General features: G+C 42.1%; 1 protein-coding gene across 2 annotated transcripts; it reads right to left on the reverse strand.

Annotated features, from left to right (window-relative positions):
• Window positions 1-840: 840 nt before the first annotated feature.
• hacl1 (2-hydroxyacyl-CoA lyase 1) lies at window positions 841-108617 on the reverse strand. Of its 2 annotated transcripts, none has more exons than XM_043690167.2 (17): window positions 108461-108617; window positions 107089-107193; window positions 106949-106989; window positions 106751-106831; window positions 101304-101376; window positions 76996-77073; window positions 66735-66829; window positions 63939-64051; window positions 50243-50378; window positions 46491-46596; window positions 42091-42174; window positions 26220-26321; window positions 23222-23376; window positions 21021-21179; window positions 17188-17295; window positions 8267-8453; window positions 841-1438 (listed from the first exon to the last, which is right to left on the reverse strand). In XM_043690167.2, the coding sequence occupies exons 1-17, from the start codon at window positions 108542-108544 to the stop codon at window positions 1406-1408; spliced, it is 1740 nt and encodes a 579-aa protein (XP_043546102.2). In that variant the 5' UTR covers window positions 108545-108617; the 3' UTR covers window positions 841-1405. The 2 variants fall into 2 exon arrangements, with proteins under 2 accessions (XP_043546102.2, XP_087843384.1); XM_087987258.1 differs by lacking the exon at window positions 841-1438 and adding an exon at window positions 12822-12920 and having other exon boundaries at window positions 8317-8453.
• Window positions 108618-118836: the final 10219 nt, after the last annotated feature.

Consider the following 118836-nt stretch of genomic DNA (forward strand, 5'->3'; position numbering starts at 1 on the left):
ATGAAAATAATAAAAGTTCAGCTGTGGAGTCTGTGCCAGCTAAAATTTGTCTCCCTCCCCCAAACACCATTATTTACAAGAACAATAAAGATCAGTAGAATGCAAAGAAGCTGTCTTAAACAAAAATGTTATATTAATTATTTGATGTATTATATACATACAAATTGATATGCTTGATTCAGTTTTAGGATACCATAATGTCAAATGATTCTATAGTAGACATTCACTTAGTTTAATTAATTTTTTTAAAAATTCTACTTTTAAATAATTAGCACACCGAGATTAAAGTCATACATAGTTATAGATGTTAAAAATATTCTTGAAATTTGAAGTCAAGCTAAAACCCACCATCATACCAAAGTAAATTACAGCATCATTACTCAATTTGAATACTCAATAATCCTATGTTTTACTTAATCAAATAGTTAAAACCTTTAAATACAACTAGTTTCCTTAAGATATATATACTTTTTAAATCTAGAAATATATTCCCTAAATAGGAAGAAACATATCTGATCTAAATTTCTTACATTTTATATTTGCAATTTGCTAAATATTAGCTTTCGTTTTACTGGTCCAGCAAATTAAGATATTCATTTACAGTATACCCAGTTTTGATTGCAGACCTCAAGTCATGAGTTACACGAAGACTTGAAGCTGTAGGCCAATATCATTTTGAAACAAATATTAAATATCTGTGACAGCTTTCTTCAGCAAGATGGCTTATTAAAATTACAATGTAATTATATAAAATTCCTCATAGCATTATAATGGTTATACGGTTAAACTATAAATGCCTAAAATCTAATGATCAAATAACTCACTTCAGCACAATAAAAATGGAACTTAAAATCATTTATGTTTTATTTCTATGAAGTACAGTTTCCCAGCTACATTATGCTGGAATATCATGTAAACAGAAAGTTGTGTTTCATTTTGTAATAGAAGTTAAGAGAAAAGAATGCAGTATTAGTTACAGGTATCAGTCTAAACATTGTATAAGATTATTTTCTGGTTGTAGTTAATGGCAGTGTTTTACAGTTATTTATACAATTTTACAATGGAATTATAACATCTTTACTGCTTCCCAAATTGACTCTGGTCTATTGTCCAGCAATCTAAACCTACTTTCCTCTTTGGCAAGACAAAAGATTATTATCAACTTCTCTGCTTCAGAAACTTTCACGATCACAACCTTAGTAGCAATATAAAGTTAATTTATTCTTGTGGTCCATCCCAAGTTCAGCTAATTCAGAATCAACAGTAATCACATTTTCTTTAAAGAATATAAGCATACAATCTTGCCAAAATTTCAACTTGCAAATTGGTACACAAAATGATGTCACTAACATATGTTTTCCAGTTAGCCTGGCTTATTCTGCTTTGGTTTTGCCAATTATTCCAGTCACATATTGGAACGAGTCAGCCAAGTAAAGTCCTGAAAGCAAACACCATAACAGCATATAGTCAAAAGGTAGTAAAAGGTTATTTGGCTACTTACTCTACAAAATCTAGTAATGTTATTAATACCATCTCTCAACACATTGATTGATGATTTAATCCTCAATAATGTTTAATAAATTTGGGAAAGAAAATGTCAGCATTGCTTCTGCACACACAAAATGTTCTGCAGTTGAACGTGATTTCCAATAATCAGTTAGAGCTAAGAGGTGAATTGGAACTGTAGTAGTTTTTCCCCACTTGCACTTCTACATGCAGAAGAAATTACGTCACATCTGAATCGGCAAAAACACCAACATTTCTTAACCCTACCCCATTTCTCACCTTCACCAAAATACATGACCATGATATTGAACCAATAAAGAGATCTAACCTTCACATTCAGATCCTTTTGAGTAATGCACTGCAACTATTTTTAACTTATTGCTTCAAAATTAAACCTAGACCTTCTAATCATAGGATTACACATGATATAAACCCACTTATTTGGTCCAACTGTCGATGCTGGCAGCTACACTCTAATCGCGCCACCCCTATCTATGTTCATCCATTCCCCCTCATTAGGCTGTCTAATTTATCCTTAAATACATCTACATTATTTGCCTGGACACTCCATGTGGTAGACAGTTCCACATTTTCACCATTTTTCAGGTGGTGAGATTTTTCTTCTGAAATCCCTTTTGGATTTCTTGGTGACCATCTCCTTTTAATGGCCTCTGGTTATGTTCAGCCCTATAAGAGGAAACATTTTTTCTGTATCCACTGTACCAAAACAGTTTGTAATTTGCAAAGGCTCTTTCAGTCACTCCTCAACTTTCTTTTATGACGAGCAAAGAGATCCAGCCTGTCAATCTTTTCTTGATATATATAATCATGTATTTCAGATACACTCTGCATCTTCTCCAGTGCCTCTCTATTCTATTTATAAAATGGTAACTAAACCTGCACTCTAAGTGCAGTCTCATCAATGTTCAACACTGGTTTAGCATACCTTGTATACTTGTAGTTTTAACTAACTGAAGAGTCCTTTGTGCCTCTACTCCAACAGGACTTGCATTTTCCAAGTTGTAAGTAACCTCCCTATTCTTCCTCTCAAAATGTACTAACCCTCATTTATCTGCATTCAAGTTCATTTGCCAAACATTTGCTCATTTGGTAAGTTTATTAATGTCCTCCCATAATTTATTGCAGTCCTTCTCACTATTGTTAATCCTCTCCATTTACATAATTTATAAATTGTAAGCTTGATAACAAAGTCCAAATCATTACTGGGAACAGCAGTGGCTGTAACACTGATCCTTGCAGAATACTGCTTTCAACCTTTTGTCACTTTGAAAAACTACACTTTATTTCCATGCTCTGCCTTCTATCCTGAAGTTGGTTGGTAATCCATTCTGCCTGCTTGTCCCTTAACCCACATTCTCTGGCCTTACAACAGCAAGAGCATTACTATTCATATTTAATTATTTGTCAGAAATAAGCTGTAGTGCCAGAGAATTGGTCAATAGTTACAATAATCCCAATACTTGAAAAGGGCAACAGAAAATATAACAGCAACTGACGATAAGCCAGTTTAAGATCAGTAGTTTAAAAAAATAATAGAACTGTTACTAAAGATGACAATAAAAACACCCAGAAGTATCATAATGAAGAGTCAGCATTGATATTAAAAGGGAAAATTTTGCTTGACCACAATTATAGAATTTTTGGGGGAAATAAGAAACAGATAAGATATTAATAATGCAACAAATGTAGTTTATCTGGATTTACAAATGCATTAATCTCTTCCCTAGATTCTTTCACTATACATAGCTACAAGCCATCCAGACCAGGAGTTTTATCCTCTTTGAATTTGTTTAGTTTATTCAATATATCCTTTTAGTTTGAATTGGATGTAACTCACTATTCCACTGATTATTGAATGTCATGATTACATGTTCTATCTCACTGGCAAATACATTATCATCTCCTAAATCCTCTCCTCTTTGGATTCCTCAACAACATTTGCCAACTGAAACTGAGATGACAGACAAGAGAGCGCCAATTCTTGGGTTCTTGGCAATGCTGTTCTTCCAAAGCATGACTGGCCGACCCTTCCTTTCCAACGCAGCCACATTTGCTTCCTCAGTGCCTGCCTCCGTAACCAACTCATCCCACATGGATTCCAGACCACCTTTAAACCAGCAGAGTTTGGACCCGAACAGGACAAACAATACAGACTACAGATTCAAAAACACCAGCAACAGTTTTCCTTCAAGATCCTCCGCTCCACACTTGCAGCAATGCGCCGGCACCTAACCTCTCTACAGTCAGCCCTGCCTCAGCTGAGGGCCACACTCTCTCAGAATTGCAAAGGACCCACTCTGAAAATGTGTTGCTGGAAAAGCGCAGCAGGTCAGGCAGCATCCAGGGAACAGGAGAATCGACGTTTCGGGCATAAGCCCTTCAGGAATGGTTGAGGAATCCGGAGTGTGGGGGTAAGTACATGAAAGTTTTTGGTACTTACTGTCTTTAATTTCTGATATGGCTAGGAAGAACTGTTTGTTTAGTTTATGGATCCTTCTGTGGATGAAGAACAGTAGAGGTCCTTTGCAGGTCTGTGAGAGTGTTGTCCTGAGCTGGGGTAGATCGAGTTGCAGGGAATGTAGGTAGCGGCGCATGGCTGCAAGCGTGGAGCGAAGGATCCGGAGGGAGGTCTGTTGCTGGAGGCTTCGGATTTGTTGTAGGTACTGGTTGTCCTGGTTGGGTCCAAGTTTGGTTGGTCGGAACGTAATCCGGAGTCCGTGCAGGATAAGTCGGTTCCGTAGGCAGGTGCTGAGGAAGGAGATATGGCTGTGGTAGCGAGTCTGTTTGAGAATGTGGCTGAAGAGCTTCTGTGCAGAGGAGATGACCTGGGGGGTGCAGTGAGAGAGGGACTCACTGAAATCTTTGTAGAGGGAGGAAGAGAGCTTCTTCAAGGAAGGCATCCTTGTAAGAGGATTCGCAGTAGGTTGAAGTCTTTGAGGAGAAAGTGAGGACTGCAGATGCTGGCGATCAGAGCTGAAAATGTGTTGCTGGAAAAGCGCAGCAGGTCAGGCAGCATCCAGGGAACAGGAGAATCGACGTTTCGGGCATAAGCCCTTCTTCAGGAAGGGCTTATGCCCGAAACGTCGATTCTCCTGTTCCCTGGATGCTGCCTGACCTGCTGCGCTTTTCCAGCAACACATTTTCAGCTCTGATCGCCAGCATCTGCAGTCCCCACTTTCTCCTCAAAGGACCCACTCTGTACTACATCCTCAGGAGAATTCATACTCTCAACAAACAGTATTTCAATTCCATCTCAAACATCAAAAACTGCAAGTACAACAAACTTTTATCCACCCACCTCCATAACCAGCGCTCCTCAAACATTCCAGAAGATTCCCCTGGCCTCGGAACCTATTCCGCCATTAGCCATGTGGCTGATGCAGCTGCCACCCCCACGTTGATTGATGATGTCACTTCCGCCCCAATCATGGCCACTCCCACAACCACTTCCACCCCTCACAATTCCTCATGCATCACACGTGACATCATTTCCGCCTCTCACATCATTGCTGATGCCACATGCTCAGTGACTTCCGCCACCCCTACTGCCGTTGTCACCACTTCTGCCCCCACCAGCGCCACTCACCTGCATTCTGCTGACATGCCCCCCATAGACCCCACTGTCACTATCCCCACCCCCCAGAACCCCGAGGGGAACACTACCTCTGCTCATGACTCCACCCCCAATCCCCCCACCATCACACCCACTCCAGTTACAGGTTCTGCCCCCACTCCCAGCTCCACACCCACACCAGATCCCAGCTCCCAGCCCTGTCGAGTTTTCACCATCCCTCCAGACCTTCCCCTCACTGAGGACAAACGATCAGTCCTTAGCAAAGGACTCACCTTCATCCCCCTCCGTCCACGCATCAATGAATTTAATACACGCCGTGACGTCGAACAATTCTTCCGTCGCCTCCGCCTCCGAGCTTACTTTCACAATCAGGACTCCCACCCATCTTCCGAGGACCCCTTTGCCCACCTCCAACATACTGCATCCACCTGGACACCCCGCGCTGGCCTATTACCTGCCCTCGACCTCTTAATTTCCAACTGCCGCCAGGACATTAACCGCCTCAACCTGTCTACCTCCCTCCCCCACTCCAACCTCTCACCCTCACAATGCGCAGCCCTCCAATCCCTCTGCTCCAATCCCAACCTCACCATCAAGCCAGCAGATAAAGGGTGCGCAGTGGTAGTCTGGCGCATTGACCTCTACACCACTGAAGCCAAACGCCAACTCGAGGACACCTCTTCCTACTGCCGCCTCGACCATGACCCCAACCCCCATCACAACCATCATCTCCCAGACCATACAGAACCTCATCACCTCAGGAGATCTCCCACCCACAGCTTCCAACCTCATAGTCCGGGAACCCCGCACTGCCTGGTTCTACCTCCTTCCCAAGATCCACAAGCCTGACCACCCTGGCGACCCATTGTCTCAGCATGCTCCTGCCCCACTGAACTCATCTCTACCTACCTCGACACTGTCCTATCCCCCCTAGTCCAGGAACTCCCCACATACATTCGAGACACCACCCTCGCCCTCCACCTCCTCCAAGACTTCCGTTTCCCCGGCCCCCAACGCCTCATCTTCACCATGGATATCCAATCCCTCTACACCTCCATCCGCCATGAACAGGGCCTCCAAGCCCTCTGTTTTTTCCTCTCCAGCAGTCCACAACAGTACCCTTCCACCGACACTCTCATTCGTTTGGCCGAACTGGTCCTCACCCTTAACAATTTCTCCTTTGAATCCTCCCACTTCCTCCAGACCAAAGGGGTAGCCATGGGCACATGTATGGGCCCCAGCTATGCCTGTCTCTTTGTTGGCTACGTAGAGCAGTTGATCTTCCATAATTACACCGGCACCACTTCCCACCTCTTCCTCCGCTACATTGATGACTGCATTGGCGCCACCTCGTGCTCCCGCGAGAAGGTTGAGCAATTCATCAACTTCACCAACGCATTCCACCCTGACCTTAAATTTACCTGGACCATCTCTGACACCTCCCTCCCCTGCCTGGACCTCTCCATCTCCATTAATGACGACCGACTTGACACTGACATTTTTTACAAACCCACCGACTCCCACAGCTACCTGGATTATACCTCTTCCCATCCTATCTCTTGCAAAAATGCCATCCCGTATTCCCAATTCCTCCGCCTCCGCCGGATCTGCTCCCAGGAGGACCAGTTCCACCATAGAACACACCAGATGGCCTCCTTCTTTAGAGACCGCAATTTCCCTTCCCACGCGGTTAAAGATGCCTCCAACGCATCTCGTCTACATCCCGCACCTCCGCCCTCAGACCCCACCCCTCCAACCGTAACAAGGACAGAACACCCCTGGTGCTCACCTTCCACCCTACCAACCTTCGCATAAACCAAATCATCCGCCGACATTTCCGCCACCTCCAAACAGACCCCACCACCAGGAATATATTTCCCTCCCCACCCCTTTCCGCCTTCCACAAAGAACGTTCCCTCCGTGACTACCTGGTCAGGTCCACGCCCCCCTACAACCCACCCTCCCATCCTGGCACTTTCCCCTGCCACCGCAGGAACTGTAAAACCTGCGCCCACACCTCCTCCCTCACCTCCATCCAACGCCCTAAAGGAGCCTTCCACATCCAAAGTTTTACCTGCACATCCACTAATATCATTTATTGTATCCGTTGCTCCCGATGCAGTCTCCTCTACATTGGGGAGACTGGGCACCTCCTAGCAGAGTGCTTTAGGGAACATCTCTGGGACACCCGCACCAATCAACCACACCGCCCCGTGGCCCAATATTTCAACTCCCCCTCCCACTCTGCCGAGGACATGGATGTCCTGGGCCTCCTTCACCACCGCTCCCTCACCACCAGACGCTTGGAGGAAGAACGCCTCATCTTCTGCCTCGGAACACTTCGACCCCAGGGCATCAATGTGGACTTCAACAGTTTCCTCATTTCCCCTTCCCCCAACTCACCCTAGTTCTAAACTTCCAGCTCAGCACTGTCCCCATGACTTGTCCTACCTGCCTATCTCCTTTTCCACCTATCCACTCCACCCTCTCCTCCCTGACCTATCACCTTCATCTCCTCCACCACTCACCCATTGTACTCTATGCTACTTTCTCCCCACCCCCACCCTCCTTTAGCTTATCTCTCCACGCTCCAGGCTCACTGCCTTTATTCCTGATGAAGGGCTTTTGCCCGAAACGTCGATTTCGAAGCTCCTTGGATGCTGCCTGAACTGCTGTGCTCTTCCAGCACCACTAATCCAGAATCTGGTTTCCAGCATCTGCAGATATTGTTTTTACCTAGCTTTTTCCATAGGAAAGCAGCTGACCCCTATCACACATCCTCTCCAGACAGCTGGCTGAAAGTTAAAAACTGTCTGTGTGGGTAGTCTTGCAAAAATCCTGAATGCAACAATTCTATTGGCACTATCTTGATGTGTTGCTGGAACATCACTACCAAACACAAATTTAATTTAAAAGATTCATGATAAAGAGTATAATCATCACCACAGGAGGTCACTCTAAATACTATACACTCTACAAAATACACAATCATCTAAACATACATAGCAATTTAATGTGATTAACTATAGATATGTTCATTCACATATCAGAATCTTTCAACTTTCTCCAACCTCAAAATGTCAATGGCTGCTTCAAATCCTTAAGAATTAGCGGACCTCAAAATTGTTCCACGTATACAAAACTCATTCCTTCAAATACACTTACTTGTTTCTTTCTATCAGATGATGGGTCAATCATCACATTAATAAGTGATGGCAGTTTCTGGTCTGCTAAACATGCAGAAAGTGCCTTTTGCAGCTCCTCTGGTGTTTGTACAAAGTAGCCTTTTCCACCAAATGCAGTCATGACCTGCTCATAGTGAGCATTAGGTGTGAGAGAGATGGGTGGAGCTCTGAAAGAATTGAAAGAAAGTTTACGTAAATTTATATTTTAATTATTTATTGAAGGAAAAAAAGCCATTCCTTCATTTATTTTTGTTTAAATGAGAGCCAAATTACACAATTAATCATGGTTTCAAAATTCAGCCAATTAATGAAATGCTATCCATTATTACATAAAAATATCCTTAAGACAATTGTTTCATCTGTAACATTGGCAATGTTTAGATAACGTCATTATTGGAAAGCATGTTTGACAATACCAATATTAACTGCTGCCTCAGTCATGTACAGTAACAAGTAAGATCAAAACAAAAGTTGCTATAAATTAAAAGCACATAATTCTCTGCAAGTTGAAGGAAGGCGCTGGCCTAGTGGTTTTATCGCTAGACTGTTAATCTAAAACTCCCATATTATTCTGAGGGTTGGATCTGAATCCCACTGTGGTGGAATATGAATGAAATAAATATCTGAAATTAAGAATCTAATTGACCATGAAACCTATCTTGTTCACTAATGTTCTTCTTGGATGGAAATCTGCCATCCTTACCTGGTCTGACCTACACGTGGCTCCAGACCCACAGCAATGTGATTAATTCTCAAGTGCCCTCTGAAGTGGCTGAGCAAGCCACTCAGTTGTACCAATCATTATAAAGTCTCAAGAAAGCAATGAAACTGGACAGATGACCTGGCATTAACCTAGACATCAGAAAAGACTACAGCAGAAACAGCTGCAAACAATGCTGCAAAGTCCTTTTTACTAATATCTGAGGATTAGTGCCAAAATTGGGAGGGCTGACTCGCTGACTAATCAAACAACAACTCGACTTAGTCATATTCATGGAATCATTCCTCACAGACAATGTCCCAAACACCACCGTCACCATCTTCGGTATGTCCTATCCTACTGGAAGGACAGACCCCACAGAGGTGACGGCACTTTGGTATCGTCATGAGAGAGTAGCCCTGGGAGATTTCAACATTAACTCAATGATTTCAACGTCTACCACCAAGAGTGGTTCAACAGTAGCACTACTGATCAAGCTGCTGATGTCCTCAAGGAAATAGCTGCTAGACTGGGTCTGCAGCTGATTACGAAGGAAACAACAAGAGGGAAAAACATACCTGACACATCCTCACCAACATGCCAGCTGCAGATGCATCTGGCCATAACAGTATTAGTAAGAATGGCCACCACATAGTCCTTATGGAGACAAAGTTCCACCTTCACATTTTGATGTGTGACATTATCTTGAACTCAAGATTTGGCATCCATGATGCTCATTAACAGCAGCAGAATTGTATTCCAACACAGAACCATTACCATCAATCCGGGGGATCAACCCTGGTTCAATGAAGAGTGCAGGAGATCATGCCAAGAGCAGCACCAAGGCTTATCTAAAATTGAGGTATCAACCTGGTGAAGCCACTGAACATGATTACGTACATGCCAAGCAGCATAAGCAGCAAGTGATAAAACGGAGCTAAGTGATCCACAATCAATAGATCAGATCCAAGCTCTGCAGTCCTGCCACATCCAGTTGTGAAAGGTGGTGGACAATTAAACAACTCAGTGGCTCACAAATATACCCATTCTCAATGATGGAAGAGCCCAACACATCAGTACAAAGGATAAGGCTGAAACATTCACAGGAATATTCACTGAGGAATGCAGAGTGGATGATCCATCTCTGCCTCCTCCAGAGGTCACCAGCATCACAGATATCTGTCTTCAGCTACTTCAATTCACTCCATGTGATATCAAGAAACAGTTAGGGACAATGGATACTGCAAAGGTTATGGACCCTGGAAATACTCCAGCAATAGCACTGAAGACATGTGTACCAGAACTTGCCGCTCCCTTAGCCAAGCTGTTCCAGTATAGTTACAACACTGACAACATGGAAAATTGCCCAGGTATGTTCTGTACACAAAAAAAAGGACAAATCCAACGCAGCGAATTATTACTCATCTGCAAAGTGATGGAAGATGTCATCAACAGTGCTATCAAACAGCATCTGCTCAGCAATAACCTGCTCATTGATGCCCAGCTTGGGTACAGCCAGGGCCAATCAGCCCCTGATCATATCACAGCTATGGTTCAAACATGGACAAAAGGGCTGAGTTCCAGAGATGAGAAGAGAGTGACAGCCCTTGATATCAAGGCCGCATCTGACCAAGTGTGGTATCAAGGTTCCCTGGCAAAACCGGAATCAGACTGCAATCTCTCCATTGGTTAGAGACATACCTGCCATATAGGAAAATGGTTGTGGTTGTTGAAGGTCAGTCATCGCCACTCCAGGACACTTTTTCAGGAGTTCCATAAGATAGTGTTCTAGGCCCAACTATCTTCAGCTGCTTCATCAACATCCTTCCCTCCATTATAGAGGTCAGAGTGGAATGTTTACCAATGATTGCACAATATTCAACACCATTCACAACTCCTCAGATACTGAAGTAGTCCATGTTCAAATGCAACAAGATCTGCACAACATCTAAGGTGGACTGAAAAATGGCAAATAACATACATACATACAAATATCAGGCAATGACTATCTCCAAAAAGAGACAATTTAACCACCGCTCCTTGACATTCAGTGAATCCTCTATTAACATCCTGGTGGTTAATTACGAATAATTAGGAACACATTCTACAACCACTGAGACAGAGAAGACTGCATCAGGAGCACCCAACTCAGCTTCCACACATTAAGTTGCATCCTACCAACTTGTTTGAATATTTTAAAGAAGTCAAGGAATGAAGGCAAGGAACCAGCAAAGGCTAAAACATAAAATGACCCCTTGCCAATTTATTTCTCGAGCCTCCTAAAATTGATCCCACTGTTTTATTGACTCCTTATCATCTTTCATCTTCAAGTCTGAAGCAGCTGAGGTTATGCCAACATTTAACTTTTCTTAAAATATGCGCAAGCAAAATGAAATGTAGATGATTTGTTGCCTACACATTGCCAAATTTTGCATTGCATGTACTCCAAGAGAAATGAAAATAAGAGTATAATGCTTTATTTATTTCAATACGTTTGTAAGTTTCATTCTCACAAATGAGAGTAGTAGGATGATACTCAGATCATCTTTATCTTCTTCCACAATTCAGTGGGGTGCTCTCTCATCAGAGAAGTGACTGGTGGTAGTTGAACCTGAGGGTCACCCCACCTCAGGCAAGGAGAGAGGTTGAGAAGGAAAGTCCTCCCTGGCAATCTCAGTCAATATGGGAATTGAAACTACACTTCTGGCATCAGTCAGCATCGTAAACTAGCTGTCCAGCCAAGTGAGCTAACCGACACTCCCACTGCCCGACAATTCACTGCACACCACTGAAGAGAAATTGCTCTGAAGAGAAAAGAGACAAAAGAACTGCAGATGTGGGAATCCAAGGTAGACAAGCAGGAGGCTGGAAGATCACAGCAAGACAGCAGCATCAGGAGGTAGAGCAGTCAACATTTTGGGTGTAACCCTTCTTCAGGATTGGGGTGGGTGTAAGAGGAACTGCAGAGAAGGGAGGGTTGGTGGGGGAGGGTTTTGGGTGCCACAAGGCTTGAGTAGTGAGGTAGTGATAGGTGAACATAGATAGAGGCTACGGCCTGCTTGGTCAATGGGAGGAATGAATCTGGTTGGTAGCTGGAAGGAAGAGTCAGTCAGAGGAATGGAAGGGAAGAAAAGGGGATGGGAAGGGAAGTGATTTGAAATTGGAGAACTCTATGTTGAGTCCTCTGGGCTGCAGGCTGCCCAGGTGGAAGACGAGGTGTTGTTCCTCCAATTAGTGGTCTGATTCGCTGTGGCAATGGAGGAGGCTGAGAATGGTCATGTCAGAGAGAGAATGGGAAGGGGAATTGAAATGCGCAGTGACTGGGATACAGTATCCGGTGTTCTCAATGTGATCTCGACATCGGTAAGATCAAACATAAATGAAGGACAGGTTTCACTGAGCACCTCAGCCGTGCTCGCAAGGGCCAACCTGACCTCCCAATCACCGCCTGTTTTAATTCCCTTTCCCATTCCCTCTTCAACATGACCATCCTTGACCTCCTCCATTGCCACTGAGAATCAGACCACAAATTGGAGGAACAACACCTGATCTTCCACCTGGGCAGCCTACAGCCCGGAGAACTCAACACTGAGTCGTCCAATTTTAAATAGCCCCTTCCCATTCCCTACTCCCTTTCCAGCTGCACATCCTCCATTCCATTCCTCTTGGACTGACCCTTCCTTCCAGCTACCAACCAGATTTCATTCCTCCCATCAACCAACAAGGTCATACCCTCTATATGTGTTCACCAATTCCTACCTCACCTCACTCAGCTCTTCTCCCCACCCAATATCCCACAACCCCCCTTTATCTGCAGCTCCCCCCTTACACCCACCTTTAGTCCAGAAGAAGGGTTACATCTGAAATGTTGACTTCTCCACTTCTTGATGCTGCCTGGCTTGCTGTGTTTTTCCAGCCTCCTGCTTTGTCTACTCTGAAGAGAAAAGAAGTCTGATCATAGACACAATGCAAGATAAATAGGTGGTATGTAAAATCACCAGGCCATGCAAGGATCTACATTTGAATGGAGCCCAGCCAAATGGAAGAGTAACTGATTTCACTGAACAGCCATTTTAAAGAAAATCGCATGAAGAGATCCTTAACAGTCATAGACAAACATCAATTTAGAACTAAAAGGTAACAACCTATAGCTCACCATTTGATATACAAATCATACTAACATCTCAGAGGGTGTGAAAAAGAAAACGTTCAACCCAAAACATCAGAATGTATATTTATACAACGGCTTTAATTGTTACCGAGCAAAATACTTGTATATTATTAAGATTATTTATTTATTTATTAAGGAATAAGAAGAGACAAGCCATGGAATACTCAGCTGCCAATAAAGCAAAAAGAGAAATAAGCAAGCCCTGTAATGTTAGTGGCCTGGAATAATAGCTTCATTATCAAAAGGCACTTCAGCTAGGCAAAGAACAAGCTGCACCTCTTATAAACAAATCACACTTACAAACAGAGCTTTGCTTTATACCGTCCAAATGAAAACCTAACAATCAAGGCCTTGGTTGAGTAAAACTTCATTTAGTAAAGTTTGTTGCACAAACACCCGCTGATATCCCAGTCCAAAAGGAATCATTGATATCAAATAATTGTTTTTTTATGAAAATAGATGAATCAAGACTCTCATTAACAATGTGGGTCTTGTTCTGTGATCAGGAATGTGAACTCCCTCAATAGTTTACTGTCGTTACGGTCCAGCACCTGCTGCTCTTGCAGCATCAGCTGTAGCTCACATTGTAGTCAGTGGAAACTCCAGTCGCTCTGTATGCTGTCATTTTGACTGAGAGGCAGTGGACGTGATCTATTTGGATTTCCAGAAGGCTTTTGACAAGATGCTGCACAGGAGGCTGCTAAATAAGAGCCGATTGTATTAGGAGCAAGATCCTGGCATGGATAGAGGATTGGCTGATGGGTAGAAGGCAGTGGGGATAAAAAGACCTTTTTCAGGAGGGCAGCCAATGACTAGTGGAGTCCCGCAAGGGTCCGTATTGGGACCACAGCTATTCACATTATACATTAACAATCTGGATAAAGGAACTGAAGGCACTGTTGCTAAGTTTGCAGATGTCACAAAGATAGGTGGAGGGGCAGGTAGTGTTGAGGAAGTTGGGAGGAAGTGCAGAATGACTTGGAAATAAAATGTAATGCTGAAAAACAAATTCACCCCATAAGCTTATATGTGTGCGCATATAGGAGCAACAGATTGAGTGTGTCCACGTGGGTGTGAGAGCACGTAATAGAGTGTGTGTGTATATATGCGTGAGTGTAAGTGTGATAGGGTATGTTTGAGATGGTGGGTGTGTTGGTGTAAGTGTGGGAGGTGTGTGTGTGTGCATATGAGACAGAACTTATGTATGAGGATGGGTCCGCGTGGGTGTGACAGTATGTAGGAGTGTGTGCTCGCGCGAGCGTGTGTTTGTGTATCGTGCAGTGGGGTCACCTGTAATGTGACATGAACCCACGGTCCCAGTTAAGGCCATCCCATGGGTACCGAATTTTGCTATTAGCTTCTGATCAGCCACTCTGCGTTGTTGCTTGCCCTGAAGTCCTCCTTGGAGGACAGTCACCTGAAGATCTGAGGCTGAATGTCCAAGACCACTGAAGTGTTCCCCGACTGGGAGGGAACACTCCTGTCTGTTGATTGTTGCGTGGTGTCCATTCATCCGTTCCCATAGCCTCCACTCGGTCTCGCCAATGTACTATGCCTCAGGGCATCCTTGGAGTTGAAGATTATCAGATCAACTATGATCCAATTGATTGGCAGAGCAGACTTCAGGAGCTGAATGGTCTACTTCTGCCCTGTGCATTATGTCTTATACATGAGGCCCTTGCTGGAGTACTCTAAAGGGTTCCATTGGACTGATCAAAGCACTGAAATTGCATCCTCAGAACCTCTATGGTCTGCTAGATGGCTGATTGAATTGCTCTGTGGATCCTCTTGAAGTGGACCTCAGGCCCGTCAATGATGTAACTTCAGATTGTGAAACCTCACACCAACCTCCTCTTGATGCCTGAAACAATCCACAGGTTTAGATTTTCAGTGGCATGATAACGTTCAGGTGCCACATGGTCACCACCTCCCATGGAGGACACTCGCCCTGCATGATGGCATAGAGACCAGTGATGGCCTCGCTGGAAAAAAGAACCTATGGAGACAGAGTTGCTTGGACATTTACAGGTAGTTAGGCCTTAGACAGTGGACTCTGTATGGATGACCTGTTTTCAGGATATGGCTCATATATCCTTCTACCATATTCTCTTACCTGCTGACCCCAAAGTAGACCCTTTTGTCAGCCTGATAGTGTTCTCCTGTTGCTGGGCTGAAGTCCTCCTTTCCTCTCTTTGATTCTCCTCATACTCCTCATCAGGGCCTCAACCAAACTCAGTCCAAATGATGTCCATGTCAGGCAGCCTCCCAGTTTTCAATGCCTCTAATGCAAATGCCTTATCAACAATCCCTTCCCTGCTCATTTCTTGAGCTAAAGCTACAGTGCTCAGAAACACCAGCGGAACATGGTCCATCAGTATTGGCACCTTCATCCTCCCCTCTACTTTCATTCATCAATGTCCATGTTGTTCCAGCCACAGTCCCTGCTGAATGAAGCCAGCATGAAGCTCCCTCTTGCTTGCTGCCTCCTTTTACTATGTGAAGTCCTGACAGACCGTGATTCTTCAGTGACATTTAGAAAATTAGTCTCAATTGTTTAATTATTTGGCTTAACTACCTTCTTACTCCATTCACCTGCAATGTCCTCTTGTCAAGACAGTTACAATCAGGAATATAGACTATAGATCAGGAATATCTAACCACACAAAGTAGGACCAGGATGTGTAGGGCTTTCAGTTTCTTGATGTTGGTCTACACAAAGTTAGAACGTAACATAATCTACAATATACATCTAATTTATATTCTAAGATCTAGAATTAACCTGAAGTAAATATGGATAATAATAAACTATACCACTGCAACCTGTAGAGTTCAGCAAATAGCAAATAAAGACAAGACAGATCCCTCAGATCTTTTGGCAATGTTCCACATGATGTTAATGACCCTTTGGGCATTCAAACCTCATTAAAACTTGACAAGTGATTCCAATTATTTATTTTTTGAAGTTTTGCAACTCTTTATGAAGTACTCCATCACAGATTGTCTCAACAACTGTTCATGTTCTGGTATTTCACCCTTCTTTCCTGAGCTTAAATTCGTGTGCATTCTGGGAATTGTTCTCTACCGCTCACTCACAGATACAACTCCAGCTTTTCCAGCTAATATTGTCTGTGGATTTTTTTTTCCCTGAGGTCTATTCATACAATTCCTTCACCTTCCTGATTCTTAAAACACAGAACTAGCCAACTATTCTTTGACTTCTTTCTGAATCCCCAACTCACAGAACCTGTACAGTTTAGTTATCTTCTGAGCAGTCCAGCTGAACAGCCTGCTTCTGTTGGCCTCTCTCTCATGCACTCCTATCCAACCTTAAGGTTTGTACTGCTCTTCGGAGACCCTTGAATTGTTTTTGAGTGGCCTATTGAAAACTTAGCAACAAGACCATTTTTGTATGTAGGTTGATTTGAATGTGGTCACCGAACAACCATTAGTACACTCAGTTCCTGGAATTTTCCACTTCACAGGTCATTTTCTCTTGTACATCAAATGGATACGACTAAAGAAAAGAAATCCATCACAAGGGAAAAAGTGTGTTACAGAGTGTGCATGGATACTATAATATTATTTGATACTATTTGTACACAAGCATCCAGACTAATAAATTACTAGAACAAAATAAGAACATGAGCAAATGAAAAAATTCTGCTTAGATAACTAATTTAGAAAAAAATTCTTCCTTTTACCCCACCACCCAGATGTTCCAAAAACAGTAAAGGGTAAAATGAACTAACCTAATCAAGTTCTGACCGATAGCACACCAGTATCTGATACCTGATACTAAGTTATGATACCTTTTATTCAACAATCAGTACAAAGCGCACAAATATACCTCAGTCTCCATAACTTTGACAAGCTTGGCCATTAGGGAATGTGTGTAAAATTGGCTTATTATCTTGCAGCCACTTGGACATATTACTGAAATGGAATCAGCTCCAGATACAGTTCTGTACATTCAAAAGGAAGCTTTTGTACTCTATCGTACACATTGAGAATTACAAGGTTCTTTACTTACACAATTGCAGCATCCCCTACTTCTGCCAGCTCTTTCCATGTGTCCTCGTCCACTCCACTGTAAATTCCGTTATTGTTTACAACAATTACCACTATTGGCAAACGGTACCTAAGATTTAAAAAAATGCTTAGAGGAAGATCATAGTCACACGCACATGGGACAAATGAGAGAAGGAAATACATAATGAATGGTAGGATCTTGGGAAGCACCAAACATCAGAGGGAATTTAGCTTGCACGTATACTAGTCCCTGAAGGTAGCAGGAAAGGTGGATAAATTAGAACATCAAAGCACACACCCCAATGTGGGGATCCAGATCCAGCAAAAGACTTGATTGGAACCGAATCCAAGTCTTGGGCTTGGAGTAAAACCACAGAGAGTTTGTATGATGTGGAGTATAATAACAGGCTACCGTAAGCTCCTGTGCACAGAGTCTTTATATATGTGACTTTTCAAACAGAAGTCTTACTGATTGTCCCATGTGTCTTTCATCTTACTCTCTGTTCTGTAGGTTTTATCTATTAAGGAATATGGAAGCTTACCATTCAAAACTAATGATGACTTGCTAGTGATAGCTTGATCTGACAAAGATTAAACAAATAATAGTAGGGAGTTTCATTGTTACCTGTTACCACACCAAACTAAGTAGGGCAGTGAAACTATCTTCCCTAAGAAGGAAGCTGGTTAAAACGTGCTGAAGGCATCTTTGAGTCAAAGTCAATATTTGTTTAAATTAGAAATAGTTTACCTGCCATTGGAAACACTCCTTTGAAAGTGCACTAACACAGCATCTTTTTTTGAGCACAGGATCTTTCAAAGTACACAACAACCAATTCAGGACATTGCAGTAAAGTAGGGAAACCAAATGGAGAATATCTAAACAGCAAAGTCTAACAGGGAGCAAAGCAACAATTCCAGGTTATGGTTGAGGGATTGTTTTGATTTGAACATTGGGAGAACAGCCCAGATCTTGATCAAATAGTACCACAAGATCTCAGTTTGCACATTCTTAATGAATACATGCAATCTGCAAGCATTTCCTCCTCCAAGCACAAACGACAGATCATTTTATCAAGAAATGTTAAGGCTGGCACTTAGTATATCTTTTTGCAGCCATTTTGAGAGGGTGAACTTGCTATCAGGATTATATGTGGATGCTGATTCTGATGATGTGTCGATGGTGATCACACTTGCCTGTGTGAACTTTGTGGAAGTGACCAATTAACAAAATGCCTCTCTGAGCTTTGTCCAAATGGGACAGTGGACCTACTGCACAGGCAGGAGAACTGAATATCCACCAAGGTTGTAGGCAGCCGGCAGCTCCACTAGGAAACTGCTGATGTTGGTGTGAAATGGCAAGGACATCACATGATGGAGGTGCTCTCCAAGGACAGATTAACAATGGCAGCAGCTGCCAAGCTATCATTGTGGAAGGCACTGCAATAATACAAAACAAAGAACTGCAGATACTGAAGATCTGAAACAAAAACAGAAATTGCAGGAGAAACTTTGCACGTCTGGCAGCATCTGCGGAGAGAAAGCAGAGTTAACATTTCGAGTGCAGTGACCCTTGTTCAGAACTGTGACTGCAGCTGTGGTCTGTACAAAAGCAGGGATTTAAAGGAGGCATTGACAGATCACCAGCTTGAGGCTGGGAAACCCTCTCCACAGCTGACACACACACACTTGCGCCGTTGCAATCAGCCCTTGAACGGTGCCCTAATTATCTTAATTGGTTGCCCACCTCCACGGAATAGACAGAGAAGTCTGGTCCCAATCCGCGCCAGGAAAACTCCATTGACGCGGGAATAAGAGGCAATCTGTCCCAATGCAGCTCTTCCCTATTTTCCTGGCTGGCATCCCACCTCCAACCTTTTCTTCACAGGGCTGATAAAATTAAGCCCTGGATTTCTGGACTTCCTTTCACTATTTTGTGGTTCGTGCTTTCCTCTCAATTCCTTCACTGCCACTTTCTCTTTCTGGTGTGAGGGAATTCCTTTTCAAACAGTGCCAGAGTATAATTTTAGAAAGCAATTAACCTTTCGGAACATAGATGTTGCTCATGCATGCCTGAGGAGCTGTGCTGTCACTGAGATATGTATACTTCGCTGAATAATTGTATGCGATCCACCTTCAGAAAACTTGAAAAATAGCATTGCCAGGACAATTATATTTTTATCAATAGTAAATATTACACGACCACCCAAGCACCTAACCATCTACAAACATCAGCACTGACAAAATTACAGATGTACACAATTAACTGGTTGATATTTTGATTTAAAATTATCGTCTCCAAAATCCTGTGAACAGCTCACCAATCTGAATAAAAAATGTTAACACTATCACTGGTGCTTCACTACCTGTGGTTGCCTCAATCGTTTAATGAGCGTTACATAAGCAAAAAAATGTTTTTCCAAAATAATAGGAAAATAGACAAGGAAGCAAATTTATTTTAAGAATCATAAGCTGCTCGAGTCTCAGTAGGTAAATATGGCATGTCTCGTTGTGTTAAGATTTCAAATCATTTCTTGGTTCCTCCTGATCTTAGCTTGGTTTATAGAGTGGACAAAGCCTCAGTATCTGAGTCTGAAAGACCAGGAAATAAAGAGGATTCATTTTTCTGCAATGGCTCCCAGTTATACAAAACTGGAAAAGAGTGTTGCTAGTGACAATGTGGGATGAATGGGGCCAGGGCATTATCTACCTGGATCTTATAATCAATAAAACAAACATTTGTGTCTTGTCCTTGATTCTGTTCAATAAATTGGGGAGGTTACAGAGGAAAAGCTCTTTTGATTGGATGGATAGAATTGTTAATCAGCACAGAGGTCCCCAAATCCTTCTTGTGAGCTACTGGCTCACAGCCTGAACCTTCTCCCAACAATTCCTTCTCCACCATTCCTATATTCCACTAGCTGCTGTTGCACACTTTTCACTCCCTTGTCATCATCTTCTGACTTGACACAAGATCTAAAACCTGTCACTTAATAGAGCTGAGCACTTCCAATCAGGGATAGTGAGTGCTGTTCTGATGCCAAGTCATCATTATCCAAATTTTCATCATGCCACATCTATTCTCCAATCTCTGTGTCACTGACCCCATATGAAAATCTAGGTCTATCACCTCAGGGACTGAGGAGCAGAGGATTCTAAAGTTCATTTCATTGATTGATAGAGGTAGCTGTTTATACAACAAACTACTGCCTCCACTGTTGGGTGCTTTGGGTGAGGTAGTTGCCTCAAATCCAAAGCGTGCTCATTAGAGTTGGTCAGAGCAGGTCAGAATTTTGTGGGTACAGTTCAAAACCCAAGATATTCCTTCACAGAGGTAAAGCACCCATTCAGAAATGTTCTTCGGAGACATTTGGGACATATCAGAAGCCTTTTTGGACAGGTAAGGTATTCAATGAAGGGAGGTCAGATGCCCTTTGGGATTGTTAAAAGTTGACATGAATATGTGTAAAAATCTAAGACCACATTGGAACCATCAAAGTTGTCAAAGAACTGACAAGATGTCAAAGAGCCGTCAAATCTACAAAATACAGAGAAACCTCGATTATCCAAATGACATGGACTGGGAGTATTTTGTTCGGATAATTGAATGTTTAGGTAATCAAATGCTGTATAACACAGTTTAGCTAAGCATCGGGACGTTGTGATCTTGTCCAGAAAATCCATAATTCAGTTAATCAAATGCTGGATAATCAGGATTCCTCTGTAAAAATGAATATTGTTTTTGTTAAAATAATTCCATTTTCAGTTCCAGTACTGAAGCATACAAACCAATAACAAGGTCTATTCTTTCATACCCTCAGAGGTTTATTGCATTACCTGCATATTGTCTCCACTTCCATGCCAGAAAAGCCAAAGGCACTGTCTCCTTCAATACAGATAACCCGCTTTCGGGGACTCTCATCCTTGGCAATCAGTGCTGCAGCTACAGCAAAACCTAGACCTACACCCATGGTGCCGAAGGTGCCAGCATCCAATCTAAAACAAGATCATCAGGGAGAACCTTTTATAGATTTTAGTTGTAATAATATAAACACAGTTTGAGAAAATACAAAATGGAAACATGGAAGATGGCCAATTGATGCTTCCCGTCTGTTCTGGTATTCATTGGGAATACAGAGGGATCTCGATTATCCAGCAAGATCGCAAGATCCCAATGTTTGGCTAAACTATGTTATCCGGCATTCAATTATCCAGAATTCGATTAACTAAAGGGAATACTCCTCGCCTGTGTCCTTCGGATAATCGAGTTTCCTCTGTACAGTTGATATGCATCATTACTCCGTCTACCTGTCTTTGGTTTATATACTGATCTATCCTTGTCCAGCAAAATTCTGTTGAGATCAGATTTAAGATGATTAATTGATATCTGCCACATTTTAGTGGGAGTGGCTTCTGCACAATTCACATTTCCACCATCCTTTCAATGGAAATGTGCTTCCTAATTCCGCTATTAAACACCAGACTGGTCGGCTGCACAGAGCTTCAAGGTCCACACGTGGCACTGACTCCAGGAGCAGACACCAATGTCATGTTGCAGCTCAGGGCTGCCATCTGACCTCAGCCACTGAACGGCAATGTCCTGCCTGGCCACAATTCTGTGGAAGTTGGGGGAAACCCAGCAGGGTTCCTGCGTAGGCCATGAATGGGAACAGGAAGAGAGGCACCTTCCTCTTGAAGGAAGGAAAGGAGGAAGGAAGGAAGGATGATAGAAAGGAAGAGAGAACTGTAAAAAGAAAGGGAGAAAGAAAGTATGACAGAACAATCAAATAGTGGAAATATATTTTGACCATTTGATCGTTTTGTTTATTTTTGTGACATCAATTCACTTGGAAGACAAACACCGCAGAGAATCAAATGAGGACATTCCATTGACTACTGCGTTTTGAGAGTCAAATTCCATTTGGCTGACATAGTTACTTCAGTAACATAAATACACTGACATGAGAAAGGAAGAAAAGAATGAAAGAGAGAAAGAAAGAATGAACAACAGAAAGAATGGAACAGAGAACAATAGAAAGAATGGGAGAAAGAGAGAATGACAGAATGATCAAATTCTTCCATTCTTTCTTGTGTCAGAATAGGTACATTACTGAAGTAACTATGTTAACCAAATGGAATTTGATTCTCAAAATGCAGTAGTCAAGGCAACATCTTAATTTGATTCACCGTCGTATTTGGCTTCTGAGTGAATTGATGTCACAACAAACATCCAAAACGATCAAATGGTAGAAATCTATTCCTTCCTTCCTTCCTCCCTCCCTCCCTCCCTCCATTCAATCATTCCATTTATTTTTGTGACATCAATTCACTCGGAACACAAATACAACGTTAAACCAAATGAGGACATTGTATTGACTACAGCATTTGAGAATCAAATTCCATTTGGCCAACATAGTTACTTCAGTAACATAAATACTCTGACATGAGAAAGAATGAAAGAAGGAAAGAAGAAAGGAACAAAAGAAAGAAGGAAAGAAGAAGGAAGGAAAGAAGAAGGAAGGAAAGAAGAAGGAAGGAAAGAAGAAGAAAGTAGGGAAGGAAGGAAACGATAGAAAGAAAGAACGATCGATCATATGGTAGAAATAGATTTCACAGTTGGGCCCTCACCCACCTTCAAGTGCTCCCCATGCTTTTGCTGTTTCAGAGACACCACCCAACTCCAGGAGTCTCCAGCTGTCACCACTTTAAGATCCCTCTCCCTACCTGGTCCCAGGGTTCCCAGCACTTACACCTGTGGGATGTAGTCCCAGCATTGGCCATTGCTTCCTGTGGGGCTGCTGGGATTGCCAACCTCAATCGGATTAGCCAGCAGCTCTCTGAGCCAAGACTTCCTCCTGAGTGAGGAAATGAGGTCTCACACCCAGCTCTATCCAGTATTGATTCCTCTGGAGCTTTCATTGAATGACTTGGACAAAATATCGAGAGTTTTGCAGAAGTACAAAGCAATTGGTAATAACTAAAACTGCTCTTCTTATTAAGTATTAATTTGACCCTTTATTTACTAAGGGAATAATTACCTGTGCCTAGGCAGGTAGTTTTGCAACACTGTACGTCCAATGTCCATGGTATTGGCACCCTCGCTGACTATAATACAATCTTCTGGTAGCACTGCTTGGATGTTGTGGAACACAGTGTAATAATTCATGGGCAGGGTTTTCTGTGCAGCCAAAGCCTGGAATTCAGAAAATCTTGATTCGTCAAGTAATAATCTATTCTGATATAAGGTGACAAGTAGCCAACTGACGCTTATTACCATGGCTAAGATATTACATCATGAGCCTTTTGAGGACTGTGTAAACTCATGATCATTGGTAGCATCTTGTTCTATTAGAAACTCACTTCAGATAAGACGTTGAAGCAAGTGTGTTCTTAGGGTCCAGTATAGTCTGTGTGCACTGATCAAAACTCATCCTCCAAACTGACAAATGATTGCATAATTTAAGATGATACCAAATCATAATACTTTGGGATAGGAGTTTGCCCTTGCCAAGGGTGCAGCCCTACAGATAAAATGTTAAACTAAAGTTTCAGTGCCTATTGAGGTGAACAGGATGTAACAATGTTGGTGGCTACTGTACTGATCCAACAATCTACAGGTCATTAAATTAAAGCCAACATGAAGTCGTAAAGTTGTGAGACTCAATTCCAAAAAGCTCATCTACTTAAATGACACTAAAGCAGCAGGACCACTCTTGAAATCCAAATAGATTTACGAGGCAAAAGACCTGCTCCTGCTACCCAGTCTGATCTGCATGTGACCGTACTTCCACTTGATAGAAATAAATACTAAAAGATTTTGAGGAGTGAATTTTCGTTTTCAGGTGAAATGATGTGACATTGACAGACATGGCCAAAGATGGACTCACTGTTCAAAATATTTTATTCATTCATAGGTCATGGGCAGCATTGGCTCAGTGACAATCAAGCAACTGCCATATCATTTAAGTTGGACTGGTATGTGATTTGAAGGGAAAGTTATAGGCACTGGTGTTCCCTTGCATCCGCTGTCTGGTGTCAATTAAACATGGCAAGCAGGTACCAAACTTGGAGGGTCAGGAGAACAGTGAGCCACACAGTCAGGGGTTGAATGGAGAGACAAAGAGGGAGAGTGCGAGAGGGAGAGTGTGAGAGGGAGAATGCGAGAGGGAGAGTGCGAGAGAGAAAGTGTGATCTGTTGCCCCAAAACGGAAGATCACCTGAGTTACACTGAAATGAATTTCAAAACTGGCCACAACCTGTGATGACTATGGTGGAAGACACTCCATAGGGAGACCTATGACCATGGATATGGAGATCACAGAATGTTGGCTCCTGAAGGTATGGTGAGAGGTTCAAATACAGTATAAAGTGCTCCCCTCAGCCCTGACCAAATCCTTGCATTAGTTCAGCTCCGGACACTGCAGCTGGCCTCAAAACCTTGGCCCTTTAAATGGCTGCTTGTGGGCGTGCAGCCAAGTTAACTGTCACCCCACCAAACCGGACACGACTTAAAACGGGCCAGAGTTAGGAACATCCGGACCAAATAGCACCTCACTGGGCAGCCCCAATCCGCCAGGCCTCCTGTATCCGTGCCTACCAATACCACACCCCATTCCTCCCCCTCCACCACATCCAACTGCAGTACAACTCAAACATTCTACCCGAGAAGTGTGGTTTCACAGACTTTGATATTTCAGTAAACATGATGGAGATTCAATTAAATGCTCACTATTCAGCGCCAGTTGGGCAATCTTACTGCAAGTAACACTTTTGTTTGATTCACTTAAATAAACATTTCTGAAGCAAGTGATGACTTCTTCTAAATAAATGCTTTTCTTCTTTATCGATTGGTTAGATCATTACTGTAGTTTAAAGTGTTCTTTTTTATGGCATATAGTTACCAGTCAGGGCAGTTACTGAGTAATAACCTTTTTAACTACCCCTCAGTAGAAAGCACTAGATTTCCCATGTGGATTACCAAAATGGCCAGTACAGAATAATGTAGCAAACTAATTTATAATGACATTTAAAAAATGGTTCACAATTTCAATAATTGCTGATTTCCAAAAAAGAGCTATTCACAGAGTCATAGAATTCCTACAGTATGGAAGCAAGCCATTTGGCCCATCATGTCTACACTACCGCTCCAAACAGCATCCCACCCAGAGCCACCCCGCTATCCTATCCCGTAACCCTACATTTCCCAGGGCCAATCCACCTAGCCTGCACATCTTTGGACTGTGGGAGAAAACCCATGCAGACACAGGTAGAACATGCAAATTCCACACAAAGTCGCCCAAAGGTGGAATTGAACCTGGATCCGTGGCACTGTGATGTTAACTACTGAGTTATCATGCCCCCCTAAAATAGAAATAGAAAACATAATTTTTTTATTCAGGTGATCATTACCCTGCTGTGCCTCTCTTATTTCTGAGCGTATTTCAAAATTTTCTACACTCTTGTTTCTTTCCGCCACACCTGTAGCCACTTGTTTCTTAATGCTAACAGATTGTCACTACTTCTCCAGCCAATGTTATTTTCCTTGAAGAAGAGTTGGTAATAACCTCTAGAATATTCTTTCATGCAAATAGAAATTAAGCTGTCAATGAAAATGTGTGAAATATTTCAATTCTCGTCTTAACACTCAATGTAAAAGTGTCAATCAAACCCACAAATTAAAAATAAACTGAATAATCATAGCTCATATCTTAAATAGATCATAATCTTTCTGCTAGAATTTTCCATCAGTCTTTCTCGCCTCAGAAATGTAGCCTTCTGCTGGTTGGAACACTTCACTCTGTGATCCAGGAAGAAACACAAATGAGGTTTCAAATGTCAATCAAAACTGACATTTTAATCACATCCTCCCAGGCTGCTGTGAACAATTTATTTAAATTAGTAGTAGTTTAAGAAATTTAACCATAATGAATGGCATAAATGACACAAGTCACATCTTTCCATCAATATACAGAACTGTATTAATTCAGACAATCATTTGCAATAGAAATATATCATTCAACAGTTTTGCCAATTTACCTTGGATTCTTCTTCATTGTCTTTCATTTTCTCCTTCAGGTGAAGCCACCATTCAGAGTTGGATGAGTAAGTCCAAGGGTTAATCCTGAAGCACTCCAATAACTGAAAAACAAAAGTTGCAGTTATATCACTGAATAAGAGGCAGAAAATAAATAAATTCATATATTGGAAATAAATCATTGTGTTGATTTTTTTTTCAAAATCTATTACAACAAGATACAAACAGAACTGAAAGAGACTGTAGATAGTTACATGGAAGAGGTTTCCTGTGAGCAGCCAATGTGCTGAATGAGAAATGCTTACAAAACAACCTACAATGGTAAATGTTAATGCAAGAGTGTGATCACAAATTGAGAAAACTTGAATGAAGATTGAAGACAGGAAGCATGGATCCTCTGCAAGGCACACAGGATGTATACAACGTTGTACAGTCAGCTGTGCCAATTCATCTTACCGTGTTTCTACCCACCCATGGAAACAACTTCACTGCTTCGGTCTTATTTATTCCCTTCGTAAATTTATATGTTTCTATAAGATCCCTCCCCCCCTCATTCTTCTAAATTCCAATGAGTAAATACCTAATTACCAAATCTCAGATTGCAATTGAATATGTACAGGGAACAATTTCGAAGTGTGCAGATGATGCAAAACTTAGAAGTAATGTAGAACTTAAGAGTCAGAGATCTACTGCACAGGATGGCTCAGTATTAGTACTACTGCCTCACAGCACCAGGGACCTGGGTTCAATTCCACCCTCAGGCAAGTCTCTATGCGGGATTTGCACATTTGCCCTGTGTCTGGATAGGTTTTCTCTGGGTGTTCCAGTTTTCTCCCACAGTCCAAAGATGTGCAGGTGAGGTGGATTGTCCATGGTGTCCAGGGATGTGGAGGCTTGGTGATGAGCCATGGGAAATGCAGAGTTACAAGGACTGGGTGGGATGCTCTTCAGGAAGTCGGTGTGGACACAATGGACCAAATAGCCTGCTTCCACACAGTAGGGATTCAGTGAAAAAGGCCTGTGGCCCATCACATCTGTGCCAGTCAACACTTCAAAAGACCATTGCCAAGCTAGTGGAGTGAAAAGGTAAAGTGCTGGAAAGTCACAGCACGTCAGCCAGCATCCAAGAGTCAGCATTTCAAGCATAAGCTCTTCAAAACATTGATTCGCCTGCTCCTCAGATGCTGCCTGACTTGCTGTGCTTTTCCAGTGCCACATATTTTGACTCTGATCTCCAGCATCTGCAGTCCTCACTTTCTCCTAAGCTAGGGGAGTGGGCAGATGGGTGGCAGATAAAGCTCAACACAAAGATGTGCGAGGTGATATATTTTAGTGGAAATAACTTGGACATACAATATGAAAGAAAGGATCCTATCCTAAGGAATGTGGAGGAGCAGACAAAACTGGGTGTGTGTATATGCACAAGTCGTTAAAAGGTGACAGGACAGGTGGGGAGAGCAGTTATTAAAGCATGTGGTATCATCTGTTTTACCAATAGGGACAAAGAGTACAAGAGCTCTGGAGACAGCAAGAGATGTTTACTTGAATGATTTCAGAGATGAGAAACTTGAGTTATCAAAGTAGATTTGAGAAGTTGTTTCCCTTTTTTTTGGTACATCAGGACCCAATAGCTGGTCCCAGGGGCTTGCTGTGCTTGGGTCAGGAAGAGGAGCTACTGTATTTAGTTTAAGAATCACAGGTGGGGCTAGGGTCCAGGTAGGGAACAGGACCACAGCCTATGATTCTTGTCCCTGTCCTTGGGTAACTGTTAAATCAATGCCTCTAAATCAACACTGATAGCAACTGCACACCCAAGACTTGATCCTTCCCACCACACCCAATCTAACCACCGACTCTTTCATCCAACCCAGAATTGACAACCCCAACTACACTTAACCTGATCACACATTCCCAGGCATTTATACCCTCCCCAGTTCAAACAACTCCCTGCCAGACACCAAACTGAAATCCCCGCTCCATCCTCAGTACCTGGCTCCCTAGAACCCCAGGCCTTCCATACAGCCTACGCCACCTCCACACCAACACGTTCCAACTCCCGATACATCTAACACTAATCACCCAACTGCCCCCTAGTCTCCCATTATCACCTCCCAGTTAGAACTCCAACCAGATCTGTCCCAACAAATTCAAAATTTCACCCCTCTCAACCTAACCCCTTCCAACTTATCCAAAGTACAGATCCACTTACCTGCCATCATACCCTATCATCCACTTGGAACCCTATCCTACCCCCTCACCCTCCTGCCACTTCACTCCGCAGCCAAGTGCCACATCAATTCCTCACACACCTCACACCTAAATCCTGCATCCACTTGTCACCCAATCGGTATCCTAAACCCAGCTGCCACTCTCACCCCTCACTGATCTCATGCACTTACTCCTCAGTAGGTGTGACAGTGTTTCAAAACCTTTTAAACCTGGAACATGGCAGAATGTTGAATTTGGCACGCTGGTTACAACACTCATCCACTATATGGCTACCAGCCATATAGATTCCTGGTCTGGACTAAAACTGCTTTACTTAGCTCAGAGTCCACAATGAGAATTCTTCAGAAGGTAAGTGTGGATTTTTTTATGGCTGATCAGGATTGGAATCCATTCCCATTCATATAACATGGAGCAGTACAGTGCAGGAATAAACCCTACGGTCCACCATGTCTGTGCTGACCATGATGCCATTCTAAACTAATCCCACCTGTCTGTACATGGATCATATCCCCCTATTCTTTGTCTGTTCATGTGCCTGTCTGAATGCCTCTTAAACATTGCAATCGCACCTGCTTTTACCATTGCTCCTTTCAGAGCATTCCAGGCATCTAAGTAAAAATCTTTACTTGTACATCTCCTTTAAACTTTCCCCCTCACCTGATCAGGATTGGATTAGATTCCCTCCAGTGTGGAAACAAGCCCTTCGGCTCACCAAGTCCATACCGACCCTCCGAAGAGCAAACCACCCAGACCCATTCCCCTACATTTACCCCTGCACCTAACACTATGGGAAATTTAGCATGGCCAATTCACCTGACCTGCACATCTTTGAACTGTGGAAGGAAAGCGGAGCACTTGGAGGAAACCCACGCAGACACGGGGAGAACGTGCAAACTCCACACAGACAGTTGCCCGAGGCAGGAATTGAATCCGGATCCCTGGTGTTGTGAGGCAGCAGTATAACCACTGAGCCACCATGCCGCCCCACGTATTTGGGCCCACATGTTCACCATGCTAAGGCCAAACAAACAGACTGCAACCATCATTAATTAGGCTTCTCAGATTTGCTGTTGCCTTGATGCAATGACTAACAGTCAATAGAGTGGAGAACACTATTGAAAAAAATTATAAATAAAAGTTATCTATATATTAATAGCACTTGATGAATAAACACACAAGAACAACTAAGCTAAGTAAGTTAGCAATAATGAAATCATTAAACCCTCAAGCCATTAAATCCTATAAGTGTTGTATTATACATCAAAAGGAAGCAGCAATTTCAATTTATTTTGGAGAACAATGAAGTTCATGTTGCAGTTGTTGTAGTCCTAAGAACTGGTATCTGAGGAGCATTGTTGGAGAAAGTCTACGCCTCTGATTTTTTCAAGACTTAACCCACGACACCTTCATGAGCTACACTGCCTGTTATTCATGCAGCTTTCTCCACATGCTCCACTGACTTTCTATTTATTAATCTCTGCAGCTGCACACAATGCAGCTATTTCAGATGCTGAAGAGTCTATTTACTATCTTCACTGCAACAAACAGGCGAATGCAAAAGATTAAGTAATGTTTAGCCAAAATAATTGAAAATGACTATTTACCAAAAAGATGTAATGTGCCTTTGCAATAACATAAATTACAATGTTTGCTGCTAAGATAATTAGTGCTTCCTGTGTTTCAAGTTTTGTTGAAAGTGTGCGTGGATCATGAAAGCAGTGATAAAGACAGAACTGTAATTTGTACACTACTCAAACCGGATTTAATTACTCCCAAGTGTGATATTATAGACTTCAGAACTTTAATAACTGTTCATGGGATTGAATGAATCAACAAAGATAAACTGTTACACTCAAAAAGGATCAGTAATAACACTGTCTGGAATAAACTATTAAAGGACAAGGACAAACATATACAGGAATTGAAAGCAAGTGGAGGTTACATAGACAAGATTGCTTGATAAACTGGATGTTTTATACTATAAGCATAACTGATTGTCCTGCAGAAGAAATTAAGGAGTTAATCACAGGAAAGCTGCGTCGTCAAACAGACAGTTAAGGCCAAATGTAAAAAAAACAAAGAAGTTACTTTTGGTTGGAAGGCAAGCTGCAGATTGTAATAATGGACAGACTTTGAAAAGATCATCAATATATCACCTCAGAGACCAAAGGATGAAAATCTGTATAAGAATAGAACACAAGACAATTGCAGAACTTTGAAGAACAACACGCAGAAGGACCAAACTCTGGAAACTTCCAGAGACAGGCCATCATTGGTTAAACTCCTGGCCAGATTTCATCATTAATTGGGTAATAGAAAGGTGCATTGCATGCTTACACTTGCTTCATTGAGGGGTGTTATATTTAGTTGCTAAATGCAATAAAGTTTGAATTATTGTTTCGGTACTTATGTGAGATTTCTTAATAAGTAGTCAAATTAAATGCAAATTGTGGTGATTTGCCCACAATATAAGCTATGCTAAGGCTCAGCTAATCTACAGATCTGGTGTCAGGCCAATGATTACATAGTGCCAAGTGAAGTTGGCAAGACTCAATTAATGTTGCAGATCACACTAGATCTGCTTGCACTCTGCTCATGAAATGAGTCACTGCTATACATCCATGCAAAGCTTTTGTATGCAGCATGTACTTCCTTGTCTGTCATATTTCAGTTATTGTGGAAATTTTTATGCATACTTACCAGTTTTATTCTGCTCAACTTATAAATATCAATATTTAACAATTACCATTTGAATCAATCAAGTTGCTGTAAATCAATTTTGCATCTATTTTCATACTTGGCCATGATTGTCTTCATGAGCTTCCAAAATGCACAGAACTGACCTGGCCTGGGATTTTGTTATTAAGTTTAATTATAGACAAACTGGCATCAGCAGACATGTATAAGGTGACAACAAATTGATGTGTGGACGGATGAGCAGCTATCAATGACAAAGGCCTTCTGTCTGCCAACAGGTATGTGATTAGCTCCCAGGTACCTGAACAGCTTGTGGGTATGGATTGTACAGCCAGAAGCTTATGGACCTTTGGAATGGGACGTGTCTGTCTTTTTATAGTCAAAGATACCTAGAGCTTGAAGAAATCCAATTTATTTTCCCTCACCAGTTACTGCAAACTGTGGCTTTTACCCCAATAAGCTAGAGACTTTATAAGTTGTGGACCAGTCGCTCTGTGCCTCCTGCAAGCACATGAAACTATCTGTAGAAGACAGACCAAGGAACAGCATGGCTTAACAAGTGAATAGAATCATTTCTTGAACCCTGTGGACAGGGACCATTGAACTGCCTTGCCAGCATCTCCTTCCATGCATAACACTCATTTTTTGATGGGTCTGTCTACATGAGAGTGTAAGGGGAGGATATTTTCTAAAGGGGTCAGAATTTTAATTACTAGTTATATGTCAACACTTCATAGTTATTTACCTATAGCTGGAATCTATTTATGTCAAATAAATAGTCATTTCTGTTAAGAACAGTTTGTGTTTTTGTGGTTCGTGCTTTGACAAACTGGGCTGATAAAGACAGGTAGCTTGAGGAAATTTCGCACACTTTTATAAAATCTTTAACTTTTTGGATAACAACAGGTATAGTGAGGTTTTCTAATGGGCTACCCAGCAAGATGCGACAACAGACTAGTCAGGATGCCCATCTCAGCCCTTGAGGATAATGGCCCAGCTCAGTTTTAAGTCCCTTAACCTTACCCCTTTCATATACGAAGCTAAGCACTCCTCAGCTTTTAGAACACAGTCAAACATTCATAATGTACATACTTGTTAAAACATTAACTTTCAGAATCACCTGAGTTTGAAGGAACACATGGTGTATTTTCCATTTCAAAGAAGGTTAACTGTCAGTCAATGGAGTGGAGGTGGTAGCGAGTTGAGAAGAAGGTGGTTGTTAAAACTTTTTAACAATCAATAGCAGGGCATTTTTTTAAAAATAAATTGTACATGACATTCAAGTTGAGTCCAAAATATTTGTCAGCTGCTTTGAATACATTAAAGCACTCTCTCTCCCAATTTGGGAAAGTATGATGCTGGTCAATATTATGGCCAGCTTACCTTTGCAGTACAGCATCCTATGATCATTCAGTGCATGAAAACGTTACTATACAGCATCAAATAGTGACTTTTGAAGATGTCATGATGTTTAACACTCACTGACTCCTCAGCTGGCTTCTCCGACTGGTCAAACTCTTCAAGAGGGTGCATTTTTCAGTGGGTTTCCCAAACGTCCTATTGTTCCAAAATTTCCTGACCTCAGAATAGATATATGTGCTTTTAATATATAAGGACTTCCTGACGCATGAATAAACTAGATCTAGAACAAAGGAAATCTGTTTTTACAGCCACTATAAAATCACAACTTCAGATATCTTGAACAGATTTCCACTTCCAAAATGTGATGGAAATCTGGCCTGTTAAATTTTAAAAATTATGATTACATGTGCAGGCATTCTCTCATGTACAGCGGTGTTAGTTATTCTCAGTCACCTAAATGGAATGCTTAAGGATGTTTAGGGGTCTTAATGCACAATATCCAACAATGTGATAATGTAACTCAGAATAGTGAAAGGTAAAGTAAAGGTCACCATAGTCCTACAGGACAATAGGCTGATTTCCCATTAGGCAGAGATGACTCTGGTGGAGACTTAACCTCAAGATCAGAGTGGTGCTGGAAATGCACAGCAGGTCAGGCAGCATACGAGGAGCAGGAAAATTGACATTTTGGGCAAGAGCCTGATGATCATTCTATCATTCCTGATGAAGAGCTCCTGCCTGAAATGTCAATTATCCTACTCCATGGATGCTGCCTGACCTGCTATGCTTTTCCAGCACCACTCTAATCTTGACTCTAATCTCCAGCACCTGCAGTACCCACTTTCACCTGGTGGTTTAACCTGACAACCACCAGATCTCAGGTGAGGAGAGAAGTTGAGAAGGAGATACCGTCAAGGTAACCTCAGCCAGTTTGGGAATTGAACCCACGTCGTTGACATCATCCTGTAATGCAAACTATCCACCCAGTCAACTGAGCTAACAGACCACCTGGGAAGGAATAGAATCCGACGGTTCGAAACTGAATATTGGTTGATTCAAACACACACCTGTTCTGTGATCTGTTACGACACTGGGCAAACCCTCCTGCTTAATTTAAAACCAGCAACTCAAAAGATTCATCTCATGCAGTAATCTGTAAATATTTGAGTAGCCAAGAAGTATTTAAAGTAAAAATTAACGACTTTATTTCTTAAAGTATAACAGAGAATAATTAACTAACAGCTATTTACAATTCCTTCCTCTAACCTATCTTTTACCTTCCTTTCTATAATACTAGTCCGATAAAACTCCCAATTAAGATTTACAGAAAATTCAAATTTTAAAACCAGCCAGCAATCGAATCTTCTCTTTATCTTAGTCAGTGGATTTGCTCCCCAGGTACCTCTCAGAGAGTTCTGACGAGCAGTCTACAGCTGTTGGTCTTCTGGCAATTCTCCTCCCAACTGTTCAATTCTCCCTGGTCTTATACACCAAAGCATCAGATTGTGTCATTGGCTTTTAAGATTGTCAATATACACACTTCAGACTTGATTGGAATTTGGTACTTTTTGGGGTATAATTTAAACCGATTGGCCTAATTCAAAACTGTTTTGGTGTTTCCAAGCAACCAGCTACCCCAGTAGCTGGACCACATGATACATTGTTTGATATTGAGAACACTTGGTGCTGTCACTGCTAGCTTTTAACTCTCTTAAAAGTGCAGTACACACACATCTTCATAACAGGTCACTACAAAAGTGGACAATAACACTTGGGAAGAGGCCTGATATGAATAATTGAAATGCTTAATTTCATAATCAACAAGTGGACACAAAAGGTATTAAAAGTAAATTTCAACACGTTGGCTTAATCTCAGACCTCTCCTCAAAAACATGTATCTAAATTTTGCAGCAGCACTGTCAGCAAAGGATTAACCACCATTCTTCCAACTAGTCACTCCTTCTGGGGTTTGATATTTAGACCCCTTGGGAGCAAAATCAGTGACAAGCAGGAACTAAAAGAAACCCCACTGCTAGCTACAATTCCTTGGCATCATCCTGCATGAAAAACCTAGCAGAAGGTGGAGATTGTTTAAAAATGCAACATTGCAATCAAAGAACCCTTTGGTTGAAAACACAATGCCTCATCTTCCGCCTCGGAATCCTCCAACCACAAGGGATGAATGCAGATTTCTCCAACTTCCTCATTTCCCCTCCCCCCCACCTTATCTCAGTCCCAACCCTCGGACTCAGCACCGCCTTCTTGACCTGCAATCTTCTTCCCGACCTCTCCGCCCCCACCCCCTCTCCGGCCTATCACCCTCACCTTAACTTCCTTCCACCTATCACATTCCCAATGCCCCTCCTCCAAGTCCCTCCTCGCTACCTTTTATCTTAGATTGCTTGGCACACCTTCCTCATTCCTGACGAAGGGCTTATGCCCGAAACGTTGATTCTCCTGCTCCTTGGATGCTGCCTGACCTGCTGCGCTTTTCCAGCAACACATTTTTCAGCTCTGAAAACACAATGAGTCAAACATCCCACAATGTAACAATGACATAATTCACAACAGCAGAATTGAAGTTTCGTATATTTAATTAATTCATGGGGTGTAAGCATTGTGTGTTGTCAATCCTTAATTGCTCTTCAGAAGGTACGAAGCCTTTTGGTTCGGCTGCAGTCCATATGTATTAGGTAGGCAGTTATCAACTGTACTGAAATGTTTTTAATTTCATTGGGTTAATGCCCATAAATTGAACCAGTTAATCTCGAGTCACACCAAATGTTACTTTATTTTTGCAGGTTCACACAGTACCCCAATTTACCTGGCTTTCAGATTAAGATTGGTAGAAAGTCCAGAGCAACTTTCTGTAGAAAACGAGAATGATTAATTATTACACGTAATTAGACTACAGCTACAAGCAAACATGTACAAACCACTCTCACCTAAAAGTACTGACTGAAACTCTCATGCGGTTATAAATTCCCCCCTTATATACAGCAAAAGTAGGTTATTTGTGGAGGTAGAAAAACTATAAAGTTATTTTCATGGTCTTTGCTTCCCGATTCCAACAGTGGAAAATATCTTTCTTCAGCTTGCCAGGCTCTTGGTATTCAGTTGACTTTATTTGGAAGCTTCCACTGGTTTATAACGATAAAGTGACCGATTCCGTCGGAAAATGTCACGATTTATCAATTCAAAAGCCACAGCTCACAACAACTGATATAGGGATAGTAACTGGCTTTCTTCAAACTTAAATTGAGCTTTTTTTAAAATACTGCAGAGAACAGGCAACCTCTCTGAACAGCAGCATACCCTTCTGTGATTTTCTCTCTCACTATGCCTCTGTAACTAACTTCCAGTTCCAATCGGCTCATTAAGCTGAAAACCAATCAGCTTCACTTGTAAACAACTCCTCAGCTCCTGATCATCTGCAGATAATAGACAATCACAGCCACAAAACAGGAGCTCACAACAGGTAACAAATTCCTTGCTTTGAAATTATATAGCCATCATGGTAATTCCCCGGTTTTTAGAAAGTTATTTTTCCTTACTGTTCACAGTTTTTAAAGACACAAAAGTTAAGAAGATATGGTTCTTATATTTTATATTTATTCATGGAATTTGGACAATACTGGCTGTTCTCGTACTTATTTCCCATCCCCAGTTGTCCTTGAGAAGATGGTGGGAAGCTGCCTTCTTGAACCGCTGTAGCGCATTTGTAATAGACACACCAAAAATGCTGTTAGAGACAGATTACCTGGACTTTGAACCTGCAACACTGAAGGAATGGGAATATATTTTCAAATCAGAATGATGCATAGCTTGGAGGTGAACTTTCAATATGCTGGTGTTCCTATGTATCTGCTGCCCTTCTAGACAGAAGTGGTCGTGGGTTTGGAAGGTGCTTTCTAAGTAGCCTGGGTGAATTTCTGCAGTGCATCTTGTAGATGGTACATACTGCTGCTACTGAGCATGCATGGTGGATGGAGTGGATGTGGTGCCAATCAAGGGGCCTGCTTTGTCCTGGATGGTGTCAAGCTTTTTGAGTGTTGTTTGAGTTGTACTCTTCTAGACAAGTGGGGAATATTCCATCACACTCCTGACTTGTGCCTTATAGATCATGAATAGGCTTTGTGGAGGTCAAGGAAGATTTACATGCTGCAGGATTCCTAGCTACTGACCTGTTCTTATAGAGACATCATTTACATGGCTAACTCTTTCTCTCTTCAGAGATGCTGCCTGATCTGCTGAGTTTCTCCAGCACTTTCAGTTTCTATTACTGATTTCCAACAGACACAGCATTTTCTTTTACACGGCTAGCCCATTTCAATATAGGGTGAATGGTATGCCCCAAGAATGTTTAAATAATAAGGAATTCAGCAATGGCACCCCATCTGAATTTCAATGGGCAATGGTTGGATTCTCTCCTGTTCAAGGTGGTCAGTGCTTAGCATTTATGTAGTGCAAATGTAACTTGCCACTTTTCAGCTCAAGTCTGAATATTGTCCAGATTTTGTTGCATTTGAACATGGTCTGCTTCAGGATCTGAGGAGTCACGATTATGCTGTACATTGTGCAATTGTTGGCGAACACCTCCAGTTCTGACCTTATGATGGAGGAGAGATCATTGATGAAGCAGCTGACAATAGTTGGCCTGGATGCTATCCGGAGGAACTCCTGCAGAGATGCCTTTGAGCTGAGATGACTGACCAACAACCACAACCATCTTCTTTTGTGCTATGGATAACTCCAACGAGTTAAGAGTTTTTCCTTTGATTTGCGTTGACTTCAGTTGTGCCAGGGCTCCTTGATATCACGTGTCCTTGATACAAGGACAGTCACTTTCGCTCACCCCTGATATCCAGCTCATTTGTCCAAATTTGGATCAGTGCTGTAATAAGGCTAGGAGCTGAGTGCCCTCAGCAGAACCCAAACGGAGTGATTTGCCTGCAGTGTCAATTAGCGGATTCCAGCCCTTCAGCCCATTGTAACAGCATCTGCTCTCCAAATGAATAATTCACTTAGTTCTATTCTTCCACCTTCTGTGTCACTGCATAGTTTTCTTTGTTAGACGTTTGAATGTTTCTGTTGAATTTGCCTCCACCACAGTCACAGACTATACAAGAAAGCTTTTTCTCATGTCAGTTTTGCTTCTCTTACCAATGTCTCTGAACCTGTGTCATCACATTCGAGATCCCTTCACAAGTGGCAACAGTTTCTTCCTATCTCCTCTGAAAGCAGACTTCATGATTTTGAACACCTCGATTAAATCTCCTCTCAGCCTGGATTTTCTTCAAAGAAAACAGTTCTAATTTCTCAAATATATCTTCACGAGTGAAATTCTTCATCCCTGGAACCTTTCTTGTGAATTGTTTTCTCACTGTTTCCAAGGCATTCACATCCTTCCTAAAGTGTGGTATTGAGAACTGGAGGAAATTAGGATAAATCAGGTGTTTTGTTCAAGTTCAACATCATCCTTTCACTCCTGTACCTTATGCACCTATTAATAAAGCCTAGGATTTTTTTTTTTAACCATGCTCTCATCCATCCTGTCACCTCAATAAAATCTAAAAGAAATGTGGATGCCGAAAATCAGAAATAAAAACAAAAATTGTTCAAAAAGCTCAATAGTTAATGTTTTGGGCTGAAAATGTGTTGCTGGAAAAGCGCAGGTCAGGCAGCATCCAAGGAACAGGAGAATCGACATTTCGGGCATGAGCCCTTCTTCAGGAATCATGTCCGAAACGTCAATTCTCCTGCTCCTTGGATGCTGCCTGACCTGCTGCGCTTTTCCAGCAACACATTTTCAGCTCTGATCTCCAGCATCTGCAGTCCTCACTTTCTCCTAGTTAATGTTTTGGGTCCAGTGACCCTCCATCAGAACTGTTGTGAGAAAGGGTCATTCAACCCAAAATGATAACTCTGACTTCTCTCCACAGATACTGTCAGATTTGCTGAGGTTTTCCAGCAATTTCTGGTTTTGTTTCTGCCACCTTTAATGACACGCACAAACACACTTGAGTTGCATTCATTATTTTATGTTGCCTTACACTTGGACCTTAGGTTTTCATTCTTTGCTGTTGACCATTTTCCATTAGTCCTTGTGCCTTCAATCTTGCCAATGTTTTCACAACATTCGTCTCTCTATTGCAGCACTATCTGTTTACATTGAACATATTCAATTTTCCCAGCGCTTGTTGGAACTGACATTTGAATCAGTAACAAATTACAACAATGAAGTGACCTCAAAAATTAGTTGCAGAAAGCACACTTCCATACATGTTCCTATCCATTTGGAAATCAACTGCATTCCTAGCAGCAACTTGGCTTTTTCTTCACATTTCTTCACAAGATATCTGTGCTTTGCTCCAGCTTCAAGAACGATTTGCATTTACTTAGCACTTTTCACACAATCAAACTACATTATAACAGTAGTAAATATTTACTTTGGTGTAGAGCAGTTTGGAACATCCTGAAGTCATGAAGGTGCTGTATAAATGCAAGTCTTGAAGATCCTGAAGGTTTTTGGGCAGTCTTAAAGAAGAGGTTTAAGATGGCAGAGAATACAGCCCACACACACCAACAATGTTGCAGCAAAACCAAAATCAAGCATGTGCAAGGGTCAGATTAGCAATGGCTCAAATATTTCGAAGGGTTGTCGACTTGGAGGGAATAGCAGAGAAATGGAGGGGGCGAGGTCATGGAAAGATTTGAAAAACAAAGATGAGAATTTCCAACTCAAAGGCAATGCCAGAAATGACACCAATGTATATCAGCAAGCAGAAGGGTGATAGGTGAATGAGACTAGCAGCAAGTTAAGATATGGCAACAGAGTTTGGATTGCACAAAAATATGTATTACAGGGAGAGTATTAGTCCAAACTGCTTTACACCCGTAGCTGTAGTATACCTGGTGTTCAGCTGTTCAGTATACCTGATCAGCTCAATGTTGACACTGATTCCAGAATTAGAACGTTTTTAAGGCACTGACTCACTCCCTTGGTGAAGGCAGCAACAGAGCTGTCTGTAGCTCCAGATTTCCACCATCTCCAGCCTGACCCACTTTCTCAGACTGTGCAGACTGCAGAGGATCTAATGCAGTGTTTAAAAATAAACAGACTTATTCTTTCACTTATGCTATTCACAATGGGCTTACTCTACTCCTTACTCAACAAAATGGAGAAGATCCAGATCTCCATTAAGAAGACCTTTCTGAAACTATTTTTCAAAACTATTTTTGAAAATTACTGCAGATGTTCTAAATATGTGAAAATGATCTATAGCTTAGTTACTAAATATAATGCTTATTTTGTACAGCTCTTTAATTTCATAGGTCACTTAAGAATCATTAAGTTCCTCTGAGAACATAAAGTGTATTAGGTGAGAAGCTGATGAGTCATGAATAAAATGCTTTTGTTTCACGAGGTTTTGAAACAAACAAGAAACAAGAGTAAGCAATTCAGCCTCTCGAGTCTTCTCGGCCATTTAATAAGGTCATGGCTGATCTGATTGTAATTGCAAGGTTAAATTTCCAACAAATCATGATAACCTTTCACTCTTTGTTTATCAGGAACCTAGCCACCTCTGCCTTAAAAATATTTAGACTCCGCTTCCACCGGATTTTTCAGGAAGAAAATTCCTAGAATTCATGACTCGTGAGAAGAAATTACATCTTTAAACCACTATGAATGATATTAGCTAAAAACATGCTGAGAAACCAAATGGTCCTATGCACTTCTCTGATGAAGGTAATGAGGCTGGAGGAATATGGGAACGAAGTAGGCGAGTGTGATTTTATCAATGTAACTGTGTCCAGACTAAATGCACAGGCTGATTCAAGTGACTAATTTCACGTTGTAACATTAACGTAGATATCAGATTTCTACGTTGGCAGTCTTAGTGGTCCTGACGAAGGGCTTATGCCCGAAACGTCGATTCTCCTGTTCCTTGGATGCTGCCTGACCTGCTGCGCTTTTCCAGCAACACATTTTCAGTCTTAGTGGTCAGGCATATACATGGTCGAAAGCAAATGCTGAAGTAGAGTCTGACATCAAGGTTGAGTACAGACTGGTTCAGCCTCAGGCAGTTGCCAGGGAGGAGTTGGTGACAAGTGAAGAGTTTGTTGTGGTGATTGAAGACAATGGATTCTTCCCATTATTTAATGGGAGAATAAAGCAGTCTATTAACATAGCAACAGTAGGTGAGTTGAGAGATCTAGTGGGTCATAAGCCTACATGAGGAAAGTAAGACTATCTTCAAGTGATTTTTTTATCCTACAGTATGGAAACAGGACCTTCAGCCCAACCTGACCCTCCAAAGTGTAACCCATCCAGACCCATTCCCCCACATATACCCCTAACTAACACACCTAACACTATGGGCAATTTAGCATGGCCAATTCACCTGACCTGCACATCTTTGGATTGTGGGAGGAAACTGGAGCATCCAGAGGAAATCCACACAGACAGTCACCTGAGGTGGAAATCGAACCCAGGTCCTTCGCACTGTGAGGCAGCAGTGCTAACCACTGGGCCACCATGCACATAGATAAGGAACAGATGGTGTCAATGAATAGATCCTGGAGGTATACAGACGTAACAGCACGCAAGTGTATGAGAAGTTATTGCATGGTTGTCTTGTTACAATCAGATTGATAAGAATTTAATGATGTGAGGGCAGTCCCACCAAGGTGGATGTGAGACTTTAGAAGCAAAAAATACCACCAGCTGTGGAAAAGGTTGAAAACAGATCAAGAAAGACTAAGAGGGCAAATTCACCATCATCACTGTTCCCTAGCAGTTCATTTCTAACTTTGAAAAGGGCTCTCTGTACTGAGGGAGAGGCAGAAAGCTGATTAGAGGGTCTCAAATATGACACTGCCGAACAGATGGACATAGATTTGGGATGTGATATGATCAAGGACTTCAGAGAAAAGGCAGGTGGAGAGGGGTCAGCAGTTTATAAAGAAGGAAAATCAAGGCTTGTTTCTTTCAGAAAGATGATGGCAGCAGATTGGAAGGAAAAGGAGACTGCAGCTGAAAAGAGACAAACAGAAGTGACATCAGCAATAGTAAGAGCTTTGAAGGGAAATTGGGTGCTCAGCAGTTTAGTGAGAACAGGGCCTAGGGAATAGGAAGTAGGTCCTTTGGACAAGATAAACTTGGAGAGAACGTGAGGGGATAGATATTACACAACATTGTGAGGCCTTGACTTGAGCAAAGAGTCATGGAAAGAAAGATTGCTTTAGTGGGTCATTGGAAGAGGGGGAAGTGACAGAGGCAGCTGATCAGGTGGTGTCAATCTTAGTGACCAAGTAGTCCACGAGTTCCTTGCTTTTGCTGTTGAAGGTAAGGGTGAAGAAAACAGGGAAAAAGGGTTTAAGAAGATGGCTTGCAGAAAAGAATCTAAGTGTCATCTTGGCAGAATAACCTGTAAAATAAGGAACTGGAACAGAGAGGAGTAAGATCCAGTGATGGTTTATGTGGTGATGAATGGTTAAACCATAACATACTGCCTGAAGAGATATCTAGGCAGCAAGGAAAGTAACTCAGAAAAGGAGATCTTTGTGAAAATATTAAATTACCTGTTCGACCACAGCATTCACATCACCGAGTAAGGCAGCAACGGGCTTCACATTATTTCCTAGTTCTTCAGCACATAGATCAACCTTATTTTTAAAAAAGTGAAGTCGTTGTTTAATATCTAAGGGCCACATGTAACATACAACAAATAAAAAGGTGCAATAAAAGTGACAGAAATGGAAAAAATAACATGCAAATTTTGAAAATCTGACATAAAAATAGGAAACGCTGAAAATAAAGACTACATTTTTCTGTTTTAGGCACATATCAGGAGATTAGACTGATCCCAGTCTCATTGATAGCCTGGACAGCATTTTGTTGGGGACAGGGTCTTAATGACACAAGAGACTGGTTTGCTGCTGAATTAATGCCTGTGGTAATGGAGCTGGGACACTGGGAAAGCAGGCCGCACTGAGGCAGTGGTTGCCAGCTGCATGCAGTCTTAAAAAAAATGAGAGGATCCGCTTCAAAGTGTCGGTGGCTTTCTGTTGTTGTTAAAACGTTGACTGACATATCTTTTCACGTGCATTTTAACATTCCAACATCAATTGTTTTCAATGTAGGCCAAATTCAAAATATTGCAGAATCATAGAATCCCTACAGTGCGAAAAGAGGCCAGTTGGCCCATCAGGTCTACACCGACCCTCTGAAGAGCGTCCTACTCAGACCCAATCGCCTATCCTCTCCCAGTAAGCCCACATTTACCATGGCTAACCCCTCTTGCCTGCACATTCCTGGACACTGCAGACAATTTAGCATGGCTAATCCACATTGGATTGTGGGAGGCAACCACAGTACCCAGCGGAAACCCATGCAGACACAGGGAGAACATGCAAATTCCACACAGACAGACAGTCACCCGTGGCTAGCAGTCAGCCCAGTTTCCTAGCACTGTGAGACTGCAGTGCTAACCACTGTGCCACCAAATCACCTTTATTGTGGTCAAAATTTTACAGATGGCAGGATTCCCAAAGTTGAGCAGGGAATGGATTCCTGCTAATGAAGCTGCATTTGATTGGCTTTAGGTAAGATTCTTGCCCTCCGACCTAGCCAAACGTCCCACTACAGGGGGTTGCCTGGCCAATCTGATTAGTCAGCACCTCTTCAGTCCCAGCTGCAGGAAGGGAGCCTTGGTCTTTCCTGAGGCCACAAGCCATGCCCAGATTCAAAGTCCTAGAGATATGTTTGGGGGCGTTGCAGCAGTCACTAGTGGGGAGGCCCATGTTGGTGCTCATGATGGCCAGGTCAGGCTAGGAAGTTCAGCATCCCTGGCCTCTGATCTGGAAGAAAGCCAGTGAGTATATCAACTACGCAACCCACTCTCCTACTCAACCCAGGGAAATGGATCTCTCTGTCACTGAGCACCTCCCCCCAGCCTGAGAAATGCAGCCAGGTTGGAAGTGGGCCTTGAGTGGACAGTAATTGACCCTTAAGGGTCTTAACTGGAGCAAGGGCAGGCAGGCTACCCTACGCCTCACTTGCTTCCTGTAAAATAGCTGGCTGGCTAGGGTGGGAGGCAAGGCCAACTCGGGATATTACAGATCCCCTATCCACGCTGCAAACCTGCCAGGAGGGGTATTGTAAAATTCCACCCTGTATAAAATAGCTGGAAGATTGGAGTTTCAGATACATTTATTTTCAGGTCCCAAAAGATATATTAATGCCTCATGAAAAAGTAAGTAATGCGGAGAGCTGCTTCAGGTCATGTGACCATGTCGTTAAGGATTCCCAAACAATTTCCTACTTTGACCGCGGTTTAACTGTCGTGTTCCCAGGGGTTGGGGAAGAATAATAATTTCAGCTACTGAAATACCAAGTGGTGGTCAGTAGCAGATGGGGGAAGGGGATTTCAGACAGGCTAAATTCATCAGAGTTTGCATCATCTAACTCATGGAGCCTTTTTTTAATCTAAAAAACTAACACGTATCTTTTCAAAAGCTCTCTTTTAGCAGCAACCAGGCCTCAAAGATCTGATCTTTAAGCCATACACACCAAAATAAGAGGATTTAAAGGGGTCTTACTATTATTAATGTTCCGTCTCAGCTCCACAGGCATCATTGCTGCTTCAGAACACATAATTTTAAAATCTTGTTGTCTTGTGACCCCAGTGGGGGTTACAACACACAGTTTGGGAAGTTGTGATTCATAACTAATATTACCATAACACTTCCAGTTTACACACTTCTCCCCTTCAATGAATATTCTTTACATTAGGTTTTTCCTCATAGCAGTGTGCACAGAATCAGGTCACTTGTCCACACAGCTGCTCTGTCCCCATCCTGCAATTCATTTTCTGGGCTACTTATTTTGCCTAAGCTCAGAAAAATGGAGATGTTACAAAATGAAAGCTAAATGGATCTTATTGCTCTTGATAATCTAGTTGCTCACTGACAAGAAAATACCAGAGTTACTCCTGTTCCTTAATTGTGAAGCAAGTCGTTCAGGGAAATGTTAATTTGAGTGGAAAAAATGCAATACAAATAAACTCAAGAAGATGGTTAAACAAATGTTCTGGTCATACTGGATTTCTGTTTTAACGCATACAAGGCCATTCAGACCAGTATGCGTCATGCACAATCTTTCCTGGTTTTTCAGAGGCTGAAATGGTGTGTGGAGGGACTAAGTCACATGATAAGCTCTATCTAGTTCCAGAACTGTGTGAGGCTTCAACAAATTGTGGCTTGTCTTTTTTTACACAAGACAGATTGAACTATTATCCAACCCCAGCAGGAATCAGTGCCTGGCCTTTAGCTGATAGCAGGACTTCTTGCGGCAAAAGGTAAATGCCAGCTACCTGACAAAAGTTTTCTTCATAGCTAGGGATCTGGGGAGAGGGACAGGGAGTCACAATTGCAGTTGATTACAGTAGTGTTCCTCCTCCTCTTTATTCATACATAAGCTTTTAAAAAAACACTCCTAATTATCTGGGCCTCTCCTGTCCCTCAATCTACCATTGTAGTTTAATAGCGATAACTGTTCCCCTCTCGCACCCCTGGTCAGACTACAGAATAATGCAGCAGTTAGGCACTGAAGACTTCTGTTCCAGAACTTGCCACACCCCAACCTAAGCTATTCCAATACAGCATTCAATGGCAATGGCATCACCGTCATTGCATCATTGAACCTACATCCTAATAGTTACCACTGACCAGAAACTGAATTGAGCTAGCCATATAAATAGTGGCTACAAGACCAGGTCAGACACGAGGAAGCGTGCAGTGAGCAACTCACCTCCTGACTCCCCAGAGTCTGTCCACTATTTACAAAGAAGCGTGATGGAATCCTTACCACTTTTTGGGATAAGTGCAGCTCTAACAACATTCAAGAAACTTGACACCATTCAAGATGAAGCAACCCGCTTGATTGGCATCATAGCCACAAACACTCACTCCTTCACTACCAATGCTTAGTAGCAGCAGTCTGTAATATCTACAAGATGCATTGCATAAATTCACTAAGGCTCTTTAGACAGCACCTTTCAAACCCATAACCACTACCATCTAAACAACAAGTGTAAAAGATATATGGGAACACCATCCACATTTCCCACCCCTCTAGGTGAGGCATTAGCCATTCTGAATTGTTCCTTCACTGTCACTGGGTTACAATCCTGGAATTCCCTCGATAAAGGCATTGCGGGTCAACCTACAGAACATGGTCTACAGCAGTTCAAGAAGGCAGCTCACCACCATCTACTCAAGGATAACTGGAGATGAGCAACGCTAGCCCAGCCAGCAATTCCCAAATCCTGAGAGTGAATATATTTTTAAAAAGACCCCAGTTGGAGTTTAATCTGCATAATTAAAGTCTGCATCACTGGTTTTGTCCAATTATCCTTTCTACTTAAAATTGCTGTTTGGCAAATGGGAACCAAAAGGCAATGGTTCAGCCCTTCCCACAGTTATACATGAAAAGCCCCTTACTCCTGCTTTAGGCCAAGTGGGATGGAAATTCCTCCCATAATTATATGATAATATCCTGCATTTTGTCATTAATGACATATTTGAGATTCAAATTTTGCAAAGAAACTAAGAAAACAAGTAATCCAGCAGTCAGAAAGTCAATGGATGCCTGTAATAATCTAGTTAAAAATCACACAACACCAGGTTATAGTCCAACAGGTTTAATTGGAAGCACACTAGCTTTGTGTGATTTTTAACGTTGGACTACAACCTGGTGTTGTGTGATTTTTAACTGTGTACACCCCAGTCCAACACCGGCATCACCGAATCATGTAATAATCTAATTATTGTATGCAAATCAACTTGCTTTACATGCACATAGATATACAGCTGATGGCTGGACTAAGGAAAAACAATGAACCTAGATGCTGAGATACATTAAAATCTTGATCAATCCTTTTGAAATAGAAGCCCTTTATATGATGAGGAGCTCTCCATACCTGTATGATTTTTACATCAGCACGAAACCTTGGTGGATGCCCGAAATGTAAAATCCAGTTTAACCTGGCTCCCAGCAGCAGAATCACATCTGCGTTCTGCAAAGCTCTGAATAAGAGAAACTTTCAGTAAGGAACTTAAAAATGTCGACAAATAATTACTAACACCATCTTTAATTTGTTGTTTCTCAGGAAAGGAAAGCTGGAAAAGTACGTAATGCACAATGAAATTAGACTACATTTTCCTTTAAAGAGTTGGCAAGGTCTGGGAGAAGCCAATGAGGAGGTGCTGGACGATGATGAAAATGCTGAGTCAGTATACGGACTATGAGTAGCTCTTCACAACATGTGTGTGCACATTCATGACAGACAATAATGAACAGATGCATCAATTAATGAAGATTTGTAGGCAAGGTCATTATTCTATTAATACAATTTAGATTGAGGAAAACTATTTTAAGCTGAGTATCTATAGAAAAGATAACCATTAAAGAATAAGTTGAGATGTTTTCAGTCAGACACTGAATTCTTGTCTTTACAGAACCTTCTCAGAGTTGCCATCATCCATACTGTCATTCTAAGGATAGCAGCATGGAGCTTTGGAAGAACAATCTTCCCAATGATACAGTGAGGTGCTTTCCAAGATTACAAATGACACATTATGGAGCAAAGCAAGAACAGTTTCATTTTGCATCTTCAAATTTATATTTAAAAGAGATAGATTTAAAAAAGAAATCATATCCAGTGTGTTCACAGGCACTGACATGCATGTCTCAGGCAATTCTCCAAGGCCCAAAGAGATCGAAGAGGTAAAACATGAAGAGAATTAACTGAACTGGAGTGATCGGAGCAAGAATAAATGGAAGCAGCAAACTAATGAATCAATGGGAGGAATCTCATTAGTTTACCATTTGAGTAGGCTGACTTTTTTATTCCTCTTGGAGCTGAGAAAATTGATGCCTGACAGAAATAGGCCTTTAAAGTGGTTCTTCAGTGGTCATCAATTGATCATGAAGGTAATGTGAGAAGGTTATGCACCCAGAACTTACTTGAGTAAAGGTGGGAAAGCATGGGATGGCTGTTCCAGAAACAGCACACCAATTTTTTTTGACTTCCCGATTCCATCCAATATCATGCAGGACCAGAAAGTTCCACCCAATATATTCTAGAGTAGCCACAGAAGTCACCAGTTATGATGCTGATTGCTCCCTTAGAACCAGGTAGAGCAATGTAAATCAGAAAAGGTACACTATTGTCAATGTTCACAACTAGTGCGAGTATCATCAATAAAGTACCCCTGTTCTGATTTACATTGCTCTACCTGGTATATAATTGGACCCAAGCTCCTTTGCTCCAGGTCACCTGACTAGCTCTGTTAAAGGGGAAGCATCTCCAACTACATACATAACACCAGGAAATACTAGACACTTAGGAAACTGTGAATGATTTCTCCTGATGAATTACCAGATTAAAAAAAGTAACTAGCTAACTTGGGGATACAGTGTGCTCAATTTGAATTTCAATAAAGACTGGTTTACCTCATGTTTGTCAAGGTCGGGGGGGGGGAGGAAAGAGGTAAAAAATCTTAATGGCCTCTGGAAAGCGCTTGTTCAGTTCTCAATCCTAATCACTGGGCAGAATTCAATGCCTTCTCCTGTGGTGAGTTTGGTGTTACAGAGACCATTTGATCCAGCACAAGGCTGACCAGGGCATCCTCATGCCTTCTCATTTTTGCCCAAATTAAGTCTGAGACAGGAAGTTCTATGAATTGCCTCCTTCCTAATTGTCAATTAAGGCCCTTAACTTGACAATTAATGTCTATTTCAGGGCCTCATCCAATTCAACCAGCAGCAGGAGGGTGGCATGCCACAAGAGTAACCCGATAAGTAAACCATTGGGGGAAGAAGTGATGGTAGTTCCCCATTGAAAGGCATTCAGTGATCTTACAATGATCTTAGATGACAGCAGGAAATAATGTCATTAAGGAGATCATTGCTTTAAAGAAACCAGTTAGGAATCATGTGATGCCCTTATGCTGGCAAGCCATTTAGACTTCAGGATGTCCCTGTTAATACAGGGGATACTGCCTAGAAAATCACAGAAATCATAGAATCTCTACAGTGTGGAAACAGGCTATTTCATACTGACCCTCCAAAGAATAACCCACCCAGAGCTACCTCCTATCCTATTACTCCACATTTACCTTGACTAATACTCCTAACCCCCACATCACTGAACTAAGTTAAAAAAAATTCTTGCAAGTGATTTGCTGTATAAGGAAGACCAAAGACAGAAGGAGAATTTCAATCAACAGAAGGGAACAAGTGATATGTGCCTAGGCAACCAGTATAATGAACTGGTGCCCCAAAGTAGATTGACTGTGAGCTACTACCTTTATTGAGTATCATTTCTTTTGTACTCATGTTGATAAAATTAATAAATTCTGTTAAAATTGTAAAATCGTATTTGTAGATGGAATGGGTCTTGTAGTTAATCAAGACTTGAGTATTATTGAAAAAAAGCAAATTCTCTCAAAGCTTTTCATCTTACAGTCATCAGGATAATTTGTAAGAAACGCCAAAGTAAATATACTTACGTTGTAGGACAGCACTGATCGATTGGCAAATGGACTCTAATTAGTTGAGGTGGTGACATGGAAAATGTTGCAGTTAATAGTGATTGACAGTTAACTGTCAAACTTTGTTTAAATTTTAAACTAAAACTAGAAATTTCTAGAGAAACTCAGCAGGTCTGGCAGCACCTGTAGGAAGAAAGTGGAATTAACATTTTGAGTCTGGTGATTCTTCATCAAAACTTTAACTCTGTTTTCTGTCTACAGATGTTGCCAGATCTAAGTTTCTCCAGAAATGTCTGCTTTTGTTTTAAATTTCCAGCAGCAGCGGTCTTTGTTTCATTTTAGATTTTAAACCATAATGATTGGTTAGGGTTTTATCCTGAGGAATGAACCAGCTGTCCACCTATTTTGTGAGTTGAAACAGATTCTTGTAAACATGATGCTGTACCTTTTTGTCTTAAACATATCAGGACAATTGCAAAACTCCAAAGTTTCAAACAATCATATTAACACTCTTTGGTTTGTCCAATGGGTTGAAGACAAACATCTGTAGCAACATGACTCACTTTTCAGCTATAATTGAGCTCCATAATACCAAGAAACTGTTCCCATTGCATTGTTCATGTGGAGTGTAAAATTCTGTACTTTATAACAACCTCTCTTTTTTTAGAAATAAAGCATGCTAGGGGAAATGTTCCAGGACGTAATCATGACACTTACAGAAACTGTACTCTATTCAAGACAGACACACACCTTTATTAAACTATAGTTGTCAAGTTTCAAATGATTTAAAGACTGACGACGGTAGGCTCCCACTGAATGTAAAAGATAGTTTTAATTTTTTAGCCTTTATGTAGTTTGATGGGAAAGATATACTGTGGGATAAGGCAGGGTCATCATAGGATTGAGAGGTGATTAGAAATCTGAAGTACGTATGATAAAAGCTAAAGATATTGCAATTTAGTGACAAGGAGAGTGCTACAATAAAAAAAAGGGAATGTTTGTATAATTAAGAGTGCAATTAATGGGCAAAAGGTTTTTGCATTCATGTTCCCACAAACAGAAAATGTAAATTGAACTATGCTGAAATGTGAAGTCCTAAAAGATTGCTCAATAGTTGGAATGTAATTTTCCAGTGACATTTTCCACATTGAAAAGACATCAACATCGTCTCACTAACCTAGACCTGGCGGCAGAGACACAGTTGTGATGGTTGTCAGGTACCACACCTTTCCCCATTGGAGTAGGCAGAAATGGTAGTCCACACAAGTTTATAAGCTTTTTGATGTTATCTTCAGCATGAGAATAGGCTGCACCTTTAAAAAATGAAGGCCATGCATTTGTAAAGTTCTGTCTGTTTTAACAATCAAGTGTTTATATTGTAACTGTGAAAGAAAATATCTTGCTACAATACCCAGAACCTTTGATTATTAATCCTATATCCTGTGATCTTCAGACCTTAGTTTGATGATGCAGTAGCTTCTATCTATCAATGCAATATACAATTTGTTTTACATTAATATAGATCGCCTTTAACTCATTGTGGAATTAGAGAATTACAGAAAGTTTACAGCCATTAGACCTGACCAAATCAGGTCTTTGCCAGAGCTATCTAGTTAGTTCCACTGTCTTTCCCTTTCCGTGTAGCTCTGCACCATTTTTCTCTTTAAGTACGTATTGAATTTTCTTTTGTAAGCTAAAATTCGATCTGCCTCCAAAACTCCTTTAGGCTGTGCATTACAGTTCATAACCATTTGACGTGTAAAGATGATCTTCCCCATGCCATCTTTGATTCCTTTAATAATCAGTGTCAATATGTGTTCTCTGCTCTTGAACGTTCTACTAATGGGAACAGCTTCTCTCCTCCTACTCTACCCAAACCCGCCAAGCTTTCAAACGTTGAAAATAACCCCAGCTTCTCCAATCCTTCCACTTAACTGTTATCCTCACCCTCAAGAATTAAATGATTCTTTCAAAACTTTTGTACACTTTCCAAGTGCTTCCTAAAGAATGAACCTTCTACTCCAACTGAGGCTGACAAAGCATTTTATTACAGCTTATTATAAGTTTTCCTTTGTACTCTATGTCTCATGCCATACAGCACATGATCCTCTAAGGTTCTTTAACCACTTTCACAACCTACCTTGTGACCTTCAACAAGTTGTGTAAATATGTTGCTTGAACATTCTGTTCCTGAACACCTTTGGAATTGTACCCATTAAGTTATTCGCCTTTACTAATTCTTCTCACCAAAAGGTATCACATGTATCTGTAGTAAATTTATCCTGGTCTCTCTCTTAAAGTCTATCAATATCCTTCTCAAATCACAACACTTCTAAGTTTTGCATTCTGCGCAAATTTTGAAATTGTACCCTGTACATCTAAGTCATTAACATATGTTAAAGAAATGATCCTAGGACCAATCACTGAGGAACTCCAATAGCTTTTAAGTACAAATCTTTCATGGATTGGTCGCATGTTCATCCATAATTGCCTTCGAGAAGTTAGTGGTGAGCTGCATTCTTGAGCTGGAAATCCATGTGTTGTAGGTAAACCAGCCATACCTTCTGATACTTCCAGGATTTTGATCCCATGACAGTGAAAGGATAGCGACACAATACCAAATCAGGACAATGACTGACTTGGAGAGGAACTTACAGGTGATTGTGTATCAATGCTCCTACTGCACTTATCTCTCTAGGTGATGCAGTTTGTGGATCTGGAAGGTGGTACAGAAGGATGCTTGGTGAGTTGGTGCAATTTATTGTTTGTATAGTAGGTACATACTGCTGCCACCGAGCATTGGTGGTGGAGGAATGCTTCCAAAAGGGGATGGACTGGTTTGTCCAGGATAATCATAAGCTTCTTGATTGTTGTTGGAACCTCATTCATCCAATTAAATTGAGAACTATCCATTACCTTTCTGACTTAGAGATGTTGGGCAGATTTTGGGAAGTCGGGAGGTGAATTTCCAGTCTCTGACTTGCTGTTGCACCCACAATCTGAGAAACAAACATTTGCTACTCTTTTGTGTTCTGTTAGTTAGGCAACTCTGTATTCATGCTGCCACTGTCTATTCCTGGCAAGTGATTATGTGGTACTTCTGGGAGTTCATATACCTGTATACATCAACCACCACACTCCCATCGCCACTACCAGTTATCTCACCAAAACAACTTAGGGAAGCATAAACAAAAACAAAATGCTGGAGAAACCCAGTGGTTCTGGCAGCATCTATGGAGGGAAAAGCACAGTTAACATTTCAAGTCAGAACAGTTCTGAACAAGAGTCACATTGTTACCAAATCCATGCTGGCTTTCCATAATTAAGCCTCTCTTGTGCAGTGATTGTATATTTTGATCCAGATTATTGCTTTTAAGTTCCGTCACCCCGCGCTCCCCACCCCGCCCAACAAGGTGAAACTGACTGTAGTTTCTGGGTTTATCTGAATTTATTTGACTACGGCAGCAACCTTAACAATTCTCATTCCTATTCGACAGAAGAGCAGTGGATAATCACAGCTGGAATCTCTGAAATTTCCAGGCTGACTCGATATCAATTTCCAGTGTGCTCAGATATGTCCCATCCTGTGATTCATCTACTTTATAGTAGATACAACTACTACATATACTTGCTACACCCAGTCACTGTAGCATATCCTCTTTTTCAATTTCAGGTCCACTTAGTATCTCAATTTCCACCCCCTTAAAAGCATTTAAACAATTTTATCTGTTGCATCTTAGACAGTAGTACACAATAATACTGGACTTTAGACAAGCAATCTGACAATTTATACATAAAGGTAGTGGAGACACAGAGTTGAGTGTCATCAGGAATATATGGAGCCTGATATGATGGTTTTGGATGATATTACTGAAGGGGAAGATGAGAAACAGAAGACAGTCAAGGTTAGAGCCTCAAAGGAATCCTAAGATTAGATTCCCTACAGTGTGGAAACAGGCCCTTTGGCCCAACTAGTCCACACTGACCCTCCGAAGAGTAACCCAAACAGACCTATTCCCCCTAACGAATGCACCTAACTCTACGGGCAATTTAGCATGGCCAATTCACCTAACCTGCACATCTTTGGACTGTGGGAGGAAACTGGAGCACCCAGAGGAAACCCACGCAGACAGGGGAAGAATGTGCAAACTCCACATAGACAGTTGCCCAAGGCTGGAATTGAACCTGGGTTCCTGGCACTGTGAGGCAGCAGTGCTAACCACTGAGCCATCGTGCTGCATGAGCAGAAAGTGAAGTCACTGAGGTAGGATCTCTGGTTATGAGCATGTAGCTAACAATGGAACTAGCTGATTAAGTTCCACTTAGCTGTCCAATAGAGAAGCTATGAAGGAGAATGGTATCTATGCCAAAGGGTTGCAGATGGGTTGACAGGGCTGAAATGGGGTAAAAACAATGACTGCAGATGCTGGAAACCAGATTCTGGATTAGTGGTGCTGGAAGAGCATAGCAGTTCAGGCAGCATCCAAGGAGCAGCGAAATCGACGTTTCGGGCAAAAGCCCTTCATCAGGAATAAAGGCAGAGAGCCTGAAGCGTGGGGAGATAAGCTAGAGGAGGGTGGGGGTGGGGAAGAGAGTAGCATAGAGTACAATAGGTGAGTGGGGGAGGGGATGAAGGTGATAGGTCAGGGAGGAGAGGGTGGAGTGGATAGGTGGAAAAGGAAATAGGCAGGTAGGACAAGTCCGGACAAGTCATGGGGACAGTGCTGAGCTGAAAGTTTGGAACTAGGGTGAGGTGGGGGAAGGGGAAATGAGGAAACTGTTGAAGTCCACATTGATGCCCTGGGGTTGAAGTGTTCTGAGGTGGAAGATGAGGCGTTCTTCCTCCAGGCGTCTGGTGGTGAAGGAGCGGCGGTGGAGGAGGCCCAGGACCTCCATGTCCTCAGCAGAGTGGGAGGGGGAGTTGAAATGTTGGGTCACGGGGCGGTGTGGTTGATTGTCCCGGAGATGTTCCCTAAAGCGCTCTGCTAGGAGGCGTCCAGTCTCCCCAATGTAGAGGAGACCGCATCGGGAGCAACTGATACAATATATGATATTGGTGGATGTGCAGGTAAAACTTTGATGGATGTGGAAGGTTCCTTTAGGGCCTTGGATAGAGTTGAGGGAGGAGGTGTGGGCGCAGGTTTTACAGTTCCTGCGGTGGCAAGGGAAGGTGCCAGGATAGGAGGGTGGGTTGTAGGGGGGGGGGGTGTTGGACCTGACCAGGTAGTCACGGAGAGAACGGTCTTTGTGGAAGGTGGAAAGGGGTGGGGAGGGACCATTTGGCCCACTGTGTCTGTGAGACAATAAAGATCTGACTACACTAACACCATTTTCCAGCTTTTCATCCTTAGCCCTGGACGCTATGATAATGCAAGTGATTCTTTTACAAAAATACTCCCTAAATGTTACAAGAGTTGCTACTCTAGCACTCTTTCATACAGTGAATCAAGACATCCATCTCGCTCTGGGTGAAACAGTTTCTCCTCAGCTCAGCTCTTCCACCTTTTACCTGGTTACTGACACGATACTAATGGAAGAAAGTGTCTGTGTCCACCCTATCTATGCCCCTGATAACCTTATACACTTTTATCAAATCCCCTCTCAACCTTCACTTCTCCAAGGAAAACAATTCCAGTCTATCCAATCTTTCCTCATAGTTCAGACTCCCTCTGCCTAGGCAGCATCCTGGTAAATCTCCTCTGCAGCCCCTCTAGTGCAATCATATTATTCTTGTATTGTGTTTATCAGAACTGATTGCAGTTTGGCCAAACCAGCATTTTAAACAGTCGCACATAACCTCACTGCTCCTATATTCTGCGCATTTATGAGTATTTCTCCACCCTTACTATGCTTTTAAACTACACTGGCACTGCTCCCAAGTCTCTCACAGCTTCATCTGCTTTAGGAATCTCTGCGCACTCTCTAGCTTCTTGTTTTTTCATAAAAGAAGGGAACTCTGTATTTCTGAGAGGAGATTGCATTTCAGGTTTCCCTCTGTCAAACAGAAGAATACTTCCATTCTGACAGCTGTCAGATGGCAACACACACCATGCCCCCTTTTCACAGCAGTCGGCTACTGGATTCTTTCAAAGTCCTGACAGCCATTTTGACAGCTGGTGTCAAAGGGCAAGTACAGGAGGTAAGTGTGATGTTAGGCTGCTGAGAGGTTAAGGTGGCATTTAAGTAGTGGGGATTGAGTGCCAACTGGGCAGTGTATGGAGTGCCAAAGATTGGAATGCCAGATTACAGGGGATAAGGAGCCAGCAGGGGAGGGATAGGGTGCTGGGTGAGTAGGGGTAAGATGACATTTAAGTAGGGTGTCAAGTAGGGATGAAGTCAGATATGTAGGTTACCAGCTGGGTAGGGTACTAAGGGGAAGGATACCAGGTGGGTAAAGTGGTAGGTAGGTAGGGTGCCAGTTGGAGAGGGGCACAGTGCCAAACATAATGTGCAAATGAGTAGGTAATGTCAGTCATGTAGAATGACAGCTGTGTAAGGACTGAATAAGAGGTAGGTGGTTAGGTGGGTAGGATGCCAAATGGGATTTGGGGTAGGGTCTAGATTAGAGGGCTGCTGGAAAAGTACAGCAGGTCAGGCAGCATCCGAGGAGCAGGAAAATCAACATTTCGGGCAAAAGCCCTTAATCAGGAATGAATTTGGGGTAGGGTGTCAATTAAATGACAGGATTCAAGGTGGGAAGATAAGGAATGCTATGTTTTGGATAGTGAGTGGGAGTAATCAAGTCTTCCAGGCTGAGTGTGTCAGGTCAGGGTCTGGCAGGTGTAAGTTCCGGGAGAGTTGTAGTTACTCGCGTGTGTGAATTAAGTGTGCAGTCATTTTAATAGTTACTCTAAAGTTAGACGATGTATTTATTTGTCTGTATTTTTCTGACTAGCTATTTTGTTTCATTTCATTGGAACTCTCAAAAATCTATGATTTAAATGGAGATCTTCAGAGGGTTCTATGCATCGATTTAATTTCCAGGACAATTCCTTCAGTGTGAACCACGATCACCATTCATAACTCCAATCTATGCTGGAATACCAACAATCTGGCCATCGAAAAATCTGGGCCATAGATTTCTGAATCTTCCATATTTAGTCCAATTTTAATTATAATTTACAATGCAACAGCTGAACAGTATCCCTTAAGTAGGACAGCGATGCAACATTAGCCTCTTATTGTAGAGAGTCTCTTCAATATCTGTTTCAAAACAAAGGAGCTATTGCAATTAGCATGGAAATTTTCAATTCTACAGATCAATAACATGCGAAAATCCTGCACCCAATAGTCTTAATATAGATTGCAGCTGCATCAGAAATAGCATGAATAATACAAAGATTGCTCTTAAAAATATCTTGCAGTATTATCCTGCTCATAAATCAAAAGGCTTTAAAGTTTATCGCAGCTATATTTTACCAGTATAACTTTTAAGCAGACCTCTATTTTAACCACTGACGCCAAATGAATCTCTAACAGATGAATATAGTTTTCAAAACATCTACAGCTTCTTTTTAAATGCACTATTTTACTGAAAGCAAGACAAAATGAATCTAAAGACAAACACATTTTTTAGAGAGTTAAATATATTTCACAGAAGCATAGTTTAGTCAGTGTGAAGGAGAATTTTTTAAAGTTATGTTTCAGAATATCCATTATACATTAAAAATACTTTATCTGAATGCTTGTTATTTATTATTAAAATTACTCATGTCAGCATTTCCATTTTAAACTAAATGAATAAAATGAGAACTGGCCACTTGGTGCTGCTAAACTGTAATTACAATGAAGGTACTTTAAGGCTACTGCATTGCGGTTATCCTCCTAGAGTAATTCATGGGTCTGGGCTAATGATTTGAAGGTACACGTTCAATTCCCATCATAGGAGCTGAGGAATTTTAAATTCAACGAATTGAATAAAATCTGAAATAAAAGAGCTAGCATTAGTTATGGTGACCATGAAACTGCTACAGGGCCATAAAAGCTGAACTGGTTCACCTTTTGAGGAAGGAAATCTGTTGCCCTTACAAGATCTGATCCATGTGACTCCAGGGCCACAGCAAGTGGTTATTCTCTGTAATTCCACAGTAAACCACTTGAGGTTTATTCAAGAAATCACGTCACCACCTTCTGAAAGTCCACTAAGAATTGACATTAGATAATGTGAACTGGCTCAAAGGTAGAAGGCAGAGGGTGGTGGTGGAGGGTTGTTTTTCAGACTGCAGGCCTGTGACCAGTGGAGTACCACAAGGATCGGTGCTGGATCCTCTACTTTTTGTCATTTACATAAATGATTTGGATGCGAGCATAAGAGGTACAGTTGGTAAGTTTGCAGATGACACCAAAATTGGAGGTGAAGCGGACAGCCAAGAGGGTTACCTCAGATTACAACAGGATCTTGACCAGATGGGCCAATGGGCTGAGAAGTGGCAGATGGAGTTTAATTCAGATAAATGCGAGGTGCTGCATTTTGGGAAAGCAAATCTCAGCAGGACTTATACACTTAATGGTAAGGTCCTAGGGAGTGTGGCTGAACAAAGAGACCTTGGAGTGCAGGTTCATAGCTCCTTGAAAGTGGAGTCGCAGGTAGATAGGATAGTGAAGAAGGCATTTTGTATGCTTTCCTTTATTGGTCAGAGTATTGAGTACAGGAGTTGGGAGGTCATGTTGCGGCTGTACAGAACATTGGTCAGGCCCCTGTTGGAATATTGCGTGCAATTCTGGTCTTCTTCCTATCGGAAAGATGTTGTGAAACTTGAAAGGGTTCAGAAACGATTTACAAGGATGTTGCAAGGGTTGGAGGACTTGAGCTATAGGGAGAGGCTGAACAGGCTGGGGCTGTTTTCCCTGGAGCGTCGGAGGCTGAGGGGTGACCTTATAGAGGTTTACAAAATTATGAGGGGCATGGATAGGGTAAATAGGCAAAGTCTTTTCCCTGGGGTCGGGGAGTCCAGAACTAGAGGGCACAGGTTTAGGGTGAGAGGGGGAAGATATAACAGAGACCTAAGGGGCAACCTTTTCACGCAGAGGGTGGTACGTGTATGGAATGAGCTGCCAGAGGAAGTGGTGGAGGCTGGTACAAATTGCAACATTTAAGAGGCATTTGGATGAGTATATGAATAGGAAGGGTTTGGAGGGATATGGGCCAGGTGCTCGCAGGTGGGACTAGATTGAGTTGGGATATCTGGTCAGCATGGACGGGTTGGACCGAAGGGTCTGTTTCCATGCTGTACATCTCTATAACTCTGTGACTCTATGGGCTTGGTAGAGACAGCCACTTCTTGTGAATTTAAAAACACTGCCAGTGGGGGCAGTGTCGCACCTCAGTTTCACAGCACCAATTAGTTACTCTGTACCACAGAGAAACTTCCAAACTCCCATTCTACCTCAATGTGTTTTGTTTCTCAAACTACTGACCTTTATACTATTTAGTTATAAATTATACAACAGTATAAAGTATGATATAAAAATAAAGGCAGAACTTAAGATTTTGAATTAAGGACACATTTACTGGGCTATCTGGATATTCTCTAATCAACCTGTTCAGAGATATTACTACACATCTCTGGAGCAAGTGGGACTTGAATCCAGGTCTCATTGTCCAGAGATGAGGCCACTACTATAGCATCACATGAACCGCTCCACGCAACCCTCCCCCACCACCATCACCTACCCACCCCCAACCCACTCTCCTCCATGCTCTTAATCTGCATTACTTGAAGACTACACATTGAGTTATAGAGTCATAGAAATGTACAGCACGGAAACAGACTCTTCGGTCTAGCCTGTCCATGCTGACCAGATATCCCAACCCAATCTAGTCCCACCTGCCAGCACTGGCCCATATCCTTCTAAACCCTTCCTATTCATATACCCATCCAAATACCTTTTAAATGTTGCAATTGTACCAGTCTCGACCACTTCCTCTGGCAGCTCATTCCATACACGTACCACCCTCTGCATGAAAAAGTAGCCCCTTAGGTCTCTTTTATATCTTTCCCCTCTCACCCTAAACCTATGCCCTCTAGTTCTGGACTCCCTGACCCCAGGGAAAAGATTTTGTCTATTTATCCTATCCATGCCCCTCATAATTTTGTAAACCTCTATAAGGTCACCCCTCAGCCTCCGACACTGCAAGGAAAACAGCCCCAGCCTGTTCAGCCTCTCCCTGTAGCTCAAATCCTCCAACCCTGGCAACATCCTTGTAAACCTTTTCTGAACCCTTTCAAGTTTCACAACATCTTTCCGATAGGAAGGTGACAATGTGTGATTCTATTGTCAGTTAAAAGTACTTAATGGGTTCTTTAAGTCTGACTAAATGATTACACAAAGTCACCTGCACTTCAATACATAGTTAATTTATTGGGTTAAAATACTTAATATATAAATGATTTAATACTTGTCAGTTTAGACTATTTATATATTAGATAAAACATCTGAGATAAACAACTGAGACTCACTCTGCATTTCTATTTGATAGGACCTTTGGCAACAGCGGTATTAGCTGCTCTATCTCAGACTCCTCGGCACTGGTCACGTGAAGCCCAGTCCAATGGTGTGAAGTCTAATGAGCGGGGCAAAGTCCCTGATCTTAATACTTCTCTGAATCTAAGGCTGGTGTGCACTATCAGTGGGTGTCAAGTTCAGCACTTCACTTCACTTCACTTTTGGCTCCTTCAGAAATCAACTGGAGATATCGGCAGGATTTCTCAATGTGAATTATACAAGACCATTCCACAGTTCGCACACACACAGCAAGAGTCAGAATGACACAGGAGTCCATTCATCCCATAATGTCCACGCTGCTCTCTGTAGTCAGTCATTCTGCTTTCCCCACTTTACTGTCAGAGAACTGCAAGTCCACTTCCCTCGAGTCCCCATTGATTTTCATTCTCTCATCACTCAATCTCAATCACTCATTTCCACCAACCTCATGGGCAGTGAGTTGCAGGACATTACCAATTACTGCACAAAAATATTCTTCCTTTCACCATTTCACCCACCTGCCCCCACTCCCTGCACACCCCACCCTTGTGTCTTTTGACCATAAGTTGGAGGAGCAGAAATAGGCCATGCAGCCCAGTGAGTCTGCTGAGCTCGTCAATGATATTCCTCAACTCCACTTTCCTGCCTTTACCCTATAACCGTCAATTCCCCTCCTGATTAAAAATCTGTCCACCTCAGACATCCTCTGTGATAAAGAAACCACAGAGAGAAAAATATTCCTCCACAGCTGTCTTAAATGAGCAGCTCCTAACTCTGACATCAAGCCCTGTGGCCCGAGATCTCCCACAAGGGGAACAACCTTTCTGCATCTACTCTGTCAAGATCCCAACAACCTTGTATGTTTTAATAAGGTCACTTCTCATTCTTCTATATTCCAACAAGTACAGGCCCAATCCAATCTCCTCATAATCCAGTCCCTCCATATCTGGTATCAGCCTAGTGACCCTTCTGAGGACTGCCTTCAATGCCAATCTCCTTAGATAAGGAGTACATACTGTTCACAGTATTCTGTCCACTAGTCCTGGCACCTTTAATTAATTGGAACAGCTTGACTTTGTCTACGTAATCTTAATTTGGCATAATCTTAGAAACCTCTATCTGGTCTCTCCTCAACATTTTTTTGCTCCAATCAGAGCAATTCCAATTGCCTCAGCATAACCTCGCAGCTAAAATGCTTTGTGCCTGGAACAATTGAGAAAGGCAGAAACAGTTAAGAATTGGACAGTGTGCTGAGCACAGAGGGCAAACAGTTGTGGATAGAGATGTATAGCACAGAAACAGGCCCTTCCATGTCAACCAGATATCCCCACTTTGACTAATCGGTTTGAGATGACAATAAATAGAGGTTCAGTTTATGGGTTGTCTATTTAGTTGGAGATTTAAGGAGGAGCTAGAGAAAAGGGATTGGGAGTGACTATAAGCTGTGTCAACCAGAAGAGTGCTGTACAGGAGAACACTAGTGAGATAAGAAAGTAAAGGCTGCGATTTAAGAACTGTATGACAGCCACCTTGACAGACCTTGGCGTGATTGAATGTTTTACAATGCTGAGCCCCGATCCCCCATGCACCATACTCCAACTGCTCATCAGTTCTGTCACTCACAGCCAAACCTGCTCAGTGAGCTTGGGGACTTCCATAAGGTGCCCCAGGGACAAGTCTGAGAACCAGGGTCAGCCTACCCTTGCAGGTAGGCTGACCCTGGTGAGATCGTGTGGGTGCTGGAAATCTGAAATAAGAATGCTGAAGAAACCCAGCAAGATTAGCAATATCTTTGGAGAGAGAAACAGATTTAAGATTTTAAGAATAACTCATACTGGTAGTGAAACATTAACTCTGTTTTTCTTTCCACAGATGCTGTCAGACAATGTTAAGCTTGCCCCAGCAGCATCTGTGTTTGTTTCAGCCTTCTCATTCGCACCAGTTCCCACCTTCCACTTGTATCCAGAAACCTTCACTTGGAGTTGCCGTTGTGAGTCCTGCTGGAGTCCCTTTACATAAAAATCCTTCATTGATTATTTAGGCACTTTATTCCACTCACTCTCCCTGGTGGGTGCCGTGCCTCTTGGAAAGAACCATACTCATTGAGTAATTAAACAGGTTCTTGACTCTCAAATAGTCCTGCCATTTCAGAAGGAAGTAAGTTGACAAAATTTCTATCCTTAATAATTATAGTTTCGTACAGTTAGCAACACATTAATGAGTCTATTCTTAACACTCACAATGATTTTAATCTGCCTTTTATAATAGGGTACCCCGAATTGCTACTTTAAATGTGTCCTACCAATGTTTTGCACATCCTTGTCACCTGGATTATGACAGACTATTCTGAAATGCTGATAAAGGGTGGACCTATTCAAAGTTTTTAACATATTAAATGGCATAGGCCAAGTAATATTCTAGAAGTACCTTAACATTATTTAGATTTTAGAACAAAATATGATAAATACAGATGTTAGAAAAATACCCTATACTTGAGAATACTCTACCAGCTAAGCTGTTAAAACAAACATGTTTGAAGAGTTTCTGATACAACTGGAAACTAGGATGCAGGAATTGAAATGCAAGGGAAATAAACTCAGAGTCCAATATCCTTTACATGTCCTCGCCTTTCCATTATATTCTGATGAGCTCGAGCTTTAACGCAGCAACTCTCTCACCTCCCTTATAATATGTTCTACCCTTGTTCCTCCATGTATCTTAAATAATCATGACTCTCCACTCATATTAGCCCAGATAGCTCTGGGCTGAAAAGGCAAGGCATATTTGTCACAATTCACATTGTGCCTCACTAATACACACAAAAGGAAAATGGTATTGTGAACCCCATTCATGACTTGGCATGAACCCTCCACAGAGAACGGATCATACCAGTTCTTGTAGATTTGAGACCTATCTGTACGTATGGGATGAGCTCCTTCCTGAGGCCAGTCTTTGCTCTTTCCCTCTAATGCTAAATGTATTTAATTCATTCAGGTTAGTTGGGACAGTATTTACTGCCCATGCCAAGTTGCTCTTGGAAAGGTCCTTTCTTGAAACACTGTAGTCCAGTGATCTAGATCCAAAGATGTGCAAGTCAGGTGAATTGGTTATGCTAAATTGCCCATAGTGTTAGGTGCATTAGTCAGAGGGAAATGGGTCTGGGTGGGTTACTCTTCGGAGGTTCAGTTTGGACTTGTTGGGCCTAAGTCTAGGAATTTAGGAAATCTAATCTAATCCAATTGGTGTTGGCAGATTCACAATGTCACTGGGGTAGGAATTCCAGGCTCTAAACCTAACGAGGCTGAAGGAATGGTGATATATTTCTAAGTCAGGATAGTGTGTGACCTGGCAGGGAATTTGCGGACTGTGGTGCATCTATGTATCTGCTGCCTTTGACTTTTAGATTGCAGTGATTGTGGGCTAGAAGGTACAGTCTAAGGAGCTTTGGCGAATTTCTTGTAGATAGTACACAGTGCTGAACCTGAGCAATTGAGAAAGTGAATATTTGTGGATGTGGTGCCAATCCAGTGGGCTGCTTTGTCCTGGTTAGTGTCCAGCTTTGAGTGTCCTTGGAGCTACACCCATCCAGGCACGTGGACAATATTCTATCACGCTCCTGACTTAGAACATAGACTTGTACCTTGGAGATGGTAGAGAGGCTTCAGGGAGATAAACAATGAATTTCCCATTGCAGGATACCTGGCCTCTGATCTGCTATTATAGAGGTAATACTTATACGGCTAGTTTAATTCAATTTCTGGTCAAGGATAAACCCAGAATGTTGGCAGTAGGGGACTCAGTGATGACAATGCCATTGAATGTCCGAGGGCAGTAGTTAGATTCTCTCTTGTTGGAGATGGTCATAACTTGCCACTTTCACAGTGTGAATGTTAATCACCATTTGTCAGCCCAAGTGTGAAGACTGTCAACTTCTTGCTTTAACTACTGATAAAGCTATTAAGCTGCTTGCACGATGGTCCTCCAGGAGATTTACAGCAAACACCAGCACACTAGAATTTTAAAAAATGAGGGCAGCAGGTTCTAGGATGCTGTCACTTTCCAACTTGTGACATGCTACATTCACTGTCAGGTAACCAAATCAAAGAGTCATTCATCTCAAGAATATCTCGACATTAAATTTCAAAAATAAAACTGCACATTTCAAACATATAACAATAAGACATAGTCAACAATATATTCCCAATTACAAATAGGAAGAGGATTTTTTTTTTAAATTACAAACATTTAACATTTCTGTTTTATAAAAGTGCTGCAAAATTATTATCGACATGGATCATTAGCGAAAAGTTTGACTTACTTCATTTGGTAGATGAAAATTACAGTTCTTAACATTTTCATTTTAAAAATTCTAATTTCCATCTTCATACCTTTGCCAACAATAACAAGCGGCCTCTTGGCACTTTTAATGATCAAAGCTGCTTCTTTTACTACTTGAGGTTCTGCCATGGCCACTGGAGCACGGAGACAACAAGGAACAATTCTATATGGAGAAACACAGTTAAATAGATTCTCTCAGCTCTACAGAAGACTATGAGAGCAAATTTCACAGTAAAAGAAATCAATATCAATTGCAAGATTTGTATCAACAAGAAAAAAGGCATTGAACATGCATGTGATTTATTAGGTCAGCAGAACACTTTATCATGATAGTTACAGAAAACAAATTGTGTCCAGAGATGCTTTCCAAAGCTATGAATTGATCGTACCTAGAACCTATTCAATGTGAGGTGCTGAGTGGGTAGTGACTCTGACTCTGAGCCACAAGCTCAAGGTCTCACTCCTCAAAGAAGACACCCTAGTAAAGTGTCTAAGGTTAGAAGCTGATCTGCAAATCCTTTCAACATACACCAAAGGAGGGTGGAGAAAGCAGAAGAAATTTCTGGTTCAGACAGAAAGAACTTTGTGATCCAAGCAAGACCTGCATGTATATACATGTATATTGCAAACACCAAGACTCCTCATAGAGTGCAGACATGCACACAAACATGGTAACCTAGTGTTGTCATTAACTACTTTCAAATGGTAAAATATGAGTAAAGGATGATCATCAGTTGGAAGACTGAAGGCAGTCAGCCTGGAAGATCAAAGCAGTGTCTGTAATCTCCCAGCACAATACAGATCAGAGCCCATTATTCGGCCTCTGCCACTATTCAAGGGTATGCCTTATTTTTCAAACCATCTCAAGTTGTGAAATGTTGCTGCTGGAAAACATGTTGAAGTCTATGGTAGCTACCATGTGCTAAATTGGCCTGAGGGCAGACTTGAGCACAGTAAAACATAAAATTGTCATCTGAAGCCTAATTCCCAGTTTTCAGTTTTTGTCTGGACTCTCAGGCAAAAATCTAAGGGAATTTATTACTTTCTTCTCTAACAAGACACAAATAATCAAAAATAATCTTGGTCCTACAACTGCATTGCTTTAGCGACATCGGTGAGTAAAGAATCTAATGTAATTAATATTATACCGATCAATTCATGTAAAGGAGCAGCACTTGTCAAAGGAATACTAATACTGGAAGATTGGGAACGGTTTGGTGCAAACACCTATGCCAGGCCTTAACTGTTAATTTGCATCAGTTGGGTTTTGTTTTTGCGTGGTTTTAATTGTACATAACTATTAAAGCAGGCTTTTGTAAATGTGTTTCTGTAAATAAACTCTTGGAAGTGAATAAAGACAAGGCTCCAGTATTACATTGATCACTCGCTGGCTAATTCAAGATTGTTATCATCTCCCTTTGAAATTATAGCAATACCATTTTCTTTTTAAAATGATTACATTATAAAATATTTTTCCTTATAATTACAGCATAACCTGTTTTAGGCCTACCAAACATAGATTACCTACACAAATGGAAGGATAGGGACAACAAGGGGCAAGATGTAGCTTCATGTGGACAAATGCAGTGGGATGAGTCTGAGGAAGGGGAAATATAGAAGAAATAATAGTGTGTTACAAGACAAGGGGGATCTGAAAAGGAAAACATTAAAACCATCAGCAAAGTATACATTAACAAGCCAACATCTTTGCGAATGAGTAGCTGAAGGATCTAATACATACTTTGGAGATATTAATATAGAAATAGCATGAATGGCCACAAATAGAATGAGTTTGAAAATTTTATTTGAAAATAAAATGAGTTTGAGCACAGCCTATTTCACCCCTTATATATTCTTTTTTTAGTTTAGGTCACCAAATAACAAAGGGGGAATTCAGAATATGATTTGATTTGATTTGTTGTAGTCACATGTCCTAACTACAGTGAAAAGCTTTGTTTTGCAAGCAGTACAGGTAGGTCATAGCAAACAAGGACATAAAGATCATAGGGCCCTTAGGCGGAGTGAGGTATACAAGGTTTCAGTTGCACAGGAGGTGCACAAAGCAGGATCAACATTATTTGAAGTTAGAGAGGTCCCTCCAGCAGTCTAATAACAGCCGGGAAGAAGCTGTTCCTGAACCTGCTGGTGTGTGTGTTCAGGCTTCTGTATCTTCTGCCTGATGGAAGAGGTTGTAGGGGATCATAACGGAGGTGTGAGGGATCTTTGATGATGCTGGTAGCCTGTCTGTGGCAATGAGTCCATGGATGGGAAGTTGGCTTTTGTGATGGTCAAGGCTGTGCACACAACCTTCTGTAGTTTCTTACAGTCCTGAGCAGAGCAGTTATCATACCAAGATGTTATGGAGGGACAGAAATTAAAATAGCTGAGACAGTTTACTCTGCAGCCAAGTAAACTCAATGAGATCTCACCTCCTTCATATTTTCAGGGCTCTCAGGAAATAAACTGAAGTCAAGTATATATTACCTACAATCAACAACACTGACTCACGCTCAGGAGAATGAGTGTAGACAGAAAGCGTAGATTCAACTCCCCAAGGTCAGTGAATGTGTGGAACTGACTTCCCAGGAGACAAACTGTTTACTTTGCAGATTAATGACTGAGTCAGCCATGGTCATGCTAAACAGCAAAGCAGGCTCAAAGGGCCGAATGGCCTACATCTGCTTCTAGTTTCTTTGTTTCTACGAGTAAGTACAAGTGAAGGTATTCTTTTCATACAAGGTAACGTTAGAACTGTCCAAACACAATGTTCGTTCCCACATCCCCTTGATCAAAGAAGCAGCATTAATTCTAAAGCTTATGATCCATGTCCTGGCTCACAGACCTACCTCAGTAATTCACTCCGGATTTTTGACGTCACCATATCTCCAGGAATATCAACATAACAAGCTCCTGGACGGCCATAGATGCTGCTTCTAACTGCCTTGAACAAAATATAAAATTAATCGAGATTTCTACAGGTGAACAGCCTGGAGAACAACAAAGGAAAAGAATTAACATAAATTTATATAGCACTGATCAAGATGTCCCAAATGCTTTACAGACAATTTAAAACCATACCTTTCAAATCTTCCATCACCATCCTTGAAGATGTCCTGTCCCATCAACAGGATACAACCATTAGGCATGGTAGCACAATGGTGTTAATGCTATACCATTGAGAGGGAGTTACCTCAGAAGCAGGGTCAAAATAATTTTCCTTTTCCAAGGGCTCTTTTTGAGACATTTCTGAGGGAGACTTTTGGATTTTCGGGGGCGACACTTTTATTCTCAGTAAGGAGCAAGTGAGCTGAGGGCCCTGGGACCATGCATAGGGAGAGATCAGGACCACGAAACCAGTCCGAGAAAACACAAGTGGCTAAGTTCAGTCAGAGCAGCAGCTAAACCACAAAAGGAACCCCCACCATACTCCAGTATTCAAAAAGACCGACAAAAGTGACGTCAGCTCAAAGCAGAGAGCTGACTGATAGGTAGAGGTCAAGTTGTTTTTCTCCATTTTAAAATCAAAAGTGAATGTGCACATTTCTGTGAGTACATACAGATTCCCAATAGGGGGCAGATATGAAGGCAAATCTCAGAAAAATGTAAATATGCAAAAATGTAATGGAATAACAATGGTAGGGGATTTCAACTTCTCCAATATTGACTGAGAGAGACAAAATGAGAAAGTCTTGGAGGGGGAAAAGTTCTTAACGTGCACCCAGGAGCACTTGTTAAGCCAGCACATGGAAAGTAATGTAAGGATGGAAGGTGCTGAATTTAATTTTGGAGAATGAAACTGAGCATGTGGTTACGAGTCAGTAGATGAGCGTTTTCGTGGTAGTGATCGTAAGTCAGCAAGACTTGTTATGGAAAAGTACAAGGATAGTCTGGAAGTAAAGTCTATGAATTGGGCAAAGGCCAGTAAGACAGGATTTGGCCAAAGAGGACTCGGAGCAACTACTTGCAGGAAAATCTACGTTAGAGCATTGGAAGTCATGAGACATATAGGATTGGATAAGGAAAAAAGTGAAACTTATGCCTTATGCTGAGGGTTCAAAACAGTAAGACTACCTGCAATTCTACTTTTAAGGAACTATGTATCTGCACCCCCAGTTTTCTTTGTTCGGCAACACTTCCTAGGGCCCTACCATTAACTGCTTAAGCCCTGCCCTGATTTGCCTTACCAAAAATGCAACACCTCACATTTATGTAATTTGAACTCCATCTGCCAGTCCTCGGCCTATTGGCCCATCTGGTCAAGGTCTAGTTGTATACATCATTCTGGTATAATGCACATTTTGTCAACATGAATTGGCTATAACATGATTGATGAATTGTGGACACTGTTTGGGTAACGTAGACTTTCCACTGAACAGGTAAAGCAATTTTCTACAGCGATCCTCAACAGCGCCATTTTCTACAGCAGTTTTCCACAACGCAATTTTCTATAGCATGATGTTGCAGAAAACGCAACTGTCATGTTATACCAGAAAGTCTTGTACTCTAAGATAACCTTCTTCACTGTCCGCTACATGACCAATTTTGGTGTCATCTGCAAACTTTTAGATTAGATTAGATTAGATTACTTACAGATTAGATTAGATTACTTACAGTGTGGAAACAGGCCCTTCGGCCCAACAAGTCCACACCGACCCACTGAAGCGCAACCCACCCAGACCCATTCCCCTACATTTACCCCTTCACCTAACACTACGGGCAATTTAGCATGACCAATTCACCTAACCTGCACATTTTTGGATTGTGAGAGGAAACCGGAGCACCCGGAGGAAACCCACGCAGACACGGGAAGAATGTGCAAACTCCACACAGAGAGTCGCCTGAGGCGGAAATTGAACCCAGGTCTCTGGCGGTGTGAGGCAGCAGTGCTAACCACTGTGCCACCATGCCGCCCACACAGATGAAGTAGCATATGAAACTCAGTCTGAAGTATAGTGACAAACATATTTTTGTAAACGTGGCAGAGTAAAACTGAATAACTGGCCGAATACTGGTAAACGTACTAACCATATCTCCTGATTTCACATCCAAATTAATTACATAAATAATGAAAAGCAGTGGACCCAATACCAACCAAAAGAGAAAATGCTGGAAAATCTCAGCAGGTCTGGCAGCATCTGTAAGGAGAGAAAAGAGCTGACGTTTCAAGTCTAACTGACCCTTTGTCAAAGCTAAAAAAAGGGAGAAATAGGGAGGTATTTATACGAGGCTGAGAGAAGGTGAGTCATGGCTCCGGAAGCAAAGGTAGCAATAAAGAGGTGATAATGACAATGCATAGAGAGATTATAGGGAGATTAGGAGCTGTGAATGACCAAGGCTGAAGCCAGTGCTATGTGCTAACACTGAGAGAGAAAAGGAAAGCAGTAAAGGTGGACAGGAGGAGAGAGACAAATGAAAATCCTGTCGGAGAGAAGAGCAGTACTTCTTCAGGGTAGGCTCGGTAACATCATCTCAGGCTGACATCATGAGGATCAGCAAATCCTTCTATGCCAGTCTGTATGACTCGAAGCCAACCGACAGCGCGGCCTCCAAGTCGTTCCTGTCCTCTATCACGGAGGTCCTAGACGACGGAACACGAGAGAGGCTGGACCAGGCGCTATCTCTGGATGAGCTGACCAAGGCCCTCGAGTCCTTCGAAAAGAATAAAACTCCCGGAAGCGACGGCTTACCGGTCGAGCTCTATTCCGCTCTTTGGGACTTGATTGGCCGGGACCTGCTGGAGGTGTATGTCAGTATGCTTCGGGCAGGTACCATGAGTGAATCCATGAGGAAAGGCATCATCACCCTCATCTACAAGCAGAAGGGGGAGAGGGAAGAAATTAGAAATTGGAGACCGATCTCACTGTTAAACACAGACTACAAAATCTTGTCAAAGGTCATCGCCAACTGGGTCAGGTCTGCTCTGGGATCGGTGATTCACCCTGACCAAACCTGTGCTGTACCGGGCAGGAAGATCGCTGAGAGTCTCGCACTCCTCAGGGATACGATCGCCTACGTGCAGGACAGGGGGGTGGACACCTGCCTCATCAGCCTGGACCAGGAGAAAGCCTTTGACAGGATATCGCATACATATATGAGGGATGTCCTCTCCAAAATGGGCTTCGGGGAGGGAATCGCTAATTGGATCAGACTGCTCTACACCAACATTGTCAGTGCAGTCTCAATCAATGGGTGGGAATCAGATAGCTTCCCAGTCAGATCTGGAGTCAGGCAGGGCTGCCCTCTCTCTCCTGCCTTGTTTGTGTGTTGCATAGAGCCATTTGCCGAGTCCATCAGGAAGGATGCGAGCCTGAAAGGGGTGACTATTCCTGGCAGCGGGGGGTCTGCAGGTTAAGGCCTCCCTGTACATGGATGACGTCGCCGTTTTCTGCTCGGATCCGCTGTCCGTGCACAGACTCATGTGCATTTGTGACCAGTTCGAACGGGCCTCGGGGGCCAAGGTAAACCGAGGCAAGAGCGAAGCCATGCTCTTCGGGAACTGGGCCGACCAATCCTCTATCCCCTTCACCGTCAGGACTGACCATCTGAAGGTGCTGGGTATTTGGTTCGGGGGGGCTGGGGCGTGCGCCAAGACCTGGGAGGAGCGGATCAGGAAGGTGAGACAGAAACTGGGCAGATGGGAGCAACGGTCGCTCTCCATCGCGGGTAAGAATCTGGTCATCAGGTGTGAGGTACTCTCAGTATTGTTATACATGGCACAGGTCTGGCCTATCCCCAGAACCTGTGCCGCCGCAGTCACCCGGGCCATCTTCCACTTCGTGTGGAGATCAAAGATGGACCGGGTCCGAAGAGATGTAATGTACAAAGACCGGTGCAATGGGGGAAAAAACACACCCAATGCAACCCTCACCCTGATGGCCACCTTTGTGTGTGGCTGCATCAAGCTGTGCGTGGATCCCCGGTATGCAAACACCAAGTGTCACTACGTACTGAGGTTCTACCTGTCCCCGGTGTTGCGAAGGATGGGCCTGGCCTCGCTGCCGCGGAACGCTCCGAGTAGTTGGACCGTTCCATACCACCTGTCCTTCGTGGAGAAGTTTATGAAGAAAAACACCTTTGACCACAAGTCCATCAGGAAGTGGTCAGCACGTAGTGTCCTTGAGACCCTTCGGGAAGAGGAGAGGGCGGATCCTGTCGAGCGGTTCCCTGAGCAGACTGTCAAAGCCATTTGGCAGAATGCCTCATCGCCAGAACTTTCCAACAAGCACCAAGACATGGCTTGGCTGGTGGTGAGAAGGGCTCTGCCTGTGAGATCATTTATGCACGCCGGGACTCTCTGCCGCACCGCACGCTGCCCTCGAAGCGGCTGCGGGGGGGACGAGACTGTCACACACCTCCTTCTGGAATGTGCCTATGCAGAGGAAGTCTGGAGAGGAATGCAGTGGTGTCTGTCGAGGTTCGTCCCGAGCAGCGCCGTGACGCGGGACTCTGTGCTCTACGGCCTGTTCCCCGGGACGCACACTGAGACGAACATCAACTGTGCCTGGACGATCATCAACTCGGTGAAGGACGCTCTCTGGGCGGTCCGAAACCTGTTGATCTTCCAGCTGAAGGAGTTGACCCCGACTGAGTGTTGCAGACTGGCACATTCCAAGGTCCAGGACTACGTGTTGAGGGACGTGCTGAAGCTTGGGGCAGCTGCCGCCAAAGCGCGGTGGGGAAAGACCACCGTCTAACATCTGCCTGCCTAAGAAGAACAGGGGGCCCGCGCAGTCATTTGGGCTCCGCTGGCGCCTCAGCTCAATGTAATCGCACCAACCTGTGAATATGAATGATTACCCTGTTTCGATACGCAAAGAAATGGAATGTTTACAGAATGATGACATGTCCAATTGTATAGATTAAATATATATGAATAAAGTATATTTTTGAAATAAAAAAAAAATTCCTGGAAGTGAGGTGGCAGTGGGTTAAACACTGGACAAAAGCAAATTATTGCAGACCCAATACCAATCCTTGCAGCACGCCACTGATCACCGGCAAGATTCCTAGCCCCTGGCCTGCTGTTGTATAGTATGTATATAGCTGTTCCAGTTTCAGGTCAATGGTACAAAGGGTTTCAGTAATGAAAATGTCAAGGCATGATAGTTAGAATCTCTCCAGTTAGAGATGGCCATTGTTTATTACTCATGTGGCACAAATGTTACCATTTCTCAGCTCAAACCTGGATATTGTCCAGATTTTGCTGCATTTGGACACAGACTGTTTGCACTTTGCAAGGATTAACAAGGCAAGGGAGTACATGTTAAAAAGTAGGACCCTACAAAGTACAGGGTATTGGAGAGACTTAGTGTACATGTCCATACATCCATGAAGACAGCAAGACCGGTAAATAAGGTGGTTAAGAAAGCATTTAGAACACTTTTCTTTATTAGTTAAGACACTGAAAACAAGAGCAGGGAGGTTATGATGGAGCTGTATAAGATTTTAGTTAGGCCACAGTATTTGTGCAGTTCTAGTCACCACAATACAGGAAGAAGTTGATTGCACTAATGAGAGGAGACTCAGCAGCTAGCTAGAATGTTTTAGTTATGAAGAGAGACTGGATAAGCTGAGGTTGTTTTCCTTAGAGTAGAGAAGGCTGAGAGGGGACCTGATTAAGGTGTACAAAATTATAAAGGGCATAGGCGGGGTGCATGGTAAGAAACCTTTCCCCTGAGTCAATGACCAGGGAGTATAGATTTAAAGTAAGTGGTGGGAGATATCGAGGCACTTAAGGCATAATTTTTTCACCTAGTGTGGAGTTATGTGGAACTCCCTGGTGAAAGGGTAATAGTGACAGCAACTCACAACATTTAGGAAGCATTCATTATGAACACTTTCAATACTACAGTATACAAATGCTGGAAAATGAGATTAGAATAGATACATGTTTGATTAACCAGTATAAACATGATGGGCTGAAGGGTCCCTTTCTGTTCTGTAAAACTCAATAACTCTGCATCATTTATCAAGTGATGCTGTCACATGGTAATACATTTTGCAATTGTGTTTATATATGGGGTACAATTAGAATAATTCATCAATATCCCCGATAATTACCAACTCTTGTATTAAACTTAAAGCTACAATATGTAATGAAAGAATTGATTTTTAGACACCAAGCGTTTAAATTAGCACAAGATAACAGGAATAAGTTAACTAATGTTTTTATTAAAATAATTGACGCACACTTCCACATTTGAAAAGAAATCGTCCCAAACATATCTTCCACAGACTGATGAAGTTACAGCTAATGCATTTTCATCACATACACACAACGCTGGAGTTTCTTAATGAGGCAGTTACAATCTTGGATCTCAATCTCAGATTTAAATGTAATGACGGGCAGAGTTTGTTATAGTAGGGTTCACTACAGTTTTAGCAGGTGTAGTAACGCTTCAATATACACAGCTCTAAACTGTACATTCCACAGGCATTTGTGACAAATTCATTACCTCATTAATTTGAACCTTGCTGGATCCAAGTTAACTGTGCATTTTTTTTTCAAAGGTTTAAAACTGTACTCTCTCCTTAGCAGCCTCCATCTCCCACCCTTCCTGCAAACTTCTTCTCATCCCCACGTTCCTCTTCCAGTCTCCTTCTTGCTGCTCCCCCCAAATCCTCATGCTGACTCTACCCCACAGAAGCCTCTTAATCCCTCCCCAAGCCATCCTGTGACTGCCTCCTCCTCCCTCCTCCGGCTGATATCCCCATCTGGGAACCAAGTGAAAGAATACCCGGATCTATTAAAATTCCCTTCTGGCCTAGATGGAAGGGCAACGCCAGCAAAACTGCCTGCACCCTGTCCTTTTATGGTGACTTTTGATGGTCTATTCCTGTGCCACGCCCAACTCTCATTTCCTCCCAACTCTGGTGTTAGCTTTTCCACCCTTTCCTTTAAACCCAGCTACCCCACACCCGCGGCCCCATTACCTGCCCCACCCCTGGCCCTAATTCATGCACTGTCCCCATCACCCTCCCCAGGACTCACTCTCATCCACCCCCTCCACACCCACACCTAGCTCTCAGCACACAGCCCTAACTCCTAGTTCTGAGTAACAGCTGCTCCATCCCGGCAATGCTTTCAACACCAGCGCTGACTTCCCTAACTGCTCACTACTCCTTGGATCATGGGCTGTCTCTCTCAGGTGTTTACTGCTAATAGCTTCACTCCTCACAACCACTTCTTAACATCACTGCAGATATACACCTCTCCATGGATTGTAGTGGTCCTGGTAAGGATCTCACCACTACTTTCTCAAGGGCAATTGGAGATAGGCAATATATGCTGGCTGGGCCATCGATCCTCACGTCCCAGGAATGAATATAGACAATTAAATACTTTAATAGTGTAATCTGGACATATTTTTATGATGAGAGGAGACAGATATAAAAGGGATCTGGGTGGCAACCTTTTCACACAGAAGGTGGTTCATATGTGGAATGAACTGTTTGAGGGAGTGGTAGAAGCAGGTATAGTTATAACATTTAAAAGATATTTGAACAGAACAGATATATAGAGGGATATGGGCCAAATGCAGGCAAATGGGACTAGTTTAGTTTGAGAAACTTGGTTGGCATGGACGAGTTGGACTTAAGGGTCTGCTTCCGTAATGTAATACTCTATTAGTATAGTGCATGAACTGGGCAGCCAAGTTGCACAAATATGAGATAATCTGTATCAATGAGAGAGAAAGAATAACATTCAAAAGAAGGCCAGCCCCTGAAAATGCAGCACCTCCTCAGTATTGCACCGAGGTAACGCTGAATTTTTAATCTGATATACGCTAACAAGTTTAGTTTATACACACACTGACAACATAAATTCACTCTGAATGCCTCTTACTGTAAATTGAAAATCCATACATTTTTTAAACATTTTGAAAATGTTGATTAAATTTAAATTGAGAATTAAAGGAAATTTAGGTAAGCAATTGTTGGCTGACAAAAGAACACAAATTTCTCTGTTGCTGAGTGGAATTTTTCCAGACTTAGATAAGTGAGTTTGTCAACATGGAGAGAGTTAAATCCCATAAGTCTACCAAAGGTATGAAGTAATGGCATCATCCGCTCCTTCCATGTTTCAGGGTGGGGTTGAAGACAAACAGGACATATCCTGCAGGTTCCAGGTAAACAATTAAAATAATCAAATAGCTCATTGAGTGATGTTTATGAATTTCATAACAAGGGTATCTGCCAGGGTCACTGAAGTGAAGGAGAAGCTGGAAAAGATGCTTCAGTGAAATTAACAATCTAGAAATGCTTTGATCAGTGAAACTGAAAAGCTCTAAATATGGCCAGGTTAAGAAGCTGCTGTTCGAAGCACTTGCTTCAGAATGCTATCATTGCTTGACAGCTGACTTCCAACCGCCTGGGAATCAGTTCAGTTGCTGAGCACTTCACTCACTTTCAGCTGCACTTCCCACCTGCCAGCTTTCACAATGGCATGGCAGCAGCTTCGGTAGCTCTACCACAGACCTCTGACGATAAAGCAGAGGATAAGTCACACAATCCCCACTAGCAGCAGCAGCAGGAGCAGGTGCTGCCCTATCATCAGCCACATGGCCCTCCACAGGACAGATTTGATGGACACCAAGATACAGCTGGAAAGAGGAAATACTCCCAAACCCTGGGTCTACAGGCAAAGGATCAAATCTCTCATCTTGCATGAGCATCAGTTTCACGAAAAGCTCAGGCTCTCAAGGCAGGTCACTACTGAGATCTAGATCCTCCTGGAACAAGACCTTCTTCCCAATGAAGAAAGTTAGCACAGATTACCAGTGGCTAAAAAAGCATAGGCAGCCAATGTCTCCACTGGATCTCTGCCTCTCACCAAGGCTAGCACTTTCTTCTCCCACAAGAAGAAAAAAGAAGAGAGATCCAATGTCTGGAATGTTCTGTGGAAAGGAGGAAAGATGCTTGTGGCAGGTAACAGGGGAAGCCTGGGTGTCAGGAATACAATAAGGTGAGCGTGAGTGAGTGTTTGTTACTCAGATGAGCAATGAAGAGGAGCTTGGAAAGACAGGAATGGGTGGAGCTGCAGGATGTGTCGACAGATTCCTGAGGAATACCGTGTAGGCAAATGCAGTAAAAGACAGAATGTCGTGTTTGGCAATGACAGTATTCCAGCACTGTTTCTTAGTTAGATGGACCAGACACCTGCTGCTGCCTACTTAGCCAATTCCATACATGTCTGTTTGATTAAGAGGCTGACCCTCCCATCAATGGGAGAGCTCACCTCACTGAAACACCTTAATACTACCTCTAGGTAACAATGAGAGACCTGGACCCCAGCCTTCTCAGCTCACCTCATCATTCCTATGGTTGCTGCCATTCCCAAAGTACAAGTATTCCCTTCGAGCTCATGCTGCGGTTCCACTCATTGCAAAACCTTCTTCAGACAGATCTGGCCACTCACCCTGACTGACTGAGGAACCTATGGGCTGGATGTTCATGCTGAGGCTCAGCTGAAGAGCTTCGGCAAAGCCTGATAAATGTTCCTGCCACTTGGCCAGGAACTAAATTGGCAAAATCTGACTCACTGTGTCAAATTATCCACTGTGAAATGAAGTGCTCATCTGAAAACAAAAAAATCTCAGGAGTTCTTCCACTTGCAAACTCTGGAATACAAATTTCTCAGACCTTAGTCTCTCTGAAGTTAATTATTGGAAACCAGAAAGTTAACTCATTATACTTCCTTTGACAAAGGTTACAAATAACATTGAATATAAGGGTTAATAATTTTTGCTGATGTACTTTCACTTTAGTGTCACTTTGTTTCAAATGGTTTGATAGATTCTGTTTATAGTCACAAAAGAAATTAAGTTGTAACTGTATTATATAACTGATGAAGGGCTTTTGCCCAAAACGTCGATTTCGCTGCTCCTTTAGATGCTGCCTGAACTGCTGTGTTCTTCCAGCACCACTAATCCAGAATCTGGTTTCCAGCATCTGCAATCATTGTTTTTACTCTGTATTATATAACAATGAGCTATTGCCAACTTTCTATGGAACAGCACTCACTGTATATTTTAAAACTATTTTTTGAGATAAACTCAATGATACAGGATATCTTACTTACTATCTCTACTATGTATTCCAAATTACCTTTTCTATAATGACAGGTATAGCTTCCAAACTGTTTGGTCTAGATGAAAATTTGCTGTAAAGCCGACACGCCTCAACCTGTCAAAAAGAAATAATGAAACCTGTTAAATAGATTTAACAGAAAGACAGAGAACATCTACAAACAGAACATCTACAATGTTAATAAACAATGTAATGGCGTGGAATTTGCCACATGGGAAGGTGGTCACCACTGACGTCAAAGACAGTCTCTCTGATAGCACCAGCAATCTATGGAGAAAATGTAACTTCCTCTGGCCATATCTGGAGCTATACAATAGATACTAATGTCTTTCATGTGAACGCCTGTTGTAGAACTGCTGAAATGTTTTCAAACTGTCCAAGTAACCAACTGCATTAAAGAAGTTTCACAGATAGCCAACCAGGAAATTCTAAGTGCTATAATCAAATTTTGAAAAATTTTGCTAAATGAAGGTGGGAACATGTACTTAGGGTGTGAAGATGGTAGTTGAAATATCATGAAGGCATAAGAAGATGGCAGTTGAAACATCATGAAGGCATATTTTTCATTATCTTTGAAGATCCAGTTTTTAAAAAAAAACTAATAATGAATAAAATAAGACATTTTCTGGGCCAGATTTGTTGTTCAGCAGTAGGTCATAAACAGATTTCATTTTCAATGGGGTTTGTAACAGTGAAATGAGAGAGGGCAAAAGGGGGACATTCTCATTACATTGCTATGCTACACACAGAGGCCAATAAATTCAAACAAGAGATTTGAATTCCCAGTGACCAACTTAAGAAATTGCAATATAAGATTTTACGTTTTAATATTTTTACTATAACAACCAACTAAACCTTGTAAATAATCATTAGTCTGAACTGCAGAAAGGACATTGGTTTATTACTTTTTGAACATGAGCAAACCCCCAAGCCACAGCAATGTTAATGTCCCACTCTCTGCATGGCAACAGTTTTCACAAGTTCATTCCATCAAGTGTCATGGGTTCTAAGGTCAAGTGGCCAACAAAAAGTGCTATTTCAGTTTTATGGAAAATTCTGAGCTAAGATTTATCAGAAAACCCATTTTCAGCTTCACCACCATCACCCCAACACTGCCATTTCAGGATGAATCTTCCAGGATCTACTGATTGCCTTGGGGTGCCCAGGTACAGAGCTGAATTTTATCAAAAAATGGCTAAGTGTCAACTTCAGGCAGATTAATAAAGGATTCTTTCCATAAGCTCCATCATGTTATCTCTCACCATTCTCTCCTGTTCTCCTTGTCATCGAAGCACCGTGCTCTTATAGTGCCACTCTCGCAGTATGGTGAGATCACCAGTTTCAGAAGTGCTAACCACTGCCATGATGTTCTGGGATTTCTGCCATCAAGTCATAGAGATGTACAGCATGGAAACAGACCCTTCAGTCCAACTCATCCATGCCAACCAGATATCCTGAATTAATCTAATCCCATTTGCTAAAATTTGGCCCATATCCCTCTAAGCCCTTTCTATTCATAGACCCATTCAGATGCCTTTGAAATGTGATAATTGTACCAGCCTCCACCACTTCCTCTGGCAGCTCATTCCATTCATGCACCACCCTCTGCATGAAAACGATGCCCCTTAGGTTCCTTTTAAAATCCCCCCCCCCCCCACCCTAAACCTATACCCTCTAGTTCTGGAGGCCCCCACCCAGGGAAAAGACTTTGTCTATTTATCCTATCCATATCCCTCATGATTTCATAAACCTCTATAAAGTCACCCCTCAGCCTCCAACGCTCCAGGGAAAACAGCCCCAGCCTATTAAGCCTCTCCATATAGCTCAAATCCTCCAACCCTGGAAACATCCTTGTAAATCTTTTCTGAACCCTTTCAAGTTTCACAACATCTTTCCAATAAGAAGGAGACCAGAATTTCACACAATATTCCATAAGTGGTCTAACCAATGTCCTGTACACCTGCAACATGACCTCCCAACTCCTAGACTCAATCCTCTGACCAATAAAGGAAAGCATACCAAACACCTTCTTCACTATCCTATCTATCTGAGACTCCACTTTCAAGGAGCTGTAAACCTGCACTCCAAGGTCTCTTTGTTCAGCAACACTCCCCAGGACTTTACCATCAAATGTATAAATCCTGCCCTGATTTGTCTTTCCAAAATGCAACACCTCACATTTATCTAAATTAAACTATGTCTGCCACTCCTCGGCCCATTGACCCATCTGATCAAGATCCCATTGTAATCTGAGATAACCTTCTTCGGTGGCTACTACGATTTTGGTGTCATCCGCAAACTTACTAACTATAGAACATCACAGCGCAGTACAGGCCCTTCGGCCCTCGAACTATACCTCTTATGCTCCCATTTAAATCACTTATATAAATGATGAAAACCAGTGGACCCAACACCAATTTTTGTGGCACACCACTGGTCACAGGCCTCCACCACAAAGGATCCTTGCCTTAGCAGGGGAGGACTGTGACTGCTCACATGATGATGCCAAGACCTCCAAGTGATGGCAAACAATTAAGATTAATTACCATGTGCTGTGTTGCTCCCCCATTACCAACACTGTAAATGTATTCTTAACCATCCAAAACCTCTACCCACTTTTCTCCAAAACCTCCTTTCTGTTAACTGCAGGCACCAGCAGCAAACACACTGGTGACATTGTCAAGAATGGACCCTGCCCGAATATCTTCCAGGAACCGGCCACAGCTCCTCCTCTTGACTGGAGGGTGCAGCAGCAGGAGGAAGGGAGCAGAAATAGTAGTACCAGCAACAGCAAGAACATGACCCCTCCCAACCCCTCGCAGGTTGACCAAGACTCCAGTTCGTGGCGCCAGCATCGGTGACTGAGCATTCCAAATACTTTCATGGAAATAGGACTTTCAAATCTGGTCATTTCTCTTCCCTTGTGGCTCTGGTTCTTTTATTTCTCCTGCTTTTTGGAAATTCTGATTTGTATCCAAGATGGCACTGGAGAATCATGACTTTGTATACTTTTCGCTGTACTGCTGCATTCCTATACTTGAGTACACGTGACAATAAAATCTAATTCTAATTCTAATTCCACCTTGAAGAGAGAAGGCATTCTGGACATCGGCTTAAAAAATCGGTTGGAAAATTGGACTTTTCTCCCTGACATCGAAAACCTAAATTTTCTGATCTCACCAGATTTTATCAATTGAATCACCATCACCCATATCATTCAGGGACTTGGAAGATTCTACCTTCTGTTTGATTTTCCACATCCTGCAAGGTAGTTTGCAGAGGATTGGCAGTCTTATCCTCCACCACTAGGTGCAGTCTTTGCCACCCTCTTCCTAATGAAGGGCTTATGCCTGAAACATTGATTCTCCTGCTCCTCGGATGCTGCCTGACTTGCTGTGCTTTTCCAGCACTACACTTTCAACCCTGACTTCTCCCTCACTTTCCTTTTGTTGATGGCCTGGAGACTGAAAGTCTATCCATAGTCAGCACAGCTGCCCTTGCCTTTGGTTCCTGGTGAAATATTTGACAAGAAGGGCTTATGCCCGAAACATCGATTCTCCTGTTCCTTGGATGCTGCCGGACCTGCTGCACTTTTCCAGCAACACATTTTCAGCTCTGATCTCCAGCATCTGCAGCCCTCACTTTCTCCTCGAAATATTTGACAGTGCATGTTTCAACCTGAACCTCCCTGTTCCCATAGTAACCAAACCACCCAGGAACAGATCACATGATTTCCTTCGCTGTTCCACTTTACCTGCTATTAAAGAGACAGTTCAAAACACAACCATCTTATGAGACATGGTATTCACAAAAAAAAGTCAATTGATTTCAATGACTGAATGCTTTGGAAAAGGTGTCCACAGCATAGCCGATACCAAAACAACCAGTGCACAGCTCTACTTCAGGGCCTTCATGTTAATCTGCACTCTTACTAAATTCTGAAGTTGCAGTCAGTATCAGAGGGGTAATGATAGTGAACACTGACTGCTCAACTTTCCTTCCACGTTAGGTATACCAACCATACAGAAGCTTTGACCATCAAAACTTGAACATCTACCTCACTGCCTTCTAAGGAGTATGGATTTTGTAAAGAAAATTGCAGAGTCCCAACCATTTAGTAATTAATAGGGAAGAAAATCCTAAGAGCCATAGTACTTGAACAGTATCAAAAGCACATGTTTTTGCTCCAGCGCAGCAGGCTTTATTAGCAGACAGTATATAATATACAAGCAAACTCACTGAGATAAACACAGGAGGAGAGGAAAGGTAAACATTTGCAGAAGTATGTGGAATTTTTAAATGGATTAATCTGCAGGATTATTTTAGGGAAGATATAGTTACTGCCCAGAGAAATAAAGAGAGTTAATATCAACAGGCTGCTCTTTTTTCTCAAAAGCAATACCATTTACATGTCTTAATTGTCTCGAATGCCAACCATATCCAATGCTGCTTGAACCTGTTTTAATGTGTTTAAGACCATAAGACCATAAAACATAGGAGCGGAAGTAAGGCCATTCGGCCCATCGGGTCCACTCCACCATTCAATCTTGGCTGATGGGCATTTCAGCTCCACTTACCCGCATTCTCCCCGTAGTCCTTAATTCCTTGTGACATCAAGAATTTATCAATTTCTGCCTTGAAGACATTTAGCGTCCCAGCCTCCACTGCACTCTGTGGCAATGAATTCCACAGGCCCACCACTCTCTGGCTGAAGAAATGTCTCCGCATTTCTGTTCTGAATTTACCCCCTCTAATTCTAAGGCTGTGTCCACGGGTCCTAGTCTCCCTGCCTAACGGAAACAATTTCCTAGCGTCCACCCTCTCCAAGCCATGTATTATCTTGTAAGTTTCTATTAGATCTCCCCTTAATCTTCTAAACTCCAATGAATACAATCCCAGGATCCTCAGCCGTTCCTCATATGTTAGACCTACCATTCCAGGGATCATCCGTGTGAATCTCCGCTGGACATGCTCCAGTGCCAGTATGTCCTTCCTGAGGTGTGGGGACCAAAACTGGACACAGTACTCCAAATGGGGCCTAACCAGAGCTTTATAAAGACTCAGTAGCACAACAGTGCTTTTATATTCCAACCCTCTTGAGATAATTGACAACATTGCATTCGCTTTCTTAATCACGGACTCAACCTGCATGTTTACCTTTAGAGAATCCTCAACTAGCACTCCCAGATCCCTCTGTACTTTGGCTTTACGAATTTTTTCACCATTTAGAAAGTAATCCATGCTTCTATTCTTTTTTCCAAAGTGCAAGACCTCGCATTTGCTCACATTGAATTCCATCAGCCATTTCCTGGACCACTCCTCCAAACTGTCTAGATCCTTCTGCAGCCTCCCCACTTCCTCAATACTACCTGCCTGTCCACCTAACTTTGTATCATCGGCAAACTTTGCTAGAATGCCCCCCGTCCCTTCATCCAGATCATTAATATATAATGTGAACAGCTGCGGCCCCAACACTGAACCCTGCGGGACACCGCTTGTCACCGGCTGCCATTCCGAAAAAGAACCTTTTATCCCAACTCTCTGCCTTCTGTCAGACAGCCGATCCTCAATCCATACCAGTAGCTCACCTCGAACACCATGGGCCCTCACCTTGCTCAGCAGCCTCCCATGTGGCACTTTATCAAAGGCCTTTTGGAAGTCTAGGTAGACCACATCCACTGGGTTTCCCCGGTCTAACCTACTTGTCACCTCTTCAAAGAACTCCAACAGGTTTGTCAGGCACGACCTCCCCTTACTAAATCCATGTTGACTTGTTCTAATCCGACCCTGCTCTTCCAAGAATTTAGAAACCTCATCCTTAATGATGGATTCTAGAATTTTACCAACAACCGAGGTTAGGCTAATTGGCCTATAATTTTCCATCTTTTGCCTTGATCCTTTCTTGAACAAGGGGGTTACAACAGCGATTTTCCAATCATCTGGGACTTTCCCTGACTCCAGTGACTTTTGAAAGATCTCAACCAACACCTCCGCTATTTCCTCAACCACCTCCCTCAGAACTCTAGGATGTAACCCATCAGGGCCAGGAGATTTATCAATTTTAAGACCTTTTAGCTTTTCTAGCAGTTTCTCTTTTGTAATGGCAACCATACTCAACTCAGCCCCCTGACTCCCTTGAATTGTTGGGATATTACTCATGTCTTCCACTGTGAAGACTGATGCAAAGTACTTATTAAGTTCTCCTGCTATTTCCTTATCTCCCATCACTAGGCTTCCAGTATCAGTTTGAAGTGGCCCAATGTCTACTCTTGCCTGTCGTTTGTTTCTTATGTATTGAAAGAAACTTTTACTATCATTTCTAATATTACTGGCTAGCCTACCTTCATATTTGATCCTCTCCTTCCTTATTTCTCTCTTTGTTATCCTCTGTTTGTTTTTGTAGCCTTCCCAATCTTCTGATTTCCCAGTGTTCTTGGCCACTTTATAGGCTCTCTCTTTTTCTTTGATAGATTTCCTGACTTCCTTTGTCAGCCATGGCTGTCTAATCCCTCCCCGGATAATCTTTCTCTTCTTGGGGATGAACCTCTGTACAGTGTCCTCAATTTTACCCACAAACTCCTACCATTTTTGCTCTACTGTCTTCCCTGCTAGGCTCTGCTTCCAGTCTATTTTCGTCAGTTCCTCTCTCATGCCCTCATAATTACCTTTATTTAACTGTAACACCATTACATTCGATTTTGCCTCCTCTCTTTCAAACTGCAGACTGAACTCTGCCATATTATGATCGCTGCTTCCTAAGTGTTCCCTTACTTTAAGATTTTTTATAAAGTCTGGTTCATTACATTGCACTAGGTCCAGAATAGCCTGCTCCCTTGTGGGCTCCATGACAAGCTGTTCCAAAAAGCCATCCTGTAAGCTCCATGAATTCCCTTTCTTTGGATCCACTGGCAACATTATTTACCCAGTCTACCTCCATATTGAAGTCTCCCATGATCACTGTGACCTTGCCTTTCTGACATGCCTTCTCTATTTCCCGGTACATGTTGCGCCCCTGGTCCTGACCACTGTTAGGAGGTCTGTACATAACTCCCACTATGGTTTTTTTTGCCTTTGAGGTTCCTCAATTCCACCCACACAGACTCCATATCATCTGACGCTATGTCATTCAGCACCATAGATTTAATTTTGTTCTTAACTAACAAGGCAACCCTGCCCCCTCTGCCCACCTCCCTGTCTTTTCGATAAGTTGAAAACCCTTGGATGTTTAACTGCCAGTCCTGACCCCCTGTAACCACGTCTCTGTGATGCCTACCACATCATAATCATTCACGATGATCTGTGCCATTAGTTCGTCTGCTTTGTTATGAATGCTACGAGCATTCAGGTAAAGTGCCTTAATGTTAACTTTCTTATCATTAGAGATATTGGAAGTCATAAGTTATCCTTTCTTTTTGCTGCATTCCCAGTCTGCCTCAAGTTTAAATCTGCCTGCACATATGCTATCCTGCCGCTTATCTTTCCATTTAACTCCATACTCCCTGTCACTTTCACTTTCCCTTCCCCCCAACTCAGAAGTTTAAAGTCTTCTGAGTTGGGGGGAGTTTCTCTGACTGTTCTTCTTTTGATAATACATAAAAGAAATTTCTGTTGCCATTATAACTGACCTATGAGTCCAAAACCCAAGGAAAACAATTTTATAAATAACCATGAGGTCAACAACTACAAAGCTTCACAGCTACTAGGAGGTGAGGAGAGCTGGTAGCTCATTTGGCTGGACAGTGGATATACAATGCAAAGTGGCACCAACAGCATGGGTTCAATTCTCACACCAGCTGAGGTTACTATGAAGCACTCTCCTTCTTATGCTCTCCCCTCACGTGAGGTGTTAAACCTCCAGTAGTTGTCTCTCTCTCTCTCATGAGAAAGAGATGGTCTGGTACAACAACTTTACCTTTGTATTAAGTAGATCATAATATCTCAAGTCAAAATGGATTGAAAAACCTCTTACAACCTGGATTTTCTACTGTATTTGATTTTTATTTCCTTGCTACATCTGATACATCTGAAGGCAGCACTTACATGATAATATTTAGAATCAACCATAGCATTAGCTTCAGTTTTGAATAGTCAGACAACACGTACTTCCTCTCTAATGCCACAGGGTGACACCAAAGGGCTTGTATATTTACTGATTTCAGTTCTGCAACTTCTGCTCATATGTTTATATTGTTGGCCAGTTTTTGTATTGATCTTTTCGAATGTTCCCTTCCTACAGCTACAAGGAGAAATACAAAGACCGTTCATCATGTTTGCACTCCTGTCTGAAGGGGTTTTAGATTTGATCAAGAATATAATGGACTAACAACATCTGGTCAATGGGCTTTAACATGCTTGAATTTTACTTGCAGCTTGAGGGACAGAAGAGTGAACTGAAGTAAATTACTTTAAACTTAAATAAGGACATGAAAACCCAGGTAGCTAAAGTAAACTAGAAATTTAGATTTAGGGATGGGTCAATAGCAAGTACATCCTTAATAGTTACATTCCATGGAAAAAGAAAAATTCCAAGGGGAGGCCATACTATATGTGGTCAACTAAGAAAGTTAATACTAGTATCAAACTTAAAGAGAAAGCATATAATTATGCAAAAATTGACAAGTCAGAAAATTGGCCAGATTATTTAAAAAATGAGCAAAGAATGATCAAAAGATTAATGACACAGAGTTATTAAGAGAGTTTAAAAATCTGTGCCAAAGAAATCTATCCACACATATAAATACAGACAGTAATTAAGATCTCTTCCTTCAGTATTTCACTAATTTTTATTAAATTTTAAAAATATAAACCATAAGTATTAAGTTAGCTTGCAGCATTTTTTGAGAGCAGAAAGATTATGCTGTTGTCTGGGTCTGTAGATTGTGAAGGAGCACAGATGGCCTTTAGTGATGTGCTCTTCCAGTCAGATGTGGGAGTTGAGGGAGAATTTCCATGTTACTGATGGATTATATCTGCAGGAAGTGTCTTTGGTTGTAAATCCTATTAAATCACATGGATTACTTGGAGTGACAGTTAGAGGGAATAAGGAATTTACAGGAGCTAGAGGGTGTGATGGATGGCAGTTATAGGAAGGGAGAAAAGGTGCAGATACAGTCAAGTAGATGGGTTAACTCCAGGAAAGGTAGGAAGGGTAGGCACAAAGTGCAGGAGTCTTCTGTGGCTATCCCCATTTCAAACAAGTATGCTGTTCTGAAAAATGTAGGAGGTGATGGACTCTCAGGGGAATGTTGCATGAACAGCCAAGTTGCTGGTATTGAGACAGGCTCTAATGTAATGAGGGGTACGCCGGGTTCCAAGTGATCGATTGTGATAGGGGACTCTCTAGTCAGAGGCACAGACAGACATTCTGCGGCTGGCAGCAAAAAATCAGAATGGTGTGTTACTTCCCTGGTGCCAGGATCAAGGACACCTCGAAGTGGGTGCAAAATGTTCTCAAAGGTGAGAGGGACCAGCAGGAGGTTTTTGTACACATTGGAACTAAAGACATAGGAAGGGAAAAGGGTGAGATTCTGACGGGAGAAGAAAGAAATTTAGACTGGAATTTAAAATGTAGGTCCTCAAGGGTAGTAATATCTGGATTATGACTGGTGCTACGAGCTAATGAGGGTAGGAATAGGAGGATAGAGCAGATGAATGCTTGGCTGAGGAGCTGGTGCAGGGGAGAAGTGTTCACATTTTGGATCACTGGAATCTCTTCTGGGGTAGAAGTGACCTGTACAAGAAGGACAGATTGCACCTCAATTGGTAAGGGACAAATATACTGGAAGGGAGATTTGCTAGAACTGCTCGGGAGGATTTAAACTAGTAAGGTGGCTGGATGGGACCCAGTGAAATACTGAAGAAAGAGATCAATCTGAAACTGGCACAGTTTGGAAAAGAAACCAAGGCAAACAGTCAGGGCAGGCAGGAACAAGGTAGAGAACGAGATAGTGCAGATAAGTTAAACTGCATTTATTTCAATGCAAGGGGCCTAACAGGGAAGGCTGATGAATTCAGGACATGTTTAGGAACATGGGACTGGGATATCATAGCAATTATAGAGCCGCAGCTCAAGTGACGGACAAGACTGGCAGCTAAATGTTCCAGGATGCAGATGCTAGAGGAAGGATAGAGAGGGGGGCAAGAGTGAAGGGGGAGTGGTGTTTTTCGATAAGGGATAACATTACTGCTGTACTGAGGGAGGATATTCCTGGGAATACATCCAGGGAAATTATTTGGGTGGAACTAAGAAATAAGAAAAGGATGATCACCTTATTAGGATATTATAGACTCCGCCCCCACCCCAGGCTGATAGTCAGCAGAAAATTGGGGAACAAATTTCTATGGAGATCTCAGTTATCTGTAAGAATAATAGGGTAATTATGGTAAGGGATTTTAAATTTCTAAACATAAACTGGCACTGCCATAGTGTTAAGGGTTTTGTTAAGTTTGTCCAAGGAAATTTTCTGATTCCGTATGTGGATGAACCTACTAGAGAAGGTGCAAAACCTGACCTACTTTTTGGAAATAAGGCAGGGCCGGTGACTAAGGTGTCAGTGGAGGTGGCACTTTGAGGCCAGCAACCAGAATTCTATTAGATTTTAAATAGTGATGGAAAAGGATAGACCAGATCTAAAAGTTGATGTTCTAAATTGGAGGAAGGCTAATTTTGGCGATATTAGGCAAGAAGTTTCAAAAGTTGATTAGTGGCAGATGTTCGCATGTAAAGGGATGGCTGGAAGATGGGAAGCCTTCAAAAATGAAATAACAAGAGTCCAGAAACAGTATATTCCTGTTAGGGTGAAAAGAAAGGCTGGTAGGTATAGGGAATGCTGGATGACTAAGGAAATTGAGGCTTTGGTTGACAAAAGGAAGGAAGCACATGTCAGCTTTAGACAGCAGAGATCAAGTGAAACGTTACAAAATTATAAAGGCAGGAGGAGTATACTTAAGGGGGAAAACAGGAGGGCAAAGGGGCAGTGGATAGCTTTGGCAAATAGGGTTAAGGACAATCCAGGGCGATTCTAGAAATACATTAAGGACAAAAGGGTAACTAGGAAGAGAAAAGGCCTCTTCAAAGATCAGCAAGGCAGCCTATGTATGGAACTGCAGGAGATGGGAGAGATCCTGAACAAGTATTTTGTATCAGTGTTTACTGTGGAGAAGGACATGGAAGATACGGAATGTGGGGAAATAGATGGTGACATCTTGAAAATGTCCATATTACAGAAGAGGTGGTGCTTGATGTCTTAAAGTGCATACAAGTGAGTAAATCCCCAGGACCTGATCAGGTGTACCCTAGAACTCTGTGGGAGGCTAGGGAAGTGATTGCTGGGCCAGTTGCTGAGATATTTGTACCATCGATAGTCACACGTCAGGTGCCAGAAGACTGGAGGTTGGCTAACTTAGTGCTACCATTTAAGAAAGGCGGTAAAGAAAAGCCAGAGAACTATAGACCAGTGAGTCTGACATCAGTGTTGGGCAAGTAGTTGGAGGGGATCCTGAGGGACAGGATTTACGCGTATTTGGAAAGGCAAGGACTGATTAGGGATAGTCAACATGGCTTTGTGCGTGGGAAATCATGTCTCATGAACTTGATTGAGTTTTTTGAAGAAGTAACAAAGGGGATTAATGAGGGCAAAGCGGTGGACATGATCTATCTGCACTTCAGGAAGGCATTCAAAAAGGTTCTTCTTGATAGACTAGTTAGCAAGGTCAGATCTCATGGAATGCAGTGAAAACTAGCCATTTGGATACAGAACTGGCTTGAAGGTAGAAAATAGAGAGTGGTGTAGAGTTGCCTTTCAGACTGGAGGCCTGTGACCAGTGGAGTGCCACAAGGATCAGTGCTGGGTCCACTGCTTTTCATCATTTATGTAAATGATTTGGATATGAGCATAAGAGGTATAGTTAGAATGTTTGCACATGACACCAAAATTGGAGATGTAGTGGACAGCAAAGAAAGTTATCTCAGAGTACAACGGGATCTTGATCAGATGGGCCAATGGGCTGAGGAGTGGCAGATGGAGTTTAATTGAGATAAATGTGAAGTGCTGCATTTTTGAAAGGCAAATCAGGGCAGGAGTTATACATTTAATGGTAAGATCCTGGGGAGTGGTGCTGAACAAAGAGACCTTGAAGTACAGGTTCACAGTTCCTTGAAAGTAGAATTGTAGGTAGATAGGATAGTGAAGAAGGCATTTGGTATGCTTTTCTTTATTGGTCAGAGCATTGAGTACAGGAGTTGGGAAGTCACGTTGCAGCTGTACAGGACATTGGTTAGGCCAATTTTGGAATATTGTGTACTATTCTGGTCTCCCTCCTATCAGAAGAATGTTGTGAAACTTAAAGGGTTCAGAAAAGATTTACAGGGATGTTGCCAGAGTTGAAGGATTTGAGCTTTCGGGAGAGGCTGATTAGGCTGGGGCTGTTTTCCCTGGAGCGTCGATTGCTGAGGGGTGACCTTACAGAGGTTTATAAAATCATGAAGGGCATGGATATGGTAAATAGACAAGATCTTTTCCCTGGTGTGGGAGAGTCCAGAACTAGGGGCGTAGGATTAGGGTGACAATGGAAAATTTTAAAAGGGACCTAAAGGGTAACATTTTCACACAGAGAGTAGTGCGTGGATGAAATGAGCTGCCAGAGGAGGTGATGGAAGCTGGTACAATTACAACATTTAAAAGGCATCTGGGTGGGTATATGAATAGGAAATATTTAGAGGAATATGGACCAAATGCTGGCAAAAGGGATGAGATGAGGTTACGATATTTGGTCGGCATAGACAAGTTGGACCAAATGGTCTGTTTCCGTGTTGCACATCTCTACGACTCTATGACTCTAAGTGAGCATTGTCCAGTAGAAATTGAGTCTGGGGGATCAGTAATGGAAAATAAGGAGATGGCAAATGAGTTGAACAAATATTTGCATGTGTCTTTACTATCGAGGAAATAAGTATCACCTTAGATCCAGCTGAAAAATAGAAATGGAAGTGAGAGAGGAAATCAAGAAAATTACAATTACCAGGGAAGTTGTACTGAGTAAATTGTTAAGCTGCAAGCTGACAAGTCCCTCGGCCCTGATGGAATTCATAAGAAAGTGTCTTAAAAGAAGTGAATAGTTGATTACCTCAGTTGGCAGGATGGCTGGTTTGTGATGCAGACTGATGCCAATAGTGTGGGTTCAGTTCCCATATTGGCTGAGGTCACCAATGAAGACCATCCTAAACAGGGACAGGCATAGGCAGTTAGGCCCCTTGAGCCTGATTCACCACTCAGTAGGATCATGGCTGATTCAACATTCCTCATATCCGCTTTCCTGTGTTGCCCTTGTCATCTGTGATTCCCCGACTGATCAAGTATCTATCACAACCTTAAATATACACAAGGACTCTGCCCCCCCAAGGCATTTCAACCTTCTGAGAGAATAAATTCCTCCTCATCACAGTCTCAAATTAGTTCCACTTTATTCTGAGACTTTGCTGTCTGGTCCTAGAGTCTCCCATGTGGGGAAGAATCCTCTCAGTATTTACCTTGTTGAGTCCCTTAAGAATCCTATATGTTTCAGTGAGATCATCTCTCATTTGTCTGAACTCCAGTGAGTAAAGTCCCAACTTGTTTAACCTTTGTTCTTCAGCCAATCCATCTATATTGGGGATCATTCTCTGAACCTTCTCCGAACTGCCTCCAATGAAATAATACATTTTCTTAAATAAAGGGACCAAAACTGCTAACTGTACTCCAGATGTGGTCTCACCAGCACCTTGTACAAATGCAGTAAGTATCTCCTACTCCAATCCCCTGGAAATAAAAACCAACATTCCATTAGCCTTCCTGATTACCAGCTACAACTGTTAGCTTTCTGTGTTTCATACCCCCAAGTCCCTTCGTGTTGCAGCTTTCTGCAGTTTTTCTCAATTTAAGAAATACTGTTCTTTTGGGCAGCATGGTGGTACAGTGGTTAGCACTGCTGCCTCACACCGCCAGAGACCCGGGTTCGATTCCCGCCTCAGGCAACTGTCTGTGTGGAGTTTGCATATTCTCCCCATGACTGCGTGGGTTTCCTCCAGGTGCTCCGGTTTCCTCCCACAGTCCAAAAATGTGCAGGTTAGGTGAATTGGCCATGCTAAATTGCCCGTAGTGTTAGGTGAAGGGGTAAATATAATGCGTCTGGGTGTGTTGCTCTTCGGAGGGTCGGTGTGGACTTGTAGGGCCGAAGGGCCTGTTTCTACACTATAAGTAATCTAATCTAATCTAATGTTCTCCCTGCCAAAATAACAAGTTCTCATTTCCCCACATTACACTCCATTGGCCAATTTTCTATCCACTTATTTAAACTATCAAGATCTTTCTGCAAACTGTTTGCATCCCTCCCACAACCTGTCTTTCCCCTGTTTTTATGTCATCTGCAAATTTGGCTGCAGAACATTCACTTCCTTCCTGCAAGTCATTAAAATATAAAAGTAAAAACTAGCACTGATCCTTGTGGAACCCCATTAGTCATAGGTCACCAACCTGAAAAAGCTCCTCATCCCTACTCACTGGTACCTGCCCATTAGCCAATGCTCGATTCCTGAAGAAGGGCTTATGCTCGAAACATCGATTCTCCTGCTCCTCGGATGCTGCCTGGCCTGCTGTGTTTCTCCAGCACCACATTTTTCAACTCTGGTACTCCAGCACCTGCAGTCCTCACTTTCTCCTAACACTCTATCAATGCCAATATACTACCTCCAACACTGTGGGCTCTTATCTTACTGTATCACTAAACATTCGTGAGATACATTGTCAAGTGCCTTCTGGAAATCTAAATTCAATAAATCTTTTGCTTCCCCTCTATCCATTCTGTCAAGACTTCCTCAAAAGATTTAATTAAGTTAGACAGAAGTGATTTCCCTTTCATGAAGCCAAGTTGACTCTGTTTGATTAGATAATTTTCCAAATGTTCCCTTGTTACTTCCGTTATAATTAATTCCAACACTTCTCCAACAATAGATGTTAGGCTAATCAGCCTATAGTTATCTGCTTTTTACCTCCCTCTCATTTTCAGTAGGGATATCACATTGGCATTTTTCCAATCCTCTGGTTCATCCCCAGAATCCAAGGATTTTTGGAAAATTACCTTTAATGAATCTACTATCTCTTTAGCTACCTCTTTTGGAATGGGGAGGTGCAAGCCTTCAGGGCCAGAGATCCTATCTGCTTTTACTCTGCTTAGTTTATCTAAATATTACTTCTCCAGTGATGGCAGTTATTTCCTCCTCCATATTCTTTAATATTAATGGGATGTTCAAAGTATTTTCTACTGTAATGACTGATGCAAATATCTGTTTATCTTCTCTGTCATTGGATTGTTCCCCATAACCACCACCCTTTCACTTTTTAAGTAGCCTATGTACACTTTGACCTCTCTCTTTCTTTTTGTATATTTAAAGAAGCCCTTACTGTCAGTTTTCATATTTCTCATTAGTTTGTCTTCACAGATTATTTTCTGTATCGCTATTATCTTTTTAGTTCCTCCTTTGCTAGATTCTGAACTTATTGCAGACTTCGGGGCTATCACTGATTTTTGCCTCCAGAGTAGCCTACAGAGTGGCTACTCTTTGGAGTCTGTAATGTCTTCGTTCCCTTGCATTTTTTTTACCTCTTCCCAACTAGTCCCCACATCATCTGAGCCTAGATTATCTCTCACAGTTGTCCTCATTCCATCTATCATTAACAATTCTATAGAACATAGAACATAACAGTGCAATACAGGCCCTTCAGCCTTCGATGTTGCACCGACCTGACGCTCATCTAACCTAGACCATTCCATTTTCATCCATATGTTTATCCAATGATCATTTATATGTCTTTAAAGTTGGCAAGTCTACTACTATTTCAGGCAGACCATTCTACACCCCTACTACTCTGAGTAAAGAAACTACCTCTACCAATAAAAGTTAACACACTGTATGCCTTCTTAACAAAACTATCAACCGGGATGGCAACTTTCAGGGATCTACATACATGGACACCAAGATCTCTCTGTTCATCTGCACTGCCAAGAATCTTACAATTAGCCCAGTACTCTTTATTCCTGTTACTCCTTCCAAAGTGAATCACCTCACACTTTCCTGCATTAAACTCCATTTGCCACCTCTCAGCAAGCTCTGCAGCTTATCTATGTCCCTCTGTAACCTGCAACATCCTTCGGCACTGTCCACAATTCTACACCACCCCCACTTCCAACCCTCCAGTCTTTCTGAAGGTCAAATATCTCCGAATGTTATGTGCCTAGTTCTGATCTCCTTGTAACCACGTTTCCATAATGGCTATGAGATCATATCCATTTACCTCAACTTGCGTTGTTGGTTCACCTACATTAACCTGAACGCTTCGTCCATTAAGATACAAAGCTTTTAAGTTTGTTTCTATTTGTTTCTATTTTCAAATTTTCTGACTCTTTTACAGTTCCTTAATGTAAATATGACATTGGAGAAAGTGAGGACTGCAGATACTGGAGATCAGAGCTGAAAAATGTGTTGCTGGAAAAGCGCAGCAGGTCAGGCAGCATCCAAGGAGCAGGAGAATCGACATTTCGGGCATAAGCCCTTCTTCAGGAAGCACTTTTCCAGCAACACATTTTTCAGCTCTGTAATATGACATTCACAATTACTGTCTGTTCCTTTTATTTTCTGGTACCAATCAGGATGGTCAAGAAGGAGATATCATACCCAGAGTGAGACACAGCCCGAGTGAGAATATAGTTTGGCGAATTAGGAGGCAGCTTGAGAATTCAGTGCAGATGGGAAGAAGTGTTTTTTGCTCATAGTTTGTACGTTTTTTTTTAGTCTGGGATAAATTGAAGCCCAGAATAAGGGGCTCAGCACAAAACAAAGAGTGAAATCACAGGAAAAGCTTAAGTTCATTGGTTGGTAATGGCTGCTAATTTGGCTATCTCTTACAGGTTACTTGCATATTGAAAGTCAATAGGGGGTAAGAACTTACAGATTACACACAAAAAGACGAGTAGGAAACTTTTATAAATCAAATTAAAAATAAGTAAATAAATTAGGAATACTGGGCCAGGCAATGTGTTGTAATTGTATGACATGGACCCTACTGTGGTTCATAGTGACCACATCTTTAGCAAGTGAAGGTTACTTAAGGAACTCTGGTTTCAGTGGTGATGAGCTTCAAACACCGCAATACATCAGGAAGGGGTGACTGACCTGGACGCTGTGTTTCAGGAGGCAGTCACATGCATTCTTGTGTCTCCTCTCTGAAACCCTTGATCTCCTTATCAATTGAGAACCTAACCATCTTAAAAACACTCAAAGACTTGGCCTCCACAGCCCTCTGCAGCAATGGGTTCCACAAGATCACCTGAAAAAATTCCTCTTCCTCTCAGTTCTAAGGGTCATCCTTTCACACTTGGGTCTCAGTCTCTCCGACTAGTGGAATCATCTTCTCCACATCCACTCTATTCAGGCCATTCAGTATTCTGTAACTTCCGATGAGATTCCCACCTGATCCTTCTAAATTCCATTGAGTAGAGAACCAGAATCCTTAACTGTTCCTGACGTGACAAGCCATTCATCCTCGGGATAATTTCCCACTTAATGCCATTTTTGTTTCAGCAGCATCAACCTGGGGGTTGACAGGAAGGTGAATCATTGAATTAAAAACTTACCTTAAGCATCAGGGCCCTCCGGGAGGTGGGGGAGCTGATGCAAGGTTAATGCTTTAAATACTTACCTCGTCAATAGGTGAAGTGCATGCTGAGCAGCAGTGGACACAGGGCTGCTGAGCAAGTGAAGTTATATATTATGGGTGCTTGCATTACCCAAAACACTACTTAGGTAATGTCTCCCACCCAACCTCTTTCTCTAACCAAGGAAAAAGGTACTGTGCACCGGATTGGTAAGGTAACTAGTTTTTTTTTATTCTTTATTTTTCTTTGGGAATTTAGAATAGTAGGTATGGAGGTTAGGGCAGTTGAATGTTCCTCTTGCAGAATGTGGGAGGTAAGGGTCACCACTCGTGTCCCTGCTGACTGCATCTGTGGGAAGTGCATCCAACTCCAGCTCCTCGAAAACCGCATTAGGGAACTGGAACTAGAGATGGATGAACTTTGGATCATTGGGAAGGTGGAGGGGGTTATTGAGAGAAGCTACAGCAAGTTAGTCACACCTCAGATGCAAGAAAGAGGCAGATAGGGGTTACACTCAGGGGACGGAAAGGGAACCAGCAGGTAGTGCAGGGAACCCCTGTGGCCGTTCCCCTCATTAACAAGCAGACCATTTTGGATACTATTGGGGAGAATGACTTACCATGAGTAAGCCATGGGGTACAGGTGTCTGGCACAGAGTCTGTCCCTGTTGCTCAGAAGGGAAGGGGGGAATGGAGCAGAACATTAGGCACTGGGGACACTATAGTTAGGGGGACAGATGGGAGGTACTGCAGGAATGAGAAAAGGTTGGTGTGCTGCCTCCCAGGTGCCAGGGTTCGTGATGTTCAGGAGAACCAGCCCCAAGTTATGGTCCACATGGGCACTAACGACATAGGGAGGAAAAGAGATGGGGATTTGAGGCTGAAATTCAGGGAGCTAGGGTGGAAGATTAGAGCTAGAACGAACAGCAGTTGTTATCTCTGGTTTGTTGCCCGTGCCACGTGCTGGTGAGGTCAGGAATAGGGACAGAGAGGAACTGAACACATGGCTACAGGGACGGTGCAGGAGGGAGGGTATTGATTACCTGGATAATTGGGGCTCATTCTGAGGTAGGTGGGACCTCTACAAACAGGATGGTCTACACCTGAACCAGAGGGATACCAATATCCTTGGGAGAAAAATTTGCTTATGCTCCTTAAACTAACGGTTTTAACTAATTCAGCTTCAGGGGATGGGAAACAAAATTATAGTTCCAGTTTCCAGGAGGTTGAGAATAGTAAGTTCAGATATGAGGTTTCAAGGTCGCAAGAGTTGACCGGCAAGCAGGAAGGTAGTTTGGTTTGTATCTACTTCAACGCCAGGAGAATCCAGAATAAGGTGGGTCAATTTGCAGCATGGGTTGGTACCTGGGACTTCAATGTTGTGGCCATTTCAGAGACATGGATAGAGCATGGACAGGAATGGTTGTTGCTGGTTCCGGGATTTCGATATTTCAGTAAGAACAGAGAAGATGGTAAAAGAGGGGGTGGTATCGCATTGTTAGCAAGGACAGTATTACGGTGGCAGAAAGGATATTTGAGGACATAGAACATAGAACATAGAACATAGAAGAATACAGCGCAGTACAGGCCCTTGGGCCCTCGATGTTGCGCCGATCCAAGCCCACCTAAACTACACTAACCCACTATCCTCCATATACCTATCCAATGCCCTCTTAAATGCCCATAAAGAGGGAGAGTCCACCACTGTTACTGGCAGGGCATTCCATGAACTAACGACTCGCTGAGTGAAGAACCTACCCCTAACATCAGTCCTATATCTACCCCCCCTTAATTTAAAGCTATGCCCCCTTGTAATACCCGACTCAATACGCGGGAAAAGGTTCATACTGTCGACCCTATCTAACCCCCTAATCATCTTGTACACCTCAATCAAGTCACCCCTAAACCTTCTTTTCTCTAGTGAAAACAGCCCCAAGTGCCTCAGTCTTTCCTCATACGATTTTCCTTCCATACCAGGCAACATCCTGGTAAACCTCCTCTGCACCCGTTCCAATGCCTCCACATCCTTCCTATAGTATGGCGACCAAAACTGCACACAATATTCCAGATGCGGCCGTACCAGAGTCTTATACAACTGCATCATGACCTCAGGACTCCGGAACTCAATTCCTCTACCAATAAAAGCCAGTACGCCATATGCCTTCCTCACCGCACTATTTACCTGGGTGGCAACTTTCAGAGATCTGTGTACATGGACACCAAGATCCCTCTGCTCATCCACACTACCAAGTATCCGACCATTAGCCCAGTACCCCATCTTTTTGTTATTCTTCCCAAAGTGAATCACCTCGCACTTAGCTACATTGAATTCCATCTGCCACCTTTCTGCCCAGCTCTGCAGCTTCTCTATATCCTGCTGTAACCTGCCACATGCTTCCTCACTGTCAACAACTCCTCCGACTTTCGTGTCATCCGCAAACTTGCTCACCCAACCTTCTAACCCCTCTTCCAGGTCATTTATAAAAATGACAAACAGCAATGGTCCCAAAACAGATCCTTGCGGAACACCGCTAGTGACGGCACTCCATGAAGAAACTTTGCCATCAACTACTACCCTCTGTCTTCTTCCATCCAGCCAATTCCTAATCCAAACCTCCAACTCACCCTCAATGCCATATCTCCGTATTTTCTGCAGTAGCCTACCATGGGGAACCTTATCAAACGCCTTACTAAAATCCATATATACCACATCTACCGCTTTCCCCTCATCAACCTCCTTCGTCACCTTTTCAAAGAATTCAATAAGGTTTGTGAGGCACGACTTGCCCTTCACAAAACCATGCTGACTATCCTTGATCACATTATTCCTATCTAGATGTGCATAAATCCTATCCCTTACAATTCTCTCTAAGACTTTGCCCACAACAGAAGTGAGACTCACCGGCCTATAGTTACTAGGGCTATCCCTACTCCCCTTTTTGAACAAGGGAACCACATTTGCTGTCTACTAAGGTAGTATGGGCTGAGATTAGAAACAGGAAAGGAGAGGTCACCCTGTTGGGAGTTTTCTATAGGCCTCCGAATAGATCCAGAGATGTAGAGGAAAGGATAGCAAAGCTAATTCTGGATAGGCGCAAGAGTAACAGGGTAGTTGTTATGGGAGACTTTAACTTTGCAAACATTGACTGGAAATACTGTAATTCGAGTACATTAGATGGGTCAGGTTTTGTCCAATTAGTACAGGAGGGTTTTCTGACACAGTATGTAGACAGGCCAACAAGGAGCGAGGCCACATTGGATTTGGTACTGGGTAATGGACCTGGCCAGGTGTTAGATTTGGAGATAGGTGAGCACTTTGGTGAGAGTGACCATAATTCAATTATGTTTACTTTAGCAATGGAAAGGGATAGGTATATACCGCACGGTAAGAGTTATAACTGAGAGAAAGGCAATTATGATGTGATTAGGCAAGATTTAGGATGCATTGGATGGGGAAGGAAACTGCAGGGGATGGACACACTTGAAATGTGAGCTTATTCAAGGAACAGCTACTGCATGTCCTTGGTAAGTATGTACCTGTCAGGTAGGGAGGAAATGGTCAAGCGGTGGAAGCCATGGTTTACAAAAGAAGTTGAATCTCTTGTCAAGAGGCTGAAGAAGGCTTATGTTAGGATGAAATGTGATGGCTCAGTTAGGGAGCTTGAGAGTTAAAAGTTAGCCTAACCAAAGAGCTAAGAAGAACCAGGAGGGGACATGAGAAGTTGTTGGCGGATAGGATCAAGGAAAACCCTAAGGTTTTCTATAGGTATATCAGGAATAAAAGAAAGATTAGAGAAAGTTAGGGGCAATCAAAGATAGTAGTGGGATGCTGGGCCTGGAGTCCAAGGAGATAGGGGAAGCGCTAAATGAATATTTTCGTCTGTACTCACACTGGAAAAAGACAATAATGTCAGGGAGAATACTGAAATACAGATTGTTAGACTAGATAGGATTGAGGTCACAAGGATGGCTAGCATGAGGGAACATAGCTTTAAATGGAGGGGTGATAGATATAGGACAGCTGTCAGAGGTAGTTTCTTTATTCAGAGAGTAGGTAGAGGCATGGAATTCCCTGCCTGCAACAGTAGTAGACTCGTCACTTTAAGGGCATTTAAATGGTCATTGGATAAACAACTGGATGAAAATGGAATAGTGCAGGATAGATAGGCCTCAGATTGGATCCACAGGTCGGCGCAACATCAAGGGCCGCAAGCTACACTGTAACGTTCTATATTCTATGATTCTTGTCAACCTCCTCTGAAGCCCCCACCCCCCCAATGCCAGCACATCCTTCCTTAAACACTGAGCCCAAACATTCTCACACTATTCCAACTGCAGTCTGACCAGAACTTTTTACAGCCTGAGCAGTACATATCAGGCAATAGAGAAGACATGTGAGAAAGGTACTCTTATAACAATCAGGGAGGCTTCAATGAGTAGGAATGTCAGGTTAGGTCACAAATCCCAAGCAAAAGAATCTGTGGAATGTTTATGAGATGGTTTTGTGGAGCAGCTAACTGTAGAGCCCATTTAGGAACAGGAAATTCTGGATCTGGTGATGTGTCATAATGCAGACTTGATTAGGGAGCTTAAAGTGAAGAAACCCCTAGAGGCCAGTAACCATAATATTATAGAACTCACCCTGCAGTTTGAGAGGGAAAAACTGGAATCAGATATAACAGTGCTACGGTTGAGTAAGGTTGAGGGAGGAGCTGGCCAGAATTGTTTGGAAGGAGGCCCTTGGAGGGAAGACATTGGAGCAGCTTTGGTTGGATTTCTGGGGGTAATTCGGCAGACACAGCAGAAACTCATCCCAAGGAAGAAGAAATGTAAGATGGAGAGGAGGGTGCAAATATGGAGGACAAGGGAAAGTCAGGGACAGCATAAATGCCCAGTACTAGTGCCAATCACCTATGAATTCAAACCCATTCCTCCCACACCAAACTTTGAGCCATGCGTTTACCTCTTTAATCTTGTTGACCCTGTGCCAATACACTTGTTGCTCAGGTAGTAATCAGAAGATTATTACCTTTTTGGCTCAGTTTCTGAATATAGACCCTAACTGTTCACATGCCGTCAAGTTAAATTCACCACCATTCGTCTCTCTCGAATGAGAGAGCAACCCAATAGGGTCATGATGACTTTATCTTTACCTGTTGTAATTTACCAAAATTTCCTAGGGTCAGGAGAAGTTCCATTAGACTGGAAAAAAGTGAATGCGATTCAATAGACGAAAGTAGGAAAGGCATAATTCAGTGATGCAGGGCACTGGTGTCCAACAAGGAGGAGCAAGCAGCAAGCTAACGACACTCTGATTTCCATTTTGAAATTTGTTGGTATCGAGCTTGCTTGGTGCATTTGGTAAGATGGAAGCTCAATAGTAGTGAGGTGAGTTGGGTGTTAACAAGGTTTTTAACAAACATTAATTTCTTATAATTAGCAACATGCTACTGCACAGCAAAAAACTCACCGCAAGCAAATGCATTACAGGTGACACGAAGGGCTGCTGTGATGCAGTGGTACTGTCCCTACATTTGAGTCAGGAGGCCTGGGTTCTAGTCCTGCCTACTCCAGAGGTGTGTCAGAACAGGCTGAATAAAAATATCTAAAAGATAGTGTGAGAAGCTCCTGACATTCAAATGCCAGATTTCTCATTCAATCCTACCACAAATCTTGCCGTAGTCCACATCACTCAGACTCCTACATAATTCCACCCCAGGTTTTTTTTTCTGGGGGACAGATAAAAAGGAGCTTGTTTTAGGAACTGTCTTTCATTATCTCTTTTTTCACATTCAAAAGCAAACAGGTTGTTTAGACAGCCAATTCCGACCTGTTCCTCTCCTCCCTCCTGCTCCTGGAAATATGGCCCAACATATGCCAGCAGATGGCTATTGTATATTGGCTGAGAGCCATAATTTACTATTCCCACAATGGTACCACAGTTTTTGTCAGAATGTACCATCCCTAAACACTCACATGGACATTATTTCTCAAAAAAAGGAATCAATTGGTCCATTTGTTACATTTAAGAAGATTATCAGTTTATGTGCTTTGCAATTAAAGGTAATACCTCCAACTCACACTCTGAACTTCCACTGTTTTCTTTAAAAGAACTATCCAGAAACAATGACCCATCAACATAATCTATTAATTTAAAATAAACTGAATAACAGCAAGTTTACACGATTGGTAATTGATTAAGTGAAGAAAATAATTACAATGAACAACAGACAAACTCTGCAGCCAAACTGACATTATTATATCATCATTGTTAGGCTGAATCATTTATTTTCTATGCATTGCTAAATATTCAGATTTCTCTGAGGTATGCACAGCAGGGCTGGGTGTTGCTAACAATTAAAATCATAAAGCATCCAGCATGTTTTAAAAGTGCCAGAATACAGCAAAATATTGGATCCATTGCCCAATATTTTAAACTAACCTTATCAGGCAGTATACTTTAAACCTGAAAAATACACTGAAATCCAGGAGATGGCAATAATGTTAACTTGGTAAAGCTTTCACTCATTCACTACAATGCCTGCATCCAAACAGATGGCAGCATCACCAATTTCAAACAGTTGCACATCTTTTAAATACAAATAATAATAATTTTAATGAGTTTTGAGTCCAACAAACCTGTGGAAATTCCTGAAATGCACCCATTGTTTCCTGATTTCGGTCAGAGGATCCTGCAAGGACAACTAAAGGCCTGAAAGAAAGAGCATTGTTTTTATTCAATGGTTTTTCATACAGTGGACTTCATTCTTTGACAATCATAATGTTCTCGAAATTTGATATTTAACAACCTTAGAGCACTTGGCAGCAATACATCAATCACCTCAACTTCACATGTAATTTCTTCAAATTAAAATACCATTATACAAAACTTGGTGCAGCTGAAGCCTGATAGAACAATTATGCAGCAGGTAATGAGAACAAGTGCTCTTAAGCAAAATTATTGAGCCACGATATTACTGCACCAATGTGAAAATGTCACACGAGAAGAACCTTTTCCATTCATTACTCAACAAAAACCTACTCTCTTTAGTGCCTTACAAAATATGCAACTTTAATTGGAATGTTGAATTTCTTCTGTCTATAATGTTAACTGAACTGCAATGTTCACACTCTGTAAAAAATGCAAGAAATATCAAGTAGGTCTTTCAATATTGCAAAAGGTAAAAAGCAATGTCTTCCCAGGTATAGGCATTATTTCCAAGGAAAAGTAATGCCAAAGTCATGAACCTATATTTTGTTAGCAATTTGGTGATTGAATTGTACTGAGAAAAATCTAACCTGGTGAAAGCAATCTACTTTAAAAGGATGCAGTGTTTTGGGAGGCACAGCAGACCTAGCTACACATTTCAAATTATGCAATGAGATGTAATGTCAGTGGACATACTTGCCAAACAAAAAATCAATGTATACTATTTAACTTGCTTTAAAATAACTATCTAAAAGAAATTCATATTTCACCTAGCTGCTCAGTGCAGGTTTCTTTTAAAAGCAAATTTATTGAATTCGGTCATATTTAATTGTATAAGGTACAGTGATACACATGATTTTGTAATAATGTTGTCAGCAAAGGTGTTACTGTATATCCTCATTTGTCATTGAAACGGACAGCAAACCCTGGGGCCAGAGTTCCCCGCTGGGGACAGGAAATGAGGAAGTAGACGTGATTTCAAATCAGGAGCCCACCTCCATCAGGAAGGCAGAATTGGATGTGACTGTTAGGGGTATGGGTCTGAGGGGTATGGGACTGAATGGTCTTCAGACAGCTCTGCTGCCCAATTACGCAGACAGGAAATTGGAAACAGGGACTGCGGGGCCGCAGAGCTGGCAGTAACAAAGATACCACATGCCTATCATTTTCAACCCTGATCAAAGGGGTGGCATGCCTATAAGTGAAAGGCATGAAATGTTGGTGACCTTCCATCATGATAGGGAAAAGTTAGAGATTTTGAGCAAGGGATGGCTGGAACGCAGACAAAATGAAAGTCTGTGACAGGGTGGAAGATCACAGAGAGCGAGTTAGACCTTCAGGGCAAGCTGGAATGGTGATGCAGCAGGAAAACAAAGGAACAAAAGACCTGCCTTGAGATATTGAAGGAGCGAGGGAAAAGCCAAACAAAGAAAAGGGGAAATGGAGTAGTAATTATCATCTGCAATTGTTCTGGCAGGCTGCAAACTACCTAATGAAAAGATCGAGGGCAATTAGGGTGGTGACCAAATGCTGGCCTTGCCAGCCATCTCCACATCTACTTGAGAAATGCAAAAGTGGACTTTTATTCTGACAATTCTTTCAAAGGATTGAATTGTTCAAGGAAAGCAAACTACACTCTATTTTTACAGCAGTGAACTACTGAGCTTTGACATTTAAAAATCCTTACAGCCACTTTGACAGCAGTAAGTCCAGAAGGTAAGAGTGATATTAGGGATTTGGTTACAGGTAGGGTGCTAGGTGTAGAATGCTAGGTGACTAAGTGAAGGTGTCAGGTACCAGCTGAAAGGGTGCCATCTGGATAGGGGTAAGATGGATAGGATGCTAAGTGGAAAGGGGGTAGGGTACCGAGTGGATAGGGTGAAACATGGTGAGGTAGTCAGGTAAGTGGCCAGGATGTGTGGAAAGATTCGGGACCATAGAAGGGGGGAGTCAGAAAAGATAGCTGATGGGTTTGGAGGGAGTCCAGCACACAGGGATTTGGGTCTGGTTGGGCCGGAAGTAAGGGCTGTCAGGTTGGGTCTGGAGGCAGAAGGGACTAGTGCCAAGGGATAGTCGAATGGTGTCTGGTCGAGTGAAGCAGGAGAAGGGGAGTGTGCTGAGCAACGAGGGACAGGGAGTGAGGGAAGGGGCAGGAGAAGAGGAGAGTGTGTTGAGCTACAAAGGACAGTGAGGGAAGGGTTAGGGGGAGGGGACTGTGTTTTACCGGCGAGGGAAGGGGAGTAAGGGCAGGAGCAGGGGAAGAGGAGAGCGGATCCCATGGTATGCTAAGGGTTGGGAAGAGGTGGATCACATTTGAGCGACGTAAATGCTCTCCAGGATGTTTGATAGGGGGTTGTGTGATGTAAGTATGAATTCTGTTTAATAGCTTCTCACGAGTTGGATGAAGTATTTAATTGGAAATTACTTCCCCACACAGCAGTGGAGGCTGAGTCGTTAAATATTTGTTAGGGCAGAGGTAGCTTGTTTCTTTACGAATAACAGAGTCAAAGGTCACCAGGCTAGACGGGAAAGTGGAGTTATGGTCATAATCAGATCAACTGAAATGCAGAGCAAGCTTGAGGAACTGAATGGCCTACCCCTGCCCATAATTCGCACATACAAATGCTCCTAGAACTACATTCTTGGCCAGATTTTACATCTTTTACTTAATATTCCTTTAAGCGATTTGGTATCCTACTTTGTATTACAGCACTTCTGTAAAATGTTTTAAACTGTTTTAATTGTGTTTCGATATTTAATAATATACGTTGTGATCATTCCAAATTTTGAAAATCGAGATTGCACAGAAACAACTTACAGTGATCATTAATAAATGCAAGGCTTTGGCAAAAGTGCAAGGCTGGGGATGTATTGGTCAAATCTATCAGACTCAGCACAGGCAGATTCATTGACAAGGTAAATGCTGAGAGGATGTTTCCCCTCACGGGAGAGTCTGGGACCAGAGGTCATAGTCTCAGAATAAAGAGATGCCAATTTAAGACTGAGATAAGGATGAATTTCTGCTCTCAGAGAATGGGGATTTGGAACTCCTTGCCACAGAGGGTAGGGGGGCAAAGTCCTTGTGTATATTTAAGGCTGAGATAGATAAATTCTTGATCAATAGAAGAATCACGGTTCTGGGGAAAAGGCAGGAAAGGGGACATAAAGAACAATGGATCAGCCATAAACCCATTGAATGGTAGACCAAACAGCCTATTCCTTTATCTTATGGTCTTATTTATAAATGGTGTTCATTGGCCTCCTGCACATTACCAACTCTTCCTTCTCATATTTGTTCACTACCCCTACCCTTTTGAAAAACATATGTTCTTGAAAATTAGACAGCACCACTTCCTGTTAACACCTGAAAAAACTCCAGAGGCTGGTACCCCATCACCAAGTTACCCTTTGTTTATGTGTGGAGAGTACTTGACACTGATCCAGCTCCCTCAGAACAAGCTATCAGTGAACTGGATGGCTGATATTCCTGTTTATATCTGTCAGCCGGGGCTCCCTGTTTGGACCAGTTTCTCAACCCCAATCAGGGAATTCCTATTCTATGAGGTCCACTTGACTGACCCTGTTACAATTACTACAACACTAACCAACATAAATAGAAGACTTCCATTGCAATATCTGTTGAGGAGCTTTTATACAAAATTAAATTTTTAATTAGAATACTAATGCTTAACTTTTCCATCTGTAATAACTCAGGAAACCTGACTAGAAAGAAACATTGTTTATTGTTGAACAATGGAAATAGAGAAAACACAGCGGATCATCAACTCCACACTCACAGGAATCCGATTCATGAGAGAGGAAGAAAAGGACAACCAACTCCCATTCCTAGACGTGAGGGTACAGGGAACACCAAACGGAGAATTCACCACTAAGGTACACAGGAAAGCCACACACACAGACCAAGTCCTGAACTATGAAAGCAACCACCCCAATACACACAAACGAAGTTGCATCAAGACACTATTCAAAAGGGCCACAACACACTGCAGCACACCAGAACTGCAAAAAGAGGAAGAGGAACACCTATACAAGGTATTCGCCAAAAACGGATATCCTCGCAATTTCATCAACAGATGCCTAAGGGAAAGACAACGGAACGAGGACATGTCGCAACCCAAAGGACTAGCCACACTACCATACATCAAGAACATCTCTGAAGTGACAGCCAGACTACTGCGACCACTAGGACTTATAACAGCACACAAACCAACAGCCACACTCAGACGACAACTCATCAGAACGAAGGACCCGATACCCAGCATGAGCAAAACTAATGTAGTGTACAAAATCCCATGCAAGGACTGCACAAAACACTATATAGGACAAACAGGAAGACAGCTAACGATCCGCATCCACGAACATCAACTAGCCACGAAACGACACGACCAGCTATCCCGAGTAGCCACACACGTAGACGACAAGCAACATGAATTTGACTGGGACAACGCTACCATTATAGGGCAAGCGAAACAAAGAACAGCCAGGGAATTCCTAGAAGCATGGCACTCATCCACAAACTCCATCAACAAACACATCGACCTGGACCCAATATACCGGCCACTACAGCGGACAGCTGAAACTGACAACCGGAAGCGGCAGGGACAGGCCACTATAAATGCCAGAGGAAACACCACAGAAGCGCTTCACAGGAGGCTCCCAAGCACTGAGGATGTCACCTAGACAGGGGACGAAACGTTTGCAACAAAAACTTCCAGCTCGGCGAACAGAACCACAGTGAACAACAAGGTAGAGCCACTACTCCTGATTAGTCCCAGCCTGGGATAGACAGTCTCTCTGGATCTGTTTTTTTTAATCCAAAATCATCCTATTCAGAGATGTTATGATACACCTCTGGAGCAGGTGGGACTTGAGCTTGGGCCTCCTGTCTCAAAGGTAGGGAGAGTACCCTTGTGCCACAAGAATCTGCCTGGATCTGCTTTCTGATTTTTCCCAATCAACCTGTACAGAAATGTTATACACCTCTGCAGCAGGTGGGATTTGAACCCTGGTCCACAGGTAGGGACACTACCACTCTGCCACACGAGGGCTTCTTGGGTCTGCTTTATTTTTGTCCCCATGGGCCTTGTAGGGGTTAGCATAACACCCATCCTTCCCAAAACTGACTAGTTAACAGCTCACTGTCCAGGTAGAAATGAATAGTAGACAAAGAAGGCTTCAGATTCACTGCCTGATCCATATATAGTTAACTAGGACCATCCCCAATGACAAATGAAATTATACTATGCCTTTAAATTTATCAGTTTAAATAAATATTTGCAGGTTGATTTCCTAGAATTGCAATGGTTGCGCCTGTTTCTTTTGCAAAGCACAAACTGTAACAGTTCATAGAACTTACCAGCAATTCATGTTTGCATTTGCCATTCCTCCTAGTGTGTGTAAAAGACCTGGGCCAGAGACTGTAAGGCAAATGCCTGGCCTAAAATGAGGAAAAACAGTTATGTTTAAATTGCAGATAAATCGATAAAAATACAATTAAAAGCTCATTGTGGCAAAGTCATGAGATTTAAAACCAGCTACATTTTGAGAGACTAACCTTCCAGTTAAATATCCCACTGCAGATGCTGCATAACAAGCCTGTTTAAACAGCAAACATGAGGTCAGTAAAATACTAATGGAATTTTTTTGAGTACACTGTTGAAAGAACAGACAGAAGGTACACAGAAAATTACTTACAGCTTGCTCATTTCTCATTCCAATGTATTTAATCCCAGCAGCTTGGGCTGCCATGGCTATTTCTATCACCGGTATACCAACAATCCCAAACATATACCGAAGATTCTGCAAAGAAACATGAAAGGTGGCCTTCAGGTTATTACAAGTTTATTTTTAGTGTGAACTCAGCAAGAAATCATCTGTTCAGATCACAGATATTAGCTTAAAAAAAATTCTGGTATCTATAAATGTGTGTTGCAAACGTGCAAGATACAGAGAATATGAACAATTTGTAATTCCAGAGGGAAAACTTATGATAGTACCTTTGGTCACTTTCTAAAGTCTGAATGGTCTTTCTTAGTAACAGCACTTGAGGCCATTGAGTTTGGGAGATGTTTATTTAAATGATAACTGAATTGCAGCTCACTATTTCTCACTACATATATCAAATGTATTGTTTTTCTCTTAAATTGTTCCAACACACCTTTCATCAACTATTCTACAAAAGGCCACTCTGCCCATTGAGACTGCACTGGCCCTCCTAAGAACATTCCACACAGACCTAGCTCCCTCACCCTATCCCCACATTTACCATGGCTAATACACCTAACCTGCACATCTTTGGAGTGTTGAAGGAAACTGGAGCACCCAGAAGAAACCCACGCAGACACAGAGAATATGCAAACCCCACACAGACAATGACTCAAGACTGGAATCAAACCCAGGCACCGTGAAGCAGTAGTGCTAACCACAGAGGCATCATATGTCAGCATGGCAGTTAAAATATACACAGCTATTCATTTATTTTGATTCCCTGCCTTTTCCCCATAATCTCAAAATGTTGTCATTAAGTTGAGTTCTTTATCTAATTTCCTTTTAAAATTTCTGATGGAGATTAAGCTTTCTGATCTTTCCATGATATGGAGGTGTTGGTGTTGGACTGGGGTAGACAAAGTCAAAAATCACATAACAACAGGTTATAGTCCAACAGGTTTATTTGAAGCCACAAGATTTCGGAATGCTGCTCCTGCTTCAGGCAGCTAATGCCTGAGGAAGAAGCAGGGGCTCTGAAAGCTCACAGACCTGAAAGGTTAACTGTTTTCATGTCACACTGCTGCCAGGCCTGCTGAGTGTTTCCAGGAGTTTCTGTTTTATTTCAAGCATTAAACAAATGCATTGGGTGATCAGGAAAGGAGAAATTCAGGCATAAGAAGAGGTTTACGTTCAGGTTGTAACTAATACGTTGTGGCTTCCTACCCAAGGTGAGGACATTGGTATCAATGAAATTGAATAAGTTAGTCATACAGTGGCCTATGTCGGTGAAGCCTACTGATTTCAATAAAGTTTCATTTATTGCAGTGGATTGGCAGCACTTGGGGTGAATGCTCCTCACCTGCCCTCTCAGTGCTTCTGCTACGACCTGAGCTCCGCTGAGTTCCTCTGGCTGTAGCCCACCATCTCCCTCCGGAGCTGCCATTTCCACTTGGGGAAAAGGAGCAGTCACCCGTTGCTAAAGACAGCTCGACATCGCTGCAGGGCGGAGATTGACAAACTGCAGCACCAACCCCAGCAAAGGGAGAAGCAAGTCGCTCAGGAAGAGGAGTCACTTCAGTATGAATGTATATCCTGTTGGAAAACTCTGTTCGTGTTGTTTTGTGGGGAATTTTCAACAATAAAGTAATTTGAAAAGATGTGTGCATATTTTGAAATTCAGCCCACTGCGGTGGTTTGGCATTTGTGTGCAAGATTACAAACCAATACAAGTCCCGTAAGAGCTCAATGTTTCTACCTGGGCAGTCCCACTGCATTTGGCGCAATTCGAAGCAAATATAAGTTTTTTTAAAAAAAGTGGACCAGCAAGAATGTTCAATTCCAGTTGCTGGTCTGATTTCCTTTTAAGATCCTTAAGTGGCTCCAAAAAGGAATTCCCGTAGTGGCTGGCCTGATTTTTTTAAATTCAGAAAATCTCACACGTTCATCTGAAGGGAGAGAAGGGAAAACGGAAATTTCTAGAAGTTAGTGAGAGCGGGGAGAGAGCAGGTAAACCAGAAACTGCTGACAAAGAATGAACTGGAAAAGGTTGGATGATTACAGTAATTTACATTGATACGGTGTTTTTACAATGAAGCTTTAATCCAGAGTGCTTCAGAGCAGCATTATAAAAGAAAATATGTTAAACTGGATGACCAAAAGCTTAGGTGAGCTTTATAATAAGTGTCTTAAACAAGGAAGTCAAAAATCACACACCAGGTTATAGTACAACAGGCTTATTTGGAAGCACTACATGGTGTCATGTGATTTTTAACTTTGTCCAGCTCAGTCCAATACCGGCACCTCCACATCATTCTTATTAAACAAGGAAAGCATCTTAGAAAAGATTAGGGAGAGAATTCCAAATTTTACATAGTTAAAAATCACACAACACCAGGTTATAGTCCAACAGGTTTAATTGGAAGCACACTAGCTTTCGGAGCGACGTTCTTTCATCAGGTGACAATGGAGAGCTCCATCGTAACACAGAATTTATAGCAAAAATTTGCAGTGTGATGTAGCTGAAATTATACATTGAAAAATTGATTGTTAAGCCTTTCATCTGTCAGAATACAGTGGTAGTTTCACTTCTTTCATGTGTAAATCAAAAAACCTTTTTTTTAAAGTTGCATTCTCGGGTTAGCTGTTAACAATAGTGATAGCTAGACAATATGTTGAAGGTGTTAGCCCCCTGTGTTCTCTGTCTATGACCTGATGTTTAGATTGATTCTAATCTAAAAAGTGAGATAACAGAGTTTTACATAAATTCATGCAGTTTTTGAGCTCAGAGTTCTACATGAATGTATGCAGTTTTTGAGCAAAGTGCAATGTACCTCTGCAAGTACAAATTCACCCCACAAAATATATGTGTGCATGTGGGTCTTTGTCTGTCTGTGTGTGTCTGTCTGTCTGGGGTGGGGGTTGTGAGTGTGAGAAAGTGTGTGTAGTGAGTGCAGAGTGTCTTAAGTCTGTGAGGGGGTGCATGTGGGAGTGTGTGTGTCTATAAGGGTGTGTGTGGGTGTCTGTGTGCACGTCTGTGTGTACCTGTGTCCATGTGTATGTGAGAGTGTGTGTAGGAATATCTATGTATGTGTGTAGTGCAATGGTGATCACCTGTAATGTGACATGAACCCAAGGTCCCGGTTGAGGCCCTGGACCTTGGGTTCATGTCACATTACAGGTGATCACCATTGCACTACACACACACAGATATTCCTACACACACACACTCTCACATACACATGGACACAGGTACACACAGACATGCACACAGACACCTACACCCACCCTTATAGACACACACATGCACACCCTCACAGAATTAAGACACTCTGCACTCACTACACACACACACACACTTTCTCACACTCACAACCCCCACCCCAGACAGCCACACACACACAGACAGACAAAGATCCACATGCACACATATATTTTGTGGGGTGAATTTGTACTTGCAGAGTTACATTGCACTTTGCTCAAAAACTGCATATATTCATGTAGAACTCTGAGCTCAAAAACTGCATGAATTTATGTAAAACTCTGTTATCTCACTTTTTAGATTAGAATCAAACTAAACATCAGGTCATAGACAGAGAACACAGGGGGCTAACACCTTCAACATATTGTCTAGCTATCACCATTGTTAACAGCTAACCCGAAAATGCAACTTTAAAAAAAAGGTTTTGTGATTTACACATGAAAGAAGTGAAAATATCACTATATTCTGACAGATGAAAGGCTTAACAATCAATTTTTCAATGTATAATTTCAGCTACATCACACTGCAAATTTTTGCTATAAATTCTGTGTTACGATGGAGCCCTCCATTATCACCTGATGAAGGAGCGTCGCTCCGAAAGCTAGTGTGCTTCCAATTAAACCTGTTGGACTATAACCTGGTGTTGTGTGATTTTTAACTATGTACACCCCAGTCCAACACCGGCATCTCCAAATCATGACAAATTTTACATAGGCCAACTGAAGAGATAGCCACCAACGGTGGAGTGATTAACATCAGGAATCCTCAAAAGGCTATATTAGAGAGGCACAGATAGCTTTGAATTTTGAGAGACTGGGAGAGATTATGGAGATGGACAGAGATAAAATCCTTGAAGGATTTCTAAGCCATGGGTAACAGTGTGTAGGTGACCTCAGGTTTACAAAGTGTACAATATAGGCGAGCAGCCAAGAATGTGTTGGAATAAGACATAGGAGCAGAAATTATGCCATTCAGCCCATCGAGTGCTCTGTCCTTCAATCATGGCTGACAACTTTCTCAACCCAATTCTCCCGTTTTCTCCCCATAATCCTTGATCCCCATGACAATCAATAACCTATGTGTCTCTGTCTTAAGTATACTCAATGATCTGGCCTCCACAGCCTTCTGTGGCAACGAATTACATAGATTCACCACGCTCTGGCTGAGAATTATATAGAATCCCTACAGTGTGGAAACAGGCAATTCGGCCTAACAAGTTCACATCAACCCTCCGAAGAATAACCCACCCAGAACCTATTACCCCTGAGTAATGCACCTAGTCTACACATTGCTAAACACTATAGGCAATTCAGCATAGGCAATTCACCTAACCTGCACATCTTTGGTCTGTAGGAGGAAACCCAGAGCACCCAGAAGAGACCCACACAGACACATGGAGAATGTGCAAACTCCACACAGACAGTCACCCGAGGCGGGATTCAAATCCCGGTCCCTGGTGCTGTGAGGCAGAAGTGCCAACCACTGAGCCACCATGCTCAGTGGTTAGGAAGAAGTTTCTCCCTATCTCTGTTGTAATAGGTCTTCCCTTTACTCTAAGGATGTGCCTTCAGGTCTTAGTCTCTCCTACCAATGGAAACATTTTCGCAACATCAATTCTGTCCAGACTATTCAGTATTCTGTAAGTTTCAATTAGATTCCCTCTCATCTTTCTAAACTCCATTGAGTATAGACCCAGAGTCCTCAAACTTTAGTCATGTGTTAAGCATTTTATTCCTAGGACCATTCGCGTGAACATCCTATGAACACGCTCCAGGGCCAGTACATCCTTCATGAGATATGGGGCCCAAAACTGCACAGAATACTCCAAATGTGGTCTGACGAGAGCCTTATAGAGCCCCAGAAGTCCATCCCTATTTTTATATTCAAGTCCTCTCAAAATAAATTGCAACATTCCTAACTATTGACTCAACCTGCAAGTTTACCTTGAAAGAATTCTGGACTGGAAATCTCAAGTTTCTTTGGAATTCAGATTGCAAAATTTTCATCGCATTTAGAAAATAGTCCATGTTTCTATTCTTCCTACCAAAGTGCATGACCTCACACTTACCCATGCTGTACCCCACCTGCCACTTCTTTGCCCATTCTCTTAAACTGTTCAAATCCTTCTGCAGCCTCCCCACCTCCTCTATACTACCTGACCCTCTACCTATCTTTGTGTCATCTGCAAACTTAGACAGAATGCCCTAAGTTCCTTCATCTAGATCATTAATGTATAAAAGTGAAAAGTTGTAGTTCCAACAGTGACCCTTGCAGAATGCCACTTGTCACCAGCTGCCATCTGAAGAAAGACTCTTTTATCCTCAGTCAAGCTTCTGTCCAGGCTAGCACCTTGCCTCTAACACCACAGACCATCATTGAATGGCAGAGCAGACTTGAAGGGCTGAATGACCTGGTAGGAAGATTTTCCCAAGGCAGTCTTAGTGACAGCAGTTCATCCTGGATCAAATATGACACTAAAGTTGTGAACAAATTGGTTTGGTTTCAAACAGCTACCAGGAGAGGGGTGGTAACGGGAACATAGTTTGCAGTAGGGACAAAAAGCAATAGCTTCAATATTTCAAATATTTAATTGAAGGACATTTCTGGTCATCTAAGAGTAGATGTCAGTCAAGCAACTATGGAGGGAGTTGAGCAAAATGATTTTGATGTAGATCTAGGTGTCATCAGTGTACATGTGAAAACTAAAATACTTTTTAGCTGATGATCTGGACATCATGTAGTTGGAAATTAGGTCGGAAAATCTTTAAGGTACTCCAAAAGTAACAGTGTGGGAATAGTGACTGGCCTTCCCCACCTGGAGACCAGCTGACACCTTTAAGTGACTTCTTTAGGACCTTATCCCAACAACGCAGGAATTCAACCAGCAGTTTCCCACCACATCAGGAAACCAACAGCGAAACCCTGGTTGGAGAGCGGTCCCTTCTTATCCAACACCCACAATCCCAAAGGAGGGAAGCACCTTTCTCAAGAGAGGGGCTGACAAAAGCCACTGTGGGCCCTTTTCATCAATTCACCTTCGCTGTTCACTCCCATGTCCTTTCTGGGGCATGACTAACTGTCTGCTGATGATGCAGCTCCACTTACCTGTATTCTAGGGTTCCAGCTGGACCTCAATTCAGTACCTTCAGTGTCCACTGCTCTGAGGGGGCGCAGCCAGCCTCTCGATGGCCAGCAAATCTCCGTGGTCAGCTATCTGCCTTGAAGGAGAAAATAATTTGGGAAATTTCCCCAGTAGAAGCCAGGACCCCTGCTGATGTCCAGGAGGGTGCCTGATTCGAACTTAATTCTTTTGGTTTCTGACAAAAGGCTGTGGTCAGATTACCAGAAGTCTTCCAGTTGGTAGAGGAACCCACTGCTACAACCCTTCAATTGTGCCAATGACTAAATGCTGTTTGCTATGATTCTACGATTACTAAGCTATTACTTTACAACCATGTGTAAATCATTTGCTTTCAAAAAAACCTAAATTACTTAATTTGTGTGGATCCTGAGGTTGCTAGTGCAAATGCTAATATCTGAACTTTATAGGGTGGTTTGACAAATCACAGTTAGACATTGTCTGTGTAATCAACATCATCCAATTCCACATTGAACAATTAAAATGAAAGAGTTAAAGATTTATTTCATGTGCTTAATGAATATTCTTGTCTAAATGTCAATTAAATGTTTTTATATGGGGATATGTTAATTCACTTCCAATCAGTGAGCGGTTACTATCAATGTTTTTCTAACTTATGTTAAATACATTATCTAAATTATATTTTTGTCTTCCCAATTGCATAAACCTATCTAAATAGGTTAATTCAAGATAACATGACAATGAGAGACTGTAAGCACTAATAACAGACCTGAATTGAGAAACTAGGTTTCTCAGATAGGAAGGAAAGAAAGAAATAATGGAGCATGATGGAGTAGGGGAGCAGGATAAAATTTTAACTACTTTCATAAACTGAACTGGAATGGTACAATTATTGTAGTGCAATCATTTAGAAAGAGATTGATAGATTAGAAGATATGAATATATTACAACAAACAGTATAAAATTAAACCACCTGCAAATTTATTTATACCTTGGAACATAATGCATTGAATTGAGCAATTTTTTTAAATTCATTAATGGGATGAGCACATCACTGGTTGGGCCAGCATTTATTGTCCATCCCTAATTGCCCAGAGGGCAGTTAAGAGTGAACCACATTGTTGTGGGTCTGGAGTCACACATAGGCTAGACCGGTTAAGGATGGCAGTTTCCTTCCCTAAAGGACATCAGTGAACCAGATGGGTTTTTAACCAACAATGGACAATGGTTCATGGCCATCATTCAACTCTTTAATTCCAGATATTTATTGAATTCAAATTCCACCATCTGCCATGGTGGGATTCAAACCCAGGTTCCCAGAATGATATCCGGGTTTCTGGATTAACAGTCCAGCCATAATACCACTAGGCCATAGTCTCCTCTTAATTTCAATGAATCAAACTGCTTAGTGACTAGGGCAGCAAGTAGCAACATATAACCATCAGTTAAAAACAAACCCCAAGATATAAAATACAGACATGTTTGTCTATTATGACAGGTTAAAAACAGAACACGCTGCCTTTGCTTCGCCTCTTTTATTGTACATTGGCCACAAATATTGCTGTGACAATTCCAAGACAATGCAGCATTTATGAAACAAACAACCAGTGTACAGAAATACACTAATTAACTGGTTTGCAACTTGTGTTGATGCTGTTCTTAAATCTAACAGGAATATACAAAGTTATTCTGAAAATCCATTGATATCTATTGAATGTACAATCCAATATAATCATTAACCATCATATAGATAAAAGAGGATAGTTAAGTCAGGATATTTTAAGTATCCAAATCATTGTCAAACTTATCTTCATATGAATTAATTTTGCTTGCATATGCCCCTTGAAGCCTTTCATTTCTGCCAAGTCCCAAATTCACCCCTTTGCCAGTGAAATAGGATTGAAGGATTCGGAAAAACTGTTTCAAATAGGAAAGAAAACAATATATTTAAGCAGACAATTAAATCTGGATAGTGCACAATCTGTTCAAAGGTTTAATTTTTGGTAATTAGAATTCTTGAAGGTTGCACACAAGTTCCTGATGAAAATTAATAATCTTAAAATCATCTTTTCAACTGAAACTTCACTCAGTTAGTCATCAAAAATATGATTGTTTTTAGAATCCTGGAAATCATGTGCTGTTCCGTACAGACATAATGATTAATTAGTCCAATCATAGAAATAGCTTATCACTTTTTTTACGAATTTGCTTAGTGCTTATCATTTTTAACATGATTTTAAACCAAAATCATAATATTCCATCCAGCAAACGTCATTCTCAATAAAAGAATATCATGTTCCTCACTTTAAATATGGAATGTATTCAGTATAGATTTTTTCGGATCATCTGTCTCTTAAAAATGGATAAAAAAGATTTCTGAAATGGCTAATGGTTTCTGCAATTTTTGACCAGACTACCTTAAGGTTTTGAAAAGTCCCTAATTGGATGACTGTGGGTTGGATGCCTCCTTTAATGGGCATACCAAAATAAAAATCATCTGGAGAATTCAACTGGTTTGTGCATTTACTTACTGTCTATAAGCTTGGAAATTAATAATGAGTGTTGTACAGAAACCAGAGAATTCATTACCAGGTGTGTATGGCCACCATCCCTTCTTCATTGTATAGCAATGACATCAAGGGTTAAATCATCCTGGTTGTGCAATTGAAGTATTGATCCAGTGACTGGAATTTACGATGGATAACAAATCTTGCTACCCCAAAAACTGGATTAAAACCATCAGTCTGGAAACCAACAGGATGAAATGGACCATTCTAGCAAAATCTCGTTATTCCAAGGAGTGAAAAGGGAACAATCCATTGTCACTTGCAATGATTTGCCTCTACAGAAAATCGATATCTTTTGTGAATCCAAAGACTTCACACTACAATTCATTTCCAAAGAAACATGAGAATCAGGCCTACAACACATGAAGTTTAAAGAACTGAAATTTGAGTACGAGTTACTTATTGTATTTCTGCTAAAAGCCTAAACGCATACTTTGTCACTTTGAATAAGCATCTTTTTTTTAATAGAATCTCTACAGTGTGGAAACAGGCCATTTGCTCCAACAAGTCCACACCGACCCTCTGAAGAGTAACCCACCCAGACCCATTCCCCTACCCAAACACTCTACATTTGCCCCTAAAGTTAGCAGAAAGCCTGTTTGGATTCTTTTGAAATCACGATGCTAAAAGAGTTTAAAACACTACCTCTCAGGCATATTTCATTGCAGACTATTGATAGGTTAGGACAAAGAGGGCAATCCCACCATCTCTCTCCCTGTTCGCAACCTTTGTCAGCATTGATCTCCCAACCTGTCTCCATAAGCCTGGTAAAATTCAGCATTCAATCGTGCATTTATTTGGTTAAATTGGCAAAAAATTAGACTCTTGTTTTTCTGAGTAAGGAGATGTTGGTCAAAATGAAATAGAATTACAATAACCAGTTCACTTGTATTATTAGAGGAAGATCATTGTCAGCTTGTTGATGCAACAGTATGATGTGCAATGGCAAGTATCAAACATATTTCTACCGCACAATGTAACAAATTTTAATATGTCATGGCATATGTTGCATTTTGGCTAACAAAAGAAAGAATATTGGAGTCAATGATTCACTTATTTCATGAATCTGGTGATTTATTAAACATCTAGCCTTAGAAAATCAACTGCTCTCCAGTTCTTGTTAAACCTCCACTTTGTGATAAAACATAGAAGAATACAGCGCAGTACAGGCCCTTTGGCCCACGATGTTGCGCCGATCCAAGCCCACCTAACCTACACTAGCCCACTATCCTCCATATGCCTATCCAATGCCAGCTTAAATGCCCATAAAGAGGGAGAGTCCACCACTGCTACTGGCAGGGCATTCCATGAACTCACGATTCGCTGAGTAAAGAGAATGTTTATTGTATTCTTATTATTGAAGGCTTCACAAGCACAACTAAACAGAATTTAGAATTCCACTTTTAAATATTGAAATTTGCTGGAGTGCAGATCAACTTTTTTTTCGGAATTTCTTCCATTAATGAGGGAATATGAAGAATTAAGTTGGTTCCTAAAACTAACACTACTATCCTCAATTGTAATATTGTTTGTAAATTTCTTTTCTCTTTTAACCTTAATCCAATGAAAACTCTTTTGAGTAAAGTTAGATTTCCATCCAGACACTTCAGGGCTGCATGTTACTTACCAGGTCCCTGTTTTGTTGTTTTTCTAAGGATTTCCACCCACTCTCAGTGATGATCATCTCAGCAGTCACACATACCAGTAGCAAGATGGGGGCGAATATCATAAGGAAATTAATATTATTCATCCTAAAGCACAAGAAATAACTTTACAAAGATAAATATGTAGAATTTACAGCACCAAAAGTGGCCTTTCGCCCATATGATCTATGCTGTTCTGTGGTTACGCTCAACATCAGTCTCCTCCTTCCACATTTCATCCCAATCCGATCAGTTGCTGTTTTCTCCTGCCCCTCATGCGCTTAATAGGTTATTAGTGACAACATTATCTTTATGAGTGTACAAAGTTAAAAGTCACATAACACCAGTTTATAGTCCAAGAGGTTTATTTGGAAGCAGTAGCTTTCGGAGCACAGCTCCTTCATCAGGTGGTTGAAGGCACAGCGCTCCGAAAGCTTGTGCTTCCAAATAAAATTGTTAGACTATACCCTGGTGTTGCGTGATTTTTAACTTTGTACACTGCAGTCAAACACCGGCACTTCCAAATCATCTTTATTGGTTTGAGCTTTTGACCTACTCTCAAGTAGAAACTTCTCCTTCACCTCTACTCTATTTAAATTTAGTAACAGTAAAGACCTGTAGAGAATAGGACCCCAACCTGTTTAGTCTTTCCTGATAATGCTGAAAAATGTTTTAAAGAGAATACTGAGACTGAGTGTATGAATGAATTGCACAGTTCAAGCATAAACATGGCTGACTGAATGGCAACTTCTTGTGGATAATACTGCTCCTAATCTAACCACAATGCTTCACACCTAGTATCAAAAGTAATAACCCCAACTATTTAATGGGTTTACACATCAAGATAAACCACTAGCCTACAGTAAAGGTTAACTCTCCATCGTTGGAGATAACCCTCAGATGTCACCTGAATCTAACCAGTGATCTAAAAGTCAAGTAGTTTAGTGAAGTGCTGATTGATGATGAGGAATCTGAACTCATTTCTCATCTTCTAACAACTCTCTAGAGAAGGGATTCTACTCACCCAAGCAAGCCAATATAGCAAGTCAGCATACAGTAATCTGAAACTGCCTGCTCCCGGTGTCTGGTAAGGAGGGTATGTTGAGGTATTGGGCTTGGCATAATAAAACATCTGGGAGACCTCAGTGAACATGATAACCCAGAAAG

This window comes from Chiloscyllium plagiosum, unplaced genomic scaffold, assembly GCF_037043375.1.
Source record: "Chiloscyllium plagiosum isolate Xiang-an unplaced genomic scaffold, Cpla_swu_hap1 HiC_scaffold_5, whole genome shotgun sequence".
Lineage (NCBI taxonomy): Eukaryota > Metazoa > Chordata > Chondrichthyes > Orectolobiformes > Hemiscylliidae > Chiloscyllium > Chiloscyllium plagiosum.

Bases quoted from the DNA above. Each gene is read 5' to 3' on its own strand.
- hacl1 (XM_043690167.2), bottom strand. From the start codon at position 108,544: ATGGCAGCTCCGGAGGGAGATGGTGGGCTACAGCCAGAGGAACTCAGC. The intron at 64,052-66,734 runs GTAGGTCTGTGA...TTCTCCATATAG, and splicing joins ATCCGGAGTGAATTACTGAG to AATTGTTCCTTGTTGTCTCC. The intron at 21,180-23,221 runs GTAATTATTCCC...ATCTTGTTTTAG, and splicing joins AACTACCTGCCTAGGCACAG to ATTGGATGCTGGCACCTTCG.